The following is a 120,742-nucleotide window of genomic DNA, read 5'->3' as shown; positions in this document are numbered from 1 at the left end:
CAGGGGGGATCGTGACCGATAAGCGCACTCGCCTAGCTCACGACAGTGTTGACTACCTGACATTTATAAAAATTAATGAGGCATGGATCTCAGAGGAATTCAACACATGTGACCAGTAGACCATGTATATGCATAACTCTATAAACAATTTATTTAATCGAGCACACAGACCTTTTTTCTACCTTTGGCTCACTTCCTTGTACAAAAAAAGCACACCGTACTATATGCCCGTACTCTCCTGTTTGAAGAGGTTGAGCGGTGTCATATTTTTGGGTCCCGCAGCGAGTTGCTGGTATCAGTGCTGCTGTTAGTGCTCTCTATCTCGGTGCTGGTGTCAGTGCTATCTATCACGGTGCTGGTATCAGTGCTCTCTATCACGGTGCTGGTGTCAGTGCTCTCTATAACGGTGCTGGAGTGGTCTCAGTGCTCTCTATCACGGTGCTGGTGTGGTGTCCGTGCTCTCTAACTCGGTGCTGGTGTCAGTGCTCTCTATCACGGTGCTGGTGTGGTGTCAGTGCTCTCTATCTCGGTGCTGGTGTCAGTGCTCTCTATCATGGTGCTGGTGTGGTGTCAGTGCTCTCTATCTCAGTGCTGGTGTGGTCTCAGTGCTCTCTAACTCAGTGCTGGTGTCAGTGCTCTCTATCTCGGTGCTGGTATCAGTGCTCTCTATCACGGTGCTGGTGTCAGTGCTATCTATCACGGTGCTGGTATCAGTGCTCTCTATCATGGTGCTGGTGTCAGTGCTCTCTATCACGGTGCTGGTGTGGTCTCAGTGCTCTCTATCTCAGTGCTGGTGTGGTCTCAGTGCTCTCTAACTCAGTGCTGGTGTCAGTGCTCTCTATCTCGGTGCTGGCGTCAGTGCTCTCTATCTCAGTGCTGGTGTGGTCTCAGTGCTCTCTATCACGGTGCTGGTGTGGTGTCAGTGCTCTCTATCACGGTGCTGGTGTGCTGTCAGTGCTCTATATCTCGGTGCTGGTGTGGTCTCAGCGCTCTCTATCACGGTGCTGGTGTGGTGTCAGTGCTCTCTATCTCGGTGCTGGTGTCAGTGCTCTCTATCACGGTGCTGGTGTGGTGTCAGTGCTCTATATCTCGGTGCTGGTGTGGTCTCAGCGCTCTTTATCACGGTGCTGGTGTGGTGTCAGTGCTCTCTATCACGGGTGCTGGTGTGGTGTCAGTGCTCTCTATCCCTGTGTTGGTGTGGTCTCAGTGCTCTCTATCACGGTGCTGGTGTGGTGTCAGTGCTCTCTAACTCGGTGCTGGTGTCAGTGCTCTCTATCACAGTGCTGCTGTCAGTGCTCTCTATCATGATGCTGGTGTGGTGTCAGTGCTCTCTATATCGGTGCTGGTGTCAGTGCTCTCTATCACTGTGCTGGTGTCAGTGCTCTCTATCACGGTTCAGGTGATCATCTCCTGCACCATCTTCATAGCCTGCCCTGACCTTTCCTCTCCTCCATGGCCTTCATGCGCTCCTGAATTGTCAAAATTTCAGACATAAAAAAAGAATGCTTGTCGTTGTCGATCTCAGATTCACTTAATACTTTTGTTATGTCAGTGTCCATGTGGTGGGACTATGTGTGCACATCTAGTAAGTATTTTGTGGCTGAAAATATGACCTGTAGGTTTTTAAGGTTCGCCTGCCATTAAAGTCAATGAGGCCCGCCGCAAACTTTGCGGTTCGCAAACTTTTGGCCACATTCGCGGTTCGCGTTTGGAAGTCCCGCCGGAAGTTCATCCATCACTATTAAGGCCCGCCCTGCAGCCGTCTTTCGGCTATAGCGCAGGCGTAAAGTAATTAAGAGAAAAATATGAGTGGAAAAATAAAAAAGGATAAAGACTACTCTGCTGATAGGATGACATTGTTGGAAGGGTGGGAGAGCCAGTAGAGGACACACAGGCTGAATCCTGCCTCTGCCCTGCCAAAGGTAGGACTGTGCAGGGGAGGCGGGGCGTAAAAGGGGCCACTGTGACTAGAGAGACAAAGGAGGGGGCAAGACTGCAAGGGGCACTGTAATTGGGGGGGGGGGCTATGATTGGTAGGGGCACTGTGTTGAAAAGGGAACTGCACTGTTATAGGGGACTGTAATCATTACAGTTTCCTTTACAGTGCAGTCCCCTTTATATCACAGTGCCCCATTACATTACAATGCGGAGGACCGACTCCATGATTATCCCATCAGCAACCGCCCTTGCGAATGGGTGTTTGCTGGAAAATTGGCTGCTCAGTCTAAATTGCCCGGGCCTATTTTTTGTCCCAGTCCGGCCTGCCTGCACCTCAGAGTTTGGTTCTTGAGAGGGGAAGGCTCGAGGCTCTAGGTTGCCCAGAAGAGGCCATTCTGACTCTCCTTAATGCCAGAAGGAAAAGCACCAACAGGATCTATGAACGTATGTGGTCCAGGTTCTCAGATCACATGTCTTCTCGGCCTAATCCTTGTAGTACTCCAGCAGTTCAGGACTTCCTACAAAAAGATCTAGACCTGTCCCTAGCAGTAAGCTCACTTCGGGTACAGGTATCGGCCATTTTGGCATTCACAAAAGTTTCATGGGTAAATCACTCCCTTGTTTGCCAGTTTTTAAAAGGTGTTTTCAGGCTTAAACCTCAGAGGAAGCATAGGTTCCCCAAGTGGGACCTCCCTCTTGTTCTGGATTTCCTTTCTAAACTCGATTCAGATCCCAACAAGCCTCTCTTGAAAGATCTCACACTCAAGACCACCTTCCTGGTAGCTGTTACTTCAGCCAAAAGAGTGGGTTCAAAGGAGCCTTTAGTAACTTTTTTTCCAGACAGAGCAGTGTTGATTCCCATGATTATTATTATTATTATTATACAGGATTTATATAGCGCCAACGGTTTATGCAGCGCTTTACAATATAAAAAGGAGACAATACAGTTACAATACAATAAAATACAGAGGATTAAGAGGGCCCTGCTCAGAAGAGCTTACAATCTAATAGGGTGGGGCAGGTGGTACAAAAGGTTGTAACTGTAGGGAATGAGCTGATGGAAGTCGTAGGAGATTAGTTGGAGACACAATAGACTTCCCTGAAGAGATGAGTTTTCAGGGATCACCTGAAGGTAGCGAGAGTAGGGGATAACCGGACCAGTGAAGGTAGAGAGTTCCAGAGGATGGGAGAGGCTCTGGAGAAATCCTACAGATGAGCATAGGAGGAGGAGACGAGAGAGCTTGAGAGTAGGAGGTCTTGAGAAGAGTGAAGGGGATGATTGGGTGATATTCAGAGAAAAGATTGGTGATGTAGCTCGGGGCAGAGTTGTGAATGGCTTTGTATGTTGTGGTTAGTATTGAATTTAATTTGCTGGGTGATTGGGAGCCAGTGTAGGGATTGGAGGAGAGGATTGGCAGACACTGAGCGGTTGGTAAGGTGGATAAGTCTGGCAGCAGCATTCATGATACACTGAAGAGAGGATAGAATATGGAGAGGCAGGCCAATGAGAAGGGAGTTGCAATAGTCAAGCCGAGAGATAACAAGGGAGTGGATGAGGAGGCAAATTTTAGAGATCTCACGGAGGTGAATTCTACAAACTCTTGACGATTAGACTTGGGGCTGAAATGACAAATCGGAGTCTAGGATTACACCTAGTACCCTGGCGTGAGGGGAGGACCTGATGGTTGCATTGTTGATTTTGATGGAAAAGTCTTCGAGGAGGGCACGTGCAGGGGGGAATAATAATAGCTCAGTTTTAGCGAGATTTCGTTAAAGGAAGTGGTGCGACAACCATGCTGATATATCAGTTAGTAAGTTAGTAATCCAAGAGGAGACTAAAGGAGTGAGGTGAGGAGTAGACAGATTTGAGTGTCATTGGTGTATAAGTGGTATTGGAAGCTGTGGGCGGTTATCAAGTGACCAAGGGAGGAGGTGTAGATAGAGAAGCGAAGGAGTCCAAGAACAGAGCCTTGGGGAACCCCCACAGAAAGGGGCAATGGAGAGGAGGAGACAGAGTTGTAGGTGACACTGAAGGAGCGCTGTGATAGATAGGCAGAAAACCAGGATAGTATATTATTGAGAAGTAGCGGGTGGTCAACAGTATCAAAGGCCTCAGAGAGGTCAAGTAGTAGGAATATGGAGTATTGTCTGTTGGTTTTAGCAGTTAGTAAATTGTTTGTGAGTTTTAGTAAGGCAATTTCCATGGAGTGCTGCGAGCGAAAGCCAGACTGTAATGGGTCAAGAAGGTTATTTTCACTGAGGTAGGAGCTAAGACAGTTCTAGAAGTTTAGAGGTGAATGGGAGCAATATGATGGGGTCAAACCCTAAAGTGACCACAGTTTTCCATGACAATCACGAAATTGAGCTTCCCACATTTAGGTCAACGGGAAATCAGGATGTCCATCCTCTTGATATGGGGCAGACTCTGAAACAATACCTGGAACTCCCTTTAGACGATCGGATTTTCTTTTCATCCTTCTCCACGGAAAAAAACAAAGGAATGTGGGCTTTGGTTAGATCCATTGCTGCATGGATCGTACAGACCATTCAAAGGGCTTACAAAGCGAGGGGCTTGGCTCCTCCAGAGGCAGTGACAGCACTCTCAACTCGGAGTATCTCGACCTCTTGGGTAGCTTCTCTAAATGCTGCTTCTGAAATAATCTGTAGAGCGGCTTCCTGTTCGTCTATCAACACAATTGTGTCTCACTACTGTGTTGAGCCAGCTGCCTTGTCATCTCTTAATCTTGGTTTGCAAGTACTGTCGGTTGACTGTGTTAAATTAATTTGGTTTCTTTGCTTAGAATTTTGCCTACCCGGGTGTGTATGGCGAGTTATTACCCACACGTATGCTGCCATGGATCCTGTCAGGAATTTCCTATCAAATAATTACCGTAATTTATCTTTGCTGATAGGTTCCATGGCAGCAGGAGTTCCCTCCCAATGCTTGGAGTAGACTAGTTATGGAACATTGCTGGTAGCCCAGAGCAAAGATTTATGGGAGAGGTGTCCTATAGGGTAGTTATGAAGGCAGGGCTAACCCACACGTATGCTGCCATGGAGCCTATCAGGAAAGGAAAATTACAGTAAGTATTTGATAGGAAATTTTCAGTTTTTCCTTCCACTTCATAATTATGTGCCACTTTGTGTTGGTCTATCACATAAAATCCCAATAAAATACATTTACATTTTTGGTTGTAACATGACAAAATGTGGAAAATTTCTAACGTATGAATACTTTTTCAAGGCACTGTAATTGTCAACTTTGACACTTATGAAATGCTTGTAATTATACTTCAGTATACCATAGTAACATCTGACAAAAAGATCTAAAAACACTGAAGCTGCAGACTTTGACACAATTATTAATTTTCACATTCTCAAAACTTTTGGCCACAGCTGTACAGTTTTACTAAGGCTACTTTCACACTGAGGCGCTTTACAGACGCTATATCGCTAAAAATAATGCCTGCAAAGCGCCTCTCCTGTCATTCCAGTTTGAAAGCCTGACTGCTTTCACATGGGAGTGGTGCGCTGGCAGGACGCTAAAAAATGTCCTGCAAGTAGTATCTCGGAGGTGCTTTAGGAGCGGTGTATACACCGCTCCTAAAGTGCCCCTGCCCATTGAAATCAATGGGCAACGCCGCCAAAGTGCCACTGCAGCGGTGCTTTGCATGCACATTTAACCCTTTTTTCGCCCGCTAGCAGAAGTTAGAAGCACCCAGCTAGCAGCCGAAAAGTGCTGCTAAAAAGACGGTAAAGCACCGATAAAAATAGTGGCACTTTACCGCCAACGCCCCAGTGCCCCACTGTGAAAGTGCCCTAAGACATTTCAAAGTTGCAAAATTGTGTTCAGGATTTGTTTTACCTTTGTCGTGAAGGGGTTAAGTTGGGATTTCCCACACACATTCTTCTTATATTTACCTGTCTGTTCAAATAATCCTGGGCTCAGAACAAAAATAAAACCACTGCTTCCTTTACAAATATTTCTCCTTTTAGTGGAATGTGAGTAATAAATGACAGGCGGGTCTATTTGGTTACATTGAGTTTGAATGGTAAGGAGTCAGCACATATGCCTGGAAATCACACCCAAGTCCATATATTAGTATGGCAGGGGGACTGCTTACCAGTGCTAAACACCTGTGCTATAATATTTCTACTGCCATAGCTGTACTCTCCACTTCAATTGTTTGTTACCTGGCTGTCATGCAGATCCAATGACTTCAACACATTCCAAATCACCAACCCACATAAACAGATTAGGAGTTCTGTCTTCATTTTGACTTTCAGCATGCTTGTACTGGGTTAGCGAAATTGGAACATTTTTGTATTATGTAACGGTACCCCAGCATGAACCCCTAAATCTTAGATATATATCATTGGCTTCACGTCTGTAGTCTTCGACAGTGGTGCAATTCCTCCATATTCAGAGGAACTGCCCCACCGTATGCCCCTTACCAAATGTCTTGGTTGATGACTACTGGCGTGCAGCAGCGTATTGCCTGACATTTCTTTATGAAAAGTCCACGTCATAAGCTTTTTATTTTCAATGCGAATAGAGAGGTCCAGAAAAGGGATCTTGTGGGGGTCTGCACAGTATGTTAATCTGATATTCTGTGTATTTTGTCCAAGTTCTTTCATGGATTGCTCCAATTCCTCTCTGGAGCCATGCCATAGCATAAATACATCATTGATGTACCTCAGCCATAATTCGTCATGGCTGAGGTACATCAGAGAGGCATATACAGTGCCTTGCGAAAGTATTCGGCCCCCTTGAACTTTTCAACCTTTTGCCACATTTCAGGCTTCAAACATAAAGATATAAAATTTAAATTTTTTGTGAAGAATCACCAACAAGTGGGACACAATTGGATAATTTAAACTTTTTTAGCAAATAAAAAACTGAAAAGTGGTGCGTGCAAAAATATTCGGCCCCTTTACTTTCAGTGCAGCAAACTCACTCCAGAAGTTCAGCGAGGATCTCTGAATGATCCAATGTTGTCCTAAATGACTGATGGTGATAAATAGAATCCACCTGTGTGTAATCAAGTCTCTGTATAAATGCACCTGCTCTGTGATAGTTTCAGGGTTCTGTTGAAAGCGCAGAGAGCATCATGAAGACCAAGGAACAAACCAGGCAGGTCCGTAATACTGTTGTGGAGAAGTTTAAAGCCAGATTTGGATACAAAAAGATTTCCCAAGCTTTAAACATCCCAATGAGCACTGTGCAAGCGATCATTTTGAAATGGAAGGAGTATCAGACCACTGCAAATCTACCAAGACCTGGCCGTCCCTCTAAAATTTCAGCTCAGACAAGGAGAAGACTGATCAGAGATGCAGCCAAGAGGCCCATGATCACTCTGGATGAACTGCAGAGAACCACAGCTGAGGTGGGAGAGTCTGTCCATAGGACAACAATCAGTCGTACACTGCACAAATCTGGCCTTTATGGAAGAGTGGCAAGAAGAAAGCCATTTCTCAAAGATATCCATAAAAAGTCTCGTCTAAAGTCTGCCACAAGCAACCTGGGAGACACACCAAACATGTGGAAGAAGGTGCTCTGGTCAGATGAAACCAAAATCAAACTTTTTGTCCACAATGCAAAACGATATGTTTGGCGTAAAAGCAACACAGCTCATCACCCTCAACACACCATCCCCACTGTCAAACATGGTGGTGGCAACATCATGGTTTGGGCCTGCTTTTCTTCAGCAGGGACAGGGAAGATGGTTAAAATTGAGGGGAAGATGGATGCAGTCAAATACAGGACCATTCTGGATGAAAACCTGTTGGAGTCTGCAAAAGACCTGAAACTGGGACGGAGATTTATCTTCCAACAAGACAATGATCCCAAACATACAGTAAAATCTACAAAGGAATGGTTCACAAATAAACGTATCCAGGTGTTAGAATGGCCAAGTCAAAGTCCAGACCTGAATCCAATCGAGAATCTGTGGAAAGAGCTGAAAACTGCTGTTCACAAACGCTCTCCATCCAACCTCACTGAGCTCGAGCTGTTTTGCAAGGAAGAATGGGCAAGAATTTCAGTCTCACGATGTGCAAAACTGATAGAGACATACCCCAAGCGACTTGCATCTGTAATTGCAGCAAAAGGTGGCTCTACAAAGTATTAACGCAAGGGGGTGGAATAATTTTGCACGCCCCACTTTTCATTTTTTTATTAGTTAAAAAAGTTTCAAAAATCCAATAGATTTCGTTACACTTCACAATTGTGTCCCACTTGTTGGTGATTCTTCACAAAAAATAAAAATTTTATATCTTTATGTATGAAGCCTGAAATGTGGCAAAAGGTTGAAAAGTTCAAGGGGGCCGAATACTTTTGCAAGGCACTGTACTACCTCCTCCCACCATCCCAAATGCAGACAGGCATAGGAAGGGGCCCCCATGACTGTTCCTCTAATCTGTTAATAGTAGCCCCCATAAAGGGAGTTAAGTAGATTCAGATCTCAATATCAACATTTTCCCGGAGAGTTGAATGTGAGGGACACATATGAATATGGAGGGTAACTTATACTAACCAATTGCTCCCCATGTTTTTATTGATGAAGTGTAGTTAGTACAACTAGCCTCAGGAGGAGTATCCCTTTAATAAAATGTCCCGGTAACCCAAAAAGCAAAGGAGGGATCATGTGCCCTTTAAAAACCGATGATGCGGTACTCTAATTTTCGTAAGAAAATGCGTTGACGTAAGACGCACCAGTGAGCTCGGAACCTGCTAAACAAGCCTGCAACGGTGATTTCACATACCGTTCCCGCAGACTATTCACAGCTTTGTGAGGAAGGACTATTTGGAGTATTACCTTGACCATTGTCCCAGTGAGGCACCCTGATGATGACCTAAGATTGGGTTATGACCTGCAGCAACTCTGCATAGACGTACCCTATATCTGTTCCAGAAGAATGGAGGACGGAGGATAGGAGTACCAGGCCCCCAATCAAGTTCCATATTATCACAGATAACATGGTAATTGCTGAATAAACTGAGGGAATGTTAAGCCTGTAAGAAGCCATTCCTCTATACTCCACTATCCCACACAAAGAGACTGCATTGGTCCCTAAGAATGCACATTGTCTAAATACCTAGGCTTTTTTTTAAATCATCCTACTATATCATTTGCAGGAACACTGCAGGAATACTATGCACATCACAGATTTCCATTGCTGTTCAGCTGTCTGTAGATCAAGGGGTTGATTTCCCAAACAAACACATTTTTTCAGGATTCAATTCCCTATTCATGGTCTCTATGTCTGCTCCACTATTGGATCAGCATAACAAAAGTGGAGGAGGCAGGAGGATATAAGAGGTGTCCAAGCTGCAGGATCTAACAGACAGGCCTTATAGCAGATGATTTCTGGTAAGCAGCCATCCATGTGGGTCTACACAGCGGTGCAAACGGTGAAGGTGTAGGACAGGCTCCGCTCTCATCTGTAGCATCTTATCATGGGAAGATAACCTCTATCCTTAATGTACTTTCCATGCAGACTTATTGGAAGTACTCTGGGCTCCATATGCTGGACTTGATCCAAATATTACTCATTTTCCATGTTTGGACTCTGGTTGTTGATAATTATTGTGATTAGAGTGGTTTAACAAACAGAATTGGACTGTATCTTGAAGACAATAGGAGAATATAGTGTTCCGAGTATACAGTAAAGCGCTTTTAGTGCTTGATATATAAGGTCAATCACATAATGTTACATTGTTGCTTTGATATATAACAGCTGCTAATATTAGAGGAGAGATAATATCTCACAGGACCCAATCTTAATAATTCACAGACATACATGAGTGCTGGGGTCACGTGTATGTATAATAGTATATAGAGTATATATCCCTGATATTGATTAAAAAGCTATTGGCTACTAGCCTGAACGTAGTCCCGTCGTAACTAAATAACGTTATCACGTTAAGAACGATCAGATTTTCTGACAACTTTGTCCGACCATGTGTATGCAACACCAGTTTCGGACAAAATCCGAAGGATTTTGTTGTCGGAATGTCCAACCGTGTGTACAAGGGCTTAGAGTCCGCAAAGGCTTGAGACTGGGGCAGAGGTTCACCTTCCAGCAGGACAACGACCCTAAACATACAGCCAGCACTACAATAGAATGGTTTAGATCAAAGCAAATGAATGTGCTAGAATGGCCTAGTCAAAGTCCAGACCTAAATCCAAGTTCATGAGGGCGCATGGGCACCATCTCCTCTCTCCAGCCACCCCCGCAATCACCAATAAATAGATTCATCCATTGCATGAATCTATCCATGGCCGCCTCTGCCTATTCAAGCGCCCAGACCCTTTTCGGGCGCTGGGCACCTGAATTACAGTAGTAGGTGTTTTTGAAGCACCTGGTTAGAGCTATAGGCTCTAATAGACATCAAAAAAGGTCAACAGCTCTGGATGGAAAGCATGGTGGAGAGCCTGAGGGCTCTCTGTATTCTCCTGGATCAAAGATGGGCCTCCAGCTGCTGTCAAAGCACCAGACCAAGACTGATAGCTGGTAAATGGAAAACTGGAATAAACACATGGAAGAGGAAAACCAACAACTAAGACAATTATTTGTTACAGAGTTGCCTGGAGTATTGGATACTTTGAAAACCACAAGAGCGCAGCTAATAGCACTGAAGAATGATGGTGGCAGTTCCTCCTGTGTGGGTGTATCGTGTGCATCAGCATCTGTCCCATCTAAAGAGTGAAGCTCATTTCCTTGTCGTACTGTAGGCCTAAACAGCTGCTACTTTTGCAAAGTTCCCTGGGACTTTAAAAGGTGTGATCAGTGATGCTGTAACGAGAAAAATTTCAGAGCTGAAATATAGCCTGAAGGAAACATCAGGAACCTCAGCATAATACCACAAATAAACTTTTATGTCATTAATGTCATTTACCACAGTTGTCCCCACTCTCTATTCTGTGTGTTTTAGTTTTTTTTGTATATTTACATGATAATAAAGTTTTGTGTATTGTAAAAAAAAAAAGAAAAAAAAGAAAAGGTAAACAGCGAGCGCCATGCTTGGAGCACGCAGCTCACCCAGCTGTGTTAGAAAAGCAAATTAATATTCGCTTTCCTAACACTGAACTGCCTCTCCGCCAATCAGGTGCTTGGGTCTGTTACCCATCACCTGATTGGCTGAAATGACAGACACTGTGAATTTGACACCTGTGATTGAAATCAATGGGCAGCGGCCGATAACGGGGGTTAAAAGTGCTGCTAAAACGACGGTAAAGCGCCAATAAAAATAGTGTCGCTTTACTGCTGACACCCCAGCGCCTGACTGTGAAAGAGCCCTAAGACTTGTCAAAGTTGTAAATTTGTGTTCATGATTTGTTTTACCTTTGTCGTGAAGGGGTTAGGTTGGGATTTCCCACACACATTCTTCTTATATTTACCTGTCTGTTCAAATAATCCTGGGCTCAGAACAAATATAAAGCAAGGGCTTCCTTTACAAATATTTCTCCTTTTAGTGGAATGTGTGTAATAAATGATAGGCGGGCCTATTTGGTTACATTGAGTTTGAATGGTAAGGAGTCAGCACATATGCCTGGAAAACACACCCAAGTCCATATATCAGTATGACAGGGGGACTGCTTATCAGTGCTAAATACCTGTGCTATAATATTTCCACTGCCATAGCTGTACTCTTCTCTTCAATTGTTGGTTGCCTGGCTGTCATGCAGATCAAAATGACATCAACACATTCCAAATCACCGACCCACATAAACAGATTAGGAGTTCTGTCTTCATTTTGACTTTCAGCATGATTGTACTGGGTCAGCGGAGCTGGAACATTCTTGTATTATGTAACGGTACCCCCGCAGGAGCTGCTGGTTAAGTTTGTTCTTCCCGTTACTCTGCCCTAGAACCCCAAGAATAACCTCAGTCCCTACTGGCACACCTGACAATGAGATTAATAGAATACCACAGTAATGACACACTGATACAGTTGAACTATTAATGTTTTCTTCCATTTACTTAGGCAGCACGAAACTCAGAATGATATTGGTCGGCCGTTGCATGAGAGCATGAGGAGGTGTCCCAGCAGAGCTCCAGCCGGCCCACTTCTGTAATCATCTCCAGTGGCAGCCACAGGGGATAAAAAACATCTGCACTGGGATGCCACCAAAGCGGAAACCATCCCCGCCACCACAGCTAACACCCCGACTCTGTTCCAGCTCCCTGGACATTTTTCCCGCGGCGGAGGCCGTGGCCAGACCCGCGAATCCAAGATGGTACTGGGTAAATGCTCCACAGCCTCATGTGCAGCCTCCCCGATCCCCGCTCCATAGATGCCATCAGCTTGACCTCATCCCTCGTCCTCACCCAGCACCACACAAGGTTTGCCCAGGGGCTCAGACCTGGATGAAGCACTGGGAGACAGGGATTTACAGCTGCATATACTGTCCCTCCCCACCGAGGCTGATCTGGACATGTTTGCTGCCAGGATGGAGAAAGCCCTGAGGCAGGACATTGAAACCCTGTAGGCTGACACAGCTCATCTAGGGGGTAGAGTACAGGCCCTGGAGACCTTTGTGGAGGACATTACACCCACCCTACACGCCCTGCAGACGCATTACAAAACACAGGGTCAATGTATTAATTCCCTGCTTAATCAATTGGATGATGTTGAAAATCACAGCCGCAGGGTCAATATCCACATTAGAGGCTTGCCAGAGGCTCTAGCACACAGGGACATAGTCCCCACCCTTTAAGGTATCTTTAAGCAGATCCTGGAAAGGGAAGTGCCTGCCCATATTGAAATTGACCAAACTCATATGGCCTTAAGACCTCCCTGATCCAGATAAGCCAAGGAACATTATTTGCAAACTCCACAAATATTTGCTGAAGGAGCATATCATGTACCATGTTCGGGGTGCACTGTTCCGTTGTTACTGGTATTTTTTGTGCACCTGTCAGGCATACTGTTTAGTGTGTGTTATGTTTAAATCTAGGCATTATTTGTCCTTTATTGTTCCCCCAGCACACCTTGTTCCATAGTTCAGGCTGCTGCAGGTCTCTCTCTACTGTTCCTGATGATCTTAAAGGACATTCACATACTGGTTCCTCATGGCTTCTCTGAAAATTGGGCTTGGGCTCTCCGCATAAACACAGTAAGTTGTAGCTGGAGATGAAGAGACTGGGGGTGCACATTCTCTTTTTGCAGGAAAAACATTTTTGTACTGACTCGGTCCCTCCCTTTCCCACACATTTATATGATCAATGGTACCTTAGTAACTCACGTCAGTCAAAATCAAGTGGAGTGGCGATCGCCATATATAAACACTGCCCCTTTATTCCCTTTGATTATTACACCGACCCAGAGCACAGGTTTGTCTTCCTAAAGGGCACGTAAAATTACCCTTGTCACAGTGTACGCCTCAAACACTGGGTAGATTACATTTCTGGACAAGGTTCTGGAATCCATTTCCTCGTTCCGGGAGGGGCAACTGATCTTGGGGGGTGATTTTAATGTAAGCCCTGACCCATAGCTAGATACTTCCTTTGGCCACTCGGTACATTCCTTTGCATTTCTTAAAACATTTTCGGAAGTTCCTGCATGCTAATCACCTGGTTGATCACACTGTCAAGGATTTTAGCTATCGCTCTGCCACTTATAATGTGTATACCCACATAGATCTCTTGCTAGTGGACCAATATGGACCGATATAGTCGGCACATCCATCGGATCTTTAACCAGGCTTAAAAAGGCACATACTGCAGTACTTACTGACTAAACTTCGGGACGTGGAAATTAGGCACAAGCATTGAATGACCCAGGCACTGGCGACAGAACTCCAATCCCTTAGGGAGGAACTCTTTACTCTTTTAGAGGTGCAAATTCGGGCACGGCTGTGACATATATCCCACAAGTTCTATGAGTTCAGGAACAAATGCAGGAGCCCTCTGGCCAGAGCTCTTAGACGTGAATGCACGCCTGGCTATGTCGGCGAGCTTCACACCGCTACTCCGGGCCCGCCAATTGTTTTGCCCTCTAAGCCCTTGTACACATGGTCAGATATTCCAACGGAAAATGTCCAATCGGACCATGTTGTCGGATAATCCGACCGCGTGTGGGCTCCATCTGACTGTTTCCGTCGGAATATCTGACTGACCAAGTTTGAGATCTGGCTATAAAATTTTCCGACAACATGATCTGATGTGCGTCAGTTCCGATCGTGTGTAGCCTAGTCCGATGGACAGGATGCCACGCATGCTCAGAATAAATTCTGAGACGGAAGCGCACGGTCAGGTAAAACTACCGTTCATAATCGATATAGCACATTCGTCACACTGCAATGTTAAAAATTCTTTAATGCAGCGCATTCTCTTTTTCTTTATAATGCTACATGAATGAAGTTGTTTTGCTGCTCATATTCACACACACTTCTCCAAAACTTTGTCACATCTCCCCAATAATTATTTTTTTGTTTTAAATTTTGTGTTTTTTTTTTATATCAAGATCTCCATTTTTGACAGTTTGCTCATCTTCGGAATTTTTTTGGTGTGTTTTGTGTGTCAACTTACCACAACACCATTATTATCTTTTTATTTTATTGTTTTCTTTTTTAATCTCTAAGCCCTTGTACACACGGTTGGAGATTCCGACGGAATGTGTCCTATCGGACCGTTTTGTCGGATAATCCGACTGTGTGTGGTCTCCATCGGACTGTTTCCTTCGGAATATCCGACGGACCAAGTTTTCCAACTTGTCTATAAAATTTTACGACAACATGATCCGATCGGACTTTATCCAATCATTTGTAGAGAATTCCGATCGGACAAAGTGCCACGCATGCTCAGATCAAATTCCTAGACCAAAGCTACTGGCTACTAGCCTGAACGTAGTCCCGTCATAACGAAATAACGTCATCACGTTATGTACAATCGGATTTTCCGACAACTTTGTCCGACCATGTGTATGCAACAGTTTCGGACAAAATCCGTCGGACAAAATCCAACGGATTTGGTTGTCAGAATGTCCGACCATGTGTACAAGGGCTAAGAGGTTGATTGGTGTTGGTGAGCCTTATTAATTTGACTTTGTATTTTTGAAATGTACCTGCCTACTCACAAATAAACTGTCCTTTTTGAAGTAAAACACATAGGCAAGTTTTTCTCTGAACCAAAAAAAAACTTTATTTAGGTGTCAACAACAAATAAAGAGGGAGGCAGTGCTGGAGAAACTGGGGAGATTAGCAAACCCTTTGGCCCCCAGGGCACACCTCAACTATTTAAATGCAAAAATTGGTGGCCTGAGGAGTACATATCTGAGGGAGGACAGTCTGGTCCTGAAGTCCAAGAAACCCGGAACAGCAGCAGATGATATCTATGTCCCCAGGCTGTGGTCCTACAAGAGGCTGCTTCTTCTGTTAGACCAGACTGAACCCAGGCCATCACTCTCTGGTGTTCCTTCCACGCTTCCTTACAGGCTGTGGCTGTGGTGCTGGAGGTGTGGCAGAAGGAGGAGGAGGAGCATGGTCCAAATCACACAAGTGTGTTGTTTGTGTGATTTGGCCCAACAACCCCTTATTCAGTGTGTGGATAATGAGCTCCTCACACCTGAGGTGTTATCCCTCCTCCATTTGCTGGAGTTTGCAGGCAGCCAAGGTGGCAAAGGCCTCTTGATATGTGGGGGTGGCTTTGAGGGCCGCTGAAGCCTCCACAATTAGCTTCAGAGCCGACTCCTCCACATTCCCCCCCTTTCTGGCCCTTTTTGATGGAAGGCGGAGGGGAGGGACCTGTGATTGAGTCAGGCTCCTAGGCCTGCCCACCTCTTGGCTGCCACTTACCCCTGCCTCCTCCTGGCTGCCACGTTCCACAGCCACCTCCTGGCTGCTGCATTCCACACCCTCCTCCTGGCTGAGGTCTTCCTGTGTATGAAAAAGGGACCTAGTTTTAGTTTTTGGTTCATCAAACACACACAATTTTCAGCTCTTGACTGTTGCAGATTGTTAACAAATAGAAAAGGCTATCATTCTGAGCCTAGCATTTTTCATTCTTGGCCCAAATGTTTTGGCCACTACTGTCTATTGATATGTGAAACACTTTCTAAAAGCAGCAATTAGGGAGCAAAAATCAAGTTAACATCATTAATTTTTACTCCAAAAATATGTAGAACAATACTATACCTGGCTCAAGCTGGGCTCCTCCAGTCTTCCTGTCTGGAAGGCCCAGGTTGGGCGTCGGAAGACTCTGTGGGGTGGAATGAAGCATAGACGGAAGCGTGGAAGGAAGCATAGAGAGGGATTCCCTGACATCAGCCTGGTCTGACAGAAAATGCATCCTCTCATAGTACCACAGCTTGAGGACATAAACTTTATCTGTTGCTGCTCCAGTTTGCATGGACTTCAGCACCTTCTTGCGCTCCCTCAGATATGTACTCCTCAGGCCACCAATTTTATTTCTTAAATAGGTGATGTCTGCCCTGGGGACCACCGGCTTCACACACTCCAGCAGTTTCTCCATCGCTGTCTGCCTCTTTAATTTGTTACTGTAGTGGGATGTGTAGTTTGCCACAGAGAGGGAAACTCCCTGTACTTGTCGATGAACAGGGGGAGTAAGCTGTGGGTGTTAAACCCATCCATATTATCTGCAAGACACAACACAAGACAAACCGTAATGTCAGGCTAAACTCTCCTAATCTTGTCCCAATATAGGCCTCAATCTAGAAGCAGTATAGGCTAGTGATGTACCAAGTTAAATTGTACCTTCGTTTGAATGATCGGCGCATCAGCTTCTCCCTTTGCTCACAGATCGTACGTACGACACAGGTGTGTTGCGTTTTATATACAGTGCGCATGCGTGAAACTCCGCCCATTTTCTAGTCCATTCCACGTCCCTTCTCCACCGGCGCAGTGGGGAGAGCATAAATGGTGGAGACACAGCAGGGGCATGATAATAATTCCACTAACGAGGAGGAGGGCGAGGAAATGTCAGAAAGGCCAAGATCATGACTAACGTTGTGAAGAGTCTTCAGAAGAATTTTGGGGTACGACGATCCAAGGATCAACTGAGAAAACGCTGGTAAGATCTGAAACTGAGGGAGCACGATCAGTACAGAAGGATCAAGTGAATTCTTCAAAAAAGTAAGTAGTTGTCGTTTGTTCATATTATTATTATTATTGCTTGCATACTGCTCCATGTGCTTTGATTTAATGTTGTACAGTTTAAAATGGCCACTTTCATGTTCATGGGTTCAATCGTTCGTAATAAACATCATTCGTTAGCCCACTCCAAAAACGACAAAGTATTCTAGCTTTAAAAAGTATCAAAAATAATGTTTTCACCTTTGAACTCTGCCAAAAAACACAATTGTACGACACTTCCAAGCAATGTTTCATATTTCTGCCAGGGCCAGATTAAGAACATCATGGGCCTGGTGCTGAGGATTTTGGTAGGGCCTTTTATAAACAATAAGGCCGCGTACACACGGGCGGACTGTTCGCCCAACTTTGTCCGCTGAACAGTGTTTCGGCGGACAGTCCGCTCGTGTGTGGGCTTCAGCGGACAGTTTCAGCGGACAGTCTGACGAACAAAGTTTTTCGGAATTTCCGTAAAACTGTCCGCTGAAACTTGGTTTGAGCGGACAGTCCGCCCGTGTGTAGGCTTGTTCGTCAAACTAAGCTCCGCGCATGCTCAGAAAGGATTTACACGGCGAAGGTTGCATTGCAGTGTATAGGACGTCGTATTTCTAGTCCCGTCGTACGTGCCATTCACGTCATCGCGCAAGTTTCAGCGGACTGTTCGTTCGTCGTGTGTGGTCAAGTCCGTCCATGCTAATTTTGAGCGGACTGTCCGCTCAAACTGTTTGACAAACAAAGTTGGGCGAACAGTCCGCCCGTGTGTACGCGGCCTAAGTAAATAAAAATGCAAACATTTTTTTGTTATAACAAATTAAATCAAAGAGAGAGAGGGAGGAAGAGAGAGAGAGAAAGGGGATGAAAGAGGTGTGAGGGGTAAGGGATCGAGGATGAGAGAGAAAGGGGGGGGGTGAGAGAAAGAGGATGCACATGAGCATGTGTGGGAATGACATCAATGCAGCCTGGCCAAGGCAAGTGACCGAAGGCACAGAACCCAGAAGGAAGACCGGGTGAAGTTGTTAGTGCCCAGGCCCCACCGGATTGATCACAGCACAGCACTGGAGGGCTCAGTCTGACAATTTAAGTGTACCCTAATGTGCTAATATGCTGGGCATACTTGTACATTATGGCATAACCTCACCCAGGGCCTCTAAAAAGTAGTAATGTTCGAAAAGTTTACTACTGCTTTAATATCACAAGCCTCTCATGGGGCCCCCTACTGACCCTGTGGCCCTTGGGCAGTGCCTAAGTGCATAGTTGTCAACATTTCAAAAATATTTTCAGGAACGCTTTTTTACAATTGCTATATTTAGAGTAGCTGACATCCCCTATGTTCCTCTGTACATCACAATAGTAATTACAAAATTAAATAAATACTAATAATGGGGCAGAACAAATATGAGGACTGTGAGATTTCCTTTAGTTGAACTGACAAAAGTGTGCCCATTCTAGAGCTGGTAACATTGAGGATATTCAGTATAATTTTAAAGAACAGTTTTTGTTGGTAAGAGGCATAGGGGAGGCGTATGGATGGTATAAAAGTGGGAAGTATGTGCAGGTGAGGGAGAGGGAGAGGAATGTGGAGGGTCTAACAGTGGGCACTATGTACATGAGAGGAGTGCAGAGGGTATGGCAGAAGGCACTATGTACAGGAGAGGAGTGTGAAGGGTATGACAGTGGGCAGTATGCACAGCAGAGGAGTGTAGAGGGTATGACATTGGGCACTATGTATAAGAGAACAGTGTGGAGGGTATAACAGTGAGTAATATGTACAGGAGTGTGGAGGGTATGACAGTGGGCACTATGTACAGGAGAGAAGTGTGGAGAGTAGGACAGTAAGCAGTAATTACAGGAGAGGGGTGTGGAGGGAGGGTATGACGCTGGGCACTATGTATAGGAGAGGAGTATGGAGGGAATGACAGTGAGTAGTATGTACAGGAGAGGAGTGTGGAGGGTGTGACAGTGGGCACTATGTATAGGAGAGGAGGATGAAGTAATCTGGGAAGGAAAAATTTAAAGGTTTGTGGAAGGATGTTTAGGGACTGCGTAGTGGTTAATCGGGCCATACATGGATTGAAATTACACCAATTAAGCAGAGACCAGCCATAGTCGATCTATGTATGGGCTAGCTGGTTTTACACAAGTCAACCTATTAACCGACTTGAGTACAACCAACCTGTCAGGTTTTCCCCAAAACAATCAGTGCTGCCAGCTATAGTTAGCAACACTAATCATTGTATTCACTGGCAGAACACAATAACACTGCGGGAGTGATTGCCCCATTCACAGGTCAGCAGGTGAGAGGGTGTGTGGGGACAGGCTGGGGAGAGATACTAGTCAGTCCCTGGGTAGGCACTGGTTAGTATCAGAGCCAGATACACACAGGTTACATACGCCACGATCGTTAGAACGAGAGCAATAATTCTAGCACTAGACCTCCTCTGTAACTCTAAACGTGTAACCTGTAAAAAAATGTAAAGCATCGCTTAGTACACAACAAAAAATAGTGCTAACTTTAGTGGGTTTTTTTAATGAATGAAACTGTTTCTTTCCAAAAAAAAAGTTTATGTTACAAAAAAAGTTTATGTTACATGTCATGTAACATAAAAAGTTGCAAAGACCACAATTTTATTCCATAGAGTGTCTGCTAAAACAATATATAATGCTTGAGTAATTTTCTAGCATAAAAAAATGATGATTTTTACATGTAGGAGAGAAGTCTCAGAATGGGCCTGGGTGGCAAGGGGTTAATTATCATAAGTAATATACAAATAATTATTATGAGCACTGTGAGTTCATCCTCTCAGTCTGCTGCAGAGTGTTCCAGATTGTGTTTAAACTGGCCGCTCTGTATGTAGCTTCTGACAGGCTGCGCAAGCAGCCCTGTATCTCCGGAACCATAGATGATAGCAGCCCCATATTTTAACCAGTGCTGGAGTGGGTCTTTAGCTACCTACCCCCCAAATATGGGGTCTCTGTGACTCCTGATCGCCGAGCTACAATCCTCCAAGTCGATCTTTTTTTTTTTTTTTTTATTATTTTATTTTTTTTGGGCAAATGGGCCTATCTTGAGAAAGGGGCCTGGAGCTGCAGCTCCAATAGCCCCTATGTTAATCCGGCCCTGATTTCTGCCCTCAAATATCTGTGTGCTAAGTATTGCTTTTTTACATTCTCATAGGGGAGAGAAGACTCGGGACGTCTGAGGACACCAGAGACCCCACACCTCCCAAAGAAGGGGAAATACCAACACCAGAAGCAGAGGAGGAGGAGGAAGGAGAGGTTGTCGAAATTGGCGAAATTGGCACCACAACAGGTGAGTATCGGAGACCACAGCTTCAGGTAAGCTAATCAATATATGCCTGCATATTTATGGTGTGTTTTGGTGTGGTTTTTTTTGGTTTCTTTGTAGGTGATGTGGATGTTGTGGAAGAAGAATCGCATTTTACCAGTGAAAGTGCGCAGATCCTTGGGGAGATAATGGGGTGCAATCGCGATTTAGAGAATATCCAGAAAAACATCAATGATGTTCAGCAAAAATGGAAGAACATCATTGATGTTTTAGGGAGAGTCTGAAACACCCAAAACTAGCTAGCATCCATTTTAATTTTTCAAAAACACTTTTATATTTTTAGAAAAGCCAAATTTGGAAGATGCACACAGTGTGTCAACTTGTACTATCTCCCATCATGGGGGATCAATGTACGCGTTTTGTGGGTGCAACCCCTTCCTTGCTACTAAAGTGGCTGAGATGAAGGGGTTGTACCCCCAAAACACATACATTGATACCCCATGATGGGAGATAGCACATGTTGACATTAGGCATGGGAACAGGAGGAAACTGGCCACTTTTTGATTCTCAATTTGTGTGCATCTTCCAAATTTGACTTTTCCAGGGGTGACACCCCAACTGATGAAGGTAATATCAGCACACGTTGTACATACTCATGTGTGATATTGTCTTCACTTTTCAAAGTTGAACTTTGTAAGTTCCTGTGTTCTGTATGTTATGCTTTGATACATGCCTGTTACTCAAAATAATGTTTTATATACACCAAATATGTTGGTTTGTTTTAAAACCCTTTTCTAAACGCACATGTGAATGTGCTTTGAGTAAAAAGTTAAATTATTAACAATATGTGGCTTCCTTTTTCAATGCGCAAAAGCAGTATTTGTAGTAAAAATTTTGTTTTCTGTGGCAATGGGGGGTATTTACTAAAGGCAAATCCACTTTGCACTCTCAGTGCAGTTTCAGGTTTACTTTTGCAGTGCACTTGAAGTGCATAGTGGATTTGCCTTTAGTAAATAACACCCACAGTGATGTTTAAATTTCCCCAATCATGCTATTTTCATGACCCCACATATTTCTGCCATGGTGCTGAAAATGAGCATTATTTTTGTCAGTAATGCACTACATACATTAACAACAAAAACAAGGTGTGTCTGTAGCAGACCCACTACATAATAAGATTATCTGAAGAAGAAACTGTCACCTCATCTAGCTCTGAAATTGGGTTTGCACTGTTGTAGAAAAAGGCCCAAAAAACCCCCAAATAAAACCTAGGAGACACCTAAAGCAAAGACAAGCAGTAAATGAAAACAAAGATTATTGGAGTTTCAAAGAAAAAATTATTTAAAAAATGCCTCTCAGACATTGTCTGGCATATCAATGGCCCCCCTACCCACAAAGTACTCCACATATCTTGATCTGACCTTGCGGGCGCTTTGGGGGGGGGGGGGGGAGGGCAAACCAGGATGACCAGCTTCAAGGGCCCGTGAGGTTGACATTTTCCGGCAAGTCTACAACTGAGGCCACATAGTTTGCTGAGTGTTTTTTCAAAAAATTGTGCAGAACACAGCACGAAAGCACAATATGATTTAGTTTATATTCCGCCATGTGGATTGGAGTCAAAAATAGGCAGAACTGGCTGGCCATTATCCCGAGAGTGTTGTTCACTACTCTTCTGGCTCTGGCCAGCTGAAAATCAAAGATCCTCTGATCCGGGGTGAGGGTCCTCATCGGGAAAGGCCGCATCAGATGGTTTGCCAGAGCAAATGCCTCATCTGTGACGAAAACAAAGGGGAGGCCTTCGACATTCTCCTCTGGAGGTGGCAAGCCCAGACTGCCACTCTGGAGATGCCAGTAGAAATCCGTCCGTGCGAACACTCCACCATCCGACATACGGCCATTTTTCCCCACGTCCACATACAGGAAGTCATATGTCGCTGTCACCATCATTTTTGGCCAAGATCAGTATAACATTTTGGGAAATGAGTATTTAAAGCCAAAAGTATAAGGTCCCCTTATCAGGGGGGATGTTTTGGACAGGTAACCCTCTCCATTTCATTGAGAGCTGAATGCATAAATAATGTGTGATACTTTGGCCAGCCCCTCTTTACTTACACTATTGGCAGCCCACCGAACAGGTAAAAAGTGTCATAATACAAAAAAAAAGGAACAAATGGAAGCACATTTTGACATTCTGCTATTACCTATCAAGATAATAATAGGAGAAAAAAAAGACAACTTTGTCTGACCATGTGTATGCAACACCACTTCCGGACTAAATTCATCGGAATTTATCTGACGGATTTTATGGTCGGAATGTCCGACCGTGTGTACAAGGGCTAAGATAGCAGACGCTTTCAGGGACTACTATGCCAAACTCTACCAACTCCCTGACACCCTCCTAGGGCTGATGCCTACACATAAAGCGGAACTCCTTTCACAGTATCTAGATGAGGCACAATTCCCCAAGCTTGCGAAACAAATCAGTGAGCAGTTAGTTGCAACCATTACTCTAACACAGATAGTACCAGTTATCAAGGGCTTACCAAAGGGCAAGTGTCCGGGCCCTGATGGCTTCACAGATGCCTATTATTGTAAATTCCTCTCCCTCCTCTCTCTCCCCATGTGTGAATACTTAATGCCTTGGCCTCTGGAACGATCATTCTCAATCAAGCACTGTTGGCTAACATAACGGTTATCCCTACTGCCCCCAGTAGTTACAGACCAATCTCGCTCCTGAATAGCGATACTGGCACGGATCTTAGCGAACAGATTAAAACCAATTTTGCCAACTGTAGTACATTCTGACCAAACAGGGTTCATAGTGGGAGGGGGGCCAGGGACAACTCCAACAGGGCACTCCAGCTGATCCATTGGGTAAACTCGCAGGATGCTAGTCCACCCTGTCTTTTTCTATCTACTGATGCTGAAAAGGCATTTGATAGGGTGGACTGGACGTACCTATAAACTGTGCTGGTCAGGCTAGGCCTCAGCCATAAAATGCTTGTATGTATAGGAGCCTTATATAGCCACCCGGAAGCTGTAGTCAAGGTGAATGGAACTCTCTCTGGCTACTTTCCCATTCGGAATTGAACTAGGCAGAGTTGCCCCTATCCCCACTCATATTTGCTCTCACCCTAGAGCCATTGCTGAGTATGATTCATTTGAACCCTAACATTAGGGGACTTAGTTTGGGGACAATGGAACACAAACTATCAGCTTATGCTGACGATGTCCTATTTTATGTGACAGACCCGCTAATTTCCCTTCCTTATATAATAGCTGAGCTACAGAGATTCCATTCATTTGCAAATTTCAAGATTAACTATAGCAAAGCGGAGATTCTCCCCCTCACCACCCCCCTGAAATCTATACCTGGTTACACAGGTCCTTCTCCTTCACTTGGTGCCACTCTTCCCTAAAATATCTAGGAATTCATCTCCCAGCCCAATTCTCTCAATTATATCCTACTAACTATGTCCCCTTGCTTTCCACAATCCGATCCGATCTGTTCAAATGGGACCGTGCCACTTTCTCCTGGATGGGCCGAGTCAGTATCTTAACCACTTGCCTACTGGGCACTTAACCACTTGCTTACTGGGCACTTAAACCCCCCTCAGTCCCAGACCAATTTTCAGCTTTCAGCGCTGATGCACTTTGAATGACAATTGCGCGGGCATGCAACACTGTACCCAAATGAAATTTTTATCATTTTTTTCCCGCAAATAGAGCTTTCTTTTGGTGGTATTTAATTACAGCTCGGAGTTTTATTTTTTGCTAAACAAACAAAAAAAATGCAAAAAAAAAAAAAATCATGTTTTAATAGTTTGTTATAAAATTTTGCAAATGGGTAATTTTTCTCCTTCATTGAAGTGCGCTGATTAGGCGGCACTGATAGGCTGCACTGGTGGGCACTGATGGGCTGCATTGGTGGGCACTGATAGGCTGCACTGGTGGGCACTGATAGGCTGCACTGGTGGGCACTGATAGGCATAGTTAAGGCGGCACTAATAGGCACAGATAAGGCGGCACCGATGGGCACAGATAAGGTGGCACTGATGGGCAAAGATGGGCACAGATAAGATGGCACGGATGGGTGGCACGGATGGGTGGCACGGATGGGTGGCACGGATGGGCACTGATAGGTACCACTGATAGATGGGACTGATGGGCACTGATAGGTGGCACTGATAGGTGGCTCTGATAGGTGGCACTGCTGGGCACTGATGGGCGGCACTGCTGGGCACTGATGGGCGGCACTGGGGTGCAGCACCTTTGAGGCAGATTGTGGGCACTGCTGGGTGGCACTGCTGGGTGGCACTGTGGGCAGTGCTGGGTGGCACTGTGGGCACTGCTGGGTGGCACTATGGGCACTGCTGGGTGGAACTGACGGGGGGCACTTACTTTTAATAAGTGGGGCACTGCAGGGGACAGGTGGGCACTGGCAGGGGGCAGGTGGTCGCTAGCAGGGCTGGCTGTGATCAGGACTGATGTCCCGATCACGGCCGCCGGTGATCGGCTTTTTTTTTTCTTTTCGCGCTGTCAGCGCGAGGAGGAATAATAGCCGATTACCGGCTCCGTTATATCACATGATCAGCTGTCATTGGCTGACAGCTGATCACGTGATAAGGGGTCGGGATCGACCCCTTGCACGGATCGGTGATCAGGCGAGTCTCATGGACTCGCCGATCACAGAGCGCGCCGCTCGCGCCCCTCAGGGGCGTACACGGGACTACGTCAATAGACGTAGTCCCGGAAAAGGAGATCCGCGCTGTAGCCGTCAATTGACTATAGCGCGGATCTCAAGTGGTTAAACACCCCCTCCTGCCCAGACCAATTTCAGCTTTCAGTGCTCTTACACTTTGAATGACAATTACTCAGTCATGCAGCACTGTACCCAAATTAATTTTTTGTCCTTTTTTCCCACAAATAGAGCTTTCTTTTGGTGGTATTTGATCACCTCTGGTTTTTTTTTTTTTGCGCTATAAATGAAAAAATAACGAAAATTTTGAAAACATTTTTTATTTGTTTCTGTGATAAAATTTTGCAAATTATTAATTTTTCTTCATAAATTTTGGCCATAATTTATACTGCTACATATCTTTGGTAAAAATAACCCAAATTAGTGGATATTATTTGGTCTTTGTGAAAGTTAGAGAGTCCACAAGCTGTTGTGCGAATCACACAAAATTGATCACATCTGATGTACTGGTGGCCTATCTCATTTCTTGTGACCCGAACAAGCCAGGAAAGTACAAATACCCCCCAAATGACCCCTTTTTTGAAAGTACACATTCCAAGGTATTTAGTAAGAGGAATGGTGAGCTTTTTGATGTTGTAATTTTTTCCCACAATTCTTTGCAAAATTAAGATTTTTTATTTCATTTTAACTTTTTACACAAAATTGTCATTGTAATAGGTTATTTCTCTCACGTGGCATGTGTATACCACAAATAATGCCCCAAAATTAATTCTGCTACTCCTCCTGAGTATTACGATACCACATGTGTGGGACTTTTCCACAGCCTGGCCACATAGAGAGGCCCAACATGCAGGGAGCACCATCACGTGTTCTAGGAGCATAAATTACACATCTAACTTGTTGACTACCTATTACACTTTTTAAGGCCCTGGAGCACCAGGACAATGAAACGTGACACCAATGTGGCACTGATGACAGATGGCACTAAAACGTGGCAGTGATACGTGGCACTGATACGTGGCACTGATGACAGATGCCACTTATACGTGGCACTGATGACACGTGACACTGACAGATGGCACTTATATGTGGCACTGATGACAGATGGCACTTATACGTGGCACTGATGACACATGGCACTAATACGTGGCACTGATGACAGATGGCACTGATACCTGGCATAGATGACACATGACACTGATAACAGATGGCATGTGACACTGACAGGTGGCACTAATGACAGATGGCACTGATATATAGCACTGATGACTGATGGCACTAATATGTGGTACTGATGACACGTGACACTGATATGGCACTGATGACAGATGGCACTGATGTGGCACTGATAACACGTGACACTGATGTGGCACTGATGATAGATGGCACTATGTGGCACTGATGACACGTGGCACTGATGTAGCACTAATGACAGGTGGCACTGATGACAGATGGCACTTATATGTGGCACTGGGGACAGATGGCACTGAGGACAGGTGGCACTGGGGACAGGTGGCATTGATGACAGATGGCACTGGGGACAGATGGCACTGACAGGTGGCAGTGGGGGCAGATGGCAGTGGGGGCAGTGGGGACAGGTGGCAGTGGGGACAGATGGGCACTGTATTTTCATTTTATTTTATTATCTATTTTTTACACTGACCGCTGCATCTCTGCAGCGGTTCATCTCTCCCTCCTCACTTGCTGTCTGTGTGAGGAGGGAAAGCTGGCGATGAGAGATGATCTCATATGTTTACATATGAGATCATCTCTCATTGGGCACGCCGATCACGCTGTAAACGGCCGCTGTGATTGGCCGTTTACAGCGATCTGTGACTGGCTATGTCCGGGAGACACGGCCAGCACAGAACTTCCCAGACGGGCTGAAAAATTGGGCCTTAGGCACTGCTTGCTGGTGCCACAACACTGCAACCTCTCCCAGATACTCTAGTTGGAGTGCAGGAATGAGCCCTGCTGCAAAGCAGTGCATCAAAAATTGTATTACATGCCCCTGTTAAACAGGGGCTGAAAAAATGGGCCTATACACTGCAACCTCTCCCATATACTCTAGTTGTAGTGCAGGAATGAGCCCTGCTGCAAAGTATTGCATCAAAAATTGTAATTACACGCCCCTGTTAAACAGGGGCTGAAAAATTGGGCTGGTGGCATCACCCAGAACCAAAAATGTTCTTCCAAGATATCAGCAGCGGAGGAAGAGGATAGACAACACAGGACAGTCACTCAGCATCAGCATAGGCAGTCTTGAAGGGATGTGATATTTAAAAAAAAATTATTCGGTTACATCAGCTTCAGGTGCTTGGTAGCTGGTGGTGAGCCAAGACTGATTCATCTTTATGAAGGTCAGTCAATCAACCGAGTCGGTGGACAGGCGCACCCTGTGATCGGTTACAAAGCCTCCAGCAGCACTGAAGGTGTGTTCTGAAAGGATGCAGGACAGGCCAGTAGCTCAATTGCATACTGTGCAAGCTCTGGCCAGTGATCCATCCTCAAGACCTAGTAAGCCAGAGGATTTTCGGTGGGAAAGGTGTCCAAGTCTGACCTTGCCCCTAGGTATTCCTGCACCATGTAAATCAGACGCTGGCGATGGTTGCTGGAACCGATCATACCTTGGGGCAGCGGACTAAAAAATTGTCTGAATACATCTGTTAGACGGCCACCTTCTCCACCACTCCTTCTGACCGAAGCCTCAGCAACACGTTGTCCAGGACCAGGAGTTTGTAACCTCCCAGTCTCTGGGAACGCGTTGCACAGACCTTTCTGCAAGGCCTCCCGGAGATGTCTCATCCTCTGCTCCCTCTGCAATGGCAAGATAAGGTTGGCAACCTTACCCTTGTACCGTGGATCAAGGAGAGTGGCCAGCCAGTAATGGTCCCTCTCCTTGATCCGAAGAATACGAGGATCCTTCCGCAGGCTTTGCAGGATCAGGGAGGCATGCAGCATAGGTTAGCTGAGGCATTTGGTCCTGAGTCCTCTGGGTCTGGCATGGTGTCAACCACCTCTCTGCCTGCCCCTGCAGAGCTGACAAAATATCTGCCCCAGTGTGGCTCCTGTCCCCCAAACAAACCAGCGCAAGCACGGCATGGCATCATTTTGCCTGTGTACTTGCGTAGCCCCTTGAACGCCTACGAAGCACTGCTGGTTCAGAGAACAGAGCACTGGAAGAGGCCATGGAGGAAGAAGAAGAGGAGGGGGTGGAGGAGAGAGGTGTGTCACAACCAGTAGTAGCATTTTGGAGGCGTGGTGGTGGAACAACCTCCAACACTACTGCACCTTGTCCTGCATCCTTCCCAGCTGCCAAAAGAGTGACCCAATGGGCCGTGAAAGACAGGCAACATCCCTGTCCATGCCTGCTGGACCATGAGTCAGTGGTAATATGCACCTTACCGCTGACCGCCCTGTCCAGTGAGGCAAGGACATTGCCTTGCACATGCCGGTAGAGAGCCGGAATCGCCTTCCGTGAAAAAAAGTGGCGTTTGGGGACCTGCCATTGAGGAACCGCACATTGCACAAACACATGGAAGGGGGCCGAGTCTACCAACTAAAAAGGCAGCAGTTGAAGTGCTAGCAATTTAGCCAAGCTAGCATGTGGATGGCTGGGAGTGAACTTCTTTCTATGGTCCAGCAGCTGGGGCAGGAAAATTTGTCTGCTACAATCGGACGTGGGTGTACTGCTAGCAGAGAGCGCGCAAGCACTTGGCTGGGACACACCTAATTCTACACCTTCATTCCTCTCAGTGCAGGTTTCAGAGAGGACTGAAGGTCTAGTGGGGTTGGAGATCCCAGCTGATGAGGAGCAAGGAGAGGTCCGCTTTGTTCTTTGGTGTGGGTCTTTGAGGTAAGCTTGCCAACGAGCTGCATGGCAGGTCAACATATGTCTGGTCAAGCACGTGGTGCCCAAGCGGCTGATGTTTTGGCCACGCGAGATATGCTTGAGACATATGTTGCAAATAGCAGTGGTGCGATCTGATGCAGTCGTCTCAAGAAAGGCCCACACCAAAGAACTTTTAGAATAACGCGCAGAGGCAGCGCCCTGCACAGACGGAGCTCTCTGGTGTGATTCAGTCAGTGTGCTACCCCTAACCTGGCCCCCGGAGGGCATCCTGCCTCGATGGAGATGTGCCTCCTCCTTCTCCTACCTGGCACCCACGTGGAGTCAGTGACCTCATCATCTCCTCCCTCTTCATCGCTGGAGCAAAGCTTGTTTCATAGTTTCATAGTTAGTAAGGTTGAATAAAGACACCAGTCCATCCAGTTCAACCTGAGTGAGTGTCTACAATTGTCCCTATCCCTTGCACACTCAGTCCCCACAATCCAAGGTCCCCATTCATATACTAGGGCCAATTTTGGACAGAGGCCAATTAACCTACCTGCATGACTTTGGATTGTGGGAGGAAACCGGAGTACCCGGAGGAAATCCACACAGGCACAGGGAGAACATGCAAACTCCAGCAGGTAGTGTCGTGGTTGGGATTCGAACCAGCGACCATTCTTACTGCCAGGTGAGAGTGCTAACCACTACACCACCGTGCTTGTGGAATATGACTGCCAGATTGCTGTCCTTCTTGAGCATCCCCTCTCTCTGCGCTCACGCTACTGCCTTCCTCTAGCTGAGTATCCTCATCAGAGCCTACAAAACACTGGGCGTCCTCCTGGAGCATGTACCCAACACTGTGCTCAAACAGTTCTCGAGGGACTCCTCAGGAGGACATGGTGGGTCTAGGGAAGGAGTGACTGATGATGACATTGAGACAAGGGAAGAGGATGCGTTGGCAGCTGCTTTGCTAGTACCCTGAGCCTGGGTGAGAGAGGATGAGGAGGATGAAGAGGGCTTGGTCATCCACTCTACCAAGTCTTCGGCATGATGCGGCTCAATGCGTCCAGCTGCCGAAAATAAGGACAAGCATGTCCCATGGCCACGTGCTGATGATGATGCACCGCCTCCACGACCAGCACTGTTGTCTCTAGACACAGAGCCTGCTTGCCCTCTTTTATTGGCTCGTGCTTGTCTGCCTCTCCTTGTTGGCCTTCCAGACATGGTAATGGCCTGCAGGGAGATGGGAAAACTAGCAATTGGGTAGTGTATATTGTGCTGGAAGCACACAACACCCACTAACTCCTGCAGATGCCTGTATGATAGAACACCAGCAATAAAGGGTAGATACAGGTGTATACTGGGCTGGAGGCACACAACACCCACTGCAACAACTACTGCAGATGCCTATAGAGAACACCAGCAATGAAGGGTAGATACAGGTGTATATTGTGCTGTGCTGGAGGCACACAGCACCCACTAACTCCTGCAGATGCCTTTATTATAGAACACCAGCAATAAAGGGTAGATATAGGTGTATACTGTTCTGTGCTGGAGGCACACAACACCCACTAACTCCTGCAGATGCCTTTATTATAGAACACCAGCAATAAAGGGTAGATATAGGTGTATACTGTGCTGTGCTGGAGACACACAACACCAACTAACTCCTGCAGATGGCTCAATTAGAGAAGAGCAATATAGGTAGCTACAGGTGTATACTGCACTTTAGGCACACAACACAAACTAACTCCTGCAGATGGCAGATGGCTCAATTAGAGAACAGCAATGAAGGGTAGATACAGGTGTATTCTGCGGTGCAGGCACACAGACAACTCCCAGTCACCCGCTAACTCCTGCAGATGGCAGATGGCTCAATTAGAGAACTGCAACAAAGGGTAGATACAGGTGTATTCTGCAGTGCAGGCACACAGACAACACCCAGTCACCCACTAACTCCTGCAGATGGCAGGTGGCTCAGTTAGAGAACAGCAACAAAGGGTAGATACAGGTATATTCTGCGGTGCAGGCACACAGACAACACCCAGTCGCCCACTAACTCCTGCATATGGCAGATGGCTCAATTAGAGAACAGCAACAATGGGTAGATACAGGTGTATTCTGCGGTGCAGGCACACGGACAACACCCAGTCACCCACTAACTCCTGCAGATGGCAGATGGCTCAATTAGAGAACACTCAGAACAGCAATGAAGGGTAGATAAAGATGTATTGTGCGGTTAAAGCACACAGACAACATCCACTAACTCCTGCAGACGCCGGAACACTACACAAGGCCGCCGCGCTGGCCTTATATAGTGTGGGGTGTGTACTACACAGCATGAGATATAATTGGCTACAGGCATCCTGCCTGTGGCCAATCATGGCTCTCCTCGCTGCCGGTGCTGTGATTGGCCAAGCATGCGGGGTCACAGTGCATGCTTGGCCAATCATGAGCCATCAATACACTGTGATGGTGCAGTGCATTGTGGACCGTGAGCGCCACGTGAATTTGGCGCCAACGGCCCACAGGGTTCTGGCTTCGCCGAACGGGCGAACAGCCGGTGTTCGAGTCGAACGTGTGTTCGACTCGAACACCAAGCTCATCCCTAGTCAAGACTGACACAAAAGGTTCTATGGGATCTGGGCCACGTGGATACATTACACTTCCAGTGTCTCACAGTCCCCAACGCCACCGGCCTCAGTGTCCCATACACCCTGATTTAGCTTAACACTGTTATCGTTCAGGGCAGGCTTGCCCGGTTTCATAGAATATTTTTGGAATCACTATTAATTCTCTCAATTATAGTGCTGGTTATTGTGTAATTTGTTGTGTTATCTCAGTTATTTTACTTTGTCTCTTTATCACTTTTATGCTTGTTCCCCTTCCCCCCCCCCACCCCCTTATCCACCCTGGCCCATCCTGGCCCCCATAAAAAAGATTTACAGTTGGGACCATAGCTCTTGACTGGCAATAGGCGGGTATACGACTGTCTTTTAACATGTATACTTGTCAATGGTGATACCAATAGACTCTGATTACCAAGTTCAAGTCTTTACCTTTTGCCTTTGTGCCAGTTTGGGCTTTCTGTTTTCTGTTCTTTATATGCTTTGTGTATGCTCATTGGTTGTAACAATCAAAATAAAGACTACTTAAAAAAAATGGTATTGGTCAGCCAGATCCCGGACAGACAAATCAGGGTTTAGTTGAAGTGATTCTTATAGGGCTCAAACATATTTATAAGATATGAAAATAGACAGCATCAATACACACAGTGACAGATGACCAGTAAATACCTTCTTCAAAACTATTGGGTACTTATAGTTATTACCAATACTAAAGGGGAACCCCAGGGTGGCCTATAATACCTTAAGGTCTATTGAGGACAATATACTAAAAGTATCAGTTATGTGTCCCCTTTAAGAGCAGTAAATAAAAGTTTGCTAAAAGTGAGGTCTCACACTATCTTCTCCGGGACATTGGAGCTCCAAGAACAAGGGTCCCTTGATGTAACAGAGTGATAAGGAACAGGGTAAGATGGCTGTTTTGTGATATAACACTCCTCTATGTGATCTGGGTAACAGATGTGCACAGTGTTCAAATGTGGAATTTATGAAAGGCAAGATTCCTGGGCAAGAGCCACCTCACCAATCCTGTGTTCGTTCAGCGGTCCTCAGAAGGGCGATCAAACGATTCTCCTAATTGCTGAGGTGTTGTGATGGCGTTCAGTCTGCTGACTCTGAATCAGCCGATTCTGAGGCTGTCAGCTTTGCTGCAGAGTGTCCTTCTGGAAGCAGATGGCATACTGAACCTCTGGATTGGAGCTGTAGGCCCCTTGGTAGGCCGCAATCCCCCTCTCACAGCAACAAGATTGCATCCACATGAAGGGATCAAGGAAGCAAAAATAATTGAGCCTAGTCTGCCCTGTATTTTTATAGTCTCTCCCACAATTCTCTTGACTCTCTGCAGTGCAGCCTGGGATTTGCTGTCCTGCCACCTTAAAAGTCAGTCAGGCTGCTTTGCGCTGGCACTTCATATCCCACAGTTCTCTGCTGCTGCTCCCTGATGATTGGCTCTCAGTCTCTGCCAATAGGGAGTCAGGGGAAAGAGAAAAATGGGTGGATACCTGTGTGTGAGTGCTGCTTTGCACACAGAGAAGACAAGAGGGAGAGGGGAGAAAGCCCGCACAGGGACTGACATGCACATCAATGCCTGTGTCAGTCTCTGCCTGGCGGCGGGGATAACAGGAGGTGCAGAGGTACTATGTACCCCTACTCATTCACATGGGGGCAGGACCTGTGGTCCCTTTGTTAAAGGTGGCTTCCAGATTCTGATAAGCCACCCGCCCACAGAACCCCACAAAAACTGGCCAGGGTTGTGGGGAAGAGGCCCTTGTCTCCATCAACATGGGGACAAGGTGCTTTGGGAGGCAGGTCTCCTCGCTTTCCTGACCTGCCATTCTGCATGCTCGAAAAGGGTCTGGTATGGATTTTGGGGGACCCCACGCCATTTTATTTTTGTCTTGAGTTTGCCCTCAAAATCCATACCAGACCCGAATGGCCTGGTAGGTGACCCACACTGCTTTTTTCATGATTTTTTATTAATTTTTTTATTGCTGGCAATTCTTTTTTTTTACATTCAGCTGACAGCGAAGAACCCCGCTCACAGCTGATGACTCATCAGGTGTTAAGGATACAGCGGCTGCCCGCTCCTTAACAATTGGCTATTCACAGTTTGTTATGGAGAAAAAAAAAACACATAACGCATATAAAAATGCATTAAAAAAAACAACACTTTTTTGGTGTGGGTCCATGGAGGTCTATTCCACGTGAAACACAATCTGCTGCGGGAAAAAAAAGTCCCTGACCCCTTTAAAAAATGCAGCAGCTGAAAAACGCATACTGTAGATGTGTACATGTACCATAGGAAGCCATGCTAAATGGACTATAGTGCATTTATGTTAACTGTAAAACACACTAACAAAAGCATAGGTGGCAACCTAGGGTCAAAGTCAAACCCTTACAATGAACTTCTTTTATTTGTCCACTTATGGCATGTTAAATATACAGTTGGAAGTATTTTGTTATATTGCTTCCATATGTGCAAAACAAAAATTACCTGTTGATCCTGCCAGAAGTCACACCGCCTCTGCTGCCCAAGTGTCAGTTAACATTGTAAACTCTGTGAATTAAAGAATCCTCTCATGTTCTGGAGATAAGGAGAGAGGTAGTGTTCATTAGTCTTAAAAGGACTTCCTTCCCACAAGGGGGGGTGTTTTTGAAGCACCTGATTAGAGCCAGAGGCTCTAGTAGGCTTCAAAATTGGGTGGGCTCGGAGCACAGAACATTGCGCTATGAGCCCACCCAGGTGTGTTACAATAGTGAATGAATATTCGCTATTAAAACACTGATCCTCCTCTCAGCCAATCAGGAAGCAGGTATGAGACCCGTTTCCCAACTGACTGAAAAGAAAAGCCACAGGTGAAGGGGGTCCAGTGTGGCACATAGCTCAGGGGTCAGGTGTGTGCATCACACACAGTGCAGGGACCAGGAGTGGTTATTACACAGAGTTCAAATCAATGGGCTGAACAAAGAAAAACTGACAGATCGCTGTACTAGCATAGGCAATTTTAGTGTGGCGATCTCCCCCACTGTGCTTCTGTGTTCTGATAGGGGGAATTGAATGCTGATTGGCTGTGGATGCAGATCGGATGCTGAGGAGGAGCCTCCATCAGCTTTGAATATAAATGAGCCACAGCAGCCCATTCATATGTAAATTCAGTGACCAGCTCATTCATATGAAAATCCAATTTTGATCTGCTGATGAGTAGTTGTGAGCACACTGTTGGCTCCCAATTATTTCAATGGGGTTTGGATTCAGCACATCAACTTCAGTAACATATACCAAATCTGCTTTGAACCCAGGTACATTCAGATCATCCCTTCTGGAGAGAGTGCAGAGAAGGACAACTAAACTGATATGTGGCGTGGAGTATCTCATCTATGAAGAAATATTAGTTAAACTGAATATATTCTCTCCCGGGAAGAGGCATTCAAGGGGGGATATGATCAACATGTATAAATATGTAGCACTTACCCCCAAAGGAGCGTCTGGTAATTATTTGGGCTTGTACTCTGCTCTTGCTCCCCTTGATAAATTTCTAAACTCCCTTGACACAGCTGTGTAGTGGTATTGATGTGAAAGTCAATGGCAACAACAACCCAACAATAACATCAAATATTGTATTTTTACAATTACCTGGGCATCCACCTGCGATAAAGATTGGAAACAATAACACACCAATTGTGCTTTAACCATGGTAATGGTAATGTACAGGGTAACACAATACTGATGGTAATATACAATGTCAGAACATGTAATAATAAAAGGATATTCAAATATTCAGACTCAATGATATACTGAATACTACATGCAGGACTACTACTACTCCAAGTGGGACTGATGCTCAGGGTGGTAAAACTGTAACACTGGGCACTTTCCCACTTCCAGTACAGCCACGCAAACACACACAGCTTGTAGTCTGCTATACCGCACTGAATATCAGTATGTTATTGTACATATGCTCAAGAGCTCCCCCTATGTACACTGCAGGATAAAAGGCCTTATAATGGATGATAAGTCTCTTGTCTTCTTTCTTCAGCTAGCTCAGTTAACTGCAATATTTGTAATCCAGTGTGTAAGTAGATGGCAAAGTAGAATAAAAATGATGAATAACTGCAAACTCGGTTATGTAACATGCGTGCGACTCTCCTCTCTTATGGCAGGTTAACTGAAGCGTCACTCGGTAGTTAGAGAAAGGCAGGCTTTTAGGCCTAGTTAAGCACAGTCTATCTAAGTGAGACCGCTTTGTGAAACTGCAGGTCTCAGCAACACTCTAGTATAGTCTGTAACTTGTAGTTAAGTGTTATATGAATCTTGGGCAACAGACCTCTCACCAAAACAGACCTGGATAGCTTGATGATTCTGCTCCAGTGATCTCAGTCCTGCTGTCAGCCAGCACTGTCATGCCGTACCGCTCCGCAAGATGACCAGGACCCTCGGTTGGCTCTCTCCAGTGTTCTGGACCCTCCGATTCGACCACGCTAATGATCCAACACACTGTGGCAAGACACTCTCTGGTGGCTCAAACTCCCTTCCGCACCAAGCAGACCGTGGCTCTTCCAGACACACACCCACAGGTCCCTGCAGGCAGGTCTCACATTCCGGGTAGAAGAGAAAGAAAATGGCTGTGCTTGGCCTTTTATTTCCTACCCACCATGCAGTTCTGTCACTTAGCCTCATGGTCACTTCCTGTATATACTTTACAGCATGTTCTGATGTGTAAACAAACAAGTCACAAGAAACATAAATGTTCTGGCCACTAAAGGGAGCCAAATACTAATCTAATAGCATTACATTATTATATAGCATTTACATGGCAAAAATTACAGAGCTACAAATATATACAGTACAGTGCATCCAGAAAGTATTCACAGAGCTTCACCTTTTCCCCATTTTGTTATGTATTTTCCTCAAAATTTCCTCAAAATTTCATTAAAAAAAAACTTAAAAAATCTCATGTACATAACTATTCACAGCCTTTGCTCAATACTTGTTGAAGCACCTTTGGCACTAATTACAGCCTCAAGTCTTTTTGAGTATGATGCTACAAGCTTGGCACAAATATGTTTAGGCACTTTCTCTCATTCTTCCTTGAAGGACCTCGCAACCCCTATTAGGTTGGATGGGGAATGTCAGTGCACAGCCATTTTCAGATCTCTCCAGAGATGTTCAATTGGGTTCAAGTCTGGGCTTTGGCTGGGCCACTCCAGGACATTCACAGAGTTGTCCCGTAGCCACTCCTTTGTTATCTTGGCTGTGTGCTTAGGGTCGTTGTCCTGTTGGAAGATAAACCTTTGCTCCAGTCTGAGGTCCAGAGCACTCTGGAGCAGGTTTTCATCAAGGATGTCTCTGTACATTTCTGCATTCATCTTTCCCTTGACCCTGACTTGTCTCCCAGTTCCTGCCACTGAAAATCATCCCCACAGCATGATGCGGCCAACACCATGCTTCACTGTAGAGATGTATTGGCCAGGTGTCTGGTTTCCTCCAGACATGACTCTTGCAATTCAGGCCAAAGAGTTCAATCTTTGTTTGATCAGACCAGATAATTTTGTTTCTCATGGTCTGAGAGTCCTTCAGATGCCTTTTGGCAAACTCCAGGCAGGCTATCATGTGCCTTTTACTGAGAAGTGGCTTCCGTCTTGCCACTCTACCATACAGGCCTGATTGTTAGAGTGCTGCAGAAATAGTTGTTCTTCTGGGAAGTTCTCCTCTCTCCACAGATAAATGCTGGAGCTCTGTCAGAGTGACCATCAGGTTCTTGATCACCTCCCTAACCAAGGCCCTTCTTCCTAAATTGCTCAGTTTGGCCGCGTAGCCCGCTCTAGGAAGAGTCCTGGTGGTGCCAAACTTCTTCCATTTATGGAGGATGGAGGCCACTGTGCTCATTGGGACCTTCAATATTGCAGAAATATTTCTGTACCCTTCCCCAGATCTGTGCCTCAATACAATCCTGTCTTGGAGGTCTACAGACAGTTCCTTGGACTTTATGGCTTGGTTTGTGCTCTTACATGCACTGTTAACTGTGGGACCTTATATAGACAGGTGTGTCCCTTTCCAAATCATGTCCAATCAACTGAATTTACCACAGGACCCCAATCAAGTTGTAGAAACATCTCAAGGGTGATCAGTGGAAACAGGATGCACCTGAGCTTAATTTTGAGTGTCATGGCAAGGGCTGTGAATACTTATCTACGTGTGATTTTTTTCATTTTTTATTTTTAATGAATTTGCAAAGATTTCAAAGAAACTTCTTTCATGTTATCACAATAGGGTATTGTTTGTAGAATTTGGAGAGAAATTAATTTCATCCATTTTGGAATAAGGCTGCAACCAGTGGCGGAACTACCGCCATAGCGACCCACGCGGGCGCTATGGGGCCCGCAGCCGAGTTGGGGGCCTGGTGAGTGGTGTTAGTGGGGGGGTGCTGGCCGCTCCGGGTGACACGCTGGAGTAGCGGCAGCCGCCCGCATCACTAACACTGCTCTCTGTAGTGCGGGTGCAGGGACACAGCAGCACGGACCGTAGCCGCCTCCCCCTCCTCTCTGTTTACATCCACAGAGGAGGAGGAGCTTACGCTGGAGGCTGCAACATAACAAAATGTGGAAAAAGTGAATCTCTGTGAATACTGCCGGGATGCACTGTAAGTGGTCCATATCGTGAGCATGGTGCAAAGTTATTCCCTTTGCAGAGAAAACAGGAAAATAGGTTTACGTTCCACACACAAAAAGGCTTCTTCACAGTAAGAGCTGTGAAAATGTGGAATAGATTTCCTCAGGATCCCAGCTCGGTTGAATGCTAAAAAATTCTGAATGTACAGAATATAACTTGATATTGACATTTATAAGTAATAACACCAGAAATTGTTGATCCAGTGAATATCTAAAAGCTTTAGGAAATCAGGAAGGAAACATTTTGCTTCTGTTAGAGCAAATTTGACCATGCTTTTTAAAGATTTGTTTACTTGCTCTGGGTATAGGACTGTGTATATGGGGATTATGCTCCCCTTTCCCCTTTTCCTTGAAGCTGTACATATACTTTTTCCTAGTCTCATATGCTTTGCCCCTAAGGCCATGTTCACATCTGGTGATCTGAGACTGTGTCAGAATTTCTGCCTGCAATCCCAAATCTCAGTGAAATAGTGGCAAAATGCACCATGCAAGTTTGGGTGCCAGTAATTTTAATGCCAGTGTGGTTTTACTGCTTTTGTTGCACCATAAATCCCACAGTAATCGTGGCAAACCGCATTGCGTGAAGCTTGTTGCCCAAAAGAAGCTCACGATCCTGCCCACGGTCCCAAATATCCAGATGTGATTTCGGCCTCAGACATTGCACCATTTTTGTTGCAGGTCTCTGGACTAACTCTAGCATATCAATATCTTTTTGTAAATGAGGTCCCCAGAACTGTACAAAGTATTGTTAATACCCTGTTTCTCCGAAAATAATCCTTGTAGGCCTTATTTACAGGGTAGGGCTTATTTGGGGGGTAGGGCTTATATTGCAGCCATCACCGACAATCACGCTAGGTCTTATTTTTGGGGAAACAGGGTGGAATCTAGCTCAAGCACTATACAATGGCATCAGGACCTCCGTCCCCAAAATGCTGATCCCTCTAGTAATGTAATTTTTTTTTAATTTTCTTTCTTTATTTTTTCATTTTTTTCTTTTTTATTTGGTAGTTTTTGCTAACATTATACCCTCAATATTTTACTAAGTTAAAGCATTTTTTTTACTAAGTGAATTATTTTTCAGAAATTTTGAACTAGAGTTCCCACTGTTTGACCGATTTTTCAACAATGCTAAATAATGTTACAGATACCTATGTGAGTGCCCACACTATTACAACTCGCATCATCATATTTCAGAGTTGATCTTAGCCAGTTGTGTGCCAGCAGAAAGCGAGGCCCGGAACGGAAAAAAAAGAGAAACAAAATAGTGCAGGGCCGGGCATGACTATGTGGAAAGGGAGACAATAGGGGGTTAAAAAGTGTGAGAGGTCTTAGGGGGAGGATTTAAGAAATAAAGGAATCTGAGGGGGAGGAGAGTTTATTTAAAGGGGAGGCGGGGACTTCCGGGAACAGTCAGTGAGAGAGACAGAAGGAAGCCGTTTTACACGTGCTGCTCCTCTGTCAGAGCGATACGGAGGTCGATTTGATCCTGGCACGGTGGCGGGCTGCAGTGGCAAGCAGAGTGGCTTTACAGCTGCGGTGTGCCGTTATGGGGATCGTGTGGATGGGGCAGCACCACGGAGTGAGGGTCGTTTCTGCGCTCGGAGGTCCCGGTATACAGAGCATTTCTCGCCCCTGCTCCTCTCCCCCAGCGGTGATCAGCACCACTCCGGTGCCCCCCCCTTTTAGCGGTCCGTCGACCCCACTGACGAGCAGCACACTAGATTCAGCCTCCATGAGGTACAAGTGAACTCCTCGTAACTGGGGGAGCGAAGGGGGTGGGGCTGTGGGCGGTAATGGCGCTCGTTCCCTGCCAGCGTGCGTAGGACGGTGGAGATTGCGACCCCCCCCTTCAACAGTGCCAGCCAGGGGGGAGAGCCAGCGGGGGAGGTGCTGTGTTACTCCGAGGCTCAACGGGGCCTGAGGGAAGCGCAGAATGGAGGAGGACAGTGGGTGCGGCCCACCTGGAGATCGGCAAGCAAGGGGCTTGTGCTGCAGAGGACGGATCCACCGAAAGGGAGAGGCCCACTGTGCAGCTGGGAATATACGGCCCCCAGGCCTGCTGCACCTGGGAGGCTGCTTCCACCTATGAGCCCAGCTCATGAGGTGAGGTCGGGGGAGGAACGGTCCGGTTCGGAGGAAGAGGAGCAGCCTTGGGATCTTGCCTCATTGGAGTGGCAGGAGCAGCGGCTGTGGGGCCCTACCCGTCAGCTAGGTAAGATTGAACATTGTCTCACGTCGAGTTTATTAAAGCTCTTTGTCAGTTGCTGGAGGTGGGGAAAAGGGGGTACTATGCTGCGGGCACATACGGATGCAGTGGTTGTCCCGGGGGCATCGGGCGTTTTTTCGCCTGTCACCTTTGGGACAGTGGGGAAACTGCGCAGTTGTTGGGGGGTTGGTAGAGCCTGTTTGGGGGGCCCCCGCAGGTATCCCCATGGGTTGCCGGGTAAAAAAGAGCAGACAGGGCACGGGGCCCCCTCGGCCTGGGCGAGGCCCCCTGTCAAGCATCCTGGTGGGGCAGGCTGGTGCAATATGAGGGGTGCAGGTGGTCCCGGGTAGGTTATGATTGCAGAGGCCACGAAAGGGGTTTCCCTATGCTCTGAGGGGCTGTAGGGGGCTCATTTACGGCGGGGATTCGGATCCAGCTCGGTAGGGGTGAGTATGGGGAGTTCTTCTCTTACTGCACCTTGGAGATTTTGCGTGGGATAGGGTCAAGCCCGATGACTAGAAGGAGGGGGAGAAGGCGTGTTGGCTGAACCCGCGGACGTTGTGCCTTGGCTGCAGGCGTTTGCTATGATGGCGAGCATGAACGGTCAAGGAACAACAGGCACATTGCTCGGCTCTTGCCGGTTGCACTGCGGCCATTGGGGAGGCACACTAGGTTTAGGGGGGGACCGCTGGGGCTGCAGTATGGTACTTCGTTTAAACAGGGTGGGGTGGTTCGTCGATCTCTCTGGTGGGATGGCGGGACATCGGCCTCTGTAGGCGCTTGATGTTTTAGGCGTGGGCCCCCCAATGCAGTTTTTCTTCAGGGGGGAGGGGGCTGGGGAGACACCCGCCTCGGTATTTCTATGGGAGCTACGGTGGATTCGGGGGTTACGGCTGTCCTAGGCAGGAGTGCATCTGCTGTGGGGGTTCATATCCCCTGTCCCGGTGTTTTCAGAGAAGTTACGTGTGTCGAGGAGTTTGCGAACAAGGGGGATGACAACGGTGGGGAGAAGGGGAAGGATGCAGCCTTTTCCAAAATAGGTACCCTGATTGGGGGGGCGGCTAGGCTGTTGGCTGATGGGTGTGTGGAAGGTTTCTTGGGATGCCGTGTTCCCTGGCGGGGGTACCGTTTATGGTGCAGTATTTACGGTCTGCTCCAAAACAAATCTGGGGGTGTTTTTGGTGAAAATAGAGAGGGTGGGGCATGGGGGAGGGCCCTCGTTATATTAAAAAAAAAAAAAAAATGTATAACTAAAATACTGACAAAAAAAAAATATGGTGGGATTTGGTTTGTTCACCAATAGGGGTGGTCCCTGAGGAGGAACTGAATGAGGTTCGTCTTATGCCCAACTTCTCATTTGCAAGCTGGGATTCGGTTACTGAGGCGAGGGACCCCGAAGCTTGTACGGTGTCTTATTCTTCCTTGACGCTGCTGACAGGTGGGTTTAGCGCTATGAGAAAGGAACATTCAGGGCAAAGCCATCGAGGTAGCTTTTCATTGGCTTCCAGTACCTCCAGTTAGTTTTTTAGCTTCGGGGGTGCTGGGGCAAGGGACTGTTACATGAATAGATATCTGGCCAGGGGTTGCTCCATGTCTTGCAAGAAGTTTCATATGTTTAGTCACGGTGGAGTGGGTGGTTAAGAATGTGTTGGGCCTGGTTTTCCGCCATCCGCTATTTGGATGCCTTTCTTGGTGTGGGGCCACCGACCTCGAAGGTGGGTACGATTCTCCTGTCTATGTTACAGCACATTGCAGGTAGGTTCAGAGTGCCATGGATGGCGGTTAAAACTGAGGGCTCGAAGGCAGATATTAATTTTCTGGGGCATAAGGGTTGACCCCGAATCCTCAAGTGGAGGTGGTCAGGGTTGAGATTTGGGGGATGCCGGGTCAGCGAGGTGTTTGATTCGGGTTCTTACAGTCTTTGCTGGGCAGGTTTTAATTTTGCATGTCGCAGCAGTCCGATGTGCAGGGATTTCTGCCGACGGCTGTCAGTGGCAACAGCCAGGGTTCAGGCCCAGGCCCAATTTATAAGGTTTTTTCTAAGGAATACAAAGGGGATCTGAATGTTGGGCGCACGTGTTGGAGGAGTATCATGGGCGATCGATTTGGGCTGGACCGGGGAGTAATTTGATATTGAGTGGTTTGCAGTGGTCCAGGCTATGGAGTTGTGGGGGAGACGTGTAGGAACTTGAAGAGTGGGTGGAAGTTTGACACTGTGTGTGGTGCAGGTTATCTACCGCATACCCACGTCATAACAGATGGTGGTACGGTTGCTGCACCATTTGGTATGGGCATGGCATGCAGTTGAACAATGTTATGTATGCTGTACACCTCCTGGGCAGTGACAATACTCTGTTTGATTTCCTGTCTCGGTTTCAGTAGGACGAGTTCGGGAGCTAGCTCCATCTGCAGAGAAGGAGGGGTCCCCGGGGGGTGTTGGTTTTGGGAGATTGTATTGGAGTCGCCGCATGATGGATCAGGAGGTCGGTGAGTGGGTTGGCCTGGTGGCTTACAACAAGGTATGGAGTGAGTGGATGGTTTCTGTATGGCTTGCTGGGGGCTGTGTTGGTTGGGTCGGAGGTCAGACTGTGGGTGGTGTATTTCCTTTCCATGCACATGAAGGTATGGGGGGGGCGGTGTCCGCCGTTAGGCGGCAAATGGCTGGTTTGGCTTTGTTAATCCAACCTTCGTGGGCCAGATGGACTTCACGGACGGAGTGTTGGGAGCAACACGCGTTTACAGGGCTTTGGAGGTGTCACAAGCATACGGACCCTTGGCTGCCATTTGCTTTTCCATTCTTCGGGACATGGGCGGCCATTGGAGTTCCATGTGTTCCTTGGATTAAGGGATATTTTTGTTTACAGCTGTTTTTACATTGCGTTTTGGCGCCATTCGAGTGGGGGGGGGGGGGGGGGGGGTGTTGGTGAGCCCGGCGGGTAAAAAGGTTTTTTTTTTACGGCTCTAGATGTGGGTATCGGGGAAGATAGTGTGGTGTTGCGGTTGCGCAGGTCTAGGACAGACCAGAGGGAAAGGGATGAGTGTGCAGCTGTTTACATTGCCTGGTTCCCGGGTTTGCCCTGGGAGGGTGGTGCTGGACTCTTTGAGAGTTCATTTTGCAGGGGGGTGGGCCATTCTTGTTACGCAAGGAGGGATCCTGAGTATCCACATTCCAGTCGTGGTAGTTATCGGAAGAGCCTTAGGGCGGTGGGGTTGGACTGTCTGGGCGGCCACAGAGGTGCCAGGGGGGGCTGGATGAGGTGGCGGTAATGAGGATTGGACGGTGAGAATGTAGGTATTTCCGCACTGGCATTTGCCTACAAATTGTTACACAATTGAGAGTGGGCGTGGTACGGGGTTGGAGGTAGCTATCTAATAGTTAGCTTTGCTTTAGTGGTGGAATGTGTTCTGTGTTGGTGTTACCCTGGTTTTGTCCATTCTGTCCTTTCAGAAGAAGTGCAAATCCACCTTGTCTGGATATGGGGGCATCTCTATGTCTGTTGGTGCTACATTTGTTTGTCGTGCTGTCCTTTCAGATGAAGTGCACATACGCCTTGTCTGGATGTGGGGGCATCCTTATGTCTGTTGGTGCTACCCTTGTTTGTCGTGCTGCCCTTTCAGATGCAGTGCACATACGCCTTGTCTGGTTATGGCGGCATCCCTATGTCTGTTGGTGCTACCCTTTGTTTGTCGTTCTGTCCTTTCAGATGAAGTGCACATACGCCTTGTCTGGCTATGGGGGCATCCCCGTGTCTTTGGTGATACCCTTGTTTGTTGTTCTGTCCTTTCGGATGAAGTGCACATACGCCTTGTCTGGATATTGAGGCATCCCTATGTTGTTGGGGGGCCAGGTGGGCGGAGGATAGATCAGATGGCAGGCGGCTGGGTGTCTCTCGGAAGGAGGTGTGTATCCGCTGGATGGGGATCCCTGGGATGGTGTGGAGCAGGGTGGTGCCGGAGGTACAACATTAAGCTTGGCTCGGTCAGGCAACTGGACGTTCTGGTTCTCCGGGTGGGAGAGAATGTTTAGGGGTCAGTCTCATCAGGGGGGTAATTTTGGCTGTTAAGTCAGAAGGTTGACACTCCGCTCGGCTTTTCCCTGCCGGGTTAATGGGTGGTCCGACATTGTTGCCCGGACTACAAGGCTCATGGCGTGATCAGTAGCAAAGTATAATAAAGCTTGCCTGTGGTGGAAAAGGTTGTGGGTGAGTTGTTTCATGTAAGGGAGTTTAGGCAGGTATACACATGGAGTTGGAGCCTAAGGTGGGTATGTTTCCGTGGGGCGAGGGGATTCACCTCTCAGCTGTGGGTATTGACCTGTGGGCGCTGGGTCTTTAGGAGAAGATTCAGCGGGCCCTGCGGGTGTGGAGGGGCCCTTAAGGGTAAGGGGTTATCCTTGCGGGCTGTGGCGGTGTCTTTGGTTTTTGATGGTGGCAAAATCATACGTGATGGAAGTGGTGGGGGGCTCATCGGTAGTATGTGCCCCTCTGGTTTATTCCAGTGGAACGGTGTCTGCTGGAATACGGTAATGGTTGCACTGCGGGAAGGGGGTTGTCTCCGAACTGATCATTCGGCTGGAGGCCTGGTATGGTGAAAAAGGTCCCGCAGTGTAGTGGTGGAAAGTGTTAAGTTTGGGGTGCCATCATAGACCAATAGACTGTGATTTAAAAAAGTTGTCGTTACAAAGGTTATATGGTAAAATTGGAAAATATTTAATATTTGGTTAATAAAAGGCTGCTATGGCCATTTATACTCCAAACTCCTGTGTGGTCTCATTATTTTATGGGGGTAAAAGAAAAGGGGATTGGGGTAGTATGTGTGGTCCAAGGACAGTAAAAGAAGGTTGGGGATATCTAGACTACACTAGTCATGCACATACAAGTGTCAGTGACAAGGGAAAGGGGTGACTGTTTTCACACTTGTGTTTGCACAGTGGGTGTGTAAATTTTTTACCACTTATATATTTAGAAGACAAACAACATAAATCTCATTGCTGGCATTTTACTGCACCTTCAACCAGTTCTGCGGATATATAAAGGTCCTCCCTGTTACTGGAGAGGAGGCATTGAGACAACACCTACAGGTATGTAACTCTATTCATTACTGTTATAGGTGTAAGAATACAAGACCCCCGAGCAAAGTTATTGCCGACCATCTAAGCTCAGTTTGGGTTGCTATACTGAAGTGAGCTAATTTTCAAACCATGGCTCATAACAAAAATGTTTGTAAACCAAAGTCTTTTTTTTTTTTTTTTTTTTAAGATAGTATAGGGAATAGTTTAAGTCTAGCCAAAATAATTAGTTTTAGTTTCAGATGGAGGGTTTTGGGTTTTTAGTGCTGGCTGGGGCTCCATTTGAGAGATTTGCTCCAATAGAGAGACAGTCACAAATAAAAAATCTTTAGGGAAAGTAAAAAGATAGTGCTGGATCTATAGAGGGTTATTTACTAAACCTGGAGCATGTACAACTGGTGCTGCTCTGCATAGAAACCAATCAGCTTCCAGACTTTATTGCCAAAGCTTAATTAAAAACTTCAGCCCCAGAAGGTTTTACCCCCCCCCCCCCATAAGACCAGGCCATTTTTGTGATTACGGCACTGCGTTACTTTAACTGACAATTGCATGCATGGTTGTGCGAAGCTGTACACAAAAAAAGACCTACAATTTTGAAAAAAAAAAACAATATGTTTTACTTTCTGCTATAAAACACATCCAATAAAAAAAATTTAAAAATCAAATTTCTTCATAAATTTAGGCCAATATTTATTCTGCTACATATTTTTGTTAAACAAAATCCCATTCAGCATAAATTGATTGGTTTTCTCAAAAGTTATAGCATCTACAAACTATGGGATATTTTTATGATTTTTTTTTTCTATTATTAGTAATGGCAGGGATCAGCAACATAGCGGGACTGTGACAATGCAACAGACAAATCGGACACTAAGTGACATTTTTTTGGAGACCAGTGAGACTAATACAGTAATCCGTGCTAAATATTATGTACTGTCTTTGTACTAAAGACATTGGCAGGGAAGGGGGTAACATCAGGGACAATTAAACGGTTAAATGTGTCCCTAGGGAATGCTATCTAACTGTGGGGAGGGGGGTTTGTACTGTAAGAAGACAGAGAATTGTGTTCCTGCTTAGCAGAAACACAAGTTCTCTGTCTTCTCCTGTCACAGAATGGCGATCTGCCTTGTTTACCTAGGCAGACCTCCATTCTGTCTACTTTGGGAATGGTCCAATTGGCAGGTCCAGGCACGCCCCAGACCAGGAAGAGCAAAATCACATACAGGTACGTGATTTTGCCCAGAGAGGCCACCCTGCTGCAGTAAATGTATGTGGGGCAGTCTAGAAGTGGTTAAACAAGCTAAAAGTCAGAAGCTGATTGGCTACCATGCAGAGCTGCACCAGATTCTGAGTGCACCAGTTTTCCTAAATCTCCCCATAGGGTCTTACTGGTATTGTTAAATTAAGGTACTGATGTTGGTGTGAATTATCTGGTTCCTGGGCAGGCAGCTTCTACACCCCAGCATCCTTGACCTGTGGTGCAATGTAACAAAAATTGAAATTGAAGCAAATTATGACCATGTTGAGGGGAACCTATAGTAATATCAGATTGATAATATCAGATTGATATGGAAACCTTCCTATGTTCTTTCTAGCCCTGTTTAAGGGGGCACGTGAAATCCTGAAACGTGTGTTGGTTACTTTTTTGACTTGTACCCCTGACTTTTAATGGAATAAAGTTGTTTCTGGACCTCTTAGCGGTGGTGAGGCTTTTCAATTTAAATCTACCCTTCCCAAAATCATCTAAGAACACATTTATTTCTGTTTAGTAAAACCTGCACCACTGAGCCACAACCGTGTGGAATGTTTTGCTTTGTTTCCGAAGTTCAAAGGTAAGTTTGTACATTGGGATACCATCGTTGATTAGCTTCAACTATAAGGTTTTTAAAGAGGTCCGTGTTCCCTTCCATGACAACAATATAACTTTTCTAACATAAAAGTAGAGAATTCGAGTAGCCTTTTGGCAGGCGTCAATATTTGCAGATCACCAAACATGCCCGGCAGACAATTCTTGGGGTGAATAATGTTAGGGAGGCCTAGGGCTGTGGAGATAAAGGAGCCCACCTATGCTCAGAAGTCCTGAACCATTGGGCATGCCCAAAAACAGTGTAGGAGGTCGGCTTCTTGGCCGTAGCCGCAGAAACATTCAGCCATGGGCGACAAATTCATCTTTTTCAACCTGGTTGGGGCGAGGTGAGATTGATGGAAAATTGTATCTCTATAATGCGGTCTCTTGATGAAATAACTGATGTTTTGTACGTGTCACTAAACTCCATCCAGTCCTCCTCTGCAAGGGAGATGTCCATAGAGATCCATTTTTCCTGTACCCTACTAAATCTGGGGTTATCATTAGGGCAGCGTAAGAAGTAAATATAAGTTTAGCAGGGTCAGGGTGTCTCAGCAGTTTCTCTAGTGGTGGTAGGTTAGTTGGGTCATCTAAGGATCCGAACTGTGCTCTGATAGCATGTCTGAGCTGATAGTAGTAAAACAGGTATGAGTGCAGCAAGTCAAAGTCAAGTCTGAGCTGATGGAAGGATTTAAAGCCTTGTGTAGTGTATAGGTGACAAAGGTATTTAATCCCCTTGGAGTACCAACGTTTAGGGTCAGGTAAAGAGTAAAGTTCCTGCAAGGTGGGATTGAAACATAGAAGGTTATTTGGGGATACCGACCATGTGTGCCATATTATTTTGGTGGTGATGTATTTGAACAATGAAAGGGATGTGGCCAGCATAGAGGTGCCGGGGCGGGGTGGGACTTTGTCCCTATAAACAATATTGTGAAGGGTTTCCATGGAGGACGCAATGGCCCCCTCAGTGGTAGTACATGCATTTGCTGCTATCGGGTGTAGCCAGTCATGGATATGCACCAGTTGAGATGCTAAGTAATATAGAAAGAAGTTTGGGAATGCCAATCCTGCCAGGTATGTCAGTAACCTTAGTGTCTCAAGTGCCACTCTGGGGGATCTGCCATTCCACAGGGACATTGTACAGATTGCGTCTATATACGTTTGAAAATAGATTGAGGTATTTTGCATGGGGAGTTGGCCAGGTTGTATAGCAGTCTTGGTAAATAGATCATTTTCAGGTTATTTGCCCTCCCCATGAGATCCAGGGGCAGGTCCATCCACTGTTTAGTTTGCTCCTTTAAGTGAGTTAGTAGTGGGTCTAAGTTATTGACAATGTAAGTGGATAGAGGTGTCTTCACCAGAACCCCTAGATACCTAAAGGAGGACACCACCTGCAGATTAGAGTCTGGGTGAATACAGTATGAGAAGTTGCGTCTAAATCCAAGGGGAAAAGACTGTATTTGTCCCAACTCACTCTGAATCCGGAGTAGTCTCCAAATGTATTGATCTCAGATAACAATGTTTGGAGTGACACATCGGTGCCGCTAGGTACACCAAGGTGTCACCCGCATAGAGCGAGATTCATTCCTCAATGGTGGCAATGGGGAGACCTTTTATTGATGGAGAGGAGCGGATATGTACCGCTAGCGGCTCCATGGCAAGGGCAAGGAGAAGAGGGGACAGTGGACACCCCTGTCTTGTGCCCCTATTGATTGAGAAGGTCTCAGTGACTGTAGAGTTAACCCGAATACGGGTCCTTGGGGTAGCATAAAGGAGTTTTATCTACGCCACCATTCTGGGGCCAAAGCGTACATTTTCAACACCAGAAAGAGGTACGGCCATTCCACACTGTCGACATGTATCTAGGAATACTATGGCCCTTGTAGGAGGACAGTCGTGTGCGTATTGCACATTATGGAAGAGTCTGCTGAAGTTCATTCTGGTGGACCTGCCAGGTATAAATCCCCCCTGGTCACTGTGTACTAGGGTCGTCACTACAGTCTTTAAATGATTTGCCAACACTTTGGCCAGGATCTTAACATCCACATTTATGAGTGATATCGGGCGGTATGATTCGCATTTAAGTGGGTCCTTGCTGGGTTTTAGTAAAAGTATAATCAAGGCTTTGCACATAGTAGGGGGGAGGACCCTATATCTAAAGCCTTGTTGTATGTGTGTAAAAGAAACAGGGATAGTAAGTCTTTAAATTGTGTGTACCATTTGGTTGGATAGCCATCCAAACCAGAAGTTTTATGAGCAGGCATTTGTGAAATAGCTACTGTGATTTCTTTAACTGAGATAGGTGCCTCTAGCTCATCTTTCTGTTCAGTTGTGAGGGAGGGGAGAGGTACATCGGCTAAGTATTCAGTTAGTTGGGCTTTGTTGTAGTCAGCTCTGGAGGTATATAGGTCTTTGTAGAAATTTAAAAAGGTTTCCATGATGTCCCCAGGGGTGTCGCTGATTTGGCCCTGTGTGGTAAGTATACGTGGAATGGATATGGGGGGGTGATGTGGTCTGTTCAGATATGCCAAGAGATGTCCAGCTTTGTTACCATGCTCAAATGATTTTTGAGTAGCATGTAACATGCGTTTCTGCCTAAGGTCTAACAGACGGAGTTCATACTCCCTGAGTCTCTGTAGCCACTCGTCTCTTGTGTCGGGGGTCGGGTTAGAGGCTTAAGCAGATTCTGCTTGTACCATGGCAGTTTCCAGTTCCCCCGTAAGCTGCCTATTGTTTTTCTGTAGGACTCCTGTGAAGGACATAAAAGTGTCCCTCAATGTGGACTTAAATGCTTCCCATTCCGTGGAGGGGTCTACTGTTCCCAATTTGTCCTTCCAATAGCCCATAATACCCTTTCTGCACTCTCCCTGCACCACCTCATCCTCTAACCAGTAAGAGTTCAGACGCCAGATAGCAGAGCCCGAACCTGGGAGGAGAGTGTGGTCCACAGGGAGAGGAGCGTGGTCTGAGGCTCCTCTGGGTAAGTACGAGACTGCAATGACAACGGGAAGGGTACCCACCATGGTAAATGCCATGTCAATCCGAGACATGGTGTTGAAGGAATCCGAGTGGCAAGAGTACTGGCTCACGTCCGGATGCTTCTAGCGCCATTTCTCTGTAAGATCATATACCTGCATCCAATTCAGAAGGGAGGGAAAAGATCTACCACCACCTCCCAAGCGATCCATGGCTGGGTCTAATAGGGCATTAAAGTCCCTAATAAAAAGTATCGGTCCAGGGGGTCTAGTCAGCAGCTTAAGTGACAATATAAACGTTCACAAGAGTAAACGTCACAGAGGAAATTTGTAAGGTTAGTATAATAATTCTCCCCTCTGGGTCTGTGGTTACAGCAGGAAGGGATTTAGCTAGTAGAATAGATACCCCCCTGAAATAGTTTGTGTGGGTAGAGTGATAAGATTTTGCCAGCCATGGACGCCCAAAGGTTCAGTGCCGGTGAGGTGAGTTTCTTGGAGACATATAATATGGGGACGCCATTTTTTTAAAACAGAAAAGACTAGGGATCTCTTTTGGGGTGCATTCATTCCTCTAGTGTTCCATGACACTATCTTCAAGGGCTTTGCCATTCTAAGTCATACGTCATATCGTAGTCCCATAGAAGTGTAAATGCCTTCACACTTAATACCAGGTAGGCCGTGCCACTTTGATCATATCTAAACATATCTTCAACATACTGCATATAACTGCCTCTGCAGCTGCACGAGTTATCAGTAAACCAGAAAAAAAAACATAAACTGCTCTGGGCAGTACTTGCAGAAGATGCAAAAAAATCTAAAATGAGAGTGCCCCAAAAAAGAGCAAAAAAAGAGCAAAAAAACCTTTGCCCCCTCCCCACTCGGCCAACCCCAACATAGGGAGCCTTGGATCCCTGAACTAAAGAAACCTGAAGGGTCCCCTGTAAATTGGGGGAGAACTGTCCTGTGGCCTCGCCAACAACTGGTGCGGGGTTGTAGTGGAATCCAGAGTGACCCCCGAACGATTCTGCATATGGGGGATGTAGCATAGTTCAATAGTAGATGGAACAAATTCCATAGTTAAAGGCCAGTAGCCTGTATAGGGGGACTCAGATCTGACGATAGGTAGGAGGCCTGGTCTGTAAGGGTGTAGGATGACGGGATAACAGTTCACAGTTCTGCTGTAGTGGTGGGTGGGATATTCTCATGGAAAACCAAAATGGTCCACTGGGCATAGTAGAGGAACTCCCATGTGTAGGGAGAAAGGTGTCTCCACATTCAGCTCAGGGTAATTGTAGATGGGGATTGTAGGGGTTAGAGCCTCAGGCTTTAAACTGCTCTGCGTCTTGGAGGAACTCAATATCAGTCATTGAGCCATGGCATGGCCTCCTTGGGGTTGGTGTAGAATTGCACCTTGCCATCATGAATGATGCACAGCTTTGCAAGGAAAAGCATGGCATAGGAGAGGCCCTCTGTGCGTAATTGAGCCTTTACTGCTGGGAAGGAGATGCACTGCCTCTGGACATCTGCTAAAAAGTCAGGGTATACTGAAATGGTATTGTCATTGTATTTGTAGGGGCCTTTCTCCCTGGCGAGGAAAAGGATGGCAACCTTGTCTTGGAAGTTGAGGAGCCGGGCAATAATGGAGCTCAATCATATGGGAAAAGGATGGTGCGTCAGACCCAAAAATTTCCTTTAGCCAGTTATAGAGGAACTTTTCAGGGTGAGGACCCTCTGCACGTTCAGGGAAGCCCACGAATCGCAGGTTGTTCCTTCGGAAACGATTTTCCCGGTCATCAATTTTGGCACAACGGGCCGCCATTTCCCCTGTATGATCCCTCACTGTGGCAGATAGGGCATGGACAACATATTCAAGGGAGTTGGTGTGTTCCTCTGCTTCCCCTGCTCTGTCCCTTAAGTTTTGTTCATCTTGGTTCAGGAGAGAAAAGTCCATGCATACTGACGCTATCTGAGCAGTGAGGGAGGCTTTACAGTCCTGAATAGCAAGCATAATGGAGGCTAGGGTGGGTAGGTTCAGTGGAGGGGGAGCCTGGGCTGGAGCTATCTTCACTATCCATGTGGAGGCTCTGGGGCTGCAGTGGGTCAGGTTGTGTGTTTCTAGTAGCAGGGGCAAAGTCACTTACCATTGCAGCCTGTTGTTTGTGGAGAGCAGAGACCAATGGCTGCAGCAGCATGTCATGCTGCTCTGCCTGTGTCCTGGCTCCATCTTGCCTTCAGTGCCTGGCCACCTGTCCCACCATCAATACTGTCGCGGGGGCCCCTATTTTACCATGGATGCCAGCCTGGAACGTTCCCATGGCCGTGGGGACCTTTCTGGAGCAAATCGGGCTCAGGATGACTGCAGGATGCCGTTCGGAAGCTGGAGCTGTGTAAAGACACTTCTGCTTTCTCTGCCATCCGGACATGCCCCTACCGGCATGGCCCTATTTAGTTGAATGGGTTTGCGTTTGGCAGGTGATAGTCCCCATTGAGTTCAACAAGGAAGGAATATTTTTGTTGCACAGTGATGCAAAGCGTTAATGGCATTTGTTTTGGGGGGGTGATAAAACATGGTTCATCTGGCCGTTTTTACTGCCCCCACGTGCTGAGAATGTAGATGAGGCCCATGTGAGGTGCTAATGTCCTGGATGGCTTACATTCCAAACTGGTGTTCTAATTCTTTTTCTCTCTATTGTAAAACTAAAAAAAGATGCTTGGCTGGACATACTTTGAAAACCTTGTCATTTTGTTTTTATGTCTGTGTTCCATTGGAGAGATTTCCTTTGACTTCCTGTCCCATAGGCACCCCAAAGTGAGAGGAAATACCCTCTTAAACATTTATTACTAAGAACTGGTCTACTTATGGGAAGATTTCTGCTTTTAAGACAACTGCAGCATTTTGGATTTTCTACCTCTTTTTGTACCAGAGAGGTTAAATACATTTTAAGGACAATTATTTTAATCATTTGTGGAAGCTAAGCCGTGACACTTCCAATAGAAAGATTTCCTGCTGCAATTCCTGATGCTGTTCCTATCCACCTTTAAGTTTTGGGTGTTCCTGCCCACCTATGTGTGTTCCAGCTCCATAATATAAATGTAGGTAAGATTCAGCAATGGTGTGAACCCCACTTAATTGGCACAGCAAGTATGCAGATCCGAGAACTCAGCATAAGCATTGCATAAACAGTTCCTGAGTTCCCGAGGGGAAGAAAAATATTTTAGGTGATTTAACTCTCAGTGGCCACCAAAAATATAGTAGCCACCAATTTTTTTTAAATATCTAGTCTGAATGGATGATGCCTAAAGCTGAACAGTTAGTATTTTAAGGTGTATGTGTACTATTGCTCGTATAAATGCAATTCCTAATTGTGTGTTCATTGTGCTTTTATTTAATACATCGTTTTAACTTACTACATTATGAGAGCCCTTCTTCGCTTTTGTTTTTCCATTATCTTTTAGATAAAGTCTTGCATTGGTCACATGGTCCCTTTGGCTTCAATACTTTGGATCATTGACCTAGAACACGTACACAGATCAGGGTTTATGACCTTTTCTCTGACTTTCCTTTGTGCATACTTGTTCCTGATCAGTGCTTCGGAAAGTATTGTAAAAACTGCAATAAAAACCTGGGACGTAAAAGAAAGGTGTGGGGCACTGGATATTTAAAAGTAGTTGATGTTCTCAGTCAGGTCTTAAGCCACAAGTGCCCATCCCAGACATCTGATTAAGGCCATACCTGTTGGACAATATTTAACCACATACGGACAGCCCGCCATCATTATTATAGGGTGGTACTTTGAAGAGGAATATCGTTGTTATGGCAGCAGCTAGCTGCCATAACCCCAGTATCCTCTTCTTCAGAGGGCAGTCCACTTTAAGATAAAAGTGGTCTCAGCAGCAAGATCACTTTTATCAGTGGTGGGAGAGGGCTCCCCCTCTCGTGGCACTCCAGTGCCCTCTGCTGCTTACCAAAGCCGCCGTCAGAGGCGAAGGTGATCGGGTCCTTTCCCCACTGTGGTATGGAGCTCGTGGCTCTTAAAGCAACATATTCTTAAACAACATTTTTTTTATGATTGCATTTTAGTGTTAATATGAGATCTAAGGTCTTTTTGACCAAAGATCTCATATTTAAGAGGTCCTGTCTAGTGATGGCCGAACGGTTCGCCCGGCGGTCGTTTCGCGGCGAATTTCCGACTTTCGCCGTCCGCGGGTTCGAACGCCTTTTTCCGTCGTTCGCCCCGGCGGACTTACGTGTTTAATGTATACAAGAACTTTAACCTTTCGTGACACGTTTATCATGTGTTACAGGACAACCAATTGAGACATGACAGCTCATGGACACTTGGACATTCCCCCTAACCTATAAATACACCCGATCCGGTGGCCATTTTACATTCTTTCTTCTGTCACTGTAGGGAAAGGATCCTGTGTGGAGTAGGGACAGAGAAAACGCTAGCTATTTGGTACACAAAAGTTCTTTTCAGGACTGGTATAGGTGTTAGGTCAGCAGCCTGAGTTTCTTTTGTCAGTTTAGATAAAGGGACAGAGCGCTGTATGCTGCTATTTTAGGGACAGCTCAGCCAGATTAGTCTTTCTTCATCATCATCATCATCATCATCATTAGCTGTTACTATCAGGTCCACAAAAGAGCTATTCCAGCTAATCGTTCCAGCCTACTCTTTTTTGCCAATTTGTATAGGGACAGGCAGGAAGCAGTGTGTCAGGCAGTGAGGATAATTTTAAAGACTTGCTGTTACTATTAGTTCCACAAAGGTTCTTTTCAGGACTGGTATCAGTGGTACGGTAATAGGCTTGTACACGTATAATATTCTTTCTTCCAAATATAGAAAGAATATTATACTTGACTGCTGCCCTTCTGCTGCAGTCTGCTAATCATTCACAACTCACTTGTTCCACAAAGCTCTTTATCAGGACTGGTAACTTGGTCTGTCTAGGGTGCTACGGTACATAGGCTTGGGTGCGGTACAGTCTGCTGTTCTGTAAGGACCGCTATCGGTCCACAATACATAGGGTTGCCGTGCACTACTGCTGACCGCTGCCCTATACTGCAGCAGTCCTTCAGCGGTATAGGGACTGACGCACAGTCTGCTAAACACTAATACACAACCTGCTTGGTCCACAAAAGTTCTTATAAGGACTGGTAACTTGGTATAGGGTGCTACGGTACATAGGCCTGAGTGCGTTACAGTCTGCTGTTCTGTAAGGACCGCTATCGGTCCACAATACATAGGGTTGACGTGCACTACTGCTGACCGCTGCCCTATACTGCAGCAGTCCTTCAGCGGTATAGGGACTGACGCACAGTCTGCTAAACACTAATACACAACCTGCTTGGTCCACAAAAGTTCTTATAAGGACTGGTAACTTGGTATAGGGTGCTACGGTACATAGGCCTGAGTGCGTTACAGTCTGCTGTTCTGTAAGGACCGCTATCGGTCCACAATACATAGGGTTGACGTGCACTACTGCTGACCGCTGCCCTATACTGCAGCAGTCCTTCAGCGGTATAGGGACTGACGCACAGTCTGCTAAACACTAATACACAACCTGCTTGGTCCACAAAAGTTCTTATAAGGACTGGTAACTTGGTATAGGGTGCTACGGTACATAGGCCTGAGTGCGTTACAGTCTGCTGTTCTGTAAGGACCGCTATCGGTCCACAATACATAGGGTTGACGTGCACTACTGCTGACCGCTGCCCTATACTGCAGCAGTCCTTCAGCGGTATAGGGACTGACGCACAGTCTGCTAAACACTAATACACAACCTGCTTGGTCCACAAAAGTTCTTATAAGGACTGGTAACTTGGTATAGGGTGCTACGGTACATAGGCCTGAGTGCGTTACAGTCTGCTGTTCTGTAAGGACCGCTATCGGTCCACAATACATAGGGTTGACGTGCACTACTGCTGACCGCTGCCCTATACTGCAGCAGTCCTTCAGCGGTATAGGGACTGACGCACAGTCTGCTAAACACTAATACACAACCTGCTTGGTCCACAAAAGTTCTTATAAGGACTGGTAACTTGGTATAGGGTGCTACGGTACATAGGCCTGAGTGCGTTACAGTCTGCTGTTCTGTAAGGACCGCTATCGGTCCACAATACATAGGGTTGACGTGCACTACTGCTGACCGCTGCCCTATACTGCAGCAGTCCTTCAGCGGTATAGGGACTGACGCACAGTCTGCTAAACACTAATACACAACCTGCTTGGTCCACAAAAGTTCTTATAAGGACTGGTAACTTGGTATAGGGTGCTACGGTACATAGGCCTGAGTGCGTTACAGTCTGCTGTTCTGTAAGGACCGCTATCGGTCCACAATACATAGGGTTGACGTGCACTACTGCTGACCGCTGCCCTATACTGCAGCAGTCCTTCAGCGGTATAGGGACTGACGCACAGTCTGCTAAACACTAACACACAACCTGCTTGGTCCACAAAAGTTTTTATAAGGACTGGTAACTTGGTATAGGGTGCTACGGTACATAGGCCTGAGTGCGTTACAGTCTGCTGTTCTGTAAGGACCGCTATCGGTCCACAATACATAGGGTTGACGTGCACTACTGCTGACCGCTGCCCTATACTGCAGCAGTCCTTCAGCGGTATAGGGACTGACGCACAGTCTGCTAAACACTAATACACAACCTGCTTGGTCCACAAAAGTTCTTATAAGGACTGGTAACTTGGTATAGGGTGCTACGGTACATAGGCCTGAGTGCGTTACAGTCTGCTGTTCTGTAAGGACCGCTATCGGTCCACAATACATAGGGTTGACGTGCACTACTGCTGACCGCTGCCCTATACTGCAGCAGTCCTTCAGCGGTATAGGGACTGACGCACAGTCTGCTAAACACTAATACACAACCTGCTTGGTCCACAAAAGTTCTTATAAGGACTGGTAACTTGGTATAGGGTGCTACGGTACATAGGCCTGAGTGCGTTACAGTCTGCTGTTCTGTAAGGACCGCTATCGGTCCACAATACATAGGGTTGACGTGCACTACTGCTGACCGCTGCCCTATACTGCAGCAGTCCTTCAGCGGTATAGGGACTGACGCACAGTCTGCTAAACACTAATACACAACCTGCTTGGTCCACAAAAGTTCTTATAAGGACTGGTAACTTGGTATAGGGTGCTACGGTACATAGGCCTGAGTGCGTTACAGTCTGCTGTTCTGTAAGGACCGCTATCGGTCCACAATACATAGGGTTGACGTGCACTACTGCTGACCGCTGCCCTATACTGCAGCAGTCCTTCAGCGGTATAGGGACTGACGCACAGTCTGCTAAACACTAATACACAACCTGCTTGGTCCACAAAAGTTCTTATAAGGACTGGTAACTTGGTATAGGGTGCTACGGTACATAGGCCTGAGTGCGTTACAGTCTGCTGTTCTGTAAGGACCGCTATCGGTCCACAATACATAGGGTTGACGTGCACTACTGCTGACCGCTGCCCTATACTGCAGCAGTCCTTCAGCGGTATAGGGACTGACGCACAGTCTGCTAAACACTAACACACAACCTGCTTGGTCCACAAAAGTTTTTATAAGGACTGGTAACTTGGTATAGGGTGCTACGGTACATAGGCCTGAGTGCGTTACAGTCTGCTGTTCTGTAAGGACCGCTATCGGTCCACAATACATAGGGTTGACGTGCACTACTGCTGACCGCTGCCCTATACTGCAGCAGTCCTTCAGCGGTATAGGGACTGACGCACAGTCTGCTAAACACTAATACACAACCTGCTTGGTCCACAAAAGTTCTTATAAGGACTGGTAACTTGGTATAGGGTGCTACGGTACATAGGCCTGAGTGCGTTACAGTCTGCTGTTCTGTAAGGACCGCTATCGGTCCACAATACATAGGGTTGACGTGCACTACTGCTGACTGCTGCCCTATACTGCAGCAGTCCTTCAGTGGTATAGGGACTGACGCACAGTCTGCTAAACACTAATACACAACCTGCTTGGTCCACAAAAGTTCTTATAAGGACTGGTAACTTGGTATAGGGTGCTACGGTACATAGGCCTGAGTGCGTTACAGTCTGCTGTTCTGTAAGGACCGCTATCGGTCCACAATACATAGGGTTGACGTGCACTACTGCTGACCGCTGCCCTATACTGCAGCAGTCCTTCAGCGGTATAGGGACTGACGTACAGTCTGCTAATCACTAACACACAACCTGCTTGTTCCACAAAAGTTCTTATAAGGACTGGTAACTTGGTATAGGGTGCTACGGTACATAGGCTTGAGTGCGGTACAGTCTGCTGTTCTGTAAGGACCGCTATCGGTCCACAATACATAGGGTTGACGTGCACTACTGCTGACCGCTGCCCTATACTGCAGCAGTCCTTCAGCGGTATAGGGACTGACGCACAGTCTGCTAAACACTAATACACAACCTGCTTGGTCCACAAAAGTTCTTATAAGGACTGGTAACTTGGTATAGGGTGCTACGGTACATAGGCCTGAGTGCGTTACAGTCTGCTGTTCTGTAAGGACCGCTATCGGTCCACAATACATAGGGTTGACGTGCACTACTGCTGACCGCTGCCCTATACTGCAGCAGTCCTTCAGCGGTATAGGGACTGACGTACAGTCTGCTAATCACTAACACACAACCTGCTTGTTCCACAAAAGTTCTTATAAGGACTGGTAACTTGGTATAGGGTGCTACGGTACATAGGCTTGAGTGCGGTACAGTCTGCTGTTCTGTAAGGACCGCTATCGGTCCACAATAGATAGGGTTGACGTGCACCACTGCTGACCGCTGCCCTATACTGCAGCAGTCCTTCAGCGGTATAGGGACTGACGTACAGTCTGCTAAACACTAATACACAACCTGCTTGGTCCACAAAAGTTCTTATAAGGACTGGTAACTTGGTATAGGGTGCTACGGTACATAGGCTTGAGTGCGGTACAGTCTGCTGTTCTGTAAGGACCGCTATCGGTCCACAATAGATAGGGTTGACGTGCACCACTGCTGACCGCTGCCCTATACTGCAGCAGTCCTTCAGCGGTATAGGGACTGACGTACAGTCTGCTAAACACTAATACACAACCTGCTTGGTCCACAAAAGTTCTTATAAGGACTGGTAACTTGGTATAGGGTGCTACGGTACATAGGCTTGAGTGCGATACAGTCTGCTGTTCTGTAAGGACCGCTATCGGTCCACAATAGATAGGGTTGACGTGCACCACTGCTGACCGCTGCCCTATACTGCAGCAGTCCTTCAGCGGTATAGGGACTGACGTACAGTCTGCTAAACACTAATACACAACCTGCTTGGTCCACAAAAGTTCTTATAAGGACTGGTAACTTGGTATAGGGTGCTACGGTACATAGGCTTGAGTGCGGTACAGTCTGCTGTTCTGTAAGGACCGCTATCGGTCCACAATAGATAGGGTTGACGTGCACCACTGCTGACCGCTGCCCTATACTGCAGCAGTCCTTCAGCGGTATAGGGACTGACGTACAGTCTGCTAAACACTAATACACAACCTGCTTGGTCCACAAAAGTTCTTATAAGGACTGGTAACTTGGTATAGGGTGCTACGGTACATAGGCTTGAGTGCGGTACAGTCTGCTGTTCTGTAAGGACCGCTATAGGTCCACAATAGATAGGGTTGACGTGCACCACTGCTGACCGCTCACCTATACTGCAGCAGTCCTTCAGCGGTATAGGGACTAAGAGTTTTGTCACAGGGTCATTTAAAAAATGACATGCAGAGGAAGAGGCAGGCCCTTCCGCAGGGGTGGTAGGGGTAGGGCAGGAGCAACAGGCTTGAGCCAAAGTGGGAAGTTGCAGAAGGTGCGTTCAATTACTTTAAAGGATGCACCAGACTTGGTTGAGTGGCTCGCTCAGCCTTACTCTTCTGCACCCTCCTCATCCTCTCGATCTGCACCCTCTTCTTCACTCTCTGCTATGTGCACCCCCAAAGACACTACCACCAACAACACGACCACCACCACCACCACCACATACCTTCCGCTTGAGTCACTGGAATTATTTTCCGATCCATATCAAGAGGACATTTCTGATGCGCAGCCACTCTTGGTATTGGATCAGGAAGAGGAGGTAGCAACAAGCGCTACTCAGCAGTCTGACGCCAGTACCCAGATCAGCCCAAGGAGGAGGTTGGTCCCCGGTGTTGCTGCCTACTCTACTTATAGCGGTGGGGAAGGTGACGTTGATGATGACGTGTCTAGTGATGTCACGTGGGTGCCCACAAGAGAGGAAGAGGAGGGGAGTTCAGAGGGAGATATGGACCAGCAGATAGGGAGGAGAAGCAGCAATGACTTACATTGCACAGCAGGGACAAAGCAGACTGCAAATGTATCAGGAGCGAGTCATCGACCATGTACGGTCACATCTGGCGCTCCCAGGACACCGGCACATGGCTCCGCAGTGTGGGCTTTTTTTAACGTGTCCGCTGCTGACAATAGCGTTGCCATCTGCAATCTTTGCAGTCAACGCGTTAGTCGCGGTAAGCCCAATACTCACCTAGGGACGACCGCCTTAAGAAGGCACATGAGCAGCCATCACCGAGCCCAGTGGGAGCAACGGAACACACAAAGCCACACTGCAGGCTCTCACCGTCCAGCCTCGTCTTCTACTTCTCCTTCTCCTCTCTCCTCACAATTGTCCTCCACTCCACCTTCCATCACGCCAAGCTCACATTTTTCTGCAAAAAGGCAGGCTTCCGTGGGCCTAATGTTTGAGCGTAAAAAAATGATGACGCCGGATAACCCTCTTGCCCAACGGTTGGCGGCTGGCTTGTCAGAACTCATAGCCCGCCAACTACTGCCATATAAACTGGTGGACTCGGAGGCCTTTCGCAAATTTGTGGCCATTGGAACACCACAATGGAAGGTCCCAGGAAGGAAGTATTTCTCAGAGAAGGGCATCCCAGAGCTATATGGCCATGTTCAGCGGCAAGTGAATGTATCTCTGGCACACAGTGTCGGTGCCAAGATACATCTGACCACAGACACGTGGTCTAGCAAACACGGGCAGGGAAGGTATATCAGTTTTACTGCCCACTGGGTGAACCTTCTGACGGCCGTCAAGCATGTAACCCGTGGCACCCGTGTAGATTTGGTTTTACCGCCACGGATTGCATGCAGGCCTGACTCTTCTTCTCCTCCTCCTACTCCATCCTCCTCCCTCTCCTCCTCAGCTGCCTCCTCCTTTTCCGCTGCTAGCGTCTCTTCCACTGCACCGCCCAAGCTCCCCAGAACCTATTCCACATGCCAGGTGAGACGTTGCCATGCCGTGCTGCGTCTGTTGTGCCTGGAAGCAAAGAGCCACACTGGCCCGGCACTCCTTTCAGCTTTGCGTTCACAGGCAGATGAGTGGCTAACACCGCTCAATTTGACAGTTGGTAAAGTGGTGTGTGACAACGGTGCCAATCTGCTTAGCGCATTGAAACAGGGCAAAATCACGCACGTGCCGTGCATGGCACACGTCTTAAACTTGGTCGTGCAGCGATTCCTTGTCAAATACCCTGGGGTCCAGGACATCTTGCGGCAGGCAAGGAAAATCTCGGCCCATTTCAGAAGATCTTACACGGCCATGGCTCGCCTTGCTGACATTCAGCGGCGACACCATCTGCCGGTCAGACGTCTTATTTGCGATTGCCCGACGCGATGGAACTCAACCTTCTATATGCTTGATAGGCTGCTCCAGCAGAAACGTGCAGTTAACGTCTACCTGTATGAACTCTGCGAAAGAAACGGTTCTGGGGAGCTGGGTTTTTTTTCACCGCGCCAGTGGCTGCTCATGCGCGACACATGCAGACTTCTGCGGCCATTTGAGGAGATCACCAAACTGGTCAGTCGCAGCCATGGCGCCATCAGTGACATGGTACCTTATGCCTTCTTTCTGGAGCGTGCATTGCGTCGTGTCATTGATCAGGCTGTGGAGGAGCAGGAGCGGGAAGATGAGGAAGTCGCAATGCTGGATGAATTCCCAGGGGGGGCTACTCTATCTGAGACAAGTCAACAACAGGAGTCTGATGAGGAGTCAGAGGAGGATGGTGCCGGGGCGGATGAGCAGGAGCAAGAAGAGCATGCTTTAAACCTTTCTGGGATCCCTGTTGTGCGAGGATGGGGAGAGGAGAATGAAGAGGACGACATTATCCTGGATGATGAGCAGGAGCCAGGCCACCACACCGCTTCCACTTTAGTGCAAATGGGGGCCTTCATGCTCCAGTGTTTTAATAGGGACCCCCGTATAAAAAGCATGAGGGTCAAGGACCAGTACTGGGTGGCAACGTACTTAGACCCCCGGTACAAACACAAAATGGCGGAAATGTTACCGCCGTCGCAGAGGGCTGTCAGAATGCAGCACTTCCAGGCCTTGCTTCGAGAAATGCTGCATTCTGCTTTTGCGTGCGCTGGCAGAGGAGCAATTCCCACTCCCAGAGAAGGATTTGCGGGTACCAATCCAACAGCGCCTGCAAGAAGAGGCCGGTTTGAAGATGTGTTGGTGACTTCGGATATGAGGTCATTCTTTCAGCCGACCCATCGACAGGTGTCATCCGGATCCAGCATCAGGGAACGCCTAGACCGTCAGGTGTCCGACTACATTGGGTTAACGGCCGATGTGGACGCTCTGAGGAGTGATGAACCCCTAGACTACTGGGTGGGCAGGCTTGACCTCTGGCCAGAGCTTGCCCAATTTGCAATCGAACTGTTGGCTTGCCCCTCATCCAGTGTCCTGTCCGAAAGGACGTTCAGCGCAGCAGGGGGGATTGTGACCGATAAGCGTACTCGCCTAGCTCACCACAGTGTTAACTACCTCACATTTCTAAAAATGAATGAGGCATGGATCTCGGAGGAATTCAACACATGTGATCAGTAGACCATGTATATGTCTATAAACAATTTTTGGAATCAAGCACACAGACCTTCTTAATTCATTTGGCTCACTTCCCTGACCCAAAAAAGCACACCGTACTATATGCCCCTACCCTCCTCTTTGAAGAGGTTGAGCGGTGTCATATTTCTACTGGGGCTGCTTATTATGAGGGGTTCCCACCATCCCTGTGCTGTGCTGACTTCCTCCTGGGGGTTCTTATTATGAGGGGCTCCCACCATCCCTGTGCTGTGCTGACTTCCTCCTGGGGGTTCTTATTATGAGGGGATCACACCATCCCTGTGCTGTGCTGACTTCCTCCTGGGGCTGCTTACGGTGCTGCTGTCAGCGCTGTATGTCACGGAGCTGCTGTCAGCGCTGTATGTCACGGAGCTGCTGTCAGCGCTGTATGTCACGGAGCTGCTGTCAGCGCTGTATGTCACGGAGCTGCTGTCAGCGCTGTATGTCACGGAGCTGCTGTCAGCGCTGTATGTCACGGAGCTGCTGTCAGCGCTGTATGTCACGGAGCTGCTGTCAGCGCTGTATGTCACGGAGCTGCTGTCAGCGCTGTATGTCACGGAGCTGCTGTCAGCGCTGTATGTCACGGAGCTGCTGTCAGCGCTGTATGTCACGGAGCTGCTGTCAGCGCTGTATGTCACGGAGCTGCTGTCAGCGCTGTATGTCACGGAGCTGCTGTCAGCGCTGTATGTCACGGAGCTGCTGTCAGCGCTGTATGTCACGGTGCTGCTGTCAGCGCTGTATGTCACGGAGCTGCTGTCAGCGCTGTATGTCACGGAGCTGCTGTCAGCGCTGTATGTCACGGAGCTGCTGTCAGCGCTGTATGTCACGGAGCTGCTGTCAGCGCTGTATGTCACGGAGCTGCTGTCAGCGCTGTATGTCACGGTGCTGCTGTCAGCGCTGTATGTCACGGAGCTGCTGTCAGCGCTGTATGTCACGGAGCTGCTGTCAGCGCTGTATGTCACGGAGCTGCTGTCAGCGCTGTATGTCACGGAGCTGCTGTCAGCGCTGTATGTCACGGAGCTGCTGTCAGCGCTGTATGTCACGGTGCTGATGTCAGTGCTCTGTATTACGGTGCTGCTGTCAGTGCTCTGTATCTCCTGCACCCTCTTGTTTGCCTACCCTGGTCCCTGACCTTCCCTCTCCTCCATTGCCTTCATTAGCTCCATAGTCCTGAATTGTCAGAACAATTTCCCAAATAAAAAAAAAATGCTTGTAGTTATCGATCCCAAATTCACCTCATACATGTATTATGCTATTGTCCAGGTGGTGGGACTACGTGCTACCCCCTAATAATTACCCCGTGGCCGCAAATTCGACCTAAAGGTTTGCGAAATTCGCCTCCCATTGAAGTCAATGGAGCCCGCGGCGAACGGTCGTTTTCGCGAACGTTTGTGTCCGTTCGTGTTTCGCGTTCGCGAAACGTCCCGTCGGAAGTTCGTCCATCACTAGTCCTGTCATGCTTTTTTTCTATTACAAGGGATATTTACATTCCTTATAATAGGAATAAAAGTGACATGTTTTTTTTTTTTTTTTTTTAAAGAACAATGTAAAAATAAAAAATAAAAGTTAAAATAAATAAGAAAAAAAGAAAAAACTTTTTTAAATGCGCCCCGTCCCGCCGAGCTTGCGTGCAGAAGCGAACGCATATGAAAATGGTGTTCAAACCACACATGTGAGGTATCAACACGATCGTTAAAGCGAGAGCAATAATTCTAGCCATAGACCTCCTCTGTAACTCAAAACATGCAACCTGTAGAATTTTTTATACTTTGCATATGGAGATTTTTAAGGATAAAAGTTTGTCGTTATTCCACTAGCGGGTGCAACTTTGAAGCGTGACATTTTGGATATCAATTTACTCAGTGTAACATCATCTTTCACAATATAGAAAAAAATTGGGCTAACTGTACTGTTGTCTTATTTTTTCATTACAAAAGTGTATTTTTTCCCCAAAAAGTGTGCTTGTAAGACCGCTGCGCAAATACGGTATGACAGAAAGTATTGCAATGACCGCCATTTTATTCTCTAGGGTGTTATAAAAAATATATATATAATGTTTGGGGGTTCTAAGTAATTTTCTAGTAAAAAAAATAGATTTTAACTTGTAAACAACAAGTTTGAAAAATAGGCCTGGTTTTAAAGTAGTTAAGAGTCCGACGTAATTCTTCAAATGATGAAGACTTCAAGACACACGTGGATGCTCTGAGGAATAGATTTCTAGATAGGGGCTATAGTCATAAGGCTCTTAAGAGAGTGTATAAAAATTCTCTTGAAAGCCCACGTGACTTATTACTTTTTCAGGGTGAGAAGGGGCCAGGAACGAATTAACACTAGACACAGCCTTAAATTTAATAAGCAGAGTGATTGGGGTTTAATGGGGGTTCTGTCCAAACACTGGTATCTACTGAGGACCCCATGGTCAGACACTTTGTGGATTCCAATCCCCATATTCCGTGCAAAAAAAAATCAGTCAGCTAGCCACTTTGATAGACAGGCTGGCCAGGACCAATATGGTACCCGCCCTAGGGGCACGTACAAATGTGGACACTGTGACTTCTGCCATTATGTCAATTACTCAGGTAATGGGACTTTCAGCATGGGATCTACTGTGATTGAACCTAGGCAATTGTGAGACTAGGGGTGTGGTTTATTTACTTACGGGGTGATGTCATCATTTTTATGTCTAGAAGACTAGACTATGCTAAGGCAACGAGTGAAGGAACATGCAGCTGACATTAAGGATGAGATTCCTTCCTCATTGTGTGCAACCCTTGAGGCCTTCAATGAGTTTGGGCGTTTCTCTGGCATCTGCATAAACTGGATGAAGTCAGTTCTATTCCCCATAGATGTACAGGCCAGGGCGACCATCACACAGACCTCCCTGCTCTGGGTGGAGGATTTCTCATACTTGGGGATTAGGGTGAAACGGGACTTGCAGTCTTTCCAACATCTCTACCTCCAACTGGTAGTCACATGACTTAAAGACCACTGCTCTAGGTGGGCTGATTTTCCGCTTAACCTTCTGGGACACATTAATATTCTAAAGAGGATTTACCTACCTAAATCCAACTATATCTTTAGGAACTGCCCCACGTGGATCCCCTCGTCCTTCTTCAAAGACTTGGACAGCTGCATTGGCTCATTTTTTGTGGTGGGGCTCTTCTCCTCGGCTAGCCAGATCGACTTTTCAGCTCCCGGGAAGCTGTGGTGGACCTGCTTTACCTAAGCTGTTGGTATATTACTGGGTGGCTATGTTAGTCACGGTTAGGTGGTGGTTTGAACAGTCCAGAGCCAATGCTGAAGTCTGCCTGGAAACGGCCATTGTAGGATCCCTTATGGAGCTTAGTAACCTGGTCTATAGGGGGGCACTGGTGTACTCCTCCCTTCCGGATCCTACTAGGGTGACTCTATGGTTGTGGGGAGTGGCTAAAGGGCAGTTTCTTCATCCCAATCGGTGGTCCCCCTATTGTCCATTGTGGGGGAACCCATCCCTCCCTCACTTTAGGATGATTCCAGACCCACAACTTTGGGCCCGATTTGGGATAAAGATACTGAGGGATATTATCCCCGCAGGGTCACTACTCTCCTTCTGAGACCTTGCTGGCAAATACGGTCTTCCTGAATGGATGGTATTCCAATACCACCAGCTACACCATGCAACCAGAGCACAATTTCTTATCGTACCTAGCCTTAAAGCTGATGCTATTGAAGAGTTGCTGGCTCAGGAATCCTTAAGTAAATCTCTTTCTATGCTATACTACCTCAGGGTAGACTCACCTAAATAGAGGCGCTGTGGGAAAAATGGAGAGTAGACATTCCAAGTTTAGATAGATAAACCTGGGAAGAATGTTTTGAGAATAGCTCCAGGCTTGTGATATTTTCTAGAGATAAACTTACACAAACCATGTTCCTGCATAGGGTTTACTATACGCCTCGGAGACTGCATAAGATCTATCCACAGCATTCACAGAACTGTCCACGGGTGTAAATCCCCTGATAGTACTTACATCCATATGTTCTGGGCCTGCTCTAAGTTTACACAATATTGGCCTGCAATAATGGAAAATATAAATACCCGCTTGCAGCTGGATATTCCATTGACAGCTGAATTGGCTCTGTTGGGTATTCAGGATGATGAACGTCGACCTAGGTATACCAGGTTGCTGGTCTCATTCTTGCTCTTCTATGCGAAAAAGGAGATCCTGATGAAATGGTGTTGTATAAGCTGACCTATACCAATAGAGGGTACCCCCAGAAGTTTGAGCGGATTTGGCAACCATTGACTTGATGTAACATGTTATCATGCAAGCAGCCCCCCACCCTCCCACTATCTCCCAATAGCTCTGTAAATGGTAGAAGCTCCTTTCCCATAAATCATTGGCATAACAATTTATGGAAGTCTATTGTGCTTTTTACATGTCTGTTGTATTTTATTTTTTATGTAAGACTGCTCTTCTGACTTCGCAAAATGAAATGTATCATACTATGTTTCCTCAATAAAGACCAACCTTATTTGTTAAGCATGAAAACCCTACCAGCCCATTGCCAGACATTTTGCAGACTCTCCGTCCTATACTATTGATACCCTTAGATTCTGAGCCTTGAATAGGATACATCGGGGTTCCCAGAGAGCAGACTTTGACAATTGTATACTTCGCTTGGAATCTCGGTGGATTTTCAAATTGAGGGCCAATCATGCCCCTGGTCTTAATGAATTTATCAGTTATGCCTTTTCTTTCTAATTAAATAATGTGGGGATGTTTTAATTATTTTAGTTTTCCTCTTCATTATATTCAAATAATTTATATATTCCCCTCCCTCCCTTTTTTTTAATGCCTTGCCTTTTGGCCCTTTGACACCTCAGGACTAGGTCTCCATAGGTTGTATTTGATCTAAATTTTTTGCTCGTATTGGGTGTGGAATAGTTTTTATTTTAATTTTTCTACACAGTTTTTGAGAGCGGCCGTTTGTCTTTGCCTTGCCCTGCAGGGATGGTTCTTTGCCAACCGTGCCTGTAGGGGCTACAGGGCCCTTTTTGACTTTTTGAGCTTCTATGAGAGCTTATGTTTGGCTGGGCTGTGTAAGCGGCCTTAGAGCCAGCAGTTGTTCACCAGAGCCTCTGTCCGCTGAACAGTGTTTGGGCGGACAGTCCGCTCGTGTGTGGGCTTTCAGCGGACAGTTTCAGCGGACAGTTGGACGGACAAGGTTTTACGGAAATTCCGAAAAACTGTCCGCTGAAACCTTGTTTCAACGAACAGTCCGCCCGTGTGTAGGCTTGTTCGTCAAACTAAGTTCCGCGCATGCTCAGAAAGGATTTTCAAGCCGAAAGTTATAATGCAGTGTATAGGACGTCGTATTTTGCGTCCCGTCGTACATGCCGTTCACGTCATCGCGCACGGTTTCAGCAAACTGTTCGTTCGTCGTGTGTGGCCATGTCCGTCCATGCTAAGTTTGAGCGGACTGTTCGCTCAAACTGTTGGACGGACAAAGTTGGGCCAACAGTCCGCGCGTGTGTACGCGGCCTTAGACTCCGCGCCCTGGGGAATCTATGCCAGTTTTTCTCAACTCCAGTCCTCAAGGCACCCCAACAGGTCATGTTTTCAGGATTTCCCTCAGATGAAACGGTTGTGATAATTACTAACGCAGTGAAACTGATCAAATCACTTGTGCAAAAATAATGGAAAGCCTGAAAACATGACCTGTTGGGGCGCCTTGAGGAGTGGAGTTGAGAAACACTGATCTATGCTCTAGCTCCAACTGGGATCTGTGTTAATTATCCAGTAGACCTGCTTCCTGAACCTCCCTGGGTACAATCCGCAGCAGTCAGTCCTAGGGTCCACTGTCTTAGAGGTGCACTTCTGATTCCTACGGAGTGCATCTGTCACCTGGTCTCAGGTGACCTGACACCCAGATTCTCAGCATCTGGCTGAGTCCTTGCTTGGGGGAGTATCGCCTATGACTTTACTGCAATTGGATAGTCACACATTTTGTATGCCACTTTTGTCTATAGAAGATAGGAGGTAAGCTTACTTTTGGATGTATATGGTTAAGCTCTGTTTTGAGCTTAATGTACTGTTGCCTTCCTTAGTATGTGGCTTTTGCTGACTTTGTTCATGTGTGTTCCACTTGCCTTATAGGAGTTGTCTGTAAGCAAGGTTTTTGGATCGTTTAAGATACCTTGTTGAATCATACTTCATCATCTACAGTGATGTCATTTTTTACTTTCTTTCTTTTCTTTTCTTTCTTTCCCCTTTCACTCTAGGAGTATTACATGTATATAATATGTGTATTGTGTACTTTTTATCTTGATATTGATTTTAATTCAATTACACAGCAACCAAGCCTTGAAGAAGCTCATATAGAAAACAACCGCAAAACATGTCAGCCAACGTTTGCTTTTATGTAATATATTTTGCATATGTATCACTGTCTTGTGTTACAGGGGATTAGATTCTCTTTTCTCCTAAATATGTGTGCATATTTTGTTTACGTAAACTTTTCTGTATGTTTTTTCTATCTATAATACATTTTCATATTTTTTATACTTTTGTGCAATACATATGTCTGGAGTTGACCGCTTAATGCCCACAATTCCATAATTAGGGTTGGTACTTCATGACATATTTTGTTTTAATTATATGGGTGGGTCTTGACTACATATTCATTACTCTATCTTCACTCCCTGCAGATTAGCACCCTCCTCATTAAGGTGCAGTCTGTCCCTTCTAATGAGCAGAAACCCTGAAGACTCCAATCATCCAATCATGTGAAAGCAAAAAAGCAGTTTTTATTTTCTTTTTCTTGCTTGTGATTGGATACTCTTTGCAAATTGAAGCTTTACCTCATTTACTAAGCTCTGAAGCAACTGCACTTGCAGGGTGCAACTGTACTTTGCAAAGTGCACTATTATGCACTATTTGCCTTTAGTAAATCAGCTGTTTCAAACTCCTCGGTGATCACACAACACCATGTGACTTCTCCCTGAGCACAAAACGGATCCACCATATGGCAAAAAATTAAAATTGTACTAAGTTCAAATGATGGTAATGTCACACTGTTCAAACACACACAAACTCTACAGCTAAAAAATGCACTCTAGCATATTATAGGTTAATCCTCCTGGTCCAGTCCCACCATCATCTCTCTTACGTATATAAAGGGGGAAAGAAGTGCCCCTAAAATGCTCCAAATGTATTGACCATACATAAGTATTGCAATTACAATAGGTGAACGTCAGCCCAACACTAAGGAATGGACGCTTAATTTCTGTAAGCACTGTTGGATCTGGCTGTGTCTCCAAGCCGCAAGCGGACAGGCTGAGTGGGATGACATCATGATCCAAGTTAAATTTTATGCATCAAGCTGTCATCGGAGGTGGAAGCTCTGTGGAGGCCAAACAATCACTTCTAGGACTTCTTGTTCTTATGTACACTGAAGGCTGTTGAAGACAGCATGTTGGCACCAATGACAAAGTCAGAGGAAGATGGAGTTTCCTAAAATACTATTTTAGGCATTGAGTTTTTTTTGGATTTCATGAATTTAGTATTAGAATCGACACATATACATTTTTTTAACCTATGTTTATTTATTTATTTTTGTTCACACAATTTTTAAAGCACTATCATTGATGATTTTTTGAGCCCACAATACCTTGATTATAGAATTTTTGCTTTTATTTATTCATATGTTTAGTCTCATGAAATTTGGGGATTTTTTCAGGGATATTTATATGGTCACATATAGCGTGGTTACAATTTGTATAAATATGAGTACCTAAGCCTCAGTTTTTGTATTTATTTTAGTATTTATAAGTGAACACTGTACTGATAATCCTTGGAGAGTAGGGATGAGCTTCGAGTTCGAGTCAAACTCATGTTCTACTCGCACATTGCCTGTTCGCCTGTTCAGCGAACAGTGAACAATTTGGGCTGTTCGCAGCAAATTCGAAAAGCCGGAACACCCTATACAAGTCTATGGGAGAAATCTAAAGTGCTCATTTTAAAGGGTAATATGCAAGTTACTGTCCTAAAAAGTGTTTGGGGACCTGGGTCCTGCCCCAGGGGACATGGATCAATGCAAAAAAAAAGTTTTAAAAATGGCCGTTTTTTCAGGAGCAGTGATTTTAATAATGATTAAAGTGAAACAATAAAAGTGTAATATTCCTTTAAATTTCGTAGCTGGGGGGTATCTATAATATGCTTGTGAAGGGGCGCATGTTTCTGGTGCTTAGAACTGTCCCTGCACAAAGTGTCATTTGTGCAGGAAAAAAAGTATTTTAAAATCACTTGCGGCTAAATTGTCGGCTCCCCGTAATACAGAGAACACTCAATGAGTGTTCTCTGTATTAGCCGACAATTCATTCATTCATTGATAAAAAATAAAAAAAGCGTGGGGGTTCCCCTAAATTCAATTACCAGGCCCTTCAGGTCTGACATGGATATTAAGGGGAACCCCGTGTCAAATTAAAAAAAAAATTGACGTGGGGATCCCCCTAAAAATCCATACCAAACCCTTTATCCGAGCACGCAACCTGGCAGGCCGCAGGAAAAGAGGGGGGGACGAGAGAGCAGTCCCCCCTCCCTCCTGAACCGTACCAGTCCACATACCCTCAACATTAGGAGGATGCTTTGGGGGTCTGTGACCCCTCAAAGCACTTTGTCCCCATGTTGATGAGGACAAGGGCCTCATCCTCACAACCCTGGCCGGTGGTTGTGAGGGTCTGCGGGCGGGGGGCTTATCAGAATCTGGAAGCCCCCTTTAACAAGGGGACCCCCAGATCCCGGCCCCCCCTGTTTGAAATGGTAAGGGGGTACAAAAGTTCCCTTACCATTTCACAAAGAAAGTGTAAAAATGGTTAAATAAGACAAACACACTTTTGAAAAATTCCTTTATTAAAAATAAAAAAAAGATTCCAGCGACAGGGGATCTCTCAGTCCAGCGCTGTCCATACATCCGTCTTCTGTCTCCAGTGCGGAGACACTGCGGAGATCCCAGCGCTGACATTTCTTATATTAGGAGGGCGGGGCCACCCGTCACCTGACCCCGCCCCCTCTGACGCTGGTGAAGGGAGCCAGGGGTTCCCCAGTGACGTATGGGTGACCCCGCCCCCTCTGATGTAACAGAAACCTGCGTTACATCAGAGGGGGCGGGGTCACCCACACGTCACTGGGGAATCCCTGGCTTCCCTCTCCAGCGTCAGAAGGGCGGGTCAGGTGACGGGTGGCCCTGCCCTCCTAATATAAGAAACGTCAGCGCTGGGATCTCCGCAGTGTCTCCGCACTGGAGACAGAAGACGGATGTATGGACAGTGCTGGACTGTGAGATCCCCCGTCGCTGGATATGATCATCCATCGCTGGATCCCGGAGATCCATCGCTGGATAGCAAGAGTGGATTACCACCGCTGGAATCTTTTTTTTATTTTTAATAAAGGAATTTTTCAAAAGTGTGTTTGTCTTATTTAACCATTTTTACACTTTCTTTGTGAAATGGTAGGGGTACTTTTGTACCCCCTTACCATTTCAAACAGGGGGGGGCGGGATCTGGGGGTCCCCTTGTTAAATCGGGGCTTCCAGATTCTGATAAGCCCCCCACCCGCAGACCATCACAACCACCGGCCAGGGTTGTGAGGATGAGGCCCTTGTCCTCATTAACATGGGGACAAGGTGCTTTGAGGGGTCACAGACCCCCAAAGCATCCTCCCAATGTTGAGGGTATGTGGCCTGGTACGGTTCAGGAGGGAGGCGGGCCGCTCTCTCGCCCCCCCCTCTTTTCCTGCGGCCTGCCAGGTTGCATGCTCGGATAAAGGGTCTGGTATGGATTTTTAAGGGGACCCCCACGTCAATTTTTTTTTACATTTGATGCGGGGTTCCCCTTAATATCCATATCAGACCTGAAGGGTCTGGTATGGATATTTAGGGGGACCCCCACGTCAATTTTTTTTTAAATTTGATACGGGGTTCCCCTTAATATCCATGTCAGACCTGAAGGGCCTGGTAATTAAATTTAGGGGAACCCCCACGCTTTTTTTTTTTTTTATCAATGAATGAATGAATTGTCGGCTAATACAGAGAACACTGAGTGTTCTCTGTATTACGGGGAGCCGACAATTTAGCCGCAAGTGATTTTAAAAGACTTTTTTTCCTGCACAAATGACACTTTGTGCAGGGACAGTTCTAAGCACCAGAAACATGCGCCCCTTCACAGGCATACTATAGATACCCCCCAGCTACGAAATTTAAAGGAATATTACACTTTTATTGTTTCACTTTAATCATTATTAAAATCACTGCTCCTGAAAAAACGGCAGTTTTTAAAACTTTTTTTTGCATTGATCCATGTCCCCTGGGGCAGGACCCGGGTCCCCAAACACTTTTTAGGACAGTAACTTGCATATTACCCTTTAAAATTAGCACTTTAGATAGTGAACGTTCGAGTCCCATAGACTTTAATAGGGTTCTAAAGTTCACACGAAGTTTAGGTCTGTTCGCAGGTTCTGGTGCGAACTGAACAGGGGGGTGTTCGGCTCATCCCTATTGGAGAGTCTGATTGCTATAGGGGATCAGAAAGATACATTTTTTTGTGAGAGCTAATTGAATCATGCTTTAAAGTGGTTGTAAAGATAGAAGGTTGTCTAAAAATGTTACTGCATACTATGCAGTAAGGTAAAAAACCTCCTGCACTCAGCTTCCCCTGCAGCCCTCCCCAAATACATACCTGAGCTTGATCTCAATCTGGCAATGTGCATGAGAGCTGAGGATCTCTAGGGTCTCTTGCTTTTGATTGGCTCAGATACAGCAACAGTACCAGTAGGGAGGGAGTAGGGGCGGGGCCAAGTCCCTCTCTATGTGCCTTATGGACACTCAGAATGGGGTTCGGGAGCGAACACACACGAGTGCCCACGTAGCATAAAGCTTGCTGTGGGGGCACTCAGTGGAGGGGTGTAGCCAGAAGGGCTGGACCCGAGGAGAAGAGGATTGGGGCTGCTTTGTGTAAAATCATTGCACCGAGCAGGTAAATATAACATGTTTATTATTTTAAAACAAAAAAATAAGGCTTTACTATAACTTTAAGGGGGGGGGGGGGGGGGTTGTGCCTTCCTCTGAAGAAACTGAAGGTTTATGCTTCTGAGGATACAAGGTTTTGTTATTTTTTTATTTTGATTTTGATTTCATGTTGAACTTGATATAACTATATTTCTTCACTCTGCAGGGCTAAAATGTCTTTGTTGTCATCTTTGGTCTTAGTGGTGACTTTACTGTCTTTACTTCCTGGTTCTCAAGGTAAGAAACATGGTCTTCACGTGTAGTTCCATATTCTGAAAAATATATCATATTAAGGGTCAATAGAAAATAATTGGATATACTGATATTTTTAATTAACAAGGAGACCCGAGTTCCCGGTTGCACCTACCTTTGGGGAACATAAAAGGGTCAATACAGAATGTGGGTTAAAATGCCACAGCAGACTTAAAGGGCCATGGACAGAGACCTGCATAGATTGTTCCCCCACCACTCATTAAGAAAAAATCAGAAGCTTCCACTACAATCTTTCAGCTCACCTGTGGCTCCTTAATATACTGTAAAGGCAGATAAAATAACTAAGCTGAAAAATTGCTTTAAGACTTTTGAAAGAATAATAGCTCAACTGTATAAAATCCCCCTTCAATCTTGATAAGTGATTCTTAAAAAACATTCAATCTATTTTTCAGTAATGCTAGTAAAAGAACATGACATGAATCTTTATATTACCTACCCATAATACCCTGCATACCACAACCCTGACTAAGGCCAACACTATGGGCCAACTCTATAACATTGCTTGGCAAGCAGGAGTGGGACAAGGTCCTTTAGCACCAAAGGAAAAAAGTCCAAATTGCACCTTCATCCATGAGCTGTAAACTGATACAACAGCATAGATTTTAGAAACTCTTCTTTTTGCACCCCCTGCTGAAGCACCCAAGGTGGATGTTTTTTCGGACTATCTCTTAGCCCGTCGCTGCTGGCAAACATGTTTACAGGCACTGGGATCCAGTTTACAAGAAATAAGAGTAGCATTGTAGACCACATCATTGTGGTAGTGTGAAATCAGCACACTGAGGAAGAAGATTTAGAAGGGTGCAAAACTAAATATAGACAATAAGGTTAGGCTCAGAGTAAAGCAAAAGGCATAGACATATGACTGAATTAAAAGTGAGTTTTGGCGTGTGATGCGTTTTGGTGAAAAATAAAAAAGTAAACATGGAGTCTGGGTGCTTACCTGATTGGTGGTCAGACAGGCACAGGGGGAGTTTCTGGGGAATGAATATAGGAAGGTGTCTGTGGAGTCTTCAGTCAGAGGAAAGCTGCCATTGTGGAACCTCCCCACTTAATTTTATTTGATTGTTCTTGTCCTTCTGGTGTAGATTGTTTCAGGTTGATACATAGTCATACTGGCGGGATTCAAAGTCCTTAAAGTGGTCATTATGTTAAAATATGAATTAGTGAGGACCGTCTTAGGCACAGCTTCCCTTATTTTGTACGGTTCAGTGACAGTGAACTGGGGTTGTTCATGGTAGAATCTGAAGGGATTGATGCAATTGTCTTTGAGTTTGTGTTGTGCAGCTAAAGGCCTACCTTATGGGTTTACATAGGTACTCAGTTAAGTAGAAATACCCATAAGGACCTTGGGACTCCATTCATGTTGTATTGAATGTTATTCTATATTTATATATTTTTAATAAAGGGCTGCTGTGGCCATTAAACTCCAGTTGGTGTCTTGTGTGGGTTATTTAGGTATTGACGTGTGGTGGAGTTGTGGTCAGGCAGCATTGGAGGTAAAATTCATCTTTAATACCTTAGTTATGGTGTAATATAATCATGCATTGTGGCAAGGGTGTGTGAATTACAAAACTGGCTGAAGAGAACTGCCAATCTTTTGAAGGTAAAACAGTTCCTAAAGCTGTCTCACTTGGCGTTCCATTTAAACTAAATGTGACTTTATGTACTGTATATATCCTAAGTTGTTTGGAACATTATATATAAAAGTAAGATGATAGTAGAAGAATGTTTCTAATTCACAGAAGTGGACAAATGATCATAGTTTAATACTCAAATATACTTGTAGATTTGAGTTAACACATCACTGCTCACGTATCTGACAGGATCCTGTAGGCTTCTGTGCAGATAAAGGTGGACAAGGCATCAAAGAATCCCCTGTACCTTATAACTGCATACTTAACAACAAGGCCTGGGGAATGCCCAGGAAAAAATCCAAGCCTACTTACCAACCAGCTCACAGACAACCGAATTAACCGGTCTAACAGTATGTGTTAAAAACAGGGGTTTAGTCCGCACGCATTTGCAAACGCATGCGTAAGCCACAGAGCCTCGTCACGGCACCCTGGTATCTCTGGTCCTAAAAGTGTCCCCACAGTGGAGGCAGATGCATTCTGATGGATAAATGAGGGCAGGTGGACTGAAGGAGAGCCTAACCCCTTCTAAAAGGTAGGAGCACACTAAACACCCAGCAAATAGCACAATGGCTGCAAAGGTGTTGGTGCACTGCTGGACCAATACAAACACCAACGTGATAATGAAAAAACTTGCTACCGCCCTCATCTATAGCTGGCTGTCGCAGTAAGCAGCATTGGAAGGCATAACAACAAGACATGGGGAATGCCCAGGAAAGAATCCAAGCCTACTTACCAACCAGCTCGCCGACAACCGAATTAACCTAACAGTATGCGTTAAAAACAGGGGTTTAGTCTGCACGCATTTGCAAATGCATGTGTAAGCCACAGAGCCTCGTCATACTTAGCAGGGCAAGATAGGTCTTTATATATATATATATATATATATATATATATATATATATATATATATATATATGCTCCAAACTGTCTGCTATCATTTGTCATTTTCTCAGATCGGAGAGCATATGTTCCATTTCTCATACTGTAAAATACAAAATACTAATTATGGGGAGATGAGAGTTATTTGTCTAAAAGTACAAGCTATGAGCTAAATGTGTATGCAAAATGGTATGTCTAGGCCTTACAGAACAACTTAGGGACTGAATAACAGTTTTGTGGTCCCTACTCACAACAGCCATGTTGTGTTTTGAATTGCTGTGATTAAAGTGGAGGGCCACCCTAAAAAAAAAAAAAATGAAAAATTACAAAAAAATCTAAAAAAAAAAAAAAATGAAAAATTTTTTATTTTTTACTTACCAGAAATGCCTGTTGCAAGGCACATAATCCTAATCTTCCTCCTCCGTGGAGATCTTCTTTCTTCTCTCCTCGTCGCGTTGTCTTCTGGGTAATGGGTCGCGCTGTGTTCTGGGAACTGTGTGTCCCAGAACACAGCGCATCCCATTCACAAAGCGCTGCGCGACTCGCGCATGCGCAGTAGGAAACAGGCAGTGAAGCCGCAAGGATCCACTACCTGTTTCCCTTAGAAGGAATGGCGGCGCCGGGACCCGAGAGCCGAGAGACGGGTCGGCCTCGGGCGGCCGACATCGCAGGCGCCCTGGACAGGTAAGTCGACTTATTAAGTCAGCAGCTGCAGTGTTTGCAGCTGCTGACTTTTAATTTTTTTTTTTTTAAACGGCCCTCCTCTTTAAGATGATGCACTGGTGTCAGAAACTACAACATAGCCATCAGAACCAGCTCATCAACATTACCTACAGCCATAATTACATAGTTACATTTACTTAGTCAGGTTGGAAAAAATAAACAAGTCCATCTATGTCTGCCAATATAAACTAAATAAATAAATAAATAAATAGAGTATCTAAATAGAAAGCTACCTGTATACAGCATTATATACCCACAGCCAATCAATAGAATGGCAGAAAAACACTATAAAGCATGATCCAACCAGAACACCCAGATCCTTCTCCACCATTGACTCCCCCAGCTGTTCGCCTCCTAGTAGGCTTGCAAGAGACATCCTGTAGGGGCGTAATTCTACTGCATAGCTTGGTGTCATCTGCATACACTGAAATGGTACTTTTAATCCCAGACTCTGTATCATTTTAAAATAGATTAAGAAATAAGTGTCCCAGCACTGGACCTTGCATTGAGAACTGCAGTCCCTCTGCTATGGTGGTAGGTGGGACTTGTAGTATTTTCATTTACAACTTCCAGTGAATACATGATGTGACTGTGCAAGCAGTGAAAAGTGGAGTTAGCTTTTAAAGCACATCAGATTGTATGAAGGGTTAACTTATGCTTGTGTCTGTCCAGCCCGGTAGATTTGGTTTAGTCTTCCTCTAGTTGTGGCTTGTAGTGTTGCAGGCTTTAATTACTGTTTCATGGCCCTGTTTTAGCTCCTTCCTTTCCTCCCTCCAGTTAGCAAGGCGCTGTGGACATGATCGCTTTGTGACATATTTTTTGTCATTGGCATTTGTAGAAAATAACTAAAGTATATGCAAACCTTGTCACTAATCTAGTATTTTCATGTCAGAGCAAATCTATTTTCAAAATCTTTTAAATCTACAGCTTTCATTTAAGTATTACCTAGTGCCATGAAGGTTCTTGTTTAGGCCCATCCTGTCCCCCAAACGGTTCTCCTGCATTGGCATCCTGTTACATGGACTTCTGATGAAGATTACAAGTAGCCATTACATTGCACAAGCATCGACTACTGTTGTCACCATCAAGTAACATTATTTTTCAGTTTAGTTCCACTCTGAAACATGTACATAAGTTACTTTTAGGTCCTTATAAAGATAAAAAAAGAGTCCCAGAGCTAGCAGCCGCAGGGGGTGGGCGTAGGGACGGCATGACATGTGCTGGACTGCACAGTCGCCGTCTTTAGTGTAGAGCAGGGCCGCTTTAAGGTGGCCAGGTGGGCGGAGCCAGGGGCGGAGCCTAGCGCGTAGCTCCGTGAGTCAGGACGTGCTGCGCTCAGTCACACGAGCGGAGGAGGAAGTGATCCCCACCCATCCTCCCTGGTTGTGGGATGAGGGTCCTTTGTTGGGAGGTTTGTTAATGATACAAGGGGAGACAGGCGGTTCTTTGGCAGTTTTAAAGTAATAATGGGAGGTACGGGTAGTAAACTGTTGTACCCATCCATGGATGGGGGTGGTTTATTGGTACTTCCAGGTTACGAGGGGTTAACCTGGAAGGGTTAAAAGGGGTAGGTCACTGCGACGATTTAGGTATAGCCTCCGAGACAGGGGTTTCCATCTGGAGGTCAAGAGGTCAAAGTTCAAAAGTCGTTTGCAGTGACCAGTATGTTATTATGCTAGTACCCATGACCCGTTTAAAGGCTGGGAAGGTTTACGGTTATTTAAAGTTATTTATGTTATTTATGAAACAGATTTGTTAAATAAAATACGGCCGGATGGCCATTTAATCCATATGTAGTCCAGTCGTTTGTTTAAGGTGGGTCACGGGAAGTGGTTAAAGGTATTTGGAGGAGTAAAAGGTTTATAATACACTGGGCTTAGTCCTACAGATGTCATGTAATAACACTCTACATTTCATTTAAGACCACTAACCCAAGAACCCTTTTTGTAGGCTTGATATTTGGGAAGCATGGGAAGAGTTCTTCATCAGAAGAAAAGAGCCATAAAGGTTCTAAGTCAAAGGAAATCCACTTGCCTTTCCTGCACTTCGGGAGGAGTTCTTCATCAGAAGAAAAGCATGAAAAACCAACAATTCCATTGGTCCCAGATGACTTAAACCCAAAGTACTTTTGTCAGGGCCCATGTAAAGATGGATGGATTTCCTACCTTGGCTTTTGTCACAAATACGTCTCTCAGAAACTCACCTGGAAGGATGCTGAGGTAAACATTTACAGTTTGTGTTCTTAATCAGCAACCACAGCCTGAGTAGAAAAGCCTGTCTATTTGACAACATGCCATAGAGAAGGCCCTTAGCTCTCTATGTGGAAACAGAGGTCCAACATGCCCCCTGTGTGTTAGAGCAGGGAGCATGTGTTTTTATGACTGCAGGGCTATCTGTCTGACAAGCAGGGAGCACATCGGACTGCTGCAGATAGACCACTGCCTGTTTTCTGTTGGGGATTACAAACACTTTAAATCAAACCTGTGCTTGTGGATGACAGTTCTGAGGCTGCATTTGACCTGCTTTGCTTTCTTTTGATCCAGCAAGTAACCACAGGTGAAGCAAATCAAACATGGCCCTTTGCTACATTTTACATGGGAAGACATGCATTTGAGCAGCACTGCTTTTAAATGCAAAAGGAAGTGACTGACAACAATGCCATTATTTAAGCCTTGAAGTGACACTAAATTATATTCTTATACTCCAAAAATAATCCATACAAATCCACTATTTAATGGCCCTGTAATCCAGGGCTCAAAATTTCAAGTCCTGAGCAATTAGTCAGGCCTTAAAGTGGTTGTAAACCCTTACAAACCACTTTGACCTACAGGTAAGCCTAGATTAAGGCTTACGTGTAGGTCCAAGAAATATCTCCTAAACCTACACGGTTTAGGAGATATTTACTAAAACACAGCCACCCAGTGCGCCGTTGTCAACAGCGATATGCCGCGAGTCGCGGCTTCCGTGCGCATGCTCGGAAGTGACGTCATTGCGGCTTCGTCGAATGACAGTGGTGGAGCATCGAGACCCACCGAGAAGATGGAGGCTCCGGACTATAGGGGACATCGGTGACTTCGCTGGCTCCTGTGTCAGGTAAGTGACACATAATGGGCTACTATGCGATGCATAGTAGTCCATTATGCTTTACCTTTGCAGGGAATCAAAGAGGAAGTAAACTCATCAGGGTTTACTTCCTCTTTAAAGTGGTTGTAAACCCTAAACCCCCCCCCCCCCCCAAAAAAAACCTGCAAGACAAATGCATAATGAGCTAGTATACATAACATACTAGCTCATTATGAATTACTTACCTGAGATTGGAGCCCCCTCAGCGGTCCTCCTTCACTGCTCCGGCCACCAACATCGATCCCGGGGGGGTTACTTCCAGGTATCGCTGCTCCGGTGTTGTGATTGGCCAGAGCCGCGATGATGTCACTCCAGCGCATGCACGCAGGAGCCGCCGGTAACAGCACAGTCTAACTGAAACAACAGCACATACATGCCGTTGCTTCAGTTTGCTTAATTGCACATGTGCCAATGACGTCGGCACATGCAAATACAGGGATATCCCCTAAACAATGTAGGTTTAGGAGATATCCAGTGTAACTACAGGTAAGCCTAATTATAGGCTTGCCTGTAGTAAAAAGTGGTTGTAAAGGGTTTACAACCACTTTAAGAGTTACTCGCCACCAATTGCCCCACCCAAATTCTACCCTGCCCCACCCCTAAACACGCCCTCGTAAACAATCTCATGAAGTTACACTGTTAAATATTTTATCCAGAATAAAGTTACAAAAATAAATATTAACAACAACTTTAACAATACTAACATAAAGCAATGTAAACATAAAATCAAATTAAGAGCTTTGCATGAATAGGGAAACAAAATATTAAGTGTACCTGCTCAAACCTTTTATAAACATTTTTATCATCTTTACAATCACATGTAAGAGAATTTCTCTAATGTCGCGTACACACGGTCGGAATTTCGGCTAGCAAAAGACCAATGGGAGCTTTTCGTCGGAAAATGCCATCGTGTGTATGTTCCATTGGAATTTTGCGGGGCAGAATTTCCGCCAGCTAAAGAACCTCGGAAATTCTGATCGTGTGTATGCAATTCCGACGTGCAAAAACTCACGCATGCTCAGATACAACTACGAGACGGAAGCTATTGGCTACTGGCTATTGAACTTCCTTTTTCTAGTCCTGTTGTTCGTGTTGTAGGTCACCGTGTTCTTGATGGTCGGAATTTGGTGTGACTGTGTGTATGCAAGACAGCTTGAGCGAAATCCCGTCGGAAATCAGCCAGGAAAACCATCAGAGCTTTTTCCGACCAGAATTCCGTGTGTACGCGGCATAAGTGAAAGGGTGGCATTAAGGGAAAACATGCCAAAGAATATGGCATAACTTTAACTTTATATTATGATTGGTTGCTATGGGTTACTACATTGTGCACATCATTACTGCCTTGTTAAGTAAATATTTTAAATGCTATTTAATATAGCATTAAAAAAAAAAAAAAAATATATATATATATATATATATATATATATATATATATATATATATATATATATATATGAGTAATCATACAGTACATCAGCATTTATATCTCTGTTGACACAGCATAAGTATTACAAATATCTCTGTACCCTAAATGTGCCATTTGGGTCTTGGATCCTACCCTATATTTCAGTATATATGCATGGGCGTCCGCAACAGGGGGCAAGGGGGGTCAAGTGCCCCCCCTGGAATCCCCAAGGTGTTGCAGCCGCCGCCATGCTGCATTTTTTTGACTGAGTCCGCTGCATCCTCCGCTCTCTCCTGTGGATCACAGCGCTGGCTGGCTCTGTGTTCGGCGGCCGCTCTGTAACATGGCCCTGCCCCCCCAGACCTGCTCGTGTGATAGCAGAGAGAATCAACGTTCCGCCTATCACATGAGCCGGTCTGGGGGGGCGGGACTGTGTTATAAAGCGGCCGCCGAACACAGAGCCAGCCAGCTCTGTGATCCAGAGGAGTAGATGCCCATCCATACAGCCCGCCCTGTGTGCCACAGTGCCTGGATAGGAGGATTGAGGGGGGGCTGCAGTGCTCTCCTCCACCACCACACTCTCCTGCCCCCCCCAGTGCTCTTCTCCACCACCACACTCTCCTGCCCCCCCGTGCTCTCCTCCACCACCACACTCTCCTGCCCCCCCCCACTGCTCTCCTCCACCACCACACTCTCCTGCCCCCCCAGTGCTCTCCTCCACCACCACACTCTCCTGCCCCCCCAGTGCTCTCCACTACCACCACACTCTCCTACCCCCCAGTGCTCTCCACCACCACCACACTCTCCTGCCCCCCCGGTGCTCTCCTCCACCACCACACTCTCCTGCCCCCCCAGTGCTCTCCTCCACCACCACACTCTCCTGCCCCCACAGTGCTCTCCTCCACCACCACACTCTCCTGCCCCCCAGTGCTCTCCTCCACCAACACACTCTCCTGCCCCCCCAGTGCTCTCCTCCACCACCACACTCTCCTGCCCCCCCCAGTGCTCTCCTCCACCACCACACTCTCCTGCCCCCCCAGTGCTCTCCTCCACCACCACACTCTCCGGCCCCCTCCCAGTGCTCTCCTCCACCACCACACTCTCCTGCCCCCCCGTGCTCTCCTCCACCACCACACTCTCCTACCCAGCCAGTTCTCTCCTCCACCACCACACTCTCCTGCCCCCCCCCCCACAGTTCTCTCCTCCCCTGTTCTTGCTGCCCCCCCTGCTCTCCAGCTCTCCCCATCCTTCTCTAGCCACCATCCCAGTGCCCTCAGCTCCCCCCGTTCACCCCCCAGTGCTCTCCACTCCCCCCAGTGCTCTCCCCCCTGCTCTCCACTCCCCCCCAGTGCTCTCCACTCCCCCCAGTGCTCTCCCCCTTGCCCCCCCATGCTCTCCTCCACCACACTTTTGCCCCCCCCACAGTTTTCTCCTCCCCTTGAAATGGGTAAGAACTATAAATTAGTTCTTGGTTATCTGCTGCTATTTCTAATTAAAAAGTATAAATGTGCATGCACACTAGAAGTAAACACTCTCTGAGATACGTTCAGCTCAGGCTACTTCTAACTTCTGATTTATTGGTGGGCAGTGTTAACATTTTATACAGAAAGATACGTCATTGCTATGTCAGTCCAACTGGCACATCTTATTGGTTACAATACAAGAGAAATGAAGAAACTTGATGCTTGAAGCTTGGTTGAAGCTGGTTTTCTTATCTCAAATGAATTCATCTAACGCGGGGGATGTAGGGGGTAGATGCCATCTTACCTCCGAACAGAGAGTCAATCTGTATGCTACATAATAATAAGTAAGGAGCATAGGAACATGTATACACATAAGCAAATAGACATTTTCTGATTATCATTATGTACATTAGATTCCTTAACAGTCCCCCCTAAAATGGCTATTTTCTTCTGTCCCTCATCTAAAGGTCCTACTCACCTGGCCCATTCTCCTCAGCAACTCTTTTTAACCACTTGGGTACCGCGCTATTGCCGAATGACGGCATTAGCGCGGACCTAGATTTCCAGGACTACGTCTATTGACGTCGTCCTGGTTACGAGCGGCCTGCGCGCCCCCTGAGGGGCGCGCGCGGCGCGCTCTGTGATCGGCGAGTCCGTGAGACTCGCCTGATCACCGATCCGTGTAAGGGGTCGATCCCGACCCTTATCACGTGATCAGCTGTCAGCCAATGACAGCTGATCATGTGATAGAACGGAGCCGGTAATCGGCTATTATTCCTGTCAGCGCGAGGAGAAAGAAAAAAAGCCGATCACCGGCGGCCGTGATCGGGACATCAGTCCCGATCACGGCCAGCAATGAAAGGCACCACATGCCACCTGCCAGTGCCCACCTGCCTCCCGCAGTGCCATCCTGAAATATAACAAAGTAAAAGTAAGTGCCCCCCGTCTGTGCCCATAATGCCCACAGTGCCACCCACAGTGCCACCCCACAGTGCCACCCCACAGTGCCACCCACAGTGCCACCCACAGTGCCACCCAATCTGCCTCAAAGGTGCTGCACCCCAGTGCCGCCCATCAGTGCCGCCCATCAGTGCCCAGCAGTGCCGCCCATCAGTGCCCAGCAGTGCCACCTATCAGAGCCACCTATCAGTGCCACCTATCAGTGCCCATCAGTCCCATCTATCTGTGGTACCTATCAGTGCCCATCCGTGCCACCCATCCGTGCCACTTATCCGTGCCACCCATCCGTGCCATCTTATCTGTGCCCATCTTTGCCCATCAGTGCCGCCTTATCTGTGCCCATCGGTGCCGCCTTATCTGTGCCTATTAGTGCCGCCTTAACTATGCCTATCAGTGCCCACAAGTGCAGCCTATCAGTGCCCACCAATGCAGCCTATCAGTGCCCACCAATGCAGCCCATCAGTGCCCACCAATGCAGCCTATCAGTGCCGCCTTATCAGCGCACTTCAATGAAGGAGAAAAATGACCCGTTTGCAAAATTTTATAACAAACTATTAAAACATGATTTTTTTTTTTTTTTTTTTGCATCTTTTTTGTTTGTTTAGCAAAAAATAAAACTCCGAGCTGTAACTAAATACCACCAAAAGAAAGCTCTATTTGTGGGAAAAAAATGATAGAAATTTCATTTGGGTACAGTGTTGTATGCCCGCGCAATTGTCATTCAAAGTGCATCAGCGCTGAAAGCTGAAAATTGGTCTGGGACTGAGGGGGGTTTAAGTGCCCAGTAAGCAAGTGGTTAAGCTGTATATAGAGTTAGGCAGCAACTAGTTCACTACCCCCCTCGATACAGCTGGAGAAGGGCAATCAGGTGCTATCTATCCCTATAACCCTAGAGGATTGTGAGATTTTGGATAGGGAGTGACTGTAGAGGAGTGAAGGGTTTGTCATCCTCCATCATAAGAGGGTCCTCTTCTTCTTGGTGGAGAAATGTAGGTGGGCTGTTGTCTACAGCCTTGCTCATTAACTTCTTTACGAAAGGTAGAATACAACATACAATCGGGGCTAAAAGAACCAGGATTATTAGTACCGTTACCCCTATCTGGGCGAGCACCTTCTGCCACCCACTCATCCAGCTAAAATATTGATCCCATGGGTCTGTAATACCGGAGTTCTTCTTCAACTCCAATGACAAATCTTCTAATTTCTTTATAGCTAAAGTTACTTTACCATTTGGGCCGGTATTATCAGGAATGTAGGTGCAACAGGTTCCCGTTTTTTTCTATGATTTTACAGACACCTCCTTTCTCAGCTAACACCATTTCTAAGGCCACCCGGTTCTGGAATGTCATGTAGGAAGAGGGGGGTAACTGGTCAGCAATTCCCTGGAGGACATCTTTAGTGTAATTCACTAATCTTTGTTGGTTATAGTATGTGTAATTGATCCAATCTACATTCTTGTTCACAGTTATTATGGGGATCAAAGATTCAAAACCAACTTTTACCTGATCCCTGGATTTGAATTCATCAGGGACCCCCCTTGGGACCCCTATAGCATCTATGTACACATGAGGGTCAAAGCTTCCGGAGAGAGCTGCTCGCTTCCTCCTCTGACTGTGTGCTGGGTCAGTGTATGTATCAGGGGTATCTTCTGCTAGGATATGGAGGGGCATAATGACCTTTTCAAGGGCACATTCACCGGTCCAGATTCCTCTAATCTGGTCCTGTGTTCCAACCCACTGTCCCTCCCAGGAACCACAATTCTGTCCCCAGTAACTGTCTGTAAAACACACATATATATCCTTACCATCAGGGATGTCACTGTACCAATGGCATTGCCATGAAAGAGTCAAACTGACAAGGTACTATGTCACAGTAATCAAAGGTAAAGGTGGTCACATGTGTACCTGAAGAGTTATACCAAAATGTAATTATGTTATCATGTTTTGTGATGACCACCTCCTGAGCCTCCCCTCTAGACCAAACAGAAAAAGGATATGCAGCATGGTCGTCATGAAGTGGGCGGGATCTTGTCCTCGGGGGTTGGAGCTTTCTTGCAGTGGGAGGCGTGTATTCAGGTGTTCTTCCCGGCCAATTCGACTGAGGTGGCTGTGGTCCGCAAAACTTGGAATGGACCATCATATCTGGGTTCAAGAGAATGTTTTCTCACAAATTTCTTTACCAGCCCCCAATCTCCAGGCAGTAGTTGGTGTGTTGCTGTATCTAATTCAGGATCTGGAATGGAAGAAAACACCTGGACATGCATTTGGGTTAATTCTCGTGATAATGCGGTTACATAATTAGTCAACACATCAGATTGCGACTGTAACTGTTGGGGAAAGTGACAGCCAAGTCTGGGGGCTGAACCAATCAAAATTTTATAAGGGGATAGGGCATATTCCCCCCCCCCCCCCCGGGGTGTGTGTCTGACACTGAACAGGGCAATGGGCAAACTGTCTGGCTGACTCATGTTAGTCTCTTGGGCCATCTTTAACATCCTGTTTTTTAGTGTCCCTTTCATCCTTTCTACCTTCCCGCTACTTTGAGGGTGGTAAGGGGTGTGTAGAGCCAACTGAACCCCCAGCGCTGCCCTAATCTTTTGTAAGGGTTGCTGTGAAGGCTGGGCCTGATCACTCTCTATCACCTCTGGGACCTCAAATCTACATACTATCTCACTCAGTAGTTCCTTAGCTGTGGTCCTGGCAGTCATGTCCACCTCCACTAGGGCGTATTTGAATCTGTCACTCCTTTGGCATTTGGGAGTGATCAATTTGTATCCTCTGGAAGGGGTATAGAGCTTTTGCCAGGTGCTTCTTCTGTGCCTTTTCTGTACATTCTGGGTTACATTTGTTGCAGATAGTGCATGATCTGCAGAAGTTGTTGGTCAATGAAGTAACTCATAAGTTCACAAGAGTCTTTGTCAAGTGGGCAGCTCCATTTGCCCATTGCACCATGGCTGGGTACATACTCCTGGGTAGACAAGGCTTCTTGTTGCACTCGAATAGTCCATCTCTGAGAGTTGCTCCTCTCCGTTTCCAGCTTTCCTTCTCATCCGGACTTGCTGCTTGCTGTAATTCTTTCAGATAAACTCTGTCCACTGGGAGAGCCTGTAGGGTAAGCATGGGGTGGTCTTCTTCTACCACCCTGCTTTCCACTTCCCGTGAACCACTGGCTGTCTGTTTGGCAGCTGAATCGGCTAGATTGCCTCGAGCTTCCTTCGAGTTGAGTTTGTCATGTGCTTTACTTTTAGAATAGTCACTTGGGTTGGGAGAAGCAGGGCGTCCATCAAGTCCTTGATGGCTGAGCTATGTTTCACAGGTGTTCCTTCAGCCGTCAGGAACCCTCTGTCCTTCCAGATAACACCAAAATCATGGGCAACGCTGAAAGCATATCTTGAGTCCGTATGAATGTTGGCTCTTTTTCCCTCTGCCAATTTACATGCTGTAGTAAGTGCTTGCAGCTCTGCCACCTGTGCAGACATCACCGGTGGTAAGGTTTCAGTTTGGAGAACCGAGTTTTCCGTGGTGACCTGGATCCTGCAGGGGTATTTCACTCACGGTGGGGAGATGGGTGGTTTCCAGCCGCATTAGTTCGATGCAGTCATGGCGTGACAAGTCAAGACTCGACTCCTCCTCCTTTCCTCCCTCGAGAAGTGAAAGAAGGGTGGTAGGTTTCAGTGTTTGACAACGTAATAGAGTAATGCTGTCTAGAAGGTAGGAACACAGGAGTCTCAAGTGTCTGGCAATGGACAGATGTTTCGGCTGGATCTTGGTGGAGTATGGGAGCAATGTCATGGGGAGCAAGCAGAACGAGGCAGAGTCCGAGAGCCAAGTCCAAAGTTTTGTCAAACAAGGCTTGTGCAGCAAAGACAGCTCACAGACACGATGGGCCTCCTCTTGCTATCGCATCCAGCCGACAGGAATAATATCCTATAGGGCATAGGCAGATCCCGTGTGATTGGGCGAGTACACCTGTAGCATGTCCCAGATGTTCGGATACAAAGGGCTTGAACGTTTTGTCGTAGTCTGGGAGCCCTAGCACCAAAGATGGTGTGCTTGAAGGCCTCAAAGTTGGATATTGCTTCAGGAGACATCTGGAAGGGGTCTGCTTTCAGGGTATCATACAAAGCTTGCATCAGTAGGGAGCCTTCTGGAATCCATGCTCTGCAATACGAAATTAGTCCAAGGAAGGAATGAAGGGGCTTCTGGCCTTGTGGCAGTGGGATGTCGGAGATTGCTTACACCCTGTCTTCAGTGAGGTGTCTTGTCCCATGGGACAAGACAGTGTCCAAGAACAATTACAGATGTTGAGCACCACTGCAATTTGGGCTTTGAGGCTTTGCAACCCTGTGTGGCAAGATAGCCCAACTGGCTTTCTGAGGTGACTTCAACAGTGGGTAAGTCAGCTGCACAGTGGAGAAGGTCATCAACATATTGGAGGAGAGTCACTTCCAGGTGATCCTCTTGTTATGTGTCAAGGATGATAGCCATAGCGTTTGCAAACTAGCTTGGAGAGTTCTGTGCCCCTTTTTGGCATAACTGTCTAGGTACGTTGCTGTCTTTTCGTGGGTGAATGCAAAAGGTACCAGCAGGAGGGGTGAGGGTGGACACTGAAGAGAGCGTTTGCATGGTCCACCACTGTGAGGTACTTTGCAGTCAGGGACACCCCCGCAACCAGCTTGTTCTCTTTTAGGGGTTCTCTTCTTCCTAGAGAACAGAGGTGTGTTGCATGGAGATGCGCAGGGTATCAGGGCTCCATCTGACACGAGGGTCTTGACATGCTTCAAAATAGCTGCAGATTGAGCTAACTTTAGGGGGGTTATTGTGGTTTCCGGGGCAATGATGCGCCCTCTTTGAACTTGACTGAAACTGGTGGCACCTTTTAAGTGACAGTTGTCTTCCGGTCCTGTGGATCATAGGCACGCAGGGATTCTGTCAAGTACTTCCTGTGGTATTGAACTTGGAGTTATTGCTTCATGAAGTGTCATCAGGAGAGGCAGAGAATACAAAGCAGATGAGTCTTCCAAGGATAGGGGAGTATGTAACTTCACCCCCCCATAGGTGTGAAAATGATTGACGCCTGTAGTCTGGACAGCACATCAGCTCCTTGTAGATTCAAGGGACATGTAGAGGACACCACAAATCTGGTAAGCAAATCAGGAAATGTCCCCACTTGGAGAGGCTCAGTGAGTGGACTGGAGCGGGGCACCCCATCCACTCCCACGCAGGAAACATCAATAGTGGAAAGGAAAGAATTATCAGGCAGGTCCTCAGCCCTCAACACACTCCTGGCTGCACTCATGTCAATGAGAAAAGTGGTAGGTTTTCCTTGTATAGGTAACGTGACCTTTGCTAGGGGTCCCCCAGTCTCATTTGAGGACACTGTCATAAGGGGTGACACGGGTTTGCCCATTTCCTAGCGTGAGTTGGGGCGTGATGGTGGAGGTTCATGTCCACGTTGCCCTTCGCGGGGATGCCTGTCTTGTCTCGGATATCTTGGGGCTCTGCATACTCTTCTGATGTGACCCCGCTTCCCACAGTTGTAACAGATGATCTTTTCCCTGGTATTGGGCAGTGGTGGTGGACGAGTGTAGGTGGGATCTTCATCTTGTGTTACCATGAGGGGCGTTGTTTTTTTTTCCTTTTTGGTTTTCTATCCCTCTGGCCACCAACAGTAAATCGGACATTTTTCATTGAGCGATATTCACGGCAGGCCACCATCAGGCTTTTTCTGATATCCTCTCTGAGTCCTGAGACAAAAGCAGATGATAACATGTGTGTGTGTCTTTTCATAGAGGGAGAAGGCCAGATCATCAAAGGCCTGTATGAGTCTAGCATGATACTTCTCCACAGACTCCCCTTTATCTTGGGCAATATCTTGGATTGTGGTGGTCTGATCTGCCAATTTCTCCTTTGCCCAGTCGCGGAGTTGTGCACAGAACTCCACGCCTGAGGTGTAGGAAGTGGCACTTGTCAGGCAGACATCATAGTAGGGCCGCCTGCATAACTGGCCAAAAGACATGTCCTGCTTTAATTTGGCATAGGCTGATCAAGTCTCTCCAGGCAGCTTAATAAGTTTCTTGTATCTGCACTATCCTGCGGTAGAAGGGCATTGGCTGTTTCTCTGGGTCAAGCAAACTTGTCACTAAGGTTGCTGCTTGTGATGGGGTAAAAGCGACATACATCACCAGTGCCCCTTCTGGTAACCGAGACTGGTGTTGGGGCGGGGGGCTGAGAATGGGCACTGTTTCTCATGGTTGTCAGCATATGTTTGAGATCCTCTCGGAACTGTGAGTCCGGAGCCGGATTAGGGGTTAAATCAGCAGGTGGCCTTGCTGCCTGTTGTTGGTCTTCCCACTCGGACGCTTCTTCATCATTAACATATCCGGCCTGTGAAGGTAGTGCTTCCATATTAGGGAAGACAGGTGTGTGGTAGGAACCATTCTGGTTTAAAACGGGAAGAACTGGTTATATGCCATTGCTGGGCCTATTGGGTGTACCAAGATGGCCGCCGGCAGGAAGTGCACTGGGCTGTGCCTGAAGTGAGGGCTTGGGTGTACCAAGATGGCCACCTGGGAGTGGTCACAGTGGGTTGTGCTCGGGTTGGGGTAGTGAGAAGGGAGTGGGCGTTAGGCGGATGGCAGAGTTGTCCCTCTCCTCCTTCGTTCCAGTTTTTTGTATATGGGGGCGGTACAGCCACATTATCAACTCTGTGATACACATACATAGTACAATTTGCATCTTTCTTGATTTCCTCTTCTATCCAACTCTCTTTGCAATGCCCTTGCCGTCCTGAACCATGCTTCTGCCACATTCCATAAGCCATTATCACACAGAGCGCCCCTTTGTTCTCTTATCAGCACACGCCATTCCTCTGCTTCTTGCAACATCTTCTCTCCTCTTCTAATATCACATTCTAGCATTCCCTTCTCTCTCTCTCTCTCTCTCTCTCTCTCTCTTTCAGCGGACGGCTTAAGAGGAGAATACAGGCAACAAATTGGTTAATACTACTCTGACTGCTGTCTTATCAAAGAATTCCTAGGGTGGGGGCTCGCATCCCTGCGAGAGATCTGTCTCCTCGCACACTCCTGACTGTTCTCTTCGAGGGTCAAAACTAGCACGTCAGAGGTGGTGTGGAGCAGTGGCTTATGGCCCAACTGAATCTCCAGGTAGCCATCTTCTCTCCAACCCTCTTCGTGTATGGCAAACAGTAATCCACAAATACACACAGTACAGGACATGACACCTGACACTCTTTGAACTGCAAAGATAGCTCTCGGGAGAAGCTCACCTGAGTCACAAGACTGCCAAATTCCAGCTAGCCTTCGTTCAGTCTGCCCAATCTGCAGCTGAGATTAACCCTCAAGGAAAGCTTTCCCGAGCAGAACATTTATAGACGTTTTGCAAGACTGCCACTTCCGCAAGCCTTCTTTCAAACTGCCCTAATTCACAGCTTGAGATTAACCCTCAGAGGTCCTACACAGCCAACCTCGAGTAACCCCGTCTATAAATGCCTGCAGAATTCCACCCCACCACTAGAGGTAGAATCTAGGGGTGAGGATGGACACATGCCTGCAGCTGCACTTTCAGTCTGCTAAATCTGCAGTCCTTCAGAATGACAGACACTGAACAGATAATAGTCAGCAGAAAACCATTAGCAGGTTCGTTAAAACAGCTCCAGGCGAGAAATAAGTTACCTGCCTCTTTGAACAATCGAAAGGAGCCAACAAGACAAAATCAACCGGCTCAACCAGAGAAGTCGTACAAATGGTAAGGATAAATATGCTTACCGTACTGTTAGGGCTGCGCGCTTAACCCCCTTCTCTGATCTGGCCAGCTGTTCAGTCCTGCAATGCGGTCTCCCTTCGATTGAAGCCTGAAGCCCCACACATTTGGGCGCCAGTTGAAATGGGTAAGAACTATAAATTAGTTCTTGGTTATCTGCTGCTATTTCTAATTAAAAAGTATAAATGTGCATGCACATTAGAAGTAAACACTCTCTGAGATACGTTCAGCTCAGGCTACTTCTAACTTCTGATTTATTGGTGGGCAGTGTTAACATTTTATACAGAAAGATACGTCATTGCTATGTCAGTCCAACTGGCACATCTTATTGGTTACAATACAAGAGAAATGATGAAACTTGATGCTTGAAGCTTGGTTGAAGCTGGTTTTCTTATCTCAAATGAATTCTTCTAACGCAGGGGATGTAGGGGGTAGACGCCATCTTACCTCCGAACAGAGAGTCAATCTGTATGCTACATAATAATAATAAGTAAGGAGCATAGGAACATGTATACACATAAGCAAATAGACATTTTCTGATTATCATTATGTACATTAGATTCCTTAACACCCTGTTCTTGCTGCCCCCCTGCTCTCCAGCTATCCAACTCTCCTGCCCCCCCAGTGCTCTCCTCCACCACCACACTCTCCTGCCCCCTCCCAGTGCTCTCCTCCACCACCACACTCTCCTGCCCCCCCCAGTGCTCTCCTCCACCACCACACTCTCCTGCCCCCCCCAGTGCTATCCTCCACCACCACACTCTCCTTGCCCCCCCATGCTCTCCTCCACCACCACACTCTCCTGCCCCCCAGTGCTCTCCTCCACCACCACACTCTCCGCCCCCCCCCCCCCGTGCTCTCCTCCACCACCACACTATCCTGCCCCCCGTGCTCTCCTCCACCACCACACTCTCCTGCCCCCCCAGTGCTCTCCTCCACCACCACACTCTCTTGCCCCCCCCGTGCTCTCCTCCACCACCACACTCTCCTACCCACCCAGTGCTCTCCTCCACCACCACACTCTCCTGCCCCCCCCACAGTTCTCTCCTCCCCTGTTCTTGCTGCCCCCCTGCTCTCCAGCTCTCCGCATCCTTCTCTAGCCACCATCCCAGTGCCCTCAGCTCCCCCCGTTCACCCACCAGTGCTCTCCACTCCCCCCAGTGCTCTCCCCCCTGCTCTCCACTCCCCCCCCAGTGCTCTCCACTCCCCCCAGTGCTCTCCCCCTTGCCCCCCCGTGCTCTCCTCCACCACACTTTTGCCTCCCCCCACAGTTTTCTCCTCCCCTGTTCTTGCTGCCCCCTGCTCTCCAGCTCTCCCCATACTTCTCTAGCCACCACCCCAGTGCTCTCCCCCGTCCCCCCAGTGCTCTCCTCCCCTGTTCCCCCCAGTGCTCTCCACTCCCCCCAGTCCTCTCCCCCATTCTCCTCCCCAGTGCTCTCCCCCCTGTTCTCCCCACAGTGCTCTCCCCCCTGTTCTCCCCACAGTGCTCTCCCTCCTGTTATTTCCCCCCACTGCTCTCCACTCCCTCCAGTGCTCCCCCCCCCAGTGCTCTCCCCCTGTTCTCCCCCCCAATGCCCTCCACTCCCCCCAGTGCTCTCCCCCCCCTGTTCTTTCTCCCCCGTGCTCTCCCCCTGTTCTTTCCCCCCCAGTGCTCTCCCCCCAAGTGCTCTTCAGCTCTCCCCATCACTCTCCAGCCCCCACCCTAGTGCTCTCCAGTCCCCCATTCTCCCCACCCCTGTTCTTTCTGCCCCCCTGGTGCTCTCCAGCCCCCCCAGTGCTCTCTACCCTCCGTGCTCTCCACCCCTGTTCTCTTTGGCTCCCCTCCAGCACTCTCCACTCCCCACCCCTGTACTCTCCACTCCCCCTGTATTTTGCCCCCACCCATGTGCTCTCCACCCCCCATAGTGCTCTCCAGTCCCCCGTGCTTTCCACCCCTGTTCTTTCTGGCCCCCACTGGTGCTCTCAAGCTCCCCCCCATTGCTCTCCACTCCCCCTGCTCTTTGTACTCCCCCCAGTACTCTCCAGCCCCCATGCTCCCCACCCCTGTTCTTTCTGCCCCCCTGGTGCTCTCCAGCCCCCCCAGTGCTCTCTACCCTCCGTGCTCTCCACCCCTGTTCTTTTTCGCTCCCCTCCAGCACTCTCCACTCCCCACCCCTGTACTCTCCACTCCCCCTGTATTTTGCCCCCACCCATGTGCTCTCCACCCCCCATAGTGCTCTCCAGTCCCCCGTGCTTTCCACCCCTGTTCTTTCTGGCCCCCACTGGTGCTCTCAAGCTCCCCCAACGGTGCTCTCCACTCCCCCTGCTCTTTGTACTCCCCCCAGTACTCTCCAGCCCCGTGCTCTCCACCCCTGTTTTTCTGCCCCCCAGTACTCTTCACCACCCCACACTCTTAGCCCCCCCAGTGCTCTCAGCCTACCGTGCTCTCTACCCCTGTTCTTATTGGCCCCCCAGTGCCCTCAAGTTCCCCCCCAGCGCTCTCCACTCCCCCTCGCTCTTTGTCCCCACCCATGGGTTCTCCAACCCCGCCAGTGCACTTTGCTCCCCCTTCTCTCCAACTCCCACCCAGTGCTCTCCACTTCCCCAGGACCAAAGGGCAGGCTGACTGGGGCCGGAAAATGAGGACGGCTGAAGGTGCAGGTGGCCAGGGACCACTCCATCTCACAGCAAACAGATCCTCTGGAAGGAGCACCGTCCCCATCCAAAAGGAGAACAGACCCTGCCTGCTGCTGGCCGTCATGGATATCCTGCTGGCATGCAAGGTACCGTACCAAGCATCAACAACACACCTTCCCACAGACAGGGACTGCAGACTGGGACATGGGGCACAGGAGGGACTGCAATTGTGGGCACAGTGAAACTGCATTCACGGCACAGTAAAGCTGCATTTGATGGACACAGTGAGGCTGCATTTGATGGACACAGTGAGGCTGCATTTGGTGGGCACAGTGAGGCTGCATTTGGTGGGCACAGTGATGCTGCATTTGGTGGGCACAGTGAGGCCGCATTTGGTGGGCTCTGTTGAGGCTGCATTTGGTGGGCTCTGTTGAGGCTGCATTTGGTGGGCTCTGTTGAGGCTGCATTTGGTGGGCACTGTTGAGGCTGCATTGAGCTCTTGCATCAAGTCTGCAGTCTCTGACCATCTCCTGTGGCATGTCTGCAGTCTCTGAGGGAGTCTGGAGAGGAGTCAAGAGTGGGAGCGCCACTGGGATGGGGGTCATGGGAGAAGTCAGACTTGGAGACTATAGGATAAAACCAGAGCCACCAAGCTGGAGCCGACTGACTGAGCCCTGCACAGTGCACCTGAGAGGAGGTCAGTGAAAGCACGAAAGCACCGCCAGGCCAGTCGGGGGGGGTGGAGGGGTGGGGCTCACTGATGTAAGGGTGGGAGTGAATACGATAATGTAAGGTGCACTGATATAAAGGGTTTACTCCTTATATTAGTAACCCACCCCCCCTTACCTTAGAGTATTCTTTCTGCAGAAGGTGCCCCCACCCCGTTCCGAGTTTCTGGGGTCCCCCTTGATGATTGATCACTTACCACTATTAACTGGAATTTGAATCTATCTATCTATCTATCTATCTATCTATCTATCTATCTATCTATCTATCTATCTATCTATCTATCTATCTATCTATCGATCTATCCCTCTCTTCATCAAATGTGCTTTAAAACGTATGGTTTTCCCTTTCATGAACAAGAAAATAATGCCGTTATGCTGTTGGGCTGGTATAATAATGCTGTGAGGCTGGTATGAAATTTGTTCCAGAGCTGGTTTTTGAAAGCATGGGCGTCCACAAGGTTACTCAGGTGGCTGCATGCCATGCCAATATAGCCTAGAGAATGTACATCTTTTTACAATGCAATTCATCTGTTGTTGCCATATTTTTATCTTGATGAAAACAGCCTATACAGTGACAGTATGAGATCAAAATATGGCCACAACAGATGTATTGCAATGTAAAAAGATGTACATTCTCTAGGCTATATGGCCATGGAACACAGCCGCCAGAGTAACTTCCAATACAAAGTGCAGATGAATTATCTGTTATATAACACATATGTATTACCAGTGGAAAGATTTTCATGAGATTGTTGAAAAGGGGCGGAGCATGAGTGGCCTTAAAATGATGCCCCCCCTTGGAAAAAGTTCTGCGGACGCCCATGTATATATGTGCTTTTTTTTTTTTTAAACCAGTCAAAAAATTACAAACAAGCAAAGAAAGAAATCCCCCCCCCCCCTACACCCCTCCTCCTCCTCCAGTGTGTTCTCCCACCAGAACCCTACCTTCCTAAACTTCTTCGGAGCCCATCTAGCTTCATATGTCATTTTATACATCATCACATCTGCATTTACAATTTTTTCCACATCCCCAGAGTCAGTTGCTCATCATGTATCCAACATCTAGCAATGAGTTTCCTCACTCCAAAGTATAGGATCCTAAGGAACAGTTTTGTGTATGCATTTATATTTTTTTGACCAAGACCCCGAGTAGACAACATAGGGGGAGAGCAAATGTTAGGTAAAGCAAACTTATCCAAGATAAATTCAGTCACCTGCAGTCATAATGGTCTCACCTTTGTGCATTCCCATAACATATGTAGAAAAGTGCCTTCCTCCTTCCGGCATTTATGGCAGATAGCAGACTCTTTCCTATGCATTCAATAAAGTCTAGCTGGTGTATATTACTGCTGGTGAAGATCGCGATACTGGATCATTCTATCCGTAGAGGAGATAATGGACACCAAGTAGGCGTCCAGTGCCTCCTGCCACAGTTCTTCCAACAACTCCGGGACAATCATCTCCCATCTCCCTGGCCTTATAAGTTAAGGTCATTACTCTTGGGCCCACTGCCCCATAGTATATAGAAATCCCCTTAGATGTATCCGGATCAATCAGAACCTTTTCTAAATCTGTATTCTGTACCCGTATCTCAGGCCCCCCAAACTGGGCAATTGCTGCATGTCGCAATTGTACATATCGGAAGAACCAAGTCTTGGGTATTCCAAACTGCTTCCTCAACTGGGTAAAAGTGCAAAGACGGTCACCCTGACAAATGTGATGTAGATATTTAATGCCGTATTTTGCCCAGGTCTTTTGCCCCCAGGTAATTTTAGAAACTCCACCAAGGATTGGTGTCACCATAGAGGACTATTTGGAGATAGCCACAAGGGTTCATCCCTCCTCCGTTGAGAGCAGAGGTGAAATACTTTCCCAAGTAATGCCATAACTGAACCCACCTTTCTTCCCGGGATCCCTTTCCTGTATAGCATGTTCTGGAGGGTTTCTTGGGAGGTGGCAACAGCTGCCTCCAACAAGGTAGTGGCATTGGCTGTCTGTGGGGAAAGCCACCAGTGCAGAAAAGATAGCTGTGAGGCCAAAAAATAGGAGTGCAAATCAGGAAGGGCCATCCCTCCGATTGTAACTGGTAGCTTCAATAATCGCTAAAGACACCCTGGAAGCTTTGGAGCCCCACAAAAAACATACAATAATGGAGTCAATGTGCCTGAAGACCCTTAATGTCACAAAAACTGAGGAGTTCGAGAGGATATAAAGAAACTTAGGGAGAAAGACCATCTTAAACAGATTTATCCATCCCATCAAGGGGTGCGGTAGATTCTGCCATCTCTGAACCTTCTCTTGAAAATTTCCCACAATCGGTGACAAATTGGTCCCCAGGAACCTGGAGATGGGAAGCTGAATTTCAATCCTCAAGTACCTGAAGGAGGTGGATAAAGGAATGGGACAATCCGGCGGGATTTCCATCGCTTCATCAATGGGAAAAAGGGACGACTTCCTCCAATTTCTACCAAATCCGGAGTAGTTTCTAAATTCCTGAATCAATCGGAAGGCTTCCGAGAGTGAGTGACACCAGCTCTTCAAATTCCCCTAGCCTCAGACCAGTCAAATTTGGAGTAGATCTTAATTGGACTGCCAAGGGCTCTATGGCCAGGGCAAACAGGAGGGGTGAGAGTGGGCGCCCCTGCCTGGTTCCCCAAAAATATAGGAAAGAGGTCTGAAACAATACCATTAACCCTTAGTCTGATCAGTGTATCTGTGTACAGGAGCCATACCCAGGAAATGAAAACAGGGCCAAATCCGTAGGATTCCAATAGGTGGAACAGATATGGCCAATCCACGAAGTCAATGGCCTTTTTCGTATCTAATGAGGAGTTGTCGTGAGCCATCTGGAGATTCACAAAGAGCCTCCTGATGTTCATCTGTGTGCATCTTCCCTGGATAAATCCCATTTGATCCGCATCTACCAATTTGGGGATGACTGACTGTAACCTACTGGCAAATATTTTGGTCAATATTTTTGTATCAACGTTCATTAAGGAGATCGGATGGTAGGAGTCACACTTTCGGGGGTCTTTCCCCCTTTTAGGGATCAGAACAACCAAGGCTTCCCTCAGAAAGGGAGGTAACCCACCGTCTGATCTAGCCGCATTGAACACTCTAAATAACCGAGGAGCCAGCCCATACCGAAAAGTGCAGTACCACTCCGAGGGGAGGCCATCTAATCCAGGGGACTTTCTAGGGGGAAAAGAGGCAATCGCCTCCTTCACCTCCTCTACCCTAATGCCGGATTCCAGAGCAGTGCTGTCATCTTCCATCAATTTAGGTAGATCAATGTCAGCTATGTAGGTTCCCATTGCCTCCGTCCCCTGAAGTGCACAAGACATATATAGTTCTTTATAGAATTGAGCAAAAGTTTTTAGAATATCAGAATATCGCAGACTTTCAGATTGCAGTCATCATAAACCGACTTAATACATACCGGAACATATCCCGGCCGTGCCACGTATGCCAGTAATCTGCCATTCTTGTTCCAAAATTCTAATATATGCCTACGTTGGGCGAGGCTAAGTTTTGTGGTACGTTCAGTTAGTGCTGTGATGTACTCCCTGGTTCTCATCCACAAAGTCAGCAACTGCTCACTAGTGGGGTCCCGGATATATTCTGCCTCCGCCAGGGTTACCTCTGTTTCCTTATGCTGTATTGTGGAAGCTGTTGCTTAAACCCATTCACTTTCACTATAAATACACCCCTCAGCGTGGCCTTAAAGGCCTCCCACTGAAGAAGAGAGGGCCCATAATTGCCATTTTCAGCCCAGTAATGTTTGATAGCCTCTGTACACTTAATCTTTACATACTCCTCTTGAAGCCAACTAGCCTCCATCCGCCACAGGAGCAAACCAGGTTTCAGTCCCAAATTAAGTTCCAACTGCATGGGGGAGTGGTCAGATTGGGCTCTGGGCAAGTAAGAAACTTTCTTAACCAGTGTCATCCCCTCCCCCTCAGTGAGGATAGTGTCTATTCTGGAGAGTGTCTTGTGCGTTTCCGAATAACAGAAGTACTCCCTAGTATCAGGATGATGAAAACGTCAGACATCCTTAAATCCATGAGTAGACATCAACCCAGCCAGGGGGGGTGGAGTGCCAAATGTCGCCCCCAGTCTATCCAAAACTGGATCAGACATGGAGTTGAAATCGCCAAAAATTATTACCTACCCCTCCGCTATCTCATATGTGTCCTTTAACATGTCATCCAAATGAACTAGCCTAAAGGGAGGAGGAACATATAAGTTCACAAATGTTAGTAGCCTATTCATCACCTGTAGAACCAGTATAACATACCTCCCTTTAATGTCAGTCCGCACAGCTTGTACAGCTATGAGCTATGGGCATGGCCTTGGTTTCCAGAATGGAGACCCCCCCCCCACGCATACGCAGAGTAGCTGGCATGGTAAGCCCCCGCAATGTGAGCCCATTTTAATGAAAGGAGCCTGGAGTACTGGAGGTGGGTTTCCTGAAGTAGTATTAGGTGGGGTTTTTATTTGTTAATATAGTCAAATATCAAAGAGTGTTTAAATTTGGTGTTGAGGCCTCTGACATTCCAGGCCAAAACCTTGGATATGGCTAGCTATAGAATTGGGGCTCCGCGCTCCCTTCCATACACACAGAGCATAGTATTCTTGGCCTTGGGAAAGACTCAATATAAACACATTGAATGAAGACAATCCCAGCCAAATACAACATAGAACCCTTGCCTGAAAAAACACCCCAACGTCCTCCACCCCCCTCCCCGCACCCAGCCCCAACTTGCCAGGCACTTTGTTCCCTTAACCTTAGTCCAGATAGGTAAAAGAGGTGCGACTTAAAGAGGAAGTAAACTCTCCCACTCTGATGCTTCTTTTCATTTAGTCCATTATAATAAGTAATTATCAGACTATATCCACTGTAATCCAGCCCAAATCGCATATTACTTACTGTTAAAAGAAACTTTAAAAAACTTGTTTACAGGGGTTAGGCAGCGCCATCTTAAGTACTGTTTTCTGAGTCCACAGTGGAGTGTATTTCCGCCCTTACATTGAGCACTTCCTGTACTGTTAACCAAGCCTCCTTCTCAATCCACCATTTGTATGGCAACCCTGCTTCCCTGTTCATAGCTGACTTGTTTTATTTCATAGTATTTACTTGTGCCGATGTCTAATGTTTCCCTTTGTCAGTCTTATCAGCTTCAGCTGATAAGACTGCCGTAATGGCCAAGTTTACACTGCATGTTATGTCACATGATCACATGGGGTGTAGAAGGAAGCTCTGAATGATTCTGCAGTCTCCTGAGAGTTCAGTGTTGTGCCGTAGGAAGTCCTGATAACAGATAGATAAGCACATAGAGAGTTTGCCATAAATAAGGGGAGATCTGGGCATGCTCAGTGACTTCATTCTAAAGAACAAAAAGGATTACAACAATACTAAGCAAGTAAGGAGAAATCTACAAGCAGTGTTCATTGGGTTTTTTTATGCTGATTTACATGGAACAAAGTTGTGGGGGGGGTTTACAACCACTTTAAGCCTGTCACATAAGACAGGTCACCAAAAGGTGGCCGTCCCTTACCGTAGGTCAACAAACTGTTCTCCCATCAAAAAAAAACAGGAAAAGAAGAAGCAAAAAAAAAAAAACATTTCTCCTGGCAGTCCCCAAAAAAAACACCACTTCTTAATTTGTAGTGCCTAGAGCAGTCTGCAGACTCAGCAGATAATACCGGCAAATGTCAACGACAGTCACAATAGCTCCGAAAAACTCCTGTGGCAGTATCACCAGGAAGAGTGTTGCATGCCAGTATAAGTTTGAACATGTAGTTCCAGGGATGTTTCAAATTTCCTGCCCAAAAATACCCAAAAAAAACAAAAAAAACAAATAGGAGAAAAATGATCATTTATGGGCATCCAATGTAGCAAAAAAAAAAAAAAACAGCCAGAGAGGTCATAACTGTCATAACTTTTATACTCCCACCCTGTACTTTCTCCACACAACTATGCCAAGGTGGATGGGAAGAGGCCCTGTTTCTCTGGCAACCACGAGTGTACAGCCACTCTGAAGCTTAGTGAAAAAATATGTTTTCCCATTGTCCACTATACGCAGCTTGGCAGGATAGAGCATACTGTTGATCAGGTTAAGATCTCTCAATCTGTTCTTTATGGGTTGAAAAGAAGCCCTCTGCTTCTGGGTAGCTGCAGAAAAGTCAGGATAAATCAATATTCAACAACCATCGATCGTTAGTACAGGGTCCGTTCTAGCTCCTCGCAGGATATTCTCCTGGTCCCGGAAAGGCAGAACTTTCGCTATCATGGACCTGGGGGGGCTCCCTTCGGAGCCGCCCGTCCTATAATTAGGTGCGCCCTTTCAATGGCAAACATGTTTGTGAAAGTGTTAGGGGCCATGTGTTCAATCAGCCATTTCTCTAGAAATTCTTCAGGGTGTCTTCCCTTCACACCCTCCAGGGACCCCACCAGCCTGATGTTGTTCCTTCTCATACGATCTTCCATGTCAGCCATCTTTAAAGTGTGTTCAGACAGGGTCTTTTTTGTCACCTGGGCAGCTGTGTCTAAAGGCCTGACAGTATCCTCCAGGGAAGCAATGCGGCGATCTGTAGCATGTGCCTGCTCCCTCAGCTTCTGCATATCATGTTTCATGAAGGAAAACTCCACTTTGAGCTCCTAAAAGTGATCAATCAACTTATTCTGGCAGCTCTGTATGGCAGCCATGATCTGGGTCAGGGATGGCTCATCCTCCCCCTCCACTACCCTGTCAGCTCTGGTCCTGGAGTCTCTCAGCCTGTCCAGTGATCTCTCCCTCCTCAGCACATCAGCCCACTGAGGTTTAGAACTCACCCTGTCCAGGGGGGGGGGGGGGGAGACACCTGCTGCGGGACATCCGCGGATCTTTGGAGCGGCGGCCATTCATCGTCCTCCTCCTGTGTTCTGGCACCATTTTGGGAGCATACTTTGCCAGCCGTTTTCTGGTCCGATTTTGGCCAGGGGGACCATACTTCACCATCCCCGGAGGTTCTCGGGGGGGGGGGGTCCTTGCACACATCTCCAGCAGTCCTATGCGGAATTTAAGTGCTGTTTGCCCAGGATCTACGGTCTGCAGACGGAGCTTCGGTCCTGAACTCCTCACATGCTGCTCGCTGGCTGTATAGCATTAAAATATTTACTTATAGGGGAGGGCCAGTTGAAAAAATTTTTTTTTAAAGTCAGCAGCTACAAACACTGTAGCTGCTGACTTTTAATAAGCAGACTTACCTGTCCAGGGCGCCCACGATGTCGGCTGCCCAAGGCCAACCCGTCCCTTGGCTCTCGGCCATTCCAACCAAGGGAAACAGGTAGTGGAGCCTTGCGGCTTCACTGCCCGTTTCCTACTGCACATGCGCGAGACGCGCAGTGCTTTGTGAATGGGGCACGCTGTGTTCTGGGACACACAGTTCCCAGAACACACAGCACCCCATTACCCAGAAGATGACGCGTGGAGGAGAGAAGACCAAAGATTACTGCGGAGTAGGAAGAGGCAGATTAGGACGATCTGCCTAGCAACAGGTATTACTGGTAATTTAAAAAAAACATTTTTTTTCATTTTTTTTCCAGATTTTTTGCAACATTTTAATGTACTTTTTTTTTTCAGGGTGGCCCTCCACTTTAACAAGGCAGTAATAATGTATACAGTACCTATAGTAGCCAATCATATAACAGATCAATTAAATATGATTGCAGATTGCTGGTCTTGGTTATTTTTTTTTTTTTTTTTTTTACATATTCAGTGTAATAATTACACTGAATAAAAAAATTAAATAACCAATACCAGAAATCATATTTCACTGATCTGACTGTGATAAATAAAATAAGGAGAAAATATGATTGGCTACTTTAGGTACTGTACACATCATCACTGCCTTGGTAAGTAAATACTTTATTGCTATGTTAATTATAGCTTTAAAAAAAAATGAAAACCAATAAATGACGCTTTCACTGATTTAGGATGCAGAGAGATTTACATCGAAGGACAGCACTGGACAGGGGAGCGGGAGCTGCCAAAGCCAACTTTTCCTATTAACAAGCTGGTGATTGGTTGCTAGGCGGTCCAAGTGAGCAATCACCAGCTTGTTAATAGGAAAAGTAAACTTTGTCAGCTCTCGCCCAACCCCCCTCCTCACCTCATCTAGTTCTTTTGCTGTATGTCAGGCCCTGATAAGAGAATGACAGGGAGCGGATGATGGGAGGAGAATCGGCTCCGTTCAACCCCACCTGCCGGGCTTGCCCTCCCTCTGATGCAGCTCAACACTCACCCTCAGTTTATTTATATTCTCCTAATGCGATCTGACGAGTGAAAATTTTGAGGGCTGCTGTAATCTAATTTTTATGAAATTGTTTCTTACTATGTTTTTCTGTATCCTTATACTGTAGTTTGTGATCTCCCAAACCTCTCATTTTCTGCCTCATTTCTGTGTGTTTGAAACAAGCAGTGCCCATTAGTTGCAGTAATGTGCAGTGCTCTATTCACCCTACAAATCTTATGGTCCATAGCCTCTAGTGCCTCTCTGGAGTGAGCAGGAGAAGGTGTCTATGTTCCTACATACAGTGGGACCGTGGAGAATGAACGTAGTCAACCTACAACTGTTGTCAGATCACAGCTGAAAAAAAAAAAAAGAATTTGGAGATTTGGAGGAGGCTGGAAGAAATAGAAGGGACTTTTTGAGTTAAAGTGGTTGTTAAGCCACTCTAATCTGTATACACCATCAGCACTGCCTCCTACTGTAGTATCCCCCTCTGTGTGTGATTTAGAAATAAATAAATGCTGCAAATACCTAATTTCATTGCCGAGATTGCGATCACATGACCAGCCAGCTTTCTCCTTTCCTCCTCTGAGAGATGCAGTGGGCGGGGCTGAGATTCCTCCGCTGATGTCAGTCTGGAGGGGAGAAGAAGAGGAGGAGAGAGCTGTCTGGTCATGTAATCGCAATCTCGGCTCTTAAATTAGGTATTTACAGCATTTATATTTAGTGTTTCCCAGTGCTAAACCTTTCATCCAAATTCTAAATTGCTACATTTGTAAATTTAAAAGCCAACATAAAGAAACAGTAGTGGTAAAAAAAAAAAAACCTTTGTGGATTTAATTAACCTTTTTTTTTGGTAAATTCTCCCTTAAGGGGTTGTGATGGGGGGGGGGGGGGGGGGGGCGTGTTCAATGCCTACATTTTCTAGTAGGTGTCCCTCATTCCCATCTCAAAATGTTGGGAGGTATGCAGAGGCACGTAAACTGACCATGTCTCAGCAGCTATGATACACCGTGGTCAGTTTACAGAGGGGTGGGGAGAAACTGGCAAGATCAGACAGTTTTTTTTAGGTGTTACAGGGGGGCAAATGACACAGGGCAAGCACTGTGTCATACAACATGCTTTAAAGGATCAATATATATTTTTTTTTTGGGGGGGTTAACAAACGCTTTAAGGATATACATTATACTTCAATGTTTTTTTTTCAAAATCAGAGTTTAGTGAAGTGGGTGGCATGGGTGACTCCATAGGATGATGCAAAATAAAGGAACCCCTCTGAAACAGGAAACCTGGGGCCGTGGTCATGGCACCAGCTTAAAGCGGGATTCCGCTGCGGTTTTGTTTTTTTCTTACCTGTGTCACTGGTGGGCGATTCCTACCGTCTCTTAGCATTCACGATCGGCGTGTTTTTGACCCCCAGCGTGACGATTTTTTTGCTTTGGATAACTTTTAAAAAAGCAGTCTGGCGGTTTCCATTTTTACTGTGGGCGTCTGAAGCCCACAGGCATTTACTTCCTGTATTCTATGATGCTCGGCTCCCAGCATCCACCGCTCCATCTCGCGCATGCTCACTGATAGCAGTGAGCAGCGCTGTAAACGTTTCTTGTTGCCATCACAACGGGCGGCGCCCCCGGAAGTTTTTCGCAATTTCAGACATGCCCTCGTCACGTGACCGGCGTCCTCCTTCCAAAATCTCACGAGATTTCGGCATTACTATGTCCCCCATGGATTCTTGGGAAATAGCTTAGAAATTTCCCAGGGACCATTGCGAGGCCGATAACCACGCCTACTCCCACGGGAGGACAGCCCGGAAGTCAGCACAAACATCAGAAATATAAGGTAAGTACTGAATAATATTTTATTTAAGTGTTCATTACTGTAAGTATGTTAGCATGTGCTTTAAATAATAAGAAGAAAAAATTTTAGGTACAAAACTGGAACATAGGCAAGGATTAATAAAGATAAAGACGCTGCATACTCAGTAAGTGATTCAATCAGCTGCTGATTACTCACATTAAAGTGGTTAGCAGTAAAAAGTGTACAGCATTACAACGACATGTGTAACTGTTTTTATAGGCCCTGTAAACATAATTGAGACACACACTTACACTACATTCTACGGCTTTCCCATATAAATGCTGTGTGCTCAATAAAGAACCAGTAAAACTACCCGTTTACAGAAACTGAGATTGATTTTTTTTTGACACTTTATGGGACACTTTATTCAACCTTGAGAGTAGTTGCACATTTATGCAATTACCCCTCTTATTTATTTACAACATTTATTCAGTTTTTGTTGCAATGATTTATTTACTGTTGATTTGTATGCACTTGTGAGTTTTGGCATGTATATGCTTTTATTTCAATAAGCGTATATTGATTGGTTTGTGCAAAAGTTATAGCGTCTACAAAATGGGTGAAAGATTTAGGGACCTTTTTTTTTTATCATTGTTTTTACTAGTAATGGTGGGGATCAGTGATTTTTAGCGTGACAGCGACATTGTGACGGACAAATCTGATCCCAGGTGACACTTTTGGTGACCAGTGACACCAATACAGTGATCAGTGCTATAAAAATGCACTGATCAATGTATAAATAGCAGTGGCAAGGAAGGGCTTTACACTAGTGGTGATCAAAGTGTTCCCTAGGGAGGCGTTTCTAACTGTCAGAGGGGGGGAATGACTGGGAGTAGAGAGAGATCGCTGTTCCTGATCACTAGGAACAGCTGATCTTGCACTCCTCCCCTGTCAGAATGGGGATCCACCTTGTTTACATAGGCAGATCCCCATTCTGCCTCTCTTTACCACAATCACCTCCGGCCTCTAATACATCACATACTAGCACATTATGTTAAACTTACCTTAAAACTAAGCCCTCCCACGCTGAGATCTAAGTGCTGCAGCGGGCTCCCATCTTTATCCATCTTGCTACCGGGTCTGCAGACTCTGGCTCTGTGACTGAAACCATGATGATGTCATTCCCGTGCAGAGTGCATTCACCAGTGACATCACTGGCTGCATGCAATGTAAATATCTCCTAAACGGTGCCCATTTAGGAAATAGTTGCACTACCTATAGGTAAGCCTTATTATAGGCTTACCTATAGTTAAAATCATGTGTGGAACTTTAATTCCTCTTTAAAAGATGAAGAAGCTACATACTCAGTAAGTGATTAAAACAAGTGCTGAAAGTGTTTAGAAACTGAGGGTTTAAAATCACTTTAAAGCAGCTGTGTGTTAAAAATGATCTCCCACCTAGAATTTACAGTTTTATTTTTGGACTAAATGTGTAATTCTACAGTTTTATTTTTGGACTAAATGTGTAATTCTGCCACCTTGTGAATTACAAGGGTTCGATTTGACCCCCCAAACAATGGTGAGATGCAAACTGACAGTGGATTTTTTTAATGCAGTGTGCTCTCTTTAACTACATAATGTTTTAAGTACACTTTGGGTAAGGAGTTCCCCCCCCCCTGGACTCATACCAAATATGGGTAGTTAATGTCTGCCTCCTCGAAGTTCCCCGGGCACTATAAATTGGTGGGAACAGTGGTGAGAACTTACTCATTACTCAAACTGAGTTTAAGCTGTGAGCAAGGGGGGACTTGTGCTCCTCCTTCCTCTGACTTGCCAATGGTGGATAGGATTCTGCAGGAAACTTTCAGAAAAATCTGGAACCAGGAAGGTACTAAAACCAGTTTACCAGAGGGGTACAACAACCTTCTTTTCTCCTATAGGAAGCAGGTAGGGAAAAAGCTGGAACCAGGAAGGCACTCATACCAGCTCACCGGATGGGGACAACAACCTTCTTGTCTTCTATAGTCCATCCCCTTGCTGGCTCTCCCTCCTGGGATGGTTCCAAGGAGTCCATTGCAAAGCTTTGGAAGGGCTTCGCAGCACAGCAAAAAAAAAAAGAAGATGTTGTGGTAGGCATGTGTAGGCATGTGTACTGCCTGCAATCACACCCCATAGAAATGAATGGGCACGGTTGTGGCAAGATGAAGAGGGATTTCAATGTGAAGTCCCTCTTCAAACAGGTGTGTGGGGAGTGGCATTTCCCCTCACATGAAAAGTTATCATTCCTAGCAACACTTTCTGAAAATGCTAGTTTGTAGGCAGAGGTAAGATCCCCTATAATATTAGCCCCTCCTAAGCCCTTGTACACACGGTCGGACATTCCGACGGAAAATGTCCAATCGGACCATGTTGTCGGATAATCCGACCGTGTGTGGGCTTCATCGGACTGTTTCCGTCGGAATATCCAACGGACCAAGTTTTCCAGCTTGGCTATAACATTTTACAACAACATGATCTGATCGGACAAGAGAATTCCAATCGAACAAAGTGCCATGCATGCTCAGATCAAATTCCTACACCAAAGCTATTGGCTACTAGCCTGAACGTAGTCCCGTCGTAACAAAATAGCGTCATCACATTCTGAACGATCGGATTTTCCGACAACTTTGCCCGACCGCGTGTATGCAACGGTTTCGGACAAAATCTGTCAGACAAAATCCGACGGATTTGGTTGTCGAAATGTCTGACCGTGTGTACAAGGGCTTAGGGGTGCAGTGGTGACATTGGGTTGACCCAGTATATAGGCAGGAAGGGCTGGATATAGGATGGAGTTTGGAACCACCAAGGAGAGGATATCAGAGAGGGTTTGGTGTACTTTCCCCTTCTGGGGACAAAGAGAAGCATCACTGTAAGGCTGAGAGGCTGTAAGGCTGTAAGGCTGAGAGTGGGAATTGAGATGAGGACTGAGATTTGGTGTGTGAGTGAGTACTGCCATGTTCCTTCCCAGCTATTACAGAATAATGTTTTGTCTGCTGAAGCCAAGCTTTATTGCTAATACATGAAAGATTGTGTTGCCATGGATTTGGACTGTTCTGTTTCTGTTATACAAGTAAAAGAGTTAACTTTACAGCCAAAAACCTCTGCGTGTTGTGAGAGTAAACCCCCTCATTTATGCATGAGGTAACCTGGGCCCCCATGTCTCATGGGCCCTGGGTGGTCAGTTGGACTTCTGAAGCTTCTATCTGTACCACAGAAAACATAGGCCTATGTAAGGGGATAAATGTGCAGTGACCAAGAGGGACCAGCATCTGTGCACGTGAACAATACTGTATGTGGGTTTAGGCAGAACACAATGGCGATGCCCTGAAGGCCCTGTATGCAGGTGGGTCCCAGCTGCACATGTCAGCCATGTGGAAAAAATCCGGTTGCCTCCTTCTTTACCACTTCCCTAGTTGTAAAGATGATTCTGTGTCTTCAACACTGTAGGTCACTGACTGCATAAAATGTGCAAATTGGGAGCTTCCTTATATTTCTTTTTGGTCTGGGTCAGTGATTTACTGTAGGAGGTATTGAGGAGAGAAACTGCATGGAAAGTTTTTAAAAGAAGGTCAACAATGACAACATATTTAAGTATAAATAGGTCTCCTTCAATAAAAAACATAATTTGAATTCAGCTTCTTGTTACAGCCTTTCAGCCATCAAAACTAAAAGAAGCTTAACTGAAGACAATAGAGTAGGCTATTTGCAAAAATCACAAGTTTAATTCAACCTTTTGTTACTGCCTTTATGTACTTACAGTTATCTCCATTATACCTAGGGTAACTGCCAGTCTCTCTTTAGCCGTGCCCATCTGACCAGCGTCCTGAATGAAAACCACAACCTGTTCCTTATGGCTCTTGCAGAATCACAAGGCTCCCTCAATGACAAGTTCTGGACTGGAGCCAACAGTGAGAAGGTAAACATTCTCCCAACCTTGGGACAAATAAAGTACGAGCATAAATGGGCTAGTTTTGTATCGCTATGCCTTTATGGTAGAATTAAGCGGTTGATATTTTTGTCTTCTGAGTCCTCCTGACCCCTGAGAAGTCCATAAAGGAAAAGTAGCACACTGATGAGCTAATCTGTCTATCACACTGCTCTTTCCTCCAATCGGTATGCTCTCTGTCAGCATATAAACTGATTGGCTCCTTGTGATGGATGCTTCTTTCTCTCCCATTTTGCACTCTGCTGTACAAGGACTGCAGGATGGTGATACCATGTCAAATACACTGTTTGCAATTTTAAAAAATATATACGTTCACTTTTAGAGGGTGGGTAGTGACATAAATGACAAGCTCCCTAAAAGTGCAGGAGATGGGCAGTATGACTCACATGATCCAATGCTATCCAGTCTCTATAGCTTCCTAAGCTAGGTGATGGTGGTGCTGTACCCCAATAACACGTTGGTTTTACTCTACTGATATTTACATGTTACTTGCGAATTAATGGATATTTAGTGAAGTCACGATCTCTTATATGTGATACATTCCACCTTGTCCTACCATTTTTTCTGTGACTGTTATGGAGCCCAGGAGTCAGAGAAAGGCTGGTCCATGTCTGAAAAGGAATGGTACAAAAAGTTTGCTTACTTACTATATTCATCAACCTGTCCCTTTCAACTCATGGGTTAAGAAACAGTTTTTGTTGTGCATTGATTCATCTGCAAAAGCCAGCTGAGTTCTGGGTGACCACAAAGCAGAAGATCCTCTTCTATAGTATATACAGTGCCTTGCAAAAGTATTCGGCCCCCTTGAACTTTTCAACCTTTTGCCACATTTCAGGCTTCAAACATAAAGATATAAAATTTTTATTTTTTGCGAAGAATCACCAACAAGTGGGACACAATTGTGAAGTGGAACGAAATCTATTGGATTTTTGAAACTTTTTTAACTAATAAAAAAATGAAAAGTGGGGCGTGCAAAAAAATGCGTTAATACTTTGTAGAGCCACCTTTTGCTGCGATTACAGCTGCAAGTCGCTTGGGGTATGTCTCTATCAGTTTTGCACATCGAGAGACTGAAATTCTTGCCCATTCTTCCTTGCAAAACATCTCGAGCTCAGTGAGGTTGGATGGAGAGCGTTTGTGAACAGCAGTTTTCAGCTCTTTCCACAGATTCTCGATTGGATTCAGGACTGGACTTTGACTTGGCCATTCCAACACCTGGATACGTTTATTTGTGAACCATTCCTTTGTAGATTTTGCTGTATGTTTGGGATCATTGTCTTGTTGGAAGATAAATCTCCGTCCCAGTTTCAGGTCTTTTGCAGACTTCAACAGGTTTTCATCCAGAATGGTCCTGTATTTGGCTGCATCCATCTTCCCCTCAATTTTAACCATCTTCCCTGTCCCTGCTGAAGAAAAGCAGGCCCAAACCATCATGCTGCCACCACCATGTTTGACAGTGGGGATGGTGTGTTAAGGGTGATGAGCTGTGTTGCTTTTACGCCAAACATATCGTTTTGAATTGTGGGCAAAAAGTTCGATTTTGGTTTCATCTGACCAGAGCACCTTCTTCCACATGTTTGGTGTGTCTCCCAGGTGGCTTGTGGCAAACTTTAGACAAGACTTTTTATGGATATCTTTGAGAAATGGCTTTCTTCTTGCCACTCATCCATAAAGGCCAGATTTGTGCAGTGTACGACTGATTGTTGTCCTATGGACAGACTCTCCCACCTCAGCTGTAGTTCTCTGCAGTTTATCCAGAGTGATCATGGGCTTCTTGGCTTAATCTCTGATCAGTCTTCTCCTTGTCTGAGCTGAAAGTTTAGAGGGACGGCCAGGTCTTGGTAGATTTGCAGTGGTCTAATACTCCTTCCATTTCAAAATGATCGCTTGCACAGTGCTCCTTGGGATGTTTAAAGCTTGGGAAATCTTTTTGTATCCAAATCCAGCTTTAAACTTCTCCACAACAGTATTATGGACCAGCCTGGTGTGTTCCTTGGTCTTCATGATGCTCTCTGCGCTTTCAACAGAACCCTAAGACTATCACAGAGCAGGTGCATTTATACAGAGACTTGATTACACACAGGTGGATTCTATTTATCACCATCAGTCATTTAGGACAACATTGGATCATTCAGAGATCCTCGCTGAACTTCTGGAGTGAGTTTGCTGCACTGAAAGTAAAGGGGCCGAATAATTTTGCACGCACCACTTTTCCATTTTTTATTTGCTAAAAAAGTTTAAATTATCCAATAAATTTCGTTCCACTTCACAATTGTGTCCCACTTGTTGGTGATTCTTCACAAAAAATGTAAATGTTTGAAGCCTGAAATGTGGCAAAAGGTTGAAAAGTTCAAGGGGGCCGAATACTTTCGCAAGGCACTGTAGCACAAAAACAGTATGGCAGAGCCCAAAAAGAAGAAGAAAAATCTCTGAGCAGCTCTGCCCAACTCACAAGCAGCTATGCAGCGAATTATTCATAGTGCCTGGCTACAACTTGTTCAATAACAGTGATCACCTATGTTAATATACACTGTAGCTAAGTAGGGGCGTGTCATAGGTTGACCACCAGTGCTAATGCTATAATTCACCATCTCTGATGGTGTCCCATATAAGTGTAGCCCTGACCCCCAAAGGAGCTGCTGGTTTTATTGGGCTTACCGTTATCTTCTTGACCTCGCCTCTGTCTAGGGGTTTCCGTTGTAGATGGCCCAAAGAATTGCAGAAACTGACACTGGATCCTCTTTTTGGGATATTTATTTAAAAGATTACACAGTTTCTTAATGAAGGGTAGAGGGTTAGGAAGAAAGTTCAGGTACATTTGGAACTGCAAAAATAGGAAGTCCTTCACTATAAAAATCCAGAGAATTACCATTTCACAACTGGATTCTTACAACCACCGGATAGACCTCCTCTCACTAGGCCTAGCAGCCGGTACGGTGTTAAGTAAAGCAAAGTCTTTGCCACAGACTTGGATGTAGAATGCTTGAAAAGCAAAAGTCTTTGCCACAGGCTTGAATGTAGAACACTTTAGCAAAAGTCTCTGCCACAGACTTGGATGTAACTGAGGCACGTAGATAAATTTAGAGAACTATCATATGGTACCAGTATCTCTCAGCCGGTCCGGCGATACTGCTTGAATGTAGATCCATATAGTGTCCTTCAACTGAGCCTCCAGGCTCCTTCTGAGAAGCCAGCCATGCGCATGACCTTCTCCCGAAGAGTCCTCCCCTGGATGCTTCTCCAGTTGCTGAGCCTCTCCCTAAATGAGACGGCACAGAACCACTTTTGAATCATTATGGCCTCATATCCATTCAGGCCTGTCCCTGCAGTTGCTTCGCCTCGGGCTATCCAGCCCCGAGACTTGGAATTGCATGGATCTGCACCCCAGGCCAGGAGGGCCTTGGGGGCTGGTCAGGAGGACCAGGACCAAACAGACAGAAAACTCTTCTGGACCGGAACCCAGAAACATGTGATGTCAGTACCTTAACCACTTTCAGACCGGACCATTTTGCTGGTAAATGACCAGAGGTCTTTTTACACTTTGGCACTGCGCTGCTTTAACTGGTAATTGCGCGGTCATGCAATGTTGTACCCAAACAAAATTTGCGTCCTTTTCTTCCCACAAATAGAGCTTTCTTTTGATGGTATTTGATTGCCTCTGCGATTTTTATTTTTTGCGATATAAACGTAAAAAGACCGCAAATTTTGAAAAAAAATGATATTTTCTACTTTTTGTTATTAGAAAAATCCAATAAACTCAATTTTAGTCATACATTTAGGCCAAAATGTATTCAGCCACATGTCTTTGGTAAAAAAAAAGTCAATAATTGTATATTTATTGGTTTGCGCAAAAGTTGTCACATCTACAAACTAAGGTACGTTTTCTGGAATTTACGCAGCTTTTAGTTTACGACTGCCTATCTCATTTCTTGAGGTGCTAAAATGGCAGGGCAGTACAAAACCCCCCCAAATGACCCCATTTTGGAAAGTAGACCCCCTAAGGAAATTGATAAGAGGCATGTTGAGCCCATTGAATATTTTATTTTTTTGCCTCAAGCGATTGAATAATGACAAAAAAAAAATTTTTTTTTTTTTTTACACAAAGTTGTCACTAAATGATATATTGCTCACACATGCTATGGGCGTATGTGAAATGACACCCCAAAATAAATTCTGCTGCTTCTCCTGAGTATGGGGATACCACATATGTGGGACTTTTTGGGAGCCTAGCCGCGTACGGGGCCCCGAAAACCAAGCACCACCTTCAGGCTTTCTAAGGGCGTAAATTTTTGAGTTCACTTCTCACTACCTATTACAGTTTTGAAGGCCATAAAATGCCAAGATGGCACAAAACCCCCACAAATGACCCCATTTTAGAAAGTAGACACCCCAAGCTATTTGCTGAGAGGCATGTTGAGTTCATGGAATATTTTATATTTTGCCACAAGTTGCGGGAAAATTACAAACTTTTTTTTTTTTTTTTTTTTTTTTAACAAAGTTGTCACTAAATGATATATTGCTCATGCATGCCATGGGCATATGTGAAATGACACCCCAAAATAAATTCTGCTGCTTCTCCTGAGTACGGGGATACCACATATGTGGGACTTTTTGGGAGCCTAGCCGCGTACGGGGCCCCGAAAACCAAGCACCGCCTTCAGGCTTTCTAAGGGCGTTACAGTTTTGAAGGCCATAAAATGCCAAGATGGCACAAACCCCCCCCAAATGACCCCATTTTGGAAAGTAGACACCCCTAAATTTAGGGGTACACTAGTGAGACTAGGTAATAAATGGCGGGTGCCCTGAAACTATAAAAAAATAACTAACCAACCAGCGTCACCTGTAACAGTTATATGGTGATCACTGGTGAAAGGGTTAACTAGGGGGCAATTAGGGGGCTTTATGCGGTAGTATATGGGGGTCCCTGGCGCTATAAAAAGCTGCAGCGAACCTAAATACCTACCTGCCTAACTAGCGTCACCTGTGACACTAATACAGCGATCAGAAAAACGATCGCTTATTAGGCTGGGTTCACACTGGAGCGATGCGGGAACGCCACGAATGCGCGGCGGGTTCCCGCATCGCATGCCTCCCGGCGGCAGTTCACACTGCCCTATGCGAACTGCTGGGAGTGTCAGTGAAATGTTACTGACACCCCCAGATCAGTTCGCATATCGCAGTGCGATCTGCAAACTCGGATCGCATGGTGTGAACACCCATGCGATCCGATTCTGCTGCGGGCCAAAAAAAGGGTCCCGTGCGAATTTGCGGCGGGTGCGGCGGGTGCGGCGAATGGCTGAACTCGAATCGCACAGAGATCGGATGTGATTTGCACTGCAGTGCGGTACGAATCACATCCGTTCTCATAAACCGCTGCAATGTGAACCCAGCCTTAGTGACACTGGCGACGGGGGGTGATCACGGGGTTAAACCTTTATTGGGGGGGTTAGGGGGGTACCTTAGAACTAAAGGGGGCTAACCCTAACTGCCCTAACAGTTATTAGTCACAAATGACACCCGCCGGGTGATCAGGGGGTTAAACCTTTATTAGGTAATAAATGGCGGGTGCCCTGAAACTATAAAAAAATAACTAACCAACCAGCGTCACCTGTAACAGTTATATGGTGATCACTGGTGAAAGGGTTAACTAGGGGGCAATCAGGGGGCTTTATGCGGTAGTATATGGGGGTCCCTGGCGCTATAAAAAGCTGCGGCGAACCTAAATACCTACCTGCCTAACTAGCGTCACCTGTGACACTAATACGGCGATCAGAAAAATGATCGCTTATTAGGCTGGGTTCACACTGGAGCGATGCGGAAACGCCGCGAATCCGCGGCGGGTTCCCGCATCGCATGCCTCCCGGCGGCAGTTCACACTGCCCTATGCGAACTGCTGGGAGTGTCAGTGAAATGTTACTGACACCCCCAGATCAGTTCGCATATCGCAGTGCGATCTGCAAACTCGGATCGCATGGTGTGAACACCCATGCGATCCGATTCTGCTGCGGGCCAAAAAAAGGGTCCCGTGCGAATTTGCGGCGGGTGCGGCGGGTGTGGCGGGTACGGCGGGTGCGGCGAATGGCTGAACTCGAATCGCACAGAGATCGGATGTGATTTGCACTGCAGTGCGGTGCGAATCACATTCGTTCTCATAAACCGCTGCAATGTGAACCCAGCCTTAGTGACACTGGCGACGGGGGGTGATCACGGGGTTAAACCTTTATTGGGGGGGTTAGGGGGGTACATTAGAACTAAAGGGGGCTAACTCTAACTGCCCTAACAGTTATTACAGTCACAAATGACACCAATGCAAAAAAAAAAAAAAAAAAAAAATGACATTGGTGTCACTGTGACTGGGGGGCAGGGGTAATTGGGGGGGTGATCGGGAGGTAAAGGGGGGGTGTGAGTGTGCCTGGCATGTTCTACTGTGTGTGTGAGTGTTGGTGCAACTTACTGATCCGCTCTCCTCCGTGTCGAAACGAAAAATACCGACACGGAGGAGAGAATACATCACTTCCTCTCCTGTGTTTACATTACAGGAGAGGAAGTGATGTCACCGGGGATTTCTATTCGTCGGGAGCGATCGCGAGGGGGTGGCCATGAATGAATGGCCGTCCCCTCGTCCGGGATCGCTCCCGAACGAATACCGACCGCCGCAGGCACCGGGCGGGGGCCCGATCGGGCCCCCGACCCGCGGGAGGCAAGGGACGTACATGTATGTCCTTATGCCTGCCCGTGCCATTGTACCGACGTACATCGGCGTGCGGCGGTCGGCAACTGGTTAAATATCCTCTCCCAGAATGCACAGCAAGATGACACTCCCACTGGGCTGGTTCCAAGAGAAAACAGGGCACTTAATGTGGTGGTGACAGCAACACCTATGGTCAAGGAGAACTCCGTGCAATCCAGCTAGGCTAGTACTGAAACCATAATTTACCTTAAAACCCAACTGTGGCTTCAGGAATATTAATTTTTAAAACAAACCTTGTCCTCATCAACATGGGGACAAGGTGCTTTGAGGGGTCACAGACCCCCAAAGCATCCTCCCAATGTTGAGGGTATGTGGCCTGGTACGGTTCAGGAGGGAGGGGGGCCGTTCTCTCGTCCCCCCTCTTTTCCTGTGGCCTGCCAGGTTGCATGCTCGGATAAAGGGTCTGGTATGGATTTTTAGGGGGGCCCCACGTCAATTTTTTTTTTAATTTGATGCGGGGTTCCCCTTAATATCCATATCAGACCTGAAGGGTCTGGTATGGATATTTAGGGGGACCCCCACGTCAATTTTTTTTTTAAATATGACACGGGGTTCCCCTTAATATCCATGTAAGACCTGAAGGGCCTGGTAATTGAATTTAGGGGAACCCCCACGCTTTTTTTTTTTATCAATGAATGAATGAATTGTCGGCTAATACAGAGAACACTCATTAAATGTTCTCTGTATTACGACAATTTAGCCGCAAGTGATTTTAAAAGACTTTTTTTCCTGCACAAATGACACTTTGTGCAGGGACAGTTCTAAGCACCAGAAACATGCGCCCCTTCACAGGCATACTATAGATACCCCCCAGCTACGAAATTTAAAGGAATATTACACTTTTATTGTTTCACTTTAATCATTATTATAATCACTGCTACTGAAAAAACGGCCGTTTTTAAAACTTTTTTTTGCATTGATCCATGTCCCCTGGGGCAGGACCCAGGTCCCCAAACACTTTTTAGGACAGTAACTTGCATATTACCCTTTAAAATGAGCACTTTAGATTTCTCCCATAGACTTGTATAGGGTGTTCCGGCTTTTCGAATTTGCTGCGAACAGCCCAAATTGTTCACTGTTCGCTGAACAGGCGAACAGGCAATGTTCGAGTAGAACATGAGTTCGACTCGAACTCGAAGCTCATCCCTACTGAGCAGCAAATTATATCACCTGTGATGTATTTCAGTTATCTTGCAAACCTGGCCTGTTAGTGGGCCCCCATGCTTTGTATGTGATGAAATTCCAATGCAATTTCCAAGAAAAAACGCAAAAGTGTGAATCTAGACCTAGTCGCCCACACAGGTAGTAAAACAGGTCTCACTTCTCAATCCAGACTAACCAGATCATATAAAAAACATTGCTTCCAGGAAATGTGTAGGTGTATGTTTTTTCCCCATTATCTTAAGATAGAAAAACTGAACATGAAAATAGCATTTGTACCTAGAGTAACAAATCACAGACTGATTTTCTTTCTATGTCTTTCTATTACAAGGGCAATCCTTCAGTTAGTTGGTGGGTTGCCTATCTGTTAAATTGCAAACTGAAGGAGTGCACATGGCAGGTTTACAGCGCTGCTGCTAAATGCTAGGCAGGGGATTTGCATTGCCACCTCACAACAGAAAGTGCTATTATTGAAAAACTTTGCAACAAATCTTAAAGAAAATTATTTCTTTAAGAAAACTTTATACGTGATGGTACCAGAAATGCTGAAAAATGATTTAAGGATTGAGGTTGTCTTGTTTGTAGTAACCTGATTGATATTGGAATTATTAACCGGTCATTACTTTTTCTTAGGGCTCAAATTCTTGGGCTGATGGATCTCCATTAAAGTTTTTGAAATTACCAGGCAATCTTTTAAACAAAATATTTGGTGGAAAGCTGTGTTTAAGCATCTGCCATGGAGGTAAATATAACTCTGTTTATAATTGATTCAGAAAAAATATGTTTTTACCTGCATAGTTGAAAAGTTTAATAAAAAAATGAAATGTCTGTAATAATCTTTATCTCCACTCTTGAATTTTCTTTAAGGAGCAGTCTTGCTTCTCGAGCCTGGATTTATATCTATGCATGTATGTTTTCCTGCTTTTTTCATTTTTTTTTTGGACAAGTACGTTGAAATGCACTATCATTCCAGCAAAGGCCCTAACAACGCATTTCAATGATTAAAAAATAACAGAAATGAACTGAACAGATGGGGACAAGCTAACAAAAAAAGAATGGCAGACCACTGTATATGCATTAATATGCTTTATGCAATGAAATGCACTTTTTATTTTATGCAATAAAATGCACAGGTGTGAATTGGACCTCAGAGGTTGCTTGATTTTTCTCACAAAAGTAAAAACAAATAAACACCATTCTATATCTCTATGGCGTTAAATGCTAGGTACAGAGTCATTCCTGCTTAGTGCTATGACAGCCGACTGGAAGAGTAATATATTTAATTCTGTTTTTAGTACAAATATTTGTATCGTTTTATGCATCCTAATGACATTTATTTTTGTATCTTTACGATTAACTAAAGCTAACCACACGTGGTTAATTTTTTTTCTCATCCAGTCAGTCAGCAGACTTAATGGAAATTTTTTTTTATATATTCCTCCATTCAATGAACATCTGTAGCAGCTAATCAGCTACAGCCACTGATTAGTATATTTGACAGCGGTCATTGGTATATTTGACGGCTGTCATTGTCAGACTACAAGGTCCCCTGGGAATATACTAATCAGTGGCTGTAGCTGACTAGCTGCTGCAGGTGTTCGTCCACAAATTTTCTGACAATTCTATTCGACTTCTGGGCGAAATTTGGCAAGTCCATGCTGGACCAGACACATTTTGATCAGTGTATGGCCAACTTAAATTGCTAGCTTGGGTCTTTTGTTTTGATCCTCCTTTATCGCTGTTAAATTAGGGAGAGATAAAGTATATAAAACGTAATGTCCTGATTTATTTACTGTATAATGTGGAGAGGTAAACTCACAAGCTTTTCTTTAAAGCGTATAAACACTTTTGCAGTCAAATATTAGAAAGCCCAACTACTGTATATGTTTGATATATGTTCCCATTCACACAGCATCGATTTGTTCTTGCTGGAGGGTCAAGAATAGTGCGTCTAAAAAAAGATAAGATGCTATTTTTCATATGTTTTTTTAGTAGGTGCTATGCCAATTTTGGCTGCAAAAGTGGAAATATACAGTTTTTACCTAAAAGCTGATCCATCCTCACACTAAACTCTAACACTAAACACTAAACTTTTTTTTTCCCTAGGTGGAAATTTTTGGAGTCAACTAAGCTGTAGTGAGAAGCTTCCATCTGTGTGCATATACAAGCCAACTCAGCCTTGGGACCCAAAGTAGCAATAATTATCATTTTCAAACAATTACAGCTTTTAATACAAAAAGGCAATTTGATAACCTTATTATAGGTGGCACCCTCCAGGGGTGTAATGAGATTTGGTTTTCACTTTGCTTCCATGCCTTCTCCCATGAACAGCAGAAAACCTGTGTAGCAATGAAAGATCTGTTTCATTGCTCTGCCTCTTCATCTATGGTATGGCCACCATAGTTAGGGATGGAGCCTAAAATCTGGGGTGGAACTTAACACAGGGAAGCACTGCCCTAGTTGAACAATGTTATAAAAAAATTCCTAATTACCCATTTCTTAAACCTTTACTTCTTTTTATGAAATAAAAACTGAGTTTTTCCCTTGCCTTCATTTATTTATTTGCATCATTATATCTAGTTTATGATTATGTTTCTATCAAATATGTCTTATGTCTCAATTTAGGCTGGAATTATATGGCAACCTGTTGTAGTACAGCACTTAGCTCTAGTGCCCTAAATTACAATTGTGCTTCTAAACTATAACCCTAACCTATTCCCCACCCTTAATAAAGTAACCTTCATTAAAACCCTTCATCTCAACTTCTTACCTCTGTACCACATACTGCATACTGACACCTAAAAAACTTGTATTGGGGCATTCTGGAATGCAGCACCAGTGTCCAGGATGGCCACATATGACTCTAAAATTTTGTACCACAATCTGTGATCTATAGCAAACAGGTCCTCTTACTTAACCAGTAGTTAGATGGCAGGGGTCCACAAATTGGTGTTGCACAGGGATTTCATAGCAACACAGTCCACCATTGGCTAGTACAGAGGTAT

General features: G+C 46.2%; 1 protein-coding gene across 2 annotated transcripts; it reads left to right on the top strand.

Annotated features, from left to right (window-relative positions):
* The first annotated feature begins 45,332 nt into the window (after positions 1-45,332).
* Positions 45,333-120,284, top strand: LOC143930430 (snaclec botrocetin subunit alpha-like). Of its 2 annotated transcripts, none has more exons than XM_077454746.1 (6): positions 45,333-45,429; positions 74,352-74,422; positions 79,645-79,913; positions 109,658-109,795; positions 118,371-118,479; positions 119,844-120,284. In XM_077454746.1, the coding sequence occupies exons 2-6, from the start codon at positions 74,359-74,361 to the stop codon at positions 119,930-119,932; spliced, it is 669 nt and encodes a 222-aa protein (XP_077310872.1). In that variant the 5' UTR covers positions 45,333-45,429; positions 74,352-74,358; the 3' UTR covers positions 119,933-120,284. The 2 variants fall into 2 exon arrangements, with proteins under 2 accessions (XP_077310872.1, XP_077310871.1); XM_077454745.1 differs by lacking the exon at positions 45,333-45,429 and adding an exon at positions 47,191-47,249.
* Positions 120,285-120,742: the final 458 nt, after the last annotated feature.

Source organism: Lithobates pipiens, unplaced genomic scaffold (genome assembly GCF_037356315.1).
Source record: "Lithobates pipiens isolate NorthernLeopardFrog02 unplaced genomic scaffold, aLitPip1_a1.2 Scaffold_25, whole genome shotgun sequence".
Lineage (NCBI taxonomy): Eukaryota > Metazoa > Chordata > Amphibia > Anura > Ranidae > Lithobates > Lithobates pipiens.
The sequence above is the reverse complement of the archived record's forward strand: the minus strand, read 5'-3'. Positions and strand labels throughout refer to the sequence as shown.

Bases quoted from the DNA above. Each gene is read 5' to 3' on its own strand.
- LOC143930430 (XM_077454745.1), top strand. From the start codon at position 47,221: ATGTTTTGCTTTGTTTCCGAAGTTCAAAG. The intron at 79,914-109,657 runs GTAAACATTTAC...CATTATACCTAG, and splicing joins TCACCTGGAAGGATGCTGAG to GGTAACTGCCAGTCTCTCTT. The intron at 118,480-119,843 runs GTAAATATAACT...TTTTTTCCCTAG, and splicing joins TTTAAGCATCTGCCATGGAG to GTGGAAATTTTTGGAGTCAA.